The 139,040-nt window shown below is 46.1% G+C and overlaps 7 protein-coding genes across 13 annotated transcripts in view; 4 read left to right on the top strand and 3 right to left on the bottom strand.

Annotated features, from left to right (window-relative positions):
- Positions 1-41,027, top strand: part of RNF130 (ring finger protein 130) — a 46,794-nt gene extending 5,767 nt beyond the window's left edge. The window contains exons 2-9 of one of the 3 annotated variants that reach the window (XM_088536852.1): positions 3,958-4,152; positions 15,926-16,176; positions 19,989-20,060; positions 20,836-20,918; positions 28,219-28,315; positions 29,221-29,425; positions 31,459-31,552; positions 34,284-34,473. In XM_088536852.1, the coding sequence (XP_088392978.1) occupies positions 3,958-4,152; positions 15,926-16,176; positions 19,989-20,060; positions 20,836-20,918; positions 28,219-28,315; positions 29,221-29,425; positions 31,459-31,552; positions 34,284-34,299 (1,013 nt within the window). In that variant the 3' untranslated portion in view covers positions 34,300-34,473. Of the gene's footprint in view, positions 1-3,957; positions 4,153-15,925; positions 16,177-19,988; positions 20,061-20,835; positions 20,919-28,218; positions 28,316-29,220; positions 29,426-31,377; positions 31,553-34,283; positions 34,474-39,943 lie in introns of those variants that run through there. The other 2 variants (XM_088536853.1, XM_088536854.1) reach the window with 2 other exon arrangements.
- Positions 41,028-44,818: 3,791 nt separating this feature from the next.
- TBC1D9B (TBC1 domain family member 9B) lies at positions 44,819-64,355 on the top strand. 2 transcript variants are annotated; one of them, XM_088536806.1, is made up of 22 exons: positions 44,819-45,017; positions 46,577-46,687; positions 49,277-49,395; positions 50,935-51,163; positions 51,867-52,125; positions 52,710-52,917; positions 53,049-53,261; positions 53,750-53,911; positions 54,521-54,671; positions 55,060-55,274; positions 56,003-56,120; positions 56,298-56,583; positions 57,306-57,435; positions 57,695-57,793; positions 58,605-58,673; positions 59,408-59,648; positions 59,878-59,943; positions 60,097-60,168; positions 60,573-60,644; positions 61,790-61,837; positions 62,259-62,365; positions 63,133-64,355. In XM_088536806.1, exons 1-22 carry the CDS (start codon positions 44,900-44,902, stop codon positions 63,823-63,825), a joined length of 3,786 nt encoding a protein of 1,261 aa, XP_088392932.1. In that variant the 5' UTR covers positions 44,819-44,899; the 3' UTR covers positions 63,826-64,355. The 2 variants fall into 2 exon arrangements, with proteins under 2 accessions (XP_088392932.1, XP_088392931.1); XM_088536805.1 differs by lacking the exon at positions 60,573-60,644 and having other exon boundaries at positions 44,820-45,017.
- Positions 64,356-65,734: 1,379 nt separating this feature from the next.
- Positions 65,735-69,597, top strand: MRNIP (MRN complex interacting protein). Its single transcript, XM_088536861.1, has 7 exons — positions 65,735-65,809; positions 65,954-66,013; positions 66,417-66,514; positions 67,671-67,743; positions 68,033-68,169; positions 68,410-68,512; positions 68,989-69,597. The coding sequence occupies exons 1-7, from the start codon at positions 65,750-65,752 to the stop codon at positions 69,595-69,597; spliced, it is 1,140 nt and encodes a 379-aa protein (XP_088392987.1). The 5' UTR covers positions 65,735-65,749.
- A 675-nt stretch (positions 69,598-70,272) lies between these two features.
- SQSTM1 (sequestosome 1) lies at positions 70,273-74,558 on the bottom strand. Of its 3 annotated transcripts, none has more exons than XM_010211147.2 (8): positions 74,335-74,558; positions 74,154-74,249; positions 73,230-73,459; positions 72,933-73,089; positions 72,383-72,472; positions 71,625-71,869; positions 71,197-71,404; positions 70,273-70,581 (listed from the first exon to the last, which is right to left on the bottom strand). In XM_010211147.2, the coding sequence occupies exons 1-8, from the start codon at positions 74,510-74,512 to the stop codon at positions 70,424-70,426; spliced, it is 1,362 nt and encodes a 453-aa protein (XP_010209449.2). In that variant the 5' UTR covers positions 74,513-74,558; the 3' UTR covers positions 70,273-70,423. The 3 variants fall into 3 exon arrangements, with proteins under 3 accessions (XP_010209449.2, XP_088392986.1, XP_088392985.1); XM_088536860.1 differs by having other exon boundaries at positions 71,323-71,404; XM_088536859.1 differs by lacking the exon at positions 72,383-72,472.
- A 3,949-nt stretch (positions 74,559-78,507) lies between these two features.
- On the top strand, positions 78,508-124,574 carry MGAT4B (alpha-1,3-mannosyl-glycoprotein 4-beta-N-acetylglucosaminyltransferase B). The gene is made up of 15 exons (XM_088536856.1): positions 78,508-78,659; positions 109,315-109,494; positions 110,190-110,330; positions 111,110-111,243; positions 112,928-112,974; positions 114,975-115,088; positions 115,425-115,500; positions 116,161-116,275; positions 117,021-117,151; positions 120,505-120,612; positions 121,527-121,720; positions 122,058-122,136; positions 122,898-122,985; positions 124,133-124,245; positions 124,492-124,574. The coding sequence occupies exons 1-15, from the start codon at positions 78,563-78,565 to the stop codon at positions 124,513-124,515; spliced, it is 1,641 nt and encodes a 546-aa protein (XP_088392982.1). The 5' UTR covers positions 78,508-78,562; the 3' UTR covers positions 124,516-124,574.
- Positions 124,575-125,467: 893 nt separating this feature from the next.
- LOC104571336 (leukotriene C4 synthase-like) lies at positions 125,468-132,518 on the bottom strand. Its single transcript, XM_088536912.1, has 5 exons — positions 132,442-132,518; positions 127,182-127,281; positions 126,013-126,083; positions 125,692-125,773; positions 125,468-125,615 (listed from the first exon to the last, which is right to left on the bottom strand). The coding sequence occupies exons 1-5, from the start codon at positions 132,497-132,499 to the stop codon at positions 125,468-125,470; spliced, it is 459 nt and encodes a 152-aa protein (XP_088393038.1). The 5' UTR covers positions 132,500-132,518.
- Positions 132,519-138,153: 5,635 nt separating this feature from the next.
- Positions 138,154-139,040, bottom strand: part of MAML1 (mastermind like transcriptional coactivator 1) — a 19,320-nt gene continuing 18,433 nt past the window's right edge. For both annotated transcript variants that reach the window (XM_088536828.1, XM_088536831.1), the window contains exon 5: positions 138,154-139,040. This exon is cut by the window's right edge and continues 1,022 nt beyond it. The gene's annotated coding sequence lies outside the window, so the exon portion shown is untranslated.

The following is a 139,040-nucleotide window of genomic DNA, read 5'->3' as shown; positions in this document are numbered from 1 at the left end:
TGTAGTATTCAGTAGTTCTTCCACGTGAATAGCTAAAATGCTGTCACAAGCATTAGTTCTTCAGCAGGAATTGTATGCTCCTGAATTTAAAAGATGCTTTAAAGACACACAGTTGCACCCAGGCTGCACCTTCGTGTGCATTCTGTGAGAGGAGACTGGAGTTCTCATGAAGCTGAGAATGAACATGCAACATAATTTGCAGATGCTTAAATCACAGTCAATCCTTTTCCTGAAAAGAGACTGATCTGTGTTTTAGGAGCTCATGATAGGAAGGCAGATATCATTTAAAACGAAATTGAACAGAGCTGCCCTTTAATCCCACAGACAGCTTCTATTAAATCTCTTCTAACAGAGGTAGAACTGATGTTCAAACTAAAATATCAAGCCTTGCTGAATTTTTTGCTTCTGTATTATACTGTATTTGGGATCACTTTAACTTGCCTTCAGATCAGAATTGCAAACTGTGCAATTTGGTTTGAAAAGTGAAATCGGAGGCAAGAAGCAGCAGGAAGTAATTTACCTCACTTCCTCTGCTAGCCCATTTCAGCATTTACATGGCTTCACAGGGACACAGCATTTTAAAAACAAGGCATTTTAAAAAGACAGAGATGGTCTCTCAAGTAGGTAAGCTTGCCATTCCATCTAAATGAAATCCAAACAGGAACTGCTGGTACAGCTGCTTTTTTGCAGATGTTTTATTTATTCTCTTACTTGGGATGAGCAGAAAACAAACAGAACTACTAACTCTTATCTGTGATAAATGTTTCTAGTTCTCCATGTTTGTTCTTTTTTGGAGGGACAGAGGAAGGAAGATGTTTCACAGCTGAAATGTAACACAGCCTGAGACTTAGTATGCCTGCAACACTTGAATTATTAGCATATTTTATAAAAGGTGTAGATTTGCACAAGAGTAGAAACTAAGTGCAACTTTTTCTAAAGGGCAAGTAACTTTATGAAGCTTCATTCAAAATTCTTTTTTTTTTTTTTTTTGATTGTTTGGCAATGAATGATGCCTTTTTGGTTACTTGTAATAAAGCTAATAATGAATAATACTGTTTTTGTTAGATTAAACCACCTATAAAAAAGTGTGTTCTGTCTGATTATAATAGATTTTAATCTGTGACGTTGATTCTGTCACATTCCTGATAACAAAGACTACCTTTCAGCATAAAAAGCGCCTATATCTGTGTTTGAGCACTCTTCTGTTGCCTTGTACAAAATGTGAATATCTCTAGGAAAGAACCTGGTAAGCACTGTTAGTTTGCAGTAGGAAAGTCATCAAAGCAACACAGTTGAAACAGAAAAGGGTAAATGGACTATAATCCTTTTAAATTTGAGGTAATGATAAAGCTAGAAGTTTGCAAATTATCAGCGAGAAGATTTTATTTTGCCGTTATGTTCATGGTTATGCAGGTTTGAAGTGACCTGAGTGACTTCTGATTTTTTTTTTTTTTTTTCGTTTCTCCTGTACAAGTGATCTGTATTAGGATAATTTTAAATTAATGTGAAGTTGCTTTTCATTCTGGCATGGACATCATCCAAATAATACTTATAAATTCTAGTCTCTTAGATTTTAAGTGGACTTTGGACAATAGAGCATTGATGACCTGGTAATGGAGAGCTATTGATGATGGTTCTTGCTGACTTTGTTCATTTATTGATGTCCCTTATGATGCCAATTCTCTGTCTGGATCTTTAGGTATACAATAGTTGGGTTTTAGCCAACTTGCTATGCTAGAAGAGTACTCACAATTAGAAGAATGTCACTTGTTTTGGAGTGTATTCAACCTATCAAAACCAGACAAACCCAGACTTTTCAATATAGTGCCTGCATTTGCTTGTGTTTAAAAGTAGAAGGATTGTTTAGCATTTGTCTAGTGTAAATAGAACATTAAAGGGAGATGTGATTTTTTTTATATATATTAAATCTCAAGTGACTTGCAGTCAAATCTGAGGTTTATTTAAAACTACCAGATTTTCCTCAGTGGCTTTGCATTAGTTAAATAATGCTTGTTATTAGTTAAATAATGCTAAAATACTTTTGTAAGATATTGAACAACAATTCATCAGGAGATCCTGAATCACCTAATCTGGAATAACACGCTGAGTGCTTGTTAGCAGTGCCTGGTAGACTGTGTCTTTAAGGTTTGCATCTTTTAATATTGTTTCCAGTCTTGTTGATCTACCCAGTAACATTTTGTGACTGGGTCCACAGCTACAAGGCTCTTTAATCTCTACTGTAATAGAAAATTTTGTATCACTTTCCTGCTTGTTTTTTGGTGGGTTTTTTTTGTTTGTTTTTCTTTTACTACTTTCTTGGTCAGTGCATATATAAAATTTCAGGCTCTACAAATGTAAAGATGTCTACATAACTTTTTTTATAAGACTGGATTATGTAACACACTTTCAGAATGCTACCATTCTTTTTCAGGGTGTCTTTAACCTTTTTTTGTTTTGCCCCCTTTTTTTTTTTTTTTTTTTTTTACGACTTCCTTTTTAATTAATAACCCGTTATTTTATTGCTCTTACATCTTCACTCAGTATTTTAGCTTTGAAAATGATAGCACTGAAACAAGCTATATAGAATCCTTAAGATTACTGTTCTTCCAGCCCATATACTTATTTTGGTAAATTAGATATTGACTATAGTGTTTCTTTTTCAAAATAACTGTAGCAGTTTGGGGAGGTTCTGAAGCATTTCCCTACTTACTGAATGGTGGTTTCACACCCAGGATTCTCAAATTTGACTTCACTGAAGAAGGATATGATTTTAACTTTCAAGGCTTAAGCAAATTTTCATTCTAGCCTACTGATGTCTTTAAATGCCCAATATTTTAAATGGAAATGTTCTGCACAAGTGGGAAACATACATTAAAAAGAAAACTGTTTTTGTCTTTAGCAGAGTCTGTCAAGGTTGGCTGTTTGCACATGTGTCGTGATGATTTTGCAAAAAGAACCACAATTCTTCTTTTCTAAAAGAAAGAAGCTATTCTCCTCTTAAAATTATAATGATAAGCTACAAAAGTGCAGTTGAAAGGGTACTCTAACGATAATTGCTACTCATGATGGCCATCACTAGTACTCCAGAAATGCTTCTGTGTGGATCACTGATCGTTAGCAATATCTGTAGGGATTAAAATAATACCAGTATAATGGAAGAAAACACTCTGTAAAAGTCTACTTTAAGCCACCCGTATTTCAGATTTTCCCTGAACTCTGTATGAAAAGTGCCGATATAAAAATACAGCAAACAGTTCCTCATGTCTGAAAGGCCTTAGTACAACCTTGCAATTCAGCTGTGAAAAAACACCTGCTTGTAACTGAACTATTTACCTTCCTTCCCATAGGATGGGAGAGGGGTTTCTCACACAAGCTGAGAGAAATGATTTCCTGTAAGACTGTTATGGTGCAGATTCATCTGCACTAATAGTCTTTGGGTGAAGAATAGATTTTTCTTTCCCTCTTTTTATAGTATTCTGCACACGGCAGATAACTGCTCTGAAATCTTGTTTTTGCAACGTCCTTTGTTCAGCTGTACTTCCCACTGCAGTGATCTCTATGACTGCATTAGAAAGAAAAAATGTTGTACTACCCAGGAGGAGTCATAAAACAGCTGTTTGTTAAATGCCTATAGCATATGAACCATATTTGAATGTTTTTCAGCCTGTAGGCAGGTATTGATTCAAATGTTAATTCACTGTTCTAGCTGCTCTAGTGTTAAAAATAGCTATGCTGGTGAACCTAATTCTTGGGCATGTATTCGTGGCTTTGTGTGAGGTGGTTTTATAAAGAAGACTTTCTTACGGATGCAGTTAGCTTTAGGCTTTACTAACCAGAGAATAGTAGCTTCCTACTGCATTACCAATTAAATAATTCGGCAAAAGTCGCTGTTAGATTTTTTTTTTCTTTCCCCTGTTGAAACAAACTGTCATTGTGTAAATGTATCTCCAATTTCAGTTGCGGATCGCCTGGGCTGTGACCCTCGGACGCGTTTCCAAGTTCCACCGAACACCAAGCAATGGATCGCTTTGCTCCAGCGAGGAAACTGTACATTTAGAGAGAAAATACTGCGAGCAGCATCACATAATGCCACAGCTGTGGTCATTTACAACAATATATCCAGTGAAGAACCAGTCACTATGACTCATCAAGGTAAATAAAAGTCCTTCGCTTTCATTCCTTTTTCCCAATGACTCTTTTGCCGTATAGACTATAACTAAATAGCTATTAGCACTGTGGAAATAATATTATTTGAAACAGCCTGACCTTTGTAGGATGCCTGTATGTGTACATCGAAAAAGCCTGTAGTTCAGGGAGAAGGTCTTTTCTTCTAGAGTATTTCTAACCAGTGAGAAACACACTCCCCTATAGGGGGATTGCAGATGCATTGAGGATAGGGGTTAAATGTCCTTAAAGTTTTAGGCATTGTGTGTTTCAAGGTTTGAACTTGCCAAAGTCAAAAAGTTAACAGTATGTATCAAAATATCTAGAATTTTGCAAAACATCTTTACCTGAAGAATTTTTGTAGTAGTGTGTTGGATATAATAGCATGTTTTACAATTACTTATGATGAAGTCTCTCAAAGGTTAACAATTGCACCAAATTGGAGCTCCTGTGCATTTCTACGACAGCTTACAGAGGGTTTGGGTTTTGCAATGTATCTTTGTGGATCCTGTACAGTAATCAACAGAACTTGGTGATACAGAGTGTGGTTGCCTCTAAATTGTCTAGAATTACACTATTTCTGGTCTGAAATGATGCTGAAAGTTGGATTTCTACAGACCTTTATATTTTTAGGACTGTTCATGTCTAAAATGTTACCATTATTAGTGAGTGAGTTTAGCTAGTGGGAGCCTCCTACTTAAGAATTTTTCCTTTGCTACAAATAACTTTCACATTTTTAATAACTGCAAGGCATTCGCTTTCCCGGGTTTTATCACTTTGAAATTACTTAGCTTAATCCCAAAAGGCCTATTTCTCTATTTGATAGATGAACTAGTGAATCTTTTTTTCTAAAATATTTTCAATCCTTTTTCTTTAAGCATGGAGGGAGTTGCTTGGAAACTGGAATTTCCTATTTATTGCTCTGCATATAATCACATAACTGGGAGTTGGATTCTTCTACTGAAAAAGCCCTGTGTCAGTTGTAGTTCTTATGTTGTGATCTGAGAAAACCTCATGCAAGGGAAATGTCTTATGGCTTGTTCTAGTTCAGTGGGTTTTGACCTTCCCAATTCTGTGTTACCACAGGAATTTTCCAGGGAGATGTGGCTTTATGTGTAACAATCCTAAGTCTGTTAACAGTTTTTTTTTTTTTTTTTTTTCCTTAGTCACCTTCCTCAGGCACCTTTGCATTTAATCTGAAGGCAAAAAGCCCCATATTCTAGTGAAATGTTCCTTGCAATACTCCCTCTTTGGTCCTTTGCTGCTTCTCTGTGCTTATATGGCACCCCATCACACACACAAGTCTTCAGCTCCATCTCCTTGACATACTTGTTAGATTGTAAAGCCTTTTTTTTGTAAAGTCTCTTTTAGCAATGTTTTTTGACTCCTTCTCTCCTCTTTTGAGAGAAGGACTACCAGTTAAAACACAGGTCTATTATTGCTTCTTCTAATATGTGCTAAAATATATTATGGATTTGATTGCAAAATAAAAATCCTTTTTCTCTTAATGGAGTTACATTTAGCAGTTGATCTGATAGCAATGGGTGTCTGTCTAGTAAGAAGTGCATTGTGTTCACTTGGTGTTAGAGCTCTTAAGACCAGTGTGGTGCCTCTGCAACTGTGTCAATAGACCTGATGGTTCAGGTAGCTTGAAATAAGCTCTCAAATTCTAAGACCTGGGTTGTGCTGTGGAGAAATGGTGTCTTGCAAACTGTAAAGGATAACAGAACACTTGATGCTTGGAAAAAATAAAGCCATCTTCATAATCTTCATACTGATTGCAAAATATTCATTCTTTAAAAAGATTATGTAATTACTGGAGATAATGCATGTTTTATCTGTAAGTCTTTCGAGAAACTATTTTAACTATATGCAGCCAGTCCCCTAGTATACTAGAACCTGTCACTGATGTGTGTGTGTAAAACAGAGGTGTTTGACATGTTTTTGTAAATGTCCTCTATCATCGAAGTGAAGGGCGTCTTTCCCAGCATTTAGGATATGCTAGGCTATGATATCACTGGCAGGAAGGCAGTTTTATGGGTGGTTTTGCTTGCCACTTCTGTTAAAGCAGAGCAAATACTGTCTAATGTAGAAAGCCTGTGTGGTGGAGAAAATATTTAGTAGCTGTCTCCTTTGTAATCAATTAGGGGAATAGGAAGGAAATGCAAGGAAGATAACACTTTAATTCTTTTTATGTGGTTAAAACAGTCCTATTAAATACGTATTACTTCAACTAACTATTGAACTGATCTAGTTAAAAAAAAATCTAGATTTTTTTTTAATTATTTATCCTTGCTGAAGACTTTTAAGTATTTACGCATTATACCTTGTTCAGAGGGCTTTGCCCAACAGATCTCTTGGTCTTTAGGTCTTGCTGCACCTTCATTGCACCTTTGAAAAAACAGTGTATTCTTCTCCTTTTTGGAAGTTCCTCTATTCAGTGATGTGCACAGGAGGAGGCTTTCTGCCATCCTACTGCTGGGAGAGACATTTTTCTTAGGATCTATGTCCTTCTACCCAATATGGGCCCTGAGGGGGGGGAACTATTCAAGGCAGAAATTTCTGTTCCTCATATATTCACTTACAGGAGAAGCAACACTTGTGTGTGTGTTGAACAGGCAGGATAAAATTGTGAGTTTATTTCTGTGTGGATTATTTTAGGTCACTAGGTCAGAGGCAGGAGGCACAGGAGGTAACTTGGAGTTGTTGCCATCTAATGGCTATTCCGTGCTCCAAGCCTGTGTAGGTGGAATTAGACTGAGTAGCCCTGGGCTTTGAGCTGCTGCTGTGCTGAGCTGTGGTGCTCCTACTGCATGCAGCAAATAGGATATTCTGCTACTTCCCTCTTTTTCTCAGCTGTGGCTTTATGTGACTGTAAGCTAAAATGACGCATAAAAACTAAAACAGCTCTATAGATTATTCTGCCCAACTGTGGTTTGGAGTATAGCTGAAATATTCATCAAATCCATCACAAAACTGTCCCTGCATTACTGAGACCTACTTTGAATTCACAACTCAAGGAATACTCGTGTGCTTGTTCAGCTCCTAAGAACACCAAAGTGCAGTTATTTGGATGGTATAGTCTTAAAAGTATTATCTAATGTCAGTTTTCTTCAAATTCTTCTGTTTTGAAGCAGTTATTAAGTATTAATGTAGCCAGAAAGATTGGCAAAGGTGATGCCCTCTAGCCTGGCATGGTGGTGAAAAGAAGAAATGAGTCATTGCAGATTAAGTTTTTAGAAAAGGAAGAAACAAATCTTTGGTAGCATAAACATAGTTAACACACCTTTGATTATATTACAGTGGTAATTATTATATTGTTTATAATTCCTAATTTAAAATGCTACGAGCAAGTATAAATTTAATTCCATTTCCCACTGCGTTTCTTGGAGATAAATTTATCGGGAAAATCCACCTTACAGTAGATGGAGTTGTCTGACAGTTAACGAGCCTCCGAGCGGAGTGTTTGGAGCGCAGGCTCCAGGACGCAGGGAAGCAACTGCCTGCTCCGGACACGCCAGGGAAAGCCCTTGCCAAGGCTGACGGTGTCTTACTGAGCCTGTTCGTGACGGGAATTTGCATGGTGTGTGCTTCATCCACGGCTGCAATGTCAGCCCTTAGGTTCATTTTTCTGTAGCCAGCTGAGAGGGTAATTAGTTCTGTGACCGTGAAAAAGCCCATGGGATTGTTAGTGACTATAGGTAATTACACTCCTTTTATCTTAGCCAGAGATCCGAGCTTCAGCAGCAGAGTAATTCCCAAATCTATGGATTTTTTTGTGGAATCAAATCTGATTCAAATTTATGGATTTGTTATTTCTGAACACCACAATTGTGGTGTCTTTCAATAAGATTTTCATACTATTTCTTTTTTGGAGTTACCTGAATATGTTTGGAATGACAATCTGGACTGATGGTTCTGAGTTGAAGTTGCCTGTAGCTAAAACAAAATACTCAACCATATTAGACCACCCTTATTACAAATCTCTGTTTTGGGGGCTTCAAGATCCATTAGCCAGAATAGAAGCTACTATTCAGGAACAGCAAAATGAAAGCCACCTACTCGTGCTTACTCATGCTACAATATACAAGACTATTTAGAGTTTGTTATCAAAATCTAAGCGAATATTATTTTCTTTAAGTACAAATCAGATCTACATGAGGCTAGTACTTGTGATTAATGAAAAGTGCAGACACTGTAATCAGCCTTCGGACATTAAAACCAGATCTAAGGTGTCAGTTTCACGACATTGTTCCTGAAGAAGTATCTGCAAAGATAAATAGTTTTCAAATAAACTGTAATTAGCCCCTGACGGTAAGACTCCTTCTATGTTTTATAAATATGTGAAACTAGTTAATGAGGAAACACTGACAGCTGACTGATTTTAGTTTGCATTTACCTAGTGACAGCGTAATACAGTTTCTTAGGTGAAAGCTTAATGTGAATTTTTTTTTTTTTAGTAGCTTGCATTTGGTCCAGGTTTGAATATAAAATTTACACTTCTTTTTTTTAGTGTACTGTTATTTGAAAAGGAAAAGTCAAATAGGGTTGTAAATGCAATTTGTCCACTTCCTAGTTAAATGTCAGTAAAATGCTGAACGAAAGCAAAAATGTATGTACAAATAATGGAATGATAGTGGTAGTTTAAAATGATGAATTCCTTTGTATCATGACTACTTGATTCTTCTAGGATTATTTAAGGGGAATATCTGTTTCCTTTTCAAAGTTCATGGTACAGGTAAATTAAAAGAAGCATTGTTATAAAAGAAGAATACAGTGTGAAGTGTCTGCAGAAACATTACATTACTTATCTCCTCTTTCCCTTTTTCTAGACTTGATTTTTTTTCTAGATGTTCAAAAAAAAAAAAGGGCTAAGTTACGTGCATTAAATACACATTTCCCAGAAAGAGAGATGTTCCTCCTCTTAGAGGAGAGATCAAAGTGTCTTCAAGCTTTATAGTAGAACTTTAATTCCTTTCACAGTGCTTAATATTGTGCGTCCTGCAATAGAAGACAAGGAGCCCTCTTTTTGAGTGAGGGTGATGGAGAGGAAAAGGCCAAGAACACATTATTGCATCCTTATATCCTTGTAGGAATTAAGTGTAGTTTTCTCCATTGGGGTGCACAGTGGGTATCATGAAGAGACAGTTGGACCTAAGACCTTGTTGACCATGAGGAAATGGTGGAGCTCTGCTCTTACATCACGAGTGTGTCTGCATGGCTTGGCCTGGGAAAGAAGCAAGGTGAAAGAAACAGGATTGTTCAGCTGTTACTACCTCTTCAGACTGTAGGCAGATTTTTCATTAAGAAACATCTCATTGAGTGCCAGAGTAGAGCAACTGGGTTATCAAATAATGTGTCAGTAGTTGGATTCTAAATATGGCAAAAACACCTGAAGAAGCTTTTGGATGGCTTGGCTCTCTCTTCCTTAAGGTCTTGGACTTCCTAGGCCCCAAAGCTGATGTACAAGTATATTGCTGAGAGCATGATGTTGAAGCACCAGCACCAATTTAATAAAAGGGCATTAGGAAAATCTCTTTTATTTACAAGATTATTGCAAGCATAGGTCATGCATAACAATTTAGTGTGTTCCAGGTTAGTGTAACCAGGAGCTGACCAGGCTTCAGGGCTGCTTGTGAAGTTAATTCAGTCACACCCAGCTTAGCAACAGCAAGAGCTGCTTTCCAGTTTTTCTAGCTCTCAATTGCATCCCTTGTTTTTAAAGGAGCAGAACTTTAGTGAACTTTTGTTGTCAGATCTCTATTAGCAGGACTGTAATGCATGGTATATTTCAAAATGCTGAAGTGGGGGTGTTTGAGTGACAGCCCTGTGCCCTGTCATCAGCTGACAGGATAAAATGTGTTAAAGCTTCTGTTACTGCATTCAAAGAGGAATTTTGACTCTTCAGATGCAACTTAATTTGTATTTCACTTGCAATTCGCAAAAGCCTGGTCTGCCCTAATTTGAGTGTCTACGTCTTTGTCCTCTTAAGTAGATAGAATCCAAGTTTTAGCCTTGGTAGCAAATGTTTTTCAGCTTGCTTTACATTGATTCCTGTAGTGGAGAAACTTGTGGTCTCTGTAAATATTTACCCTGTATTTTGAGATAGCTGGTTGTTCTGTTGGTTGCGTTTAATTGAAGTATCCATGTGAAAACCTTACTCTTGGGTCACATACTTCATATACTGCTACTATTTAGTTTGGGGTTTTTTTGTTTGTTTTTGTTTTCCTGGAAGTGTTGCAGCATCTGTTCTAATGTCTGGCACTATAACATAGAGATCCCAAGGTACATGTTTACATACTACACATATTCAATGTTGTCTGTGTTGTTAATACAACAGAAAGCACAACATTTTTAAAACAGTATTCAATCTTATTTTAAAATGTATGCTTTTTTGTGTTTGGTTATCTTGCTTGCTTAGAACTAAATAATATGCCTTTTTTGTTGTTTTGGAAGTATTTGTTTTGGGACATCTCAAAAAACGTATCCTACCCTTGAGATTGCACTAATGTGTTGACAGTTTGGATGTGCTCTTGTTTACTTTCTGATTAGATCAAAATAAAAATATGTTCAGCTAGACCTGTTTTAATCAATCTGAAGAAATGCCAAGATTCTTCCTTTGCTGTCTGCTTTTATGAAAGTTGATTTTTAGGATAAGGCTTAAATTCTTAAGAGCGAATTTCTTCATTTTGTATCAGATTAATATTTTAAAGCATCTGATGATTTTTCCCCAATGCCACTATTCATGGTAGAATTTATATATTAAAGGATGTGCTCTGAGCCCACCTCTTCTTGCAGTGTAGCTGTACTGTTAGCTTTCATTTTCATAAAGTTGATGTTCTAACACTGGAAATAGCATGAACTCGGAAGTGTCATCCTTAAATAACCATTGAGCTCTGTGAATATTATCATATCCCCTTTTGTCTCAACTTTGTATTTTATTTCTGTCTTCTGTTTTTTAACTTCTTTTTCTCCGACTTGTACTTGGATTCCTTGTTTTTGCTTTTCATTAATTTTACATCTCTGTTCTTTCATTTCCAGCAGTGTAAGATGCTCTTTACACTCCACCCTTTCCATGGGCTTCTTATTTTTCTAGTGCAGTTTCCGTTCTGTCCAGCGTACCCTAATTATTATCAGTACAGAGAGTGTTATGCTGCTTGCTTTCTTGCCTTTCTTTTTTTCTCTGACTTAATTCTCCTAATCCTTAAGCCTTTTCTCTTTCCCTTATCTTCTTGCTGTGTTGGTTCTGTGAATTCTGCCTTTCTCTTTGGCTTCCACCATTCTTGCTTCCACCTCTGCCCCCTTCCAATTCAGCCTTGTTCTGATATTTTCCTATAACTCCAAATAAGCCTTTCAAAACTTGATATATAACAATAGGACTTCCTTTGTGCTTTCCTGTTTTCTTAACTGGTGTTTTGTGGACTTTTAAATTCTATCCTTAGTTACCACACTTGCATTAACTTCCCCAATTGGTATATTTTTTTGTTTATGCGAATAGGGCTTCTGAAATCACCTCTCGATGTGACTGAACATATTTTGTTACCTGGTTATAAGAGAAAAGAAACAAAACTCTTCAAACCACTAAACTATTTTGAAGGAGCTTTTCTCCTGTTTGCGGGGGAGGAGAGATTATATTCTTCCTTTGTTTATAAGTTCCTGAATTTGTGCTTGCATCCGCAAGGTCATTGCACAGGAAGGTCTGCAAACCATTTATCAACTTGTCTTCTACTCATACCAGCCAAGAACTAGAATATAGTGACACTGTTTTCTATATGGCTGAACTGGACAGTAGACTCCAGAAGGGGCTTAGCTCTTTACTCTCATTTAAGCATGAGTTTATTTTGCATGTGTAAAATATCAATGAATGGTACTTACAGAAAGGCTATTACAGATCCGAAATTGCAGGTTTTTCCAGTACTCCTTTCCTTTAGCAGAGAGGTGGTTTTGCTTTGGGAACCCCACTGAAATTGTTACCAGTGAAATTCAGCTAAATATGTTGAGCTTAGAGTGCTCAGAATGAAGCCATGAAAGGCCTCAGTTACGATTTAAATGTTGTCTCCTGTTTGAGAGCGATATTCTTTTGCAAGTGTGAGATGACTGCAGTTTGTCTTCACTGTGTCTGCAGCAAGCATCAGCATGCACAAAGGCTTATGAAATTACAAGGGTTTTAGCTGAAAGTGACAGCCATTAGAGAGCTGCTAAGCTTTGTTATAAGGCTCTGACTTAATTCTCAGTTCGCTGCAAGCGTTGCCCCTACCAAATCAGAATGGTTCGGTGCCTCTCACGGGATGCCCAGTGCTGGCCACGCTCGAAATAGGATTTCAGGTTTGGGCCCTCCCCGTCTGCGGCGGCGGAGGCTGAATCACTGCAGCAGCTCCAGCTCCGTGCTGGGCTCCTCGGGATGCCCACGAGGTCTTGTCTCACCCTCCCTTCTCCTCCAGGATTGACCAAGCAGCTGCTTGGGCTGTTTACAAGTTCAGGAGGGAAAAAAAAATCAGCAATTGGAAATTGCATTTTACCAGGCAGCAGCTGCCTGTGTCCTCCAAAGGAAAGACAGTAGCTGAGTGGGAGGTGTCTGAGGTCTGTGCTTTGAATAGTGTCTGTATGTGGAGCTGGAGAGATTTGTTAGCCAGCTGTTAACAAAAATGTAAACAATTGTTTGCTAGTGATGAGACTAATCATTGTTCTTTGAAATAACTTTCTATTGACTTTCTGTAAATATTCTTTGAGAATTGTTAGGTATGAATAGACTAGTGTGCTAGCAAAGCAGTTGTTAGCTCTACAGGAGACTGTTCTGGATGTTGCTATTTTTCTCTCATCTGTTTTTAGTGTCTCTGCAGCTGTTAAGTCCTTCTCTCCCACTGTAATTCTGTACAGAATTAATGATCAATTGCTACTTCCTTTTCCTACACAGGCTTGCATACCTATACTAATTAAGCACTCGCATAGTAAAATTGCAGCTAGAAAGCCATCTAGGTTTGGATGATGACACTTCAATGACTTGTAACATTTACAAATGTTAATATTTATCTTGGGCCTGCTGTCTGTGGTTGAGTGTGCAGCTGGTTGGCATTACAGCTCTCTGTGTTTCTCTGGACACTGTGTTTTTGGCCAAGGAAAGTGTTGCTTTTCATAAGATGGCATTGCTATACAATATTGTAACTTCTTTCTGTATTCACTTAAATCACGTTTTTAATACTTATGTTTTAGAAATGCAAGGTTTTGAGGCGCTTAACATAAATGAGTCAATGTTTCCTTCTGCCCCGAATTCTTCTAAAGCAGAAAGTTCTTCCTATGAGTATTTAGGGCGATGCCCCTGACAAAAGCAAAGATATGAACCAAGTCCCAGTATCCACTGAATTCAAGGATTTTAGGCACAAATTTTCCTTTCTGCAGTTCTCCTTGCTTCTCACAGGTCAGAAGCAACAGCAGCGCTTTGGCTGTTCCCAGTTGAGTCAGTTGGCATGCAAATCACTCTGCAGTAATGCCCAAGGTTCCCGTTGTGCTGGGCCTTGGATAAAGCACAGGACAGACTTTCAGCTTCATCACCTGCCCTGGACAGCAGGGAAGAGGTGGAGACTTGAGTTGTTCTTTTGATAAAACTGAGTAGGATCATAAGATCAGATTTGCTTTGCAGATACCCCAACACAGATCATGTTAATACTAACATAATTCCATGGTGCAAATAAATACCAGTGGGGAAGTGTCACAGAATGCATGCTCCAGGGAAAACTATCCCTCCTCTCTTCACTACCAGAAATGGGCATGAAAAAACAGAAATGAAGCCTAGGGAAAATACCAAGCAATGTAAATGACTTATTCCTGATTGCTCTTGCATCTGAGTGTGGGGTTAAGGGAGACTTCTGCATGTGGATGCAGCACATAGTTAAGCTGTAGGGAAGGTAGCTCTTGTCCTGTAACTGCTGCACGTCTGGACAAAGACATTGTTTGGCATCTCTTTCTAGCTGAAAGCATAGGAATCCAAGCAATGTTCCTTGGTAGTAAAGCACACTGTGGATAATCACTGTTTCTGAGCTTTGCTGCTCACTAAATATCTTAGGTAGCTTGCTTCATACTGTACAAGTGTCTCTGGAGACCTGGTCTGTAGTGGACTTTGTGTGAAGCTGTGGTGTACTACTGAATTAATAAGCAGTATCCATAAATTATGCTGGTTTCTGGTTACTATTTAAAGCTTTTGAGTTACTGTTACATTTGTTTTTAAAATACTCAGGAGGAAACACTGAACATTCTTTTCCTGCTTACACTCGTGTTACTGGGACAAGGCAGGAATTCTTGACTGCGCCTTTAGAATTAAAATTTTAACAAAATGTTAAGATTTAATGGGGAGACCAATTTAGGGGCCATGAATTATTTTCAAGGAATTGTGTAAATCCTAATTTATGAGAGTATTGATTCTTATTTTTCTCAGTAGTTCTATCAGCTTTGTCACAAATGTTAGAGAACTCTGAAACTGAGGCTAGTGACTATAAAAGTGACTCCTTTGCTTTGCATATGTAAAGCTGTAGTACAGACCCAGCTTGGAAAATTATGTGGCTTTTGGGGACTTTCATGTGATTTACTGAGCTAAGGTTTCAGAAATGCTGCTCTTTTGAGTCTTCCTACACTATTTTCAGGGTAGAGTAACATCTTAAAAATAGGGTTTTGATTAAGACTTCCATTTCCTTGCATGGAAATAGGACCTCATGTTCTGTCTGCACTGTTGCATTAAATCTCTGAGTTAAATTCCCTTAAATTCTGTAACTTAAATCTACTCTAAATCCAGCGTCTCAGTGCTGAAGTCGCGCACATTTTCCAGCTCCTCTTTCAGGGAATGTGAACTGGAGCAAACAGATGGAGCAAAGAGATGAGCAGATTTGCCAGGATTTTGAAAATAGATCTTGAAAGGGCTTTAGTATAGGAAGTAAACAGATCTAGGTGGGCAAGAATGGCACTCTTAATGTGTGAGTGATTTTTTTTTTCTGGCTTTTTTCCCTATAAATTTTACTTTGATCTTTGAACAAGATTAGAATTCTCCTGAGTTGAAGATACACTTGTGTGGGGGGCTTTATTTTTTAACACGTAGGGGCTCTTTCCGCCCTGAAGGCAGTTTCACTCTTTTGTCATAGAGTTTAGTGAGTCTCTTGGTGCCTCCAGTCCCAAAGGAAAAATTCTAGGCAACCTGGAGGAAAGACACTAGAAAATAACAAGATGAGATATGTGTTCAATGTGGAGTTGAGAAACCCGATGTCCTCCTTGGTATCCTGTTGAACATATCTTTGTACGGATGATAAAATCAGCACTCAAACTTCTGCTGAAGTTGCTTTGTCTGAAATGATGTAGGTAGAAGCAACTTACTCAGCTCTGTGTACTCTGTGACCACCCTAGCAACATCAGTGTACTCATTTTCTAAAGCCTATTTTCCATGAGCTGTCTGTTTAGGTACTCTCAATTCCAATCTGGAACACTTTTTAAAGCTAGTTCAAAGTACACACAGTAGTTGTAATCAAGAAGCATCATTTAACTGTCACTGAAGATCTGTTGCTATGCGTGGAGTTACAAAGTGTTTGAATGTTAACGCCCTAATTTGAAAATCTGGGTTTGAAGGACAAGCTACGAGTGCCAAGAAGTGTATTTCTTATGTCACGGATGGCTGAGATTAATTTCTTCAAGTTGTCAAATGGTTTTATACTTGGAAAATGATGTGAGCAGCTTGGCATGTTAATGTTGAGTGGAAATTAAATATGTTTTTCTTTCCTCATAGGAACTGGAGACATTGTTGCTGTCATGATTACAGAATCAAAGGTTAAGGAGATCCTCAATTATTTGGAAAAGAATATTTCTGTCTTGATGGCAATAGCAGTGGGATCCCGTGTTCCTCCAAAAAACTTCAGTCGGGGCTCTCTAGTCTTTGTGTCAATATCATTCATTGTTTTGATGATAATTTCTTCAGCGTGGTTAATATTTTACTTCATCCAGAAGATCAGGTACACAAGTGCACGTGACAGGAATCAGGTAAGGGTACTCCCTTTCTTATCTAAGCTACAGAAATTATTTTCTATGTACGGTAGCTAATAGAGAGCAAGTAATCTCTAAGGACTATCCATCAAACCAGTGTTCAAAAACATCTTTGTCCAGCAGCATTCTTTGCCTCTGAACAGGAATTTTATGCAACAAATTGTTGCTGTCCTCAGTAGCACCAATGCAAGTTCTTGCTAAATGCAACAGGAAAGAATAGAACCGAGGCAAAATATTTTAAAATAGTTTAATGACTATGAGTCAAAGGGGAAGAGGGAATCTTTGTTGGTTATTACGTGCTGTATAGCACATTACTTAGGACACTGGGAATGAGTAAGAGAGTTAAACTGTGAATGAACTTGTGTAGTGGAACAGAGAGCTAATGTTTATTTTTTTTTGTGGGGGAATCTTTGTTAACTGGAATGAAATGGATTAGTTAATTCCCATTAAGTCCTTATTCTATATAAATTCTATCCATGCTATAAAGGATAGCTTGAATAATAGAGTACTACACACATTGTATTGAGGCCGTATCAGACTGCACTCCCATGACGGTTAGATTAATGAGAAATCACCCAACTAGTTTTCTTAAATTATACCTGTTTAAAGCAAGATATGGACTGTGTAATTCTGCTGGTCCTGTAACTTAAGTAATTATCATATCTAAAATGCCCTTCTTGTATTCTTTTTCACCTCTGATTTAAGAATTTGTGCATTTAAGCTAAAGAGGGGTCACCCTCAGATATCCAGAATAAATCAAGTTATCAATTCAAACATGGAATAAACTCTGGAAGTAATTTTTTCACAATGCATTAGTGTGGACTTAATGACTCACTGCCTCCATAGTATGCCTTGGCTTTTCTTGGGAAGGAGCAGTAAATTTTGGGAAATCTGTGCTTTCTTTGCCTCTGTCTCTGCAACCTGTAGTCACCGACCCCCTTCCTTCGAGTTAGGTCTGAGGTGGAGGGTCCCACTGCAAGGCACAGCTTTGGGTATGTCTTATTAAAGGCTACTTGTGATTATCTAAATTTTTAAACGTTCCCCTAAATATTACTTTTTCAAGCCTAAAACAAATGCCAGCTTATAAAGCCTCAGCTGTGACAAAGGATTTCCTTCCTAGTTTCTAGAAATAATGTTTGACGCTGCAGATCCCATGGGCATTTTGTCGACTTTCCTAAGAATATCATTCTTAAATGACCACATTGTAACTGGTGCTTAGTGAGGTCCCTTGGGATGAGAAGTTTAAATATAACTGTTGCTCAGTGGATGTCTGCGGAATTCTAAATTGTGCCTGCTGCCTCCCCTGCGTGGTTCTAGGCTTCTTCAGAAGGCCCATGTTTCCAAACAGCTGCTCCATGGGAAAAGGGCTTTAATGACCTTTTTTCTTTCTTTAGATTTTTACAAAGGTCAGGAGAAACTTGATAAAAAATTTATGTGGCTTAAAAAGCTAGGCTTATTAAAGTTTAATAAGGAGGTGGCGACAGCTACAGCTTTTTCTTGAAGAGCTTTCACAGAGAAAACGCTGCACTGTTAGTGATAACCTGGTTTAAGCTGTGCTGTTTTTCAGTTATGTGTACAGGCATGTTTCCTTTAATTTTTTTTCTCCCCTTCAGAAAACAGCAAAAACATGCTGTGTTTTGTAGATAGTGCAAGGAGATACTGGTATTTCACATGGTTGCTCTTGTGCACTTCCTCCAGAGCAGAGTTATGACACTGCTTTGCTTGTCGTGGTGGCCTTTTCCATCAAGATGGCTGTGTGTTATAAAAGCAGGTTTCCTGTATCCTGATGCCCTAATTTATCAAAAGAGCAAATCTCAATCATTTCCAGTGTTAGCTAACAAGTATTTGTTAAAGTTTGAAAATTTTGCAGTGGCAAAAGTGCACTTAATGTCAGTAGCATAAATGCTTTTCATTGATGTGGAATATGACACGTTCTGATAACGGGCTAGATCCCTTCATCACAAGATACCAATTTTACAAGTTTTCAAGCAAATAAATTCCTATGAAGACTAACCTGAAAACTTAGTGTGCTTCCCATGCAGCTCTAAAATGGAGGCGCTGAAGGTTATTTAGTGTATTTCTTTATGTCAGAGGACGTGTATACATTTCTGGAAGATTTTTTTAATGAATAAGTAATGCTTTCAATAAGAAGATAGTATCTGAGGTAAGATTTCTTTTTTTTTTTTTTTGCACTGCAAATGCAAACTTATGTAGTACAGCTAAATATAAGTACTACCCACAATTATTTAGGTGCTGGTGTCAACCATGTAAGTTAAATGCCTCACTTTCTTTTCAGTTTTGCTCTTTTTGGTTGTGCAAGGATAATCTGTTGTAGTAAAACAGCAGTGTGACAACATATTTTGTGGCATTAAGTACATAAACCAATGGGTCCATTTCAGGACGTGTAATGTAGATTTGTTTAGATTGAGCAGTATTTGCGTGTGGAAATAAGGGGATGGGATTTCTGATTGCAAGAAGTGTAAAATTTCTCCATCCCCAGTGTTCCTGGTGCTCTGCTTCCTGCTTTAGTAGTTGGATCCTAGTATTTTTTTTATTCATATCCTGAAAAATGAAAGAGCCATTCTTCTATGGAAAACACCAAAAAATACTGTGCTTCTATACTCCCTGAGTACTGGTGGTGTAGTTAGTGCTCTTAACACAATATACACAGTTGTGGTGGCCTCTGATATCTTGTATGTTTTTCACATCAGAGCAGCCCTGTTGGCTTCAGCTTGTATTCAGAGAAAGTGTGGCACAAAGAGGGGAAAAGTAACGTAAGCTTGAAAGTTAATTCCTTCCTCTAGAGGATGTGGGCACAAAAATGTGCGTAATGTTCAGTGCTGTATGGGAGCTGAGTTTTTGCAGTTCACACACAGAGCACAGGATGAGAACTCTGCCTTATTTTCGAAGGCAGAATATTGAGGGCAAGACTGAAATGAGGGAGGAAATAAATGAACTTCCTTGTTCCAGCTGGTGTAAACCCCATCTTGCTTCTCTGGTTACTAAAACCAGGAAATAGGAACTTTGTTCTGTGAGGTGCTGTGTCCCCGGGGCCCCATGATCAGCTGCCATTCTTAACTGGCTGGCAAATGGGACACTGCAGCAAGAATTGGTACTTTAAGCACAGAAGCGGCTCCTTCCATCAATCCACCAGTGCCAGTAATTAAAAAAACAACGAAAAAAAAAACCTTTTGCAATCAGAATGAGGTATGCTGATCTTCAAACCAGTATTAATCTCAGCTCTATTCCGGTCTTTGTTGAGTTGCTTACGTTCATGATCCATAAACGTTTTCTTTGTGAAATACTGGTGGTTTCAGGTTATAGTGAGATAGAAACTAGGTTGCACTGAGTATCTCTTATGTCGCAGAGTAAGGTCAGCCTGCCTAGGAAGGAAAAACAAATTTTAAGCTTAATAGAACAGGAATGTATTACAGAATTTTGCACAAAAAGCAAACTGAGCAGAAGATAATAGAAGTCAATGGGGAGACGTTATTTCATTTCTCCCCTGCTGGCAGAGGTTTGTTAGTTTTGTTGTGTGGGGTTTGGGCAATTTCTCTAGACTGTTTATACAGTCCATGGGGTTTATGCTCACATCTGTCGAGTGCATTCGTGGGCTCTGCAGCTGGATTTTTTCCTTCCTGACAAATCCAGCTGTGCCTCTGCTGTGTGCCCTTTGGGTTTTATGTGAGGCCACCATCAGAGTGTATTGCAATGTGTAAGTATCTAGTCTGAATAAGTCGTTGTAAAGCATAGAAATAAAGTCTGATTATCAGGGTTAATTTGTACTCTTCTCTTTATCCCTCTGTTAGCGTCGTCTTGGAGATGCTGCCAAGAAAGCCATTGGTAAACTGACAACCAGGACAGTAAAGAAAGGTGATAAGGTACAATAATAAGATTTTAACAGTCTCATATTTAATTTTTGTCAGCAGAGACAATTTTCTGCTCATTTTTTTCCTCTTCTGATTTTTGATCTTGGCTTTCTTGCTGGGAGCTCATCTTGTGGTGCAGTATTTAGTGTGACCTGTGGTGTTTATGTATGCTATAAGTCTGTGCGTTTCAAATAAGTTTTCCTTGCTTAAAGACTTGTTGCAGTCTAGCTGGCAACTGTAATGGGGAGCAGTTTTGCATGCTCTCTAGGTAGGACTTCTTGCTGGTAAGAGTACCCAGGGCTAGTGGCGTTTGTGGAACTCTGAGCTTAGGATCATTTTCAGCTCTGCCTGAGAAAGATGGTATTGCTGAAAGTGAGAAGCAGTCAAAATACTGCACTAGTCTTGGCTATAAAAAAGGAATCCCAGCATAAAAACTTATCCCAGCTTGTATAAAATACATGGTTTTGCTCCAAACTGTAGTAAATCCTCAAGGAAGATTGCTACTGTATTTTCTAGTGAATCAACTAACTGTTATAACACTCAGTGTAATTTAAATTTCGAACAGTTGGTTACCAGCTCCAAATGGGAGGAATGCATTTTTATGCGTGAGGTTTTGGGGGTAAGGGGAATGTTTCCAAGTTATGTTGGAACACAACCTAATCGTCGTTTTTGCATCTTTCTAGTAATAGCCACTCTGTCACAATGCAATTCACGTGCTAATCAAAACTGCATTTACCTAAATTGTAGCCTAAACTCTTAACTTGAATTTCCATTCTGTTCATTTTAGGAAACAGACCCAGACTTTGATCATTGCGCTGTCTGCATTGAGAGTTACAAGCAGAACGACGTTGTCCGCATTTTACCATGCAAGTAAGCTAGTAAAGTTGCTTTGTTTAGAAACAATTTTCTTCGTGCTCCTTTGCTTCGTTCTGTGCAAAATGTGCTTTGCAATTTACAAACACATTTGTTAGATGCTTCCAACCCTAATATTAGTCATTTATCTTAGACTGTCTACAGTACCAGAAGGTGTGAAGGTGGCTGCTGGCACAGTTATGGACAGTGAAGGATTTATTTTTCTTTTTTTTAAAAAAAAAAAAAAAATCTTCAAAAACTGGCAGTTTTGGCATATGAGCAGTGGGAAACTATTACGATTGTAATGGGGAGAGATTTAAAGACTGAATAGTGGCCAGACACAATAAACATAATTATAATGAACTAGATAACAGCTACAACATTCCGCACAGCGGATGTGCAGCATCTTGTTATACTGTTTCAGAAACCCACAGTCAAAGAAATGTGATGCTGCCAGCCCTCACACCCCCTCTGACATCAAGCACTGCGCTCCGTGTTAGGGTTCTCCAGTGCCCCAAGCTCTTGGCCTGTGCTGGGGTATCCTACCTCAGTGCTTAAAATGTAACAGCTTCTTCCTTGCTCTGCACCATTCTCTTGACATGAGCTGTTGCTTTGTTTCCATTTCACTTCATTCTGGAGTTTTCTGTGATACTGCCGCTTTCGGGATGCTCATTTGAGTGGTTTTCTACCTGATGATTTGGTTTTTTGGGAAGTCAGTAATTCTTAGCAGCTGTATGCATTACCCAGCACTTCTGGCCCTTTTATTCTGAAGTGCAAAATTTTCTTCTTATGTCCATATACAAATGAGTTCTGTTGCACATATATATATGTATACACACACACATAGCCAAGATGCAGTAACTTGGCCTGTGCTTAGTATATAAATAGTGTTGTGCATGATAGTCTAGAAGCACCTAAGTGGCAGCGTTGGAGTTGAGCTTCAGTCACGCAGCAGCACCTGGCAGCTCGTTATCAGTCCTCTGCCTCCTGCAAGCTGCTCTGAATAGCTGGAATATTTCGGTCCTAATGCATAAAGAACTTCTATTATAATAAAGAAAAGACTAGTTTATATACTATCGATCAAAATATGATGCGTTGGGTAGGTGTTGACTATTGAAGCTATGCAGTTAATTCAATTTACATTTCCCTGTTTTCTTTACACCTTGGGCAGTGAGAAGCAATGAACTGTTTTAGGTGCTCGGTGTTGTGCTTGATTAATATAACCTGCAAATGATTGTTTAGAAATATTCGGAGAAGAGCTGTAAAGCTTTGGTCAAACAGATGTAGGTCCATTTCTTTTTTCTTTTTTTTTTTTTTTTTTTTTTAACAATTCAATTGTTTTTACTCATTCAAAGATGATGTTTTCTTGCCCCATAAAAATATTATTCCGAACACAAAAGACATTTGAGAGTTACGTTGCATGTTGTATTATTGGGTAAGGTTACTGTGTGAATTCAAGCTGTAGTGTTTTGTTTGTGAGTATTATCTGGAAATTGAGAAATTTCTGGAACAGTAATTTTGAGCCATGAAGCTGACTGATAAAAAGCTTCACTTCTGTAATTCAGGGTGACACTGAATCTCAATGCATGAAATGGGTGTTCACAAATCCCCTTCCTCTGTGCCTTTCTGATACTGAATCCCTCTCTTGATCTTTTCAGTCCCCCTTAGTCACACTATTATTTATTGAACTGGGTTATTGCAAGGAGAGGTAAGGTTCAAAAGCCAGCTGTAGCAGAGCACTAGCTGGGTGGTGACCATCTGGGCACTGGCTAGCAGTCACTGGAATCATAGAATCATAGAATCATAGAATGCTTAGGGTTGGAAGGGACCTCTAGAGATCATCTAGTCCAACCCCCCTGCATACGCAGGGACACCTAAAGCACGTGGCACAGGACTGCATCCAAGCGGGTTTTGAAGATCTCCAGAGAAGGAGACTCCACAACCTCTCTGGGCAGCCTGTTCCAGTGCTCTGTCACCCTCACTGTTAAGAAATTTTTCCTTAAGTTCCTATGGAATTTTTGATGTTTCAGTTTCCGGCCATTTCCTCTAGTCCTATCAGTGGCCACCACTGAAAAGATACCATGACCGTCCTCTGCACTCCCTCCCTTGAGGTATTTATATACACTGATTAGATCCCCTCTCAGCCTTCTCTTCTCCAGGAAGGGCTGCCTTCTGGAGAAGTCCTAAACAGATACTGCTACAGGTGAGAAAACTATGTGCAAGAGAACCCCTGAGCCCCCCATAAACTGTTTTTGATCAGTTTGCGCAGCAGCACTAAACACTTTATGAGCCACAGTCCTGCAGACAGTAGCTCCCTGCTCTCAGGGACAGGTACAGCTGCTTCATGGAGCTGCATGAAGGTTCACCTGGGTGCTCTCTCAGCACAGCATCCTCTCCATGTATGGGGAAAACAAGCCACTTCTGTAGATCCTTTCTGTTCTGCTTTTTACAAGAGTATAAGGTCACCAAAAGCTCCGATTACATTCTTGCCAAAGGCTGTTTGAAGACTTTTGTGTTCATGTTCTACTTCCCTTTTTGTAATCTCACCGTGTGTTGCAGTTCAGCTTTGCTGAGAGCAGAAACGTCTTGGTTAGGCAGGAATGGTGAGGTGGATGGCTTCTACAGGACGTCACACTTGGAGCATGTGCCACTGGGCCAGCCAGTCTCCGCAGAGATGAACCCAATAAACTGTAGACTGCATGTAAAACTGGTCAGTCTGCTGAGAAGCAGCTTCCCTAATGTTGTTTTGGAGATTTGCTCCCTTCCTACTTCCTTGCTTTCCAAACCTTACATTCAAGCACGACATGCAAAGCTAGTGACAATGACATCTACGAGACAGTCTCTAAGACAGGTTTGAGAAAATCGATTGCAAGAAACCGTGGGGAAAAAGCCTTGACCAAGAGGAGGCAAATGAAAGGCTAGGAGTGTGTCTAACTGGGCTTTTGGAGGAAGTTGTCATTAGACAGTAGGAATCACTGACAGACAGGATCCTTGCTGATTTCTTCAGTGTGAAAGTAGCATTTTCCCCTGCTGGCTACCAGGATTGTTGGGCCCAGTTGATAGCCTGGCACTGTGTGCTTTTGTAGAGAGGAGTCCAGCTCACACAGGCATACAGGGCCATCCCAAAACATCCCAAAAACCTGGACCTAAATTCTGTATCAGAACATCGTATTTGTGATGGGGAGTGTTTTGGCAGGTGAGAAATTGTGACAAATTAAAAAAAAAAAAAAAAAGGGCAAGAAATGCAGTTAAATCTGTATCATTCATATTGTACCACAGGGGTAGAGATATGTCCAATGCTGCAACTTACAGGCAACACCTGCGTGCTGCTTTTGGTACACAGAAGGGATAAAAGTCCTCTCTATTCCTAGCACAGACAAAAGGGGTCATTTTCAGCCTTACAAGCCCAAGAAACACTTTTTGTATGTGAATGTCATACAATAAAAGTTTAAAAATAAGAAGCATAAGCAAATGCCAGAAGGATGCTGACAAAAGAGAAGCCTCATGGATAATTTTCTTCATTCAGAGGGAGTTTTACTTTACCATGCAGTGTAGATGAATGGGAACTGTGTGAAAAGTGATCAGGAAAGGGGTGGTGTGCAGGAAAGGTGATGACTGAGAGAAAAGGCAGAGGGGAGCAAAGTGACAGGAGAAAAGCGTGGGGAATGACATTGGAAGGGCAAAAGGCTGGCCTGGGAAGAAGGGAATCCATTAGGCAGAAAGAATTAAAGGAGCAAAACCCGCTTGGATGCCGTCCTGCGCCACGTGCTTTAGGTGTCCCTGCGTATGCAGGGGGGTTGGACTAGATGATCTCTAGAGGTCCCTTCCAACCCTAAGCATTCTATGATTCTATGATTCTATGATTTGAGAAAGAAAGAAGCAATTGGGCAGGGAAGATGGATGTAAAAGGACATTATGTAGGGCTAAACTATGTTATATATGTTCCAAGCCAAATATTCATATTTCTGGTAGTGGGCAAAAAGGGAGAAAATGGTGAAAATGACTAAATGACTTTATTCCATGCTGCTGTAAATAGCAGCTTGTTTTATCTTTTTCAAAAAAGAGCCGATTAACCCCCAGTTTCAGAGCCAGCCTCTCCTGTCCCTGCAGTGCCTCTGCACCCCCGTTTCTGCGGCTCCCGGTTAGGCGGCAGCGTCTCCCTCTGCCCCGGCAATAGGATTGGCGGGAGGAAGGGAAGCTGCTGTGTCCCGGCGTTCCTGCCGGGAGGAGGAGGGCACCGGGCGCTGCCGCTCGGATCCGCAGGCTGCAGAGGGCCATAAGTGTCTGTGCGACCAAGGGTTGTGCCGCAGGCAGAGCTGCTGCCCTGGGAGAGCAGCTCTCAGGTAAGGCAGCGCCTTCTGTAGCCCTTGTGAACACGTTTGAACCCTTCCCCTCTGCTCCGTGCTGCTTTGGAGCCGTTGCAGCCCCACACGGGTGACCTGAGCTCCCTCTCGCCCCGCAGCGCTGCGGAGTTGCCCCGTGCGCAGCGGTCACGGTGCCGGTTACCTGCTGGAGGCCGCTAGGCCTGGGCGTGCTGACGGAGCGGAAAAACCCGTGCGGGTCACCTGCCTGGCGCCGTGCCCACGCGGGGACTCCCGCAGTGCCACCAGCCCCGCTGCTGGCCTTGGGTCCTCCCGCCCTGCGAGGGCAGGGCCGCGAAACCTGCATCCCGCTCGGCTCCCTGGTGTCCCCGTCCTCAGGGAGCTTGGTCGTCCGCTGAGACCTAGAGCTGATCCCCAGGTGCTCCTCAGATTGACAGTTTTAGAAAGCTTATTATTGAACAAATACCAGAAATACGAAGGTGGAGAAAGTTTACAACAGAAAATGCAAGGCCTTGCTTTGTCAGCCTGAGTTTTAAAAGTAATTCATGTGTTTATCATCATCATTGCTTTAAACTGCTGCTTTACTCTTGGAAACACAAATCCAAATGGAGCCTGAGCCCTCATGATGGTATCAGCAAGTGTTTTAAGGAGCAGAAAAACAGCATATATAGTACAGAGCCATGCTGATTTAAATCAATATATAACCTTTGGGGAACTGTACTTTTTAAAGCACATCACTAAACATCCATGGAGGTTTAGGAATTGAAAGCAAAGAACGATGAGGTCAAAAAAATAGTTGAGCTGTTCTGGTGCATTTGAACTGTATGAAACTGCTAACGACTCTTTAAAATAATTCATAATATTTAGCTGATACATGTAGGAATCCATATCAATAGGCTGCTTCACTTGACCCGAGTGCTTTTACAGTAGTCAGCACTGATTAGTTGATAACAACGTATTAAAGCTGTTCTCATACTTCTTTGGAGTCTTGATGTCTGCTCTTTCACAAAATATTAGATTTTCACGTTTGCCCTACTCTAAACAGACCTCAGAATCTTAAAAGGCAACTAAAAGCTGTAATTTGTCTAACAGAACAATAGCATCATTATACTGATCAGTAGACTTCAAACATTTTTTTTTATCACCAGAGGACTTTTAAATGTTGTTTTCTGTAGTTTTGTGAGCAGTAAAATGAGTGTGATAAGAATCAATGCTAGAAATAGGTCTACATTTTGTACACTTATTTCAGCAGTAAGCAGGGTTCATATCTTGTTTTTCATCGCTTGTTACCCTGCTGCTAAAGCAGACTGTCCAGGAAAGTGGCTAAATGAGATTTTTAAATTTGCTTAACAAAGCAGTCTGGCGCACAGTCGTGCACCGTGTAGTGCAGAGAGCTTTGCTTTCTGTGCCGCGTAGCAGGAACACTGCTCTCTTCTGAAAAGTGGCAGTAGAAACACATGAAATCCTGTTATGCTGCTCTGTGATTACAGCTTCAGCTCCTTGGCCGGTACCAAGTTTCCATTCCTGCACATTCAGTCTGGGATAGAGATAAGGAAAGCTCCTTCCCTCCCTGTACATCTTCTGTTGCTTGCACTGTGCTCTTTCAGTCTTGGTAGCCATGGACCAAAAAAAAAAAAAAAAAGATATTATTTCATTGCGTGTTTATTCACAGTTTTAGGAGGCCTATCTCCTAAGTGACTTTCTGGAGACTTAAAAGCAAATTATCTGGTAACATGCCTTGTTCAGTCTCTTCTTTTAAAGTCATGTGGGATAGAGAGGGAAAGTCCCAGAGTCTCAGGTGAGTTTATTGAGGCAAGAGCAGCACATACAACCTGGGAGCAGAGGGGAGATAGGGCTCCCCTCCTAGATAGAGCTCTAGAGATTTGTGCTACGGGATGTGTGTGACCTCTTGCAGGCTGTGCTGATGCCTCAGGTAGGTAAAAACACCTTGTTCTGCCACTGCCCTTTTGGCTGTTCATTTTAGAGCAAGGCTGTTTGCAGGCTGAGCAGCCCTGCTGCTTGTTGGTCTTTGTCATGATCCCTGCTCTGTGGTGTTCAGGTACAGCTGCTGCTTTTGGTTCCAGGAGGTTCTGGAGCCAGTGCTGCTGGAAACGGAGGATCTGTATTCCTGCCATGGGCAGTCAGTCAGCTTTGGTTATTCTGCTAAATCTCTGTCATGTAGAAAGTCTAGTGAGACCCATTTCTGCCTTGAAAATAAATGTTTTAAATTAGTTCTTTGCCTGAAATGCTGGGAGAATAAGTCCGTTCCTTTAGTTTAGATATGTTGTTACAGTCCCTGCATACTCTTTTCTTGTTATTTTGGTTTATATCAGTTCACCACTGTTAGATTTGTATTCACAGGACTAAAAGATTCTGTAAGCCACGAGGGTGGCAATTCAAACCGTTCACCAGGACGGAGCTCCCTGCTGCGAAAGTAGAAGCCTGTTTTGCTTTCTCATCTTTGAAAGGGTTTTGCTTTTGTGTGACCATCATATGATGATAGACACGTTTTCTTTCCAGATACTAAGAAATACTGACTGTAGAAAAAGCCTTTTAAAATGTTGTCTCTTCCTTTCATTCACATGTGCTTATTGTAAAGGCCCTTACAAAATAAAGTGCAAGTTTATCCAGTTTACCTTTTAAATTTGTAAATAGGCTGATTTTCAATAGAATTAATTTCTGATGCATCTGTGCTCTTTCCACCTGATTTATGGTCAGGTTCTTAACAGAAATTGAGGCAAGGCTTCACACGATGTTATGGTGGGGACTTTACGTTGCCCTTTTTATCCTGTCCATGTGCCTACTCATATGCACAAAAAAAGGCAGAAAAAAAATGAATTATTAGTAACTTTGTTTTTATTGCAGTCAGCACAAAACACTGACAATTTTTGAATTTGTTTACCTAGTTAAGAAAGCAAGCTCTTAAAAGCTTGTTGAAATAGCTCTCATGTGGCTTGCCCTCTACCTTATGTAATATGTCGTGGCTGTTCTTCTAGGCATGTTTTCCACAAAGCTTGTGTGGATCCGTGGCTTAGTGAGCACTGTACGTGTCCCATGTGTAAGCTGAACATCTTGAAGGCCCTGGGAATTGTGGTAAGTAACACTGTAATGAGGAAAGAATGCTTACTTGGTTACTTTTTCTTTCTAAATCTCTTGTTGTGGTCTCCTCTAGATGCTCTCAAATCCCTTTGTACAGTAAATGCTGTGCCCAAAGCTGCACCAAGTGCAGTAGTTGCATTTTCCTTGTGTGTAGAGCAGCTCATGGCTTAGGGGGCTTCTCAGGGCTGGTTTTATTGATGGGTCCCCAGGGGGAGAGAAGGGCCTCAAAGATGATTTTACTGTTTCTTCATATGAAGAGAAAGCTCTGAGCATGGGCATGATGCTGCTCTCGAAAGAAGGAAATAAGGGAGAAAGAGGAGAGTATGTGAAGATATTTATTAGTGGCAACTGGAGAGTTTTGCCCTGACTAAAGCACCTTTTGAACTGAGCACAATGAGAGAATTAATAATCAGGCCTCCATTTCTAGCTGTGTCAATTTAAAAGTTGCACAGTTTCTTAAAAAAAGAAAAAAAAATAGTTGCAGACATTGTGGCTAAGCTATTTCTGCAATTAAAACCATACCATGAAATTTTAGAGAAGGAGACAGTAGATGTTGGTGCAGTTATGCAAGACCTTCCTACTGTGGGAAGAGAGCTCAAAGAGGAAACTTGGTAACTTCTCACAGTAGTAAACGATACAGGCATGCACTGGCTATCACGGAAGCACGTTTGAGTCCCTTTCCTGAGTCTTAATCCTATTTCTTGCTTCTTCCTTCACAATGAAGTTAACTTGACTGAAGAGATAACTTTATGATTGCCAAATCACACGTGTTTCTCTCTTCTACGATCTGAGGAGTCTCAACATCTGAATAAAATGTGCACGTGTGGTTTTATTCAGTTTACATGATTCCTCCATGCCAAACGTTCGCCATTTTCATGCGGAACCGCTTGCTTTTTCAGCCAAACGTGCCATGTACAGATAACGTAGCCTTCGACATGGAAAGGCTCACGAGGGGCCAGCCCCCAGCCCGGCGAGCGGCTCTTGGCGACTTTGCCAACGACAGCTCCCTCAGCCTGGAGCCCCTGCGCACCTCCGGGATGTCACAGCTTCCCCAGGACGGGGAGCTCACCCCAAGGTCAGGAGAGATCAACATTGCCGTGACAAGTAAGTTTTTTCCTTGGCTTCCCTTACAGTTCTCTGGGTTTTCTGGTATGTGGCACTTGCTTTGGTTTTGTGCTGCAGGGCAGTGGTAAAAGGTTTTCTTGCAGAGACGAAGGTGACCTCAGTGTCTCTGCGAGAAGCCTGTGCTCCACTTTGAAACTGATAACTCTAGGCACAACAGTGCCAGCAGTTCCATTATTGATAGGATATCCATTTAGATCCACGTACAAAGAACACTGGGTGAACTAAAAAAACTATAAAATAAACCTCCTGAATTTGGTAACCAGTATGAGAAGCTGAATTGTCACAAACAGTACTCTTCTAGAATATTTTATGTGCAATAACTTATGCATGCATAAATATTTTAGCCAGTTAATATTTCTGCAAGAATTTTCCCCCTGAGATTGTTACTGCTGGAGATCTGGTGTCCCTCAGCTGATGTTTTTTCTCTTTTTCTAAATTTGTGAATGTAAAAAGTATCTGATATACCAACAGTTCTGAGTATTTTCCAAGTGTTTTGTGACATCAGAAATTTGGTTCTGCACTGTTTTCAAGCTCTTATCCAAAAAAGCAACATGAGAAATTTCCCCAGGACAGATTTTTACCCGATATCTTTAATGTATAAGAAATCCTATAGCGAATACAGTATGTGTGGAATTTCATTGTATTCTAAATGCTATAGACTCTCAATATGATGCATGAACAGTTGTTTTTTCTGGCTGAAATACAAAAAGAGAATTCTCCACGTATTTTCCTTGTGTATCTATAATCTAAATTTGAAGTCTTATCACTGTCACCTACATATATATATATATACACACTATATATAGCAGTGTTACTGATGTAGTCCATTACATAGTGTTTATTTAGGCACAAGAATAAAATAAACGCATCATTTAAACAAAAAACACTTTCTTACGGACATGGACTGTGTTTTGTAAGTGTCCTGGTTTGAGGTGGAAAAATCCAAACGCAGAATGTAGATCCTTTGCAAAACCGGTAAGTCGCTGTCATTGCTGCTTTTCCAGTACTATTAAAAAACCCAGACAAATCAGCTGCTGTGCTGCTTGCTCTGGCACTGGGGAGGGATCACTGCGTAGTTTCAGTCAGGCTCTATGACCACCTGGTTTTACAGAAGGTTCCTTTACTGCGTGTTCCCAATTGTTGCACTTCTCTCGCACAGATGGGATGCCAGGGTAAAACAAGAAATATCAGCAACAGTTCATTCTGACAATGTTTATAAAATAAAGCTGTAGAAAAGGCTGTTCAAATGTTTGGATTTTATGGATGGCACGTGCATTCTTTGATGCATATGATTTAAACCAAAAGCCATATATTGCAAAAGAGTGTTTGTATTCCAGTCTATTACTATGTGCCAAACTGATCCTGAGAGTCTAACACTTTAAACAGTGAACATTCTTTAATACCATTAGTTATGTTTCTTCTTTGTTTATTTATTAAGTGTCTGTATTTATACACTAACACTGAAATGACTCTTTCCATGTTGTATTTCTGTCTATAAAGCACAAAACTTTATGCTTTGCTGTTGACTAAGCGGTCCTATCTTTTGTTTTAGAATAACACTACTGCATTTGTTCAGGGAGTTAGAGGGCAAAGACACAAATAAATTTAAAAGCATGAAAATACCTTGGATGTGAAGAGACACATCTTGGCAAACCCAAACCAGCCGTGACAGTCGTGTGTCTGACTTGGGGCCGGGCTGAGTCCTCGTGATGTTTTCCCTCGTTTCTGCATTTCTCTTGATATTGCTAAGCAGTCTGTGTCTCTCGCTAACCTTTGGGCTCAGCCAGGAAATGCTGTTTTGCCACGTGTTTTTTCTGCTCCTCTCTCCACTTCTTTGCTAGCCTCCTCCAGGCAGTAACTCTGTGGCTAACCTCCTCCTGCTTCACTTGCTGGTGCCAGTCATGGCTTAGAAACCTCTTGTCTTCCGCCAGTGCTGTTTGATTGGAAAATTGGCATCGCTTTGACATAAGCCTTCTCCCACGAGTGATTTCCTCCCTTTCCTTTGTCAACAGAAGAATGGTTTATTATTGCCAGTTTTGGCCTCCTCAGTGCCCTCACACTCTGCTACATGATCATCAAAGCCACAGCTAGCTTGAATGCTAATGAGTAAGTAAATATTCAGATGTTTCTATATATTTCTGGGGTGTATGTCATAGCATTAGGAAGAGATACTGAGCAAACAGAAAGCAAAAATGCAGTAGTTCTGGTTTTCTCAAATGTTAGTCTTTCACTAATAACAGTAGGCTCTAGGATAATATTGGAACTCTTAATTTCTGTGTAGCTGGGTTGTATGAGGAAATCTCCCTGCAACATGGAGGAGTGAAAAAGGGAAGAGTGACAATATTCATACTCATTTTTGATCAATGATCTCAGTGGAAGTTAGGTTTATGCCATTAATCTTCATGAAGTTCACTTGATAGACTCAGAAGTTACTACTCCTACCTATGACAGTTTCCATCTCATTTCTCAGCCAAGTTTTTTGTTAAAATAAAAGAGCATTTAAATAGAAAACTAATATTTTACTCTAGGAAAGGAAGACAGACAAACAGCGAATATGCTGCTGCTGCTTGTCTCTAAGTGGATAGAGCATACCAATCTCCTGACCTTTCATTTTAATGTGCTATAAGAGCTGCAGTCAGAGTACTTAAAGACATTCCCATGTTCTTAATTTTGATGGACCATTTCCCTCCCCTGCCTCTCTGCAGACAGGCTGGGCAAGAAACGACTCCAGCACCGGCCTCTTGTCATCTTTTTATAGTTACGTGATCTGTTTTGCAGATGGCTTAACTAGGTACATCCCGTTGTTTTCAGATTAGGTGTACAGAATGTATGGGATAATTATATATATTCAATTTGAAGTTATTTATTTGGGGAGGGGAAGTGTCAACATTTTTTTTCTCTGAATGTCTTGACACAGCTGAGGTGGCATTGACTGTGCTGATCTCCTACCAGAGCAACGTGAGATTCAAAGACAGTCTCTCCTGAGCAGCTCGAAGATGTAGTTTTTATAAGCAGACCTTTTTTGTTGTTGTTATTATAAAGGAAAGAAACTTTTTTTTGGACTGTTGTTTAGGGTAAAGTTTAGTTTAGGGTAAAAGTTTAGACAGTCTTCAGCTCATCTTCAGGAAGGGGATAACTAAAGCTTCTCAGAACTTATCATGAACCTTTAATTATCACTAATCTGCAAGTCTTCCTTTCCTGTCTTGCCAACCAATTCCAAAAGGAGCATAATGACAAAAGCTTTAAAGCTTCAAATGGCCCTATCAAGTCCTCTTTTTTAATTATTATTTTTTTAATCTTGAACTTGCAGCTCATTATTGGCAACATGATAGCTGTAGCTTAGCACAGCTAACCTGCCCCTGAAAAATAGCCTGGGAGAGCATGGAGCAAGGCGAGGTGTGAGATGTGGAACAGGAATGCCTGCATTTCTAGGCATTTCCACATCCTTAGCAAGAAGATAAAGGAACTGGAGTCTGTGCAGTATCATCCAGCTCGGGTGCACAGAGCAGTTGTATTTCTGCTCTTTCCATGGCAACTCTTCTTTTTGTTGTCCTGATGTTCCTCAGTTGGCTCTGGCTCTATTTGTGTGGAAAGGGCAAGGTTCTTCTCATTGGCAGAGATTTAGGGCCTCCAGAGAAGGACTTTCCGAAAGACGTTCCCTTAGGAATGTCTTGACAGGACACACTGATTTATTGTGAGCTACTTTCACCAGTGACAGGACTGAAAATTTGAGCATATGCAAATGTGCACTTCGAGGCAACCCGAGCTGTCAAAAATTGCTGCTGTAGGTAAGTGAGGTACCCAGCTGCATCCTGGAACTTCCAGGGCTTTTCACCCGGATCTGCAGGAAGCCAAGCAGCCTCCACAACTGCTGCTCACTAGACTGCTCATTTTAGATAGCTTAAAACGTATGTTCACTGGCCACAAATTTTGGGATTTATTGTTTCACTGACACCCTGTGTTTCAAAATGCAAGACAAGAAGCTTTTGCTATGCAGGTTATGCCGAATACAAGGCAGCACTCTCTTTCTGTGACTTCCATTAAATATAATTATAGCATACGTGCTTCTTATGCTGTCCTCCTTCATATAAAAGCAATGCTGATATACACTCATGTATCTCGTACAGTAGTGCTTCGAGAGGAAGGTTTTCTTCTTCTTTCCACATCAGAAGACAAAAGTAGCAGAAATGAGGCTGTGTAGGGTACAGGTGCAAGGGAAAGGTGCCAAATAGTCTACAATGAAACTCTTCCCAAGAACATGCTTTTTTTTCTTGTTTGCCCTTCCCACAGCTTAAACACATTTGTTTAGAGTAATAGTTCTGCAGTTGTGCTTACATGTGTACAAAAATACCTACTTTTAAATAGATCCTGATAAAACCTAAGCGTAGCCTAAGAGATGAGAAAACAAGGCTTTCTCCTGATCTCATAATATCCAGGGCTCAGCAGTCAGAACTGCTCTGACATCGCAGCTCCTACCATTGAATAATTTAGGTAGAGATTTAAATATATTCTTAAAAAGCCCTAGGGGATTTTTAGGGAAAGGCCACGTATGACTACATAACTATTTTAAAGTCCAAAAAAACCCAGACATTGGATAGCACCACTTAGATATTTTTTTCAGTAGCAGATGTTTTTTCCTCAAAAAAGCCCTCAAACTTCTGTCAGTCTCATCTGTTTTACTCATCCTGTAAGAACGATGTCAGGAGAGTACAGACCTCTTTTACTGCTCTAGTCCTGTAGACTCATTTTTCACTAATTTACTTTGTGCAGGATTTTTATTTGAGTATTAGCAGTATTAACTTTATAAATATTTTGTCCCTTTTCTTCTGCCCCACAGAGCAGAATGGTATTGAAGAACCTTCGCTTTCCGGCCGATTGCCTTGGAGAGAGACACCTATTTTTATGCATCATTTATCGATCATGCAGCACAGGCGTTATTTAGTACATTCTATTTTTTCATAAATTTTGCTGATGCCAAAGCTTTGTACTAAGGAAAAAGTGAAGAAATAAAAACTTCAATTATGAAATGTTATTCTGTGAGGGTTTTATTTTTCCCGGACCTTCTGTATCAGTGTTTTAAGCTTGACAGTGTTTTGAAAATTTAACAAGGTGTTCTGTTTCCTTTGAGTGATTGCATCTTTGCAGTTCCACACTCTCCTGCTTCCATTCTGGAGCACATACAAGCTAACAAGTGGAAATCTCACACGGTGCCATTTATGATGCCACCCAGCACTGGCATGACTAATGAGAGTGCTATTAGCAATTATTTCCTACCAGCTCGTTGGGCAGATAGGTGAGCCAGATGTTTTCGTGTATAATGGCCTTGCTTTGACACTTGCTCAGAACTAATTTACAGTAACATTCCCTCTGCTTCTCCTCCTGTAACACTTGTGTGCTGCACCGGGAGGATTGCAGGGTGATTTTTGCCCTCAGGTCAGTGATTGCTGGGGTTTGCAGCACTGTTTTGCCTCTGGTCTTTCCTTTCCACCCCACCCCTTTTTCTGCTAAGAGTGAAGCTAATCTGAAACCACTTCTTCCTTCCTAATACAAGTGAAAAGGTGGCATTTCCTTCCCCTGTCATCTGTGGAACCTCTTCAGTGAGAGGGAGAGCTAGTTTTGTTCATTTTTAGATCATGGAGGATTGATAATGGTCTTTAAGGTAATATAGAAAACCTGTGCAAACATGTCCCTTCTTGCTATGTGTGGTTTTGTTGGGTTTGGTTTTTTTGCTGTTGAGAAGGCAAAGGGAAAAAAAATCTCTCATCTGTTATACTCATTTAGGCTGTTTTGCACAAGTTTACTTATGCAAGCACTGTATGAGTAATTTCACAACAATCAGTTGCAACATGTAGATTTGATTTGCAGCCAACCACTGCAGTTTGAATTAATGAGCTGGGTAGGTGAAGGTGACAAATTGGCGAGGAAAATAATTACAATTGATAGAAGTCAAAATGTGGTCTGTGTTTGTTGCTGTATCTGGGGTGTAATGCTTTCTGCTTTAGTTAAATGAATGGAAATAACTAATTTTACTGTAAGATTTAATTTTTTTTAGTGTACTGGGAAATAGAGATTTTAATTTTATTTTTATATATAGGCAGTTCTGGAATTTAGGAACGAAGCCAGAGTCTACATTAAAATAGTTGCTTAATTCTTATCTATCCAACAGGCTTCAGCTGAGAAGGCAGCTTTTATAATTAGAAATGAAGTATGTGGTTGCTTTGGTGCAGTTAATAGAATTATTTTTCATTGTGTCCTTGTGAAGTTTTGCAAGAAGCAGGAACACAATCAATAGAGCAGCAAGGATGGAAAACCCCTATTGGACTTTTCCATGAATAGAAAAGCCTCAAACATACTGTGCTTCAAGACTGTCTCCTTGTAAGACCTGGTGTTTATCACTGAACGTTGTTGCCAAAATGGATGATTGAGGTTAGAGCATGGCTTCACAGCCTGTGAAATAACAGGCTTGCATTTTTTTGCATGCACTTCCATGTTAAGAAAAAAGCAGGTGGTATTTTATGGGTTAATCACAGGTCAGGCTAACAATACAAGTTTATCTTGCTGATAAATATATTCAAAGACGGACTTGGTGCTATCCCACAAAAGTGAATGACTTTTTGGCTCTGAATCGAAGCAAAAAGGAAATTCACAGGTTTTGTTGTCTACCTTGCTTTACTCCTGCAGCACAATCATAATAATGAACGGAGAGGAAAACGGCTGCTCCCTTTTTGCAGGTGCTACGAAAGCAGCAGGACTGAGGAGGTGGACTAGTCTAACACAGTATCTGCTACTAATGCACCTGCAGAAAGGCTCTGTCTTTTCAATTTTTGGCCTTTATTTTGTGGCCATTTCTGTAGCATCCTAAGATAGCTACAGGGATAAATTCCAGGTTAGTAGGTTTGTTTTTAAACTCAATGCAATTTATCTGGAAAGTTCACCGTAAGTACATAATAGAAAAGAAGGCAGAGAGGACTGAAGTATTAATTTTGATTTATTAAGGCTAACAGCAGATTTCCTATTTATTTTCTATACCTAAGGAATAAATCTTACTTGTTCTTGGCAGCTGCAAAAGATTCATAAGCAGAATTTGGAACTGGAAATGCTTCTGCGTATTCTTAAAATACATTTTATTCAGTGGATTTATAAACCAGACTGATGCCATAGCTTCAAACAAGTGCTAGCAGTTTTCTGCATTCAAAGAAAAAAAATAAACCACACCGGGCAAGATGCCAGTGACTCCTTTAAGTATTTAAACTAGCCAAGGGTTTCTGCAGAGGGGAGGCAGCCTGAACTCTATTTTTTAAGCTCCGGGGCCTTCCAGGCGGGATAGCAGAGACTGGTAGTTTTGGCTCTAGCTGTAATGATCCCTATCGGAGTATTCCTGCAGGTTCTCTTCCAGATTCTGGTTATTAGACTGGAGTAGCAGGGTCACTTTGCCCAGCTGACTGTTTCACTGTCTACAAAATACGGATAGTGATCCCGACCTGGTTATTAGAGCAGCTGCAGATCGAGCGATGAAGAGCGCCGAATAACAGCTGGGTTTTTAGTTTGGAGCAGCCTGTGTTGAATCGCTGCCTTGACGCGCGAGTTCCCGGGTTTTTCCAGTCTGCTCTTGGCCTCCTCGCGAGGCTCCCTTGGACTCCTCTGCTCAGGGATGGGGTATTGCATGGAAGCGGATTCCAGCTCGCAGGGGATTAGTAATACCCTGCCAGGGGGCTTTTCCATGGGACTTGGCAAAATTTGGCTGAACATTAAAAAAAGAAGCTCTGATTTAACAAACTAAGGAAAGTGTTCTTTTTTGGTGTTTTTTCGGCTAGTAAAAACGGGTAGATTCTTTACTTTCCTTTTTTTTTTTTTAATGTCTTTAGAGTGTGATCTAGTATGTAGGAATAATCTGGGAAAAAGGCTGCTTGATCCAGGTGCTTAAAAAGGGCATGAATGATTTGCCTCAGCAGTGGTGGAAATGCAAAGCGTTTGCATAAAAACCTGCAGTTTCCCTTCTGGAAATGTGTGGGTTACATCTTTTTTTTAATAAAGAAGCAATAAAACATCATATCCAGTGCTATCGGATATGCCGGAGCGCATGTTTTTGGATTAATTTAAAAAATTCCTTGTCAGATGAGCTGTCTGCCTGTTGATGAAATCTCTCCCTTGAATGTGCTGGAGTGGAAGTTTCCATGCGCAGAGGAAGTGACCGCCAGGAAACGACCGCCTGGGCTGTCTACTTCCTAATCCCTGTTTGATTTTTGTGCAATAAAAACAAATAAAAGCCGCGCTGAGCTTTCCGAATCCCTTTTGTTCTGCTTCAGCATTGGTTGTGCAGTGTGTAACACTGCAGCAGGTGAGAGAAGGGAGAGGAAATGTTCAACGTCCATGGGTTTAATTGAAGAGCGAGCTGAGACTCGGTCATTGCAAAATCAGTAACACGAAGTGCAGAACAATTCTGAAATTTGTTCCAATCCTGTCAGTTCCAGAGTAGGTGAACTCAGTGTGGAGCTTACATTTGTTTGAAGGCAGATGATAATTTGTCCAAAGTCATGGTTCCAAGTAATAACATTCCAAAAAAACCACTGTGTTTTTATCTCGGGCTCTTTGTGCATGGTGCATGAGCAGAAGGGTCCGTATATTCCACCACAGGCATCTCCATCCTTACTCTGGGCTCCGCGCAGCGCTCGGCGAGCAGCTCGCTCCTGTGCAAGGTCACTGCTCCTTTCCCCACTGCTATTCCAGCGTTTAAAGGATCATAAATGAAATTGTTTTGCTGCTGAGAAGCTTCCCCCTTGCAGCGAGCTCGGTTTGCATTCCAGCTCCTGGTGCTGGAGGCAGAGGTTTGGGGTAGGAGATGGCGTAGGTGATCTTGCAGCGCCTCGTTTGCCGCCTGCAGGGCTTCTGCCCCTTTGGCCAGCGCTCTGATAAAGGCAAAATTCATCCTCGCTGCTGCTCTTACAGCACCTCCTCCTAAGGAGGATGCTTTTTCTCAGCCCGTGTCTCTTGGGCGCATGGGGAAGAGCCTAAGTGTTCAGTGTAATAGCGGCTGAGCTGGCCCTCTCATAAGCTTTTCATTTAGAACGCTAAAGGCTGGGCTCAAAACTTGGCCAATAAGGAGGATTTAAGCACCGAAATGGTGCCAAGGCTAAAACTGCCGTCCCCAAAGTGTCCCGCTCTACTGATGCCTGAAACTGGAGACACCTCAGTTTATCGAGTGTCGTCTTGATGAACCTGGAAGCTTTTCAGTTGCCTGGAATTTGGTTTCTGTGGCTGCCCGGTGTATTGTAATCTAAGCAGCCTCGCTCACAGCTAGTCCCTGCTGGGATCGAATGAAGCATTTTGGCCGAGGGCCTTCATCTGATAAATACCTTCAGAGAGAACCTTTTATACAGCAGCAGGACTGGACTCCACACGACACATCTGCCGAGCTGGAAAGCCGTGGCAAGGTCAGCCCAAACTCCCTGCACGTGGAAAATGGAGCCTGTTCCCCCTCTTGAAACCATCTCTAGGCTGCTGTTTCAATGATGGGCATCACTGCCACCACCAGTGCCAAAGGACGGTCTTTTGCGATAAGAAGGCAAGGTGCCTTTTTCTAGAAGATGATTCTGGGAGGATGGAGCTGGTGGAGCTCTGGAGGCGGCTCAGCAGCGTCGGTCACCTCATTTTAGGTGACTTGGTGGCTCAATTGACTTGTGCTTCGTAAGCCTGTGCCGGATCCGTTGTATTTCTTACACACAGGAAACTGAGCATCTTCCCAAGGGTTCTGGGTTGTCCTGAGGACACGTGTGTGCGTTTTATGTTTTGAAGACTTTAAATCAATAGTAAGTGTGAAGTGCGATGCTCAGGCCTGCCCCGGCTGTGCTGAGACTTGACCTATTTTATCTGAAGCAATCACTTGAAGTGGGTTTGTTCATGCATATGTAAAGCCCTGCTTTGAACTACCAGAGTAATAAGTGAACGGCTGTGAATCCTTGCAGCACCTCTTGAAGGGCATCTGAAATATTAATTCCATGTTACACAAACAAGAAGGAAGGTGCCTGCAGCACAGGGGAGGCTAAGATCGGGGGGCCCCATAACCCTGTGCCCAAACCTTCAGAGTGACGTAGTGGATGAAGGATGTATTTGATCTGATGATCAGTCTTTCTGAGAAGAAAATGTTTGGCTTAAGGAAGTTCTCTCACCTCGTGTTGGGTGTATGCAGGTAAGTAACAGAAGGAAAGCAGCAGCGCTGCAAGAAGCAGCATCTTCCAGTGACTGGTAATACCAGTAAAAATGCTTATTTTCAAGATGCCCCTTCTTCCTGCACAAAACTAAGAGACTGTGAAAGTTGTGATCTCTCCCCCTTAGCTCTTCTGCACAGCTACGTGTGTGGCTGCTGCAGGTTTGCATTAAAAGAGTGGCAGTTTTTCCCACGTGGTGAGAACAGGGGCCAGGACTGCTGCGCACGCGGGAGCTGCGTTCGGGTCTCACGTTTGCCATCTCCTAACGATTCCTTTGCTCTCCCCCTTCTAGGCAGTCATTTCTTCCATCGTAATTCTCTGTCCCCCCGAAGCCTGGTCTACGAGAGCGAATTCTCCACGATGGAGCCTGCTTTGGACATGTACGACGAGAACAAGACCTGAAAGGAATCCGTGCTCCTTCTTGGCCCTTTTTCCGTTTTTTTCATTTCTCATTCCTATTGTTGTGTACTCTTTCCATGGATCTCCTTTGTCCGAAGAAGAGCTGCTTTTTCCAGAACACAAACCCGTCTTCTAGACGACAAAACGAAGACCAGCAGCGGTGGTTTCGGAGTCTTTGAGCTGACGAGGTGCGCGCGAGCAAGCCTGTCTGATGGAAATTGCTGAGTAGCAGCATGGGGAGCTGCGTCGGTCCAGCCGAGGACACGGCGAGACGGAGGAGGCTTCACGGTGGTCCTAAGAGTTTGGTTTGTGCTGCACATATGTCTCTTAAACAGGCGTAGGCTGCTTCCATTTTTTCCAATTGCCCAGGCGTTTGGGCATCGTCGGAAAGGGAATACGTTGCAGAGGAGATGGCAAGTGACTGGTAAAAGCACTCGATATCTCTCACTCAATCCATAACCTTACTGTGAAATATCCCCTTTGAAAGGGACCTTTATAAGTGCATTGAGTTTCTACAGCCCATTTAACCCAGGCAATAGCAAGCCAGTCTGACGTTAAGGCTGCAGAGAGAACCTGCATTTGCAGAAGGATTTCAAGGAAATTGAAGCTTCATTTTTCTTCCATTTCCATTGAAGCAGGTGAAAAATGGCCTACACAGCAAATATCCTTGATCTGTCCTTGTTCTCCAGACAAGTGAGTCTCTTGCCATGGAGATGCTACCGCCGTTACAGGACCAGCACTTGATCTCCCTTAAAATCATTAGACTCTCTGAAATATGCAGGAACCTAATTAGCTCTCTTTCTTGCTTTGCTTTTTTTAAAAAAAAAATCCACCAAATTTTTCACAGCGATTTTTTAAAAGCCAGCATGTTGGCGTTACACAGAGAAGAAAAGAGGCAAGAAGCTTCTTGCCCCGTTCTCCCGTCGAGATCTGCAACAGTTAAATAACAAACACGTTCCCTAAGCCGTGTCCTTTCCCACTGGCATCAATAATGTGAATGCAGAAAGCAGAAGAATAAAGGAAAGCAGCGACCGCTTTGACACTCAGCAGGGAAAATCAATTTTTACCGGCGTGTGACTAAAGCGGCAGGAAACGAATATTTCATTCAAGTTTTGCGAGAGCAGCACTGGGGTGGAAGGCAAGAGGAAGGACCTCCAGGATTTTTTTGGGAAGTCCACAGTGTTCCTCCCAATCAGCAGATGTGGAAAAGTGAGTGCTTCTGCTCCATCTTTTCCTGCTGGACAGTGCATCGTTGTTTAATGAATGTTAAGATTTTCTCCATTGCAGTCTGAGTTACTGTAGATGTAGAAATGCATTTGTGTCCTTGTAATGTGAAACCGAGCTTCAATCTCTATATAGAAATCTTGAGAAATCAGTAAGCCAAAAGAAGAAAGGTAAAACAGACTTTGCCATGTTTTAGTTTTGATGGCTTTTGCTGCGAGTGGGGTAACTTCCCCTTTTTTTTAATATATTTATCATATAGCAGTTGTCTTGATGTGTATCCTTTCCTGAAGTGTGGTTCGGCTGTGTCTTTAACACGGATGTTTAAGAGGAAAAAAAAAAAAAAAAACAACTCTGTAAAATGATGAGGAAATGATCCTCTTAGCAAAGCATGCTTTGACTTTTGTTGCTGCGCGTCGGCTTTATTTAATCCGATAATTCGGGAAGGGGTGGTGTGACGTGTGGAGGGGCCTCCCTCCCCGTGCCCGTGTTCGTACTCACCAAACGCACTTTTTACTGCGACTCGACTAACTCTAGAAACCTGCGCAAGGCCCGGGCTTTTCCAGAGCCCAGTTGTGACGCTCCGATTTCTCCCGCCAAGCCGATGCGAGGCCCGTGGTCGGTAGCGGCCGCGTGGCCGTGCCGGGAAGCGGCGCCGCCGCCGCCGTTCCTCTTCTCGCAGCCGCACGGAGCCGCCGCACGGGGACTCCCCACGCAGGGCCTGGACGTGGTTTGGGGCTGTTGTGCTTCTCCCCGTGGCGTCTGCAGCGTCGCGGCCTCCGCAAACAGCGCAACGGCCATGAGGGAAACGACGGTCTCGCGCGGCCGCGCTGCGGCGGGGCCTCCCCGCTCGGCTGCACCTCTCTGCGGAGCCCCCCGTGAACCCGGTTCTGCGCCGCTGGGACGAGCCCCGGCACCGCGATACCCCTTGGACATCGCGTTTGTTCCGTTGCTTTTTAGCAAAACTGGGTTTCTTAGCTCTAGCTGGGCGCGCTTGCAGCAGCGGGATACGAAGGTTGCGGAGAAAAGCTAGAAAACTAGTGGAAGTTAAGAAATATTGTTAAGAACCAAATCCAAACAGACCAAATAATGAATAACGCCATTTATATGTTGTTAAATTTCCTGATTTCCAACCTAACAGCCTGATTTTAAAACGGAGCAGGGGAGGCAAGTTTGGCTGTGACTTCCAAGATAAGGATTTGGCCCAGCCATACAAAACCAGATTAATGCATTGAATAAGCAAGCAGAGAGGCTCCGTGAGCCAACACCAGTAGCTGACGCTCGGGGTTTGGAAAATCCGGCAACGCTGGAAAGGTGGGAAGCTCCGTGCCGCAGGGCCGGGCTCGCGCTCGCTCCTGGGGCCGTGTTTCGGGGCCGGTAAGGGGGAGCTTTTCCTTTTAAGCACCCAGCAGTGTATAAAAACGAGCAAGAAAGAGCGAGCCCGATGAGCTTCGTTGTTGCTGTTGTGCTGCGGTGAGGCTCTCCGTGGTTGAGTCACTTCATAGACATAAAACCTACCGCGATCCTTCAAGAGCTGGAAGTGCCAGCAACCCGGAAAATCATTTTTAAGGTAAAAAAAAAAATAAAGTGGTTTTACTAGAAAACGTTAATTTTATGAACTCTACACACAAAATGCTTTTATCAAAGTGTTTCCTTGTACCGTTGAAACCCTGTCCTTCCACTTCTTTCCCCACCCTGAAGCTCCTATTTTATGAAAGTTTTGCATGTTCCTGTAAGACGTTTGTAAAAACCAAGGTTTGCTTGTTTTCTTAGAGGATAATCGCCAGTAAAAAAATACCAAAAAAAAAATGCAGGCTCTCTGTGTGCTTTCTTACCTCTGTCCCGAACATGATCAAGGTTAAATCTGATGCCTGCTGAGGCCGCGCGTGGTCGTTCCCTGCAGCGCGGTGGGGACAGGCAGCCCTGTGTCCTTGCTAAAATGACATGGATGCTTTTGCTTGGGGGCTGCGGAAACCCCCCCCGTCCCATTGCAGCCGGAGCCGGGTGCTCCCACGCGTTGGCCCACGCTCACCTAATCCCTGTAATTCCATAATCCTGCTGCTTCCCGCGCAGGCAGGTGCTCGCCATCGTCTTCCGTTGAACTTTATGGGTGAAACCTGAGCTAGTTTTTTGCCCCCGTTTTTTAGCATCCGCCCAGGGCCTGATGCTCTAACCCTGGCCACGCAGGGCGGGTGACGTGCATGGCAGCTCGCGTATGTGTGACTGCAGTTAGAAATAGTCCCATGTTATTTTCCCTTTTTTTGCAGTTTGTGCCCTGCAATCCCCAGAGCGACTGCGCTTGCAGGACCGGCTCCCTGGCCGAGCGAAGCGGGGTGACCTGTGGGGCACCCCGAGACGGGCAGGACCGCGCAGCTCCCGCCCCGTCGAGCGTCGCGTCCTTCCCGTGCCCAGGGCCGGCCGAGCGCCGGTGCCGCACGCCGCGCACTGACATCTAGCGGGAAGGGCCCGGCAAATCCCGGGAACTCCAGCCCGGAGCTGCTGCTGCTGCTGCTGCTGCTGCTGCTTCCTTGCAGCGGATTCGCGCGGCAGCCGCTGGGCTCGGGTCAGCGGGATGGGAGCGAAGGCCGCGAGCTTCGCAACGCACGGCCGCAGGGCGATGGGCTGCGCTCCCCCTCGGACACCCCCTGCCTGAAAACGGCTCCTTCCCCCGGGAGTTTAGCGTGAGCACTTTCTGCCAAGTGAAAACTGTTTGGTTTTGTTTAAAATTTGGGTCTCTTTCCCCAAAGAAAGTTCCTGATGGGTTCCTGGGGCTGCAGCACATCTAGGAAGCACCGCAGCCTCTCGGCAAGCCCATCTTTGCAGCCCTTGTACATCAAATATATATGTGCAGTACCATATTGCAGGTATGTGGTATACGCAGTAGGTTAATATCATATACCAGTTGGTTAAGGTTTGCTAATGTTATATATATATATATATATATATAAAGGAATTTAAAAGTGCAAAGCTTGTGTTGCACGCGGGTGCCAGGAAGGACCTTGGAGGCCACTGCACGAGCAGAGACACAATGTGGGCAAAGGTAACTGGATCCACATCACTGCACCTGCTCGAAACGCAAATCCAAGTCAAAAGCACCTCAACACCCTCCTCGACAGGCCGGTGGCTGCACCCAAAACACAAATCCAAGTCAAAAGCACCTCAACACCCTCCTCGACAGGCCGGTGGCTGCACCCGTGGCCCTGGCTCCATGGGCCGCGCGCCCTGCGCTCCCCTTCCCGCGGCTGCGCCAAGGGAGGCCGAGGCCCAAAGCGCCGATGCAGGGGCCCGTCCTGCGCCGCGTGGAAGGGCCCGTTAGCGGCGCGGCTCCTGGGCAAACCCCGGCGGGAGGTTTCGCCCTCAGGGCCGGCCGCGCTGCGACTCCCCGACCCCGCGGGGCGCCCAACCGAGCGGCCCCTCCGGGCGGCGGCCTCGAACCCGCGGCCTCCGCGGCGTCGGGCGGGAGCCGTGAGGCGTCCGGGCCGCCAGAGGGCGCCGTGGTGGCGGCGGCGGCGGTAGCGGCCCCGTGACCGTCGGAGCGCGGCGCGGCCCGGCCCGGCCGCTCCCCCTGCGCCGGCCTCGCCTGGGCGCCCGGCCGGGCCTGGGCGCCGCGCCGCCCGCCGCCGCCGCCATGTGGCTGGGGCCCGAGGAGGTGCTGCTGGCCGGCGCGCTCTGGGTCACGGAGCGCGCCAACCCCTTCTTCCTGCTGCAGCGCCGGCGGGGACACGGCAAAGGGGGCGGCCTCAGCGGTGAGGGGCGGCCGCGGGCGACGGGCACGGGGAAGGCGGCGGGGGGTCCCGGCCGCTCCGGGCAGGCGCGGCCGGGCGGCGGCGCAGGCCCCGCGCGGGGACCAGGCCGCGCCGAGGCCGCTGCCGGGGCGGGAGGCCGGTACCGGCGGCAGGTCGGTGCCGGCGGCAGGTCGGTGCCGGCCGTGATCGTGCATTAACGCTGCCCCGCGCGGCCGTTTGCGCTGCCGTTCCGTGTCTCGGCCCTGCGCGGCACCTGCAGCGCCTCGTACACACCCTTGTCACGGCTCTGCTTCTCGCAGTGCTTGGGATGGCTTCGCAAGGCGCAGTTTTACACGAGAACGCACTTGGGTTGTTGTGCGTAGAAGTGCATAAAACATCCCCCCAGCTCCCCAGGTTTCCCAGGAAGAAGCGACACCTGATGCTCTTCGGGAGGATTAAACCTTTAAACCGAACTGTGCTGAAGTGACCGGAGCTTCGAGCCCCTCCGGCGCGTGACAAACGTTTCACTCCAAGCACAGTCGTCCCGAGAGGCCCCGTGTCGGCAGCCTCGCTCCCCACAGGGAGCTGTGCGACCGCACGGTGACGTTTGGAGTTAGGAGGGTCCATGTTTTAGAGCCAGGAGAACGTTTGTCAAATGAGACACCCCAGATCCTGCTATGGGAAGTATCCAGGTAACAGGTAGGCTGTTCTCCGCCTACAACCACCTGGAGGAAACCTGTAGCCACGGCTGAGACTGTTGTACAGGACATTGGTCAGGGGTGACCAAACCCCGAGGGGAGTGGAGGAGCTTCCTACCTATTGACATGGGGCTTCCCTGGAAGCACCTACCAGCCCTGTCACTGCAAGGGGACAGCCGGGAGAGGGAAAGGGGGAAGAAACAGCACATTTCCTTCGGGTGCTGAAGGAGACGCAGGGGAGAAACTGCTCGGGTTTATCCAAAGCAGGAGCGGGAGCTGGGAATTGGGCCCTCGTCTCCTGCACATCAGCCCACGCTCCCTCCCCAAGTTCTCGTGTTAGAAAGCATTAAAAGAGAGTTGCAAAATAAATTTGTACTAACAGTGTAATAAATAATCTAGAACGACAGAGCAAAGTATCATCCTAAATATTTGGATTAGCTAGTAAATAGACCTAACCGTAGAAATAAATGGATTTGCTCTACAAAGTCTGGTGGATGTCATTAAGCAGCTCTGGATGTACCCACCTTTTATTTAACATTATACCTTTTTTTTATTTTTTCTGCATTATCAAGTTTTGGTTCCTTGCTTTCGATCCTCCCAGAGAAAAATACATTTTACTTCTATTACAAAACTCTTCTAGGAAGGCAATGGGTTATTATGAGATTTAGAAGGCATTTAACTGCAGCCTAAACTTTGACCGTTAACAGCAGGATTGACTGTTGCTAGTTTATAGGTAGTTTTATTGCCATGACTCCGTTTTCCAGAGCAGGGTACCTAATGCGCGCTCAACATTCTTCCCTTGTGTCAATGTTGTATTCTTGCTTAACCCAGCTCCTTGATTTGCTATTTCGTTGTATTAATTTCTGAATTTTTGCTTCCCAGGCCTCCTTGTGGGAACGCTAGACGTGGTTTTGGATTCCAGCGCCAGGGTTGCCCCGTACCGTATCCTGCACCAGACTCAGGACTCCCAAGTGTACTGGGCAGTAGCATGTGGTGGGTATTGATGTGCTTCTTGCCAGGGTCTGCATTTGTGTTATCATAATGTCTGTTTTCTTCTAATTAGCAGTTATTATCCCATTTAGAGATATTCTGTGACTGCTCAGGACTTCCCAGGGCTTTTGGTGAGGCAGTGTGTCTTGCTGCAGTATTCAGCTGGGACAGCACAGGTGCCAAAAATGACAGAACTTCTCAAAACTATTCAAACTGCAGATTAGGGACTTTAGGCTCTCTAAGAGCTTAAATTTCTGTTACAAATTCTTTCTTTCTTCCAAGGAATATGTGTTTGCAGGGTCAAAGTGAAATAAATCAGAGGCTAAAGGTGGGATGACAAAGATGGCTATGTTGTTGTACACCCTTCTGATACCTGGCAGTGAATTTTGATTAAGGCTCTAGGTCTTACTGGTTGCTGAAGAGATATCTTTTTTATTTATTATTTGGTATATATAAGAATCTCTACTTCTCGCGTTGTGGTTGGGAAGTAAAATCTGAGCATGAAGTAATCATTTCTTAAGCCCACAGATGTTGATGTCTTGTTTTCCCTGTTCTTGTCCTGTCCCCAGGCAACCAACATAATATTCTCCCTTGCAGAGCTACTTAAATTTTGCAGGAGAGAAGTTTAGAAACTGCCGTGTGTTTCACAGAAACTCATTTTTCATTTTGAGGAAGGAGGAGGCAGAGAGGATAAAAGCAGGAAAATAAAATGGCAGACAAGAAAGTAACAGAAAGAAGCAGAATGCTCAGTGGCTGCGTGTGATGCAGATTTGAAATTTTGTAATATCTTGATGTTCAAGGAATGTGGTATGTTTGTAGAATTCAACAGTGCCTTTGTTGATATCCTCTATATCCCAGTTACCTACTGAACTTTAAGTAGTTCAGTATAGTAGAAAAAGATGGGATATAGAGCAACTATATGGAGTTCAGTACATTATTATACTAAAATAGATGTCTCTATCTTCATCCAAAATATCTTTTTAATCATATCACATGCTCATCTGACTGTAAAAGCAAAATACTGGTGTTATTTTAAAGTGATAAAGTGAATTTAAAGTGATAAAAGCGTATACGGTTCTCCAGTTGAGAAATGTATAAAATATATTTGAAGATCATAGATCTTCATAGAAAGTCCTCAATTGCTGAAGCTTGACGCTTTTTAGACCGGTTTGTCTCCTGTCTCTCAGCAAGCAGTACAGCTCATGAAACCAATGAGAAAACAGGATTTTCCTCCCTGCAGCTGCTGCTGGACCTATGTAATCCAAGGCCAGAGCATCCTCTGATACTCCAGTGCCCCTAAAAGAAGCCATTTAATATTGTTCAAAATCATTTGTGCTTCCAAACATTTGCAGGTGGCTAGATTAGGCTTCAAGAAAGCTTATACGTAGAGGCCAAAGAAAAAATATTTGTTGTCTAATTCATTGGCCAGTGCAGAATCTCAAATCCATAGCCCTTTGAGACAGCCCTTGAGAGAGCCCAACTCTTCTCTGTTTTTTGCTTTGAGGTCCTGGAGTTATTTTTGCTTATGAAACCACAGAAGGGTTGTCTTTTTGTGTGTGGTTAGGTGTCCAACTGCAACTGTGAAGGCTTTTTCTTTGCTGAAGCTGCTGCTTAGCAAAGCCTCGTAGAATATGAGCTTTAGGGAGCTGTTTGTGTTACACGATGCTATTTTGTTTTCCCTCATTAACCACTCTGAAGGGTCTAATGTTCTTGAAGAGAAACTGAGTACTGGGAGGGATGCTGCTCCTAACTGGAAGTACTCAAGTTAACATTTTTAGATATCCCATTGCTTTTGTATGGAAGTTCAGAAACAGAATACTGGAATTTGACAGAGACAGAAACTTGCAAATGTCTTAAACTTGCATTTAAACAGTTTTACTTTTTTGTTTGCATTTAATGATGTTTATTATCTTAGAAAATTCACTTGCTTTTTTTTTCTTCCCTATTTTTTTCTTTGCTACAAGTCATTAGCTAAGACAACTTTCTATACCCAAGTTCCTTAAATGGGTTCTACTGTGAAGCTTTTCCTTTGTTTCCTCTTGTGGGCTGCATGGTTGAAGAAGACTTGAGTATTAAGTTTTGCTGAAACATTTCTTTTTAAGAAGGCAAACACCATCATAGCCTCTGACATGTGACTGTTTTGTTTTCTTTTTGTTTTGTGTGCTTTCTGCTGACAATTGCACACAGAAAATGGAACCTTTCTATAGCCATAAAATAATTTTAGTTAGTCTGAAATTTCAAGGTTCTTCTAAGTTCATTAAACTTTTTCTAGAATACTGAGAAATTAAAAGAATGCTTCTGATTTGGAAGATGCCTGTTGTCTGGAAAGGAAAAACTGTGCTGCATCCTGGCAAACAGGATGATCTATTGATGGTGTGCTGATCATCCTCAGCACCAATGGAGACATTTCTTTAAAATTATAGTGTTAGAGTAAATAAAATATCCTTTAGTTTGGTGTTTTTGTGTCCTGATTGACATTTGGTGCTTCTATTTATTAGTTTCCTGCTGTGAACCCAGAGGGGGGGGAAAAAAAAGCTTGTTCTAATTTCTTTTTTATTTATTCTCCCCTTCCTCTTTCATCTCCGCAATTAGGATCATCTCGTAAAGAGATCACGAAGCATTGGGAATGGCTGGAGAATAACTTACTGCAGACTCTCTCCATCTTTGATAACGAAGAAGATATCACCACATTCGTGAAGGGCAAGATACATGTAAGGGACATGTTTCCCCGAAGGACTTCCAGATCCTGAAAGAGAATGGGGAGGTGATATTAAGATTTTTTTTACCCCTGGGAGGGAGGAAGCAAGAGCTCCATAGCAGAACTCTCTGCTCCCTTTTGAGGCGTATTTTCGTTTGGAGTTGTCGTGAAGCACATGCAGTGTTATTAGTGTCGCATCATGGCCATCACACAGGACAAATGATTATGAGAAGTAAATCTCAAAGAACAGCCTGCTTAGACTTTCAAATGTGCTGCTTCTCTGAAATCCTTGCAGATTGCACCCTTGAGAGAGAGAAAACATTACATTCAGGTGGATCTAGCAGCAAATCTCAGAGCCAATTTTTGAGTGCAAGCAATGTATTTGTGCTGCTGTGCTGGTCTAAGATGTAAAGGAAGCATGTCCTAACTTCCACAGAGTTCAGATTCAGACAAGCATTTCTGCTTGTTGTACAGTTAGCACACTTCACATTCACTGCCCACAAATTCTCCAGGGTAGAAACCTTTATCTACTGTTTTTTTTTTTTTTTTTTTCATGAAACACTAACAATTTGGGGCTGCAGTTATTCTTATACATGTTTGTAAAATCAATATATTAAGTGCACAAAGTAACCTGGATTTGAAACTGTTTCAGGCAGTTTGGGCCTTTCTGTAGAGATGTGTAAGTGGGGCAACTTGAAAAGAAAGGCCTTGGTATGTACACTGGTCTGGCCATGAATAGTGCCAGGCAGCTTCTTTTTCTACTGCATATTATTTGTTTAACTTGACTGTTTAAGAAAATGGGAACAGGAATAAAACTTTACTGGTAAGAAATACGCAATCGACAGGGTGTTGCTCTGTTCTTATCGGAGGTGTGTAACTGAAAGACCTCTGCAAGTGTTGGTATCAAAAACTGCAGCTGCCTTCCTCCTGTGAGCCCCATACTGTTGCTGGGGAACTGAACAATAACCGTTTTTCCCCCCCCCAATATCCAGAACACCACAAATAGGAGTGACTGGTTAACATAATACAGAGAAAAAGTAAGGTCAGCAGTCATGCTTGTGACTCTGAGAAGCTTTTCCTTCCCAATGCTGCTGTCAGGCTCTGCGCGTGTGTGTGCATGCTGGTGTGTGGGAGGGAGACAGAGATATTGTGGTCATTTGTTTTTCCTTCTGGCCAGTCAAGATCTGACAGAGTGCAGAGTTCTGCACTTCCTGGCAGATGATCATCGTCCTGTTGAAGCTTGGTCACAAGTGAGAGGAGACTTCAGGTTTCCCTTCAGGGCACACCGAGTGTTACCAGGCCAGCTGTGAGAAACTCAGTTCAATGTCACACATGAGCACGAGCTGCTTGTGTTCAGCAGCCACCCAGACTCTCTCACTGCCCTTTCTAGATGTCTTCACAGTGTCCTTAACTTCACAGAAGAAATTATAACTGCTGTGACATGTTTCTTCTTTTTCTCTTCGGGTTTGCTTCTGTGACCTTTTCCTGTGTGTTATTTCTGTCAACAAACATATTCCCTTCCATTTTCTCTCACTCTCTCATGTTCTTACAGGGAATTATTGCTGAAGAGAACAAGAATCAGCAGCCTCAGAGTGAAGAGGATCCAGGCAAATTCAAAGAGGCTGAACTGAAGATGCGGAAGCAGTTTGGGATGCCTGAGGTGGAGAAGTTGGTCAATTACTATTCTTGCAGCTACTGGAAGGGACGTGTACCCAGGCAGGGCTGGCTGTACCTCACTGTCAATCACCTCTGTTTCTACTCCTTCCTGCTAGGCAAAGAGGGTGAGTTAACAGCCATTTTCACAGATCTTTTTGATGTGGTTGATCTTTCATGTGGACTTCTTTCAAGCTATTTGTTTTCTTCCCCTTTAGGAATCCTTTGAGCTCTAGCACATAATCCATAGATCAATCCTTATACTCATTATCTAGCTTCCTTGAGATTCTTTGTAAAATCTTGAAAAGCACTTATGTTACTTGCAAGTCAAAGCTCTCTCTTCAGATTTTGAAACTCAAGGCACTTCAGTGAAACTTAAGACTAAATGCCTGAGTTATTTTTGAAAATGTGGCTGAGAAAAACAGGTTATACATGTACACCTGAAAGTTTTACTTCCCCTAGATTAAAGAATGAAGCAATGTTTGGTTTCAGTGTTTGTTTGGGACACACTTTCCCAATACTTTCAAAGCCAGAACTGTTTGATCCAAAGTTAACTTGCTGGAAAGATGGAATGAAAATTTGGGTCAGTGTAGCTGGAAGCATGTACCAGCTGGGAGATATTCCCTTTGGATTTGCATTATTTCTAGCCTAGTTAGTCCAAAGACTGTTTCCAAGTATTTCTGGAGAGCGCAGTAAAAATATGAAGAAAATAATTGTTCTTGTGTAAGAGGGAAAATTATTGCTACTTTACTTATTGTTTGCACTTCTTTTGTGATCGCTTTTCTTTTTTGCCTCAAATTTAGTAGCAGTTTCTTTGTACTTTTTTTCCAGTGACATTGGTGATCCAATGGGTGGATGTAACCCAGCTAGAAAAAAATGCTACACTGTTGTTCCCTGAGTGCATTAAAGTGAGCACACGGGACAGTGAGCTATATTTTTCCATGTTCCTCAATATCAATGAGACCTTCAAGCTGATGGAGCAGCTGGCAAACATTGCTATGCGGCAGCTGTTGGATAATGAGAGCTTCCTAGAGGACAAGTCCCTCCCGAAGCCCAGGAAGCCTCTGAAGAACATCTCTGCACTAAAAAGGTGTGTGATTCCAGCAGTGAGAACAGATGAAAGAGAAGAAAGAGTGTTAGTAATAAATCTGCATAATTATGTAATGTTCACATTCTGTAGCTCCCAGTTGCCCCAGTCAGCATTGGGGCTTACAGAGTTTGCATAGCTAATTTCAATCATTAACCTATTCTTTTTTTTTTATTCCATTCCAAAGTGGTGCTAATTCACATGCGCCCTCTTGTCTAGCTCATGCATGATGTGCCCTGAGATGTTCAAAGGTATTTTCAGGCAGAAACTTTTGAAAATCCTGTTAAAAAATTTAAAAATGTTAAAAACCCAAGAGTGAAAGAAGAGGCAGTGGCTTCCTTGTCTGAAGCTGAGATATGAAGATTTAAAAAAAAAAAGACCATAATTTGTATTGCAACAAATCCTTGTAGGAGCCAGATAGGCAAAATCACAGATAAATCTGTTATTTCAATCACAGAAATGAGTAGCAAAGAATGCACAGCACAGTTGGAAGGTTGTGGTTGGAGGGAACAGTTGTGTTAGTGTCTGAGTGGGTTTTTCCGGTCCGAATTAAGCTGCCTGCAGGGTTAACTCTTTATTTTCCCCAGGGACCTAGATGCTCGGGCCAAAAACGAATGCTACCGTGCCACCTTCCGGCTGCCCAAGGATGAGTGCCTGGACGGACACACAGACTGTACCTTGTGGACACCATTCAACAAGATGCACATTCCCGGCCAGATGTTCGTTTCCAACAATTATATCTGCTTTGCCAGTAAGGCAGAGGAGGCCTGTCATCTCATCATTCCCCTCAGGGAGGTGGGGATCTCTTAGCTCTGTACTGAGACCATAGTCCTTTCTTAGCTTTTATGTGTTTCTAGCCTTCGTGTGTTACTTTACCAATGATGGGGAACCTGCTCGGTATTAATGGCCTTGTATGTGTCTTCCAGGTGACAATTGTTGAGAAAGCAGATAGTTCCAGTGTCTTGCCGAGCCCACTGTCCATCAGCACCAGAAGTAAAATGACTTTCTTCTTTGCCAATCTGAGGGATCGAGATTTCTTGGTGCAGAGGATCTCTGATTTCTTGCAGAGAACACCATCCAAGAAACCATGTGGCAGCGACAGGGAATGGAAGTGGAATTTTGGTGATCCAGGTTGTGAGGTACTAAGAAAATAGCTAGGAGGAGCATTTGGCCCTTTCCCAAAGCTGTGCTCCTTACAGTGTGTGTGCCAACAAATGATGTCTCTTTGATGGACCATTAACAGAGAATGGAGGCTGGCAGAGCCCGTTTGCTTTGTGTCTCCTTCTACTACTCGTTATCTCAGTTGCTTTGCTGTTCTTCCCTAGAGGGTAATTTGCATAGTGAAATCACTGCTTAAGTTTGCCTACAGTCTTGAACTGACTGTTGGTTCAGTGCTAATAGTAGCATAAGTTGTCTTGGAAGTCAGTGAGAGAGAAAGGTTTAAACTAGACTAATTCTTGAATGTTATGAATAAAAAAAAAAATCAAGGAAGAGCCAAAAGTGTTGCTATCTGTGCTCTGCTAACTGCATCCAATCCAGCTTTTGATGGCTATGTTATGTATGATTAGTTGTGCAGCTCTGGAAGTGCATTAGGTTTTTTATCACAGTGAATATCTGTGTCCTCCAGGAAGGGCCGGAGTTGCCTTCCAGCAGCCCGCTTGCTGTCAGCCCTTCAGCCGCTCTCAACAGCCGGCCCGTCACCTTCTGTGCAGGGGAAGTGCCAACAGCCTCCCAGGGACTACTCAAACTCTTCAGAAGAAATTCTGAGGAGCTCTTGGGACCCAAAGGGGTAAGTAATAGTTTAACTTAAAGCAATTAATGCTAATGGTTTGAAATAGGTAGCAGACTTCCTGCCTTACTCTAAGGCTCTCAAAATGCACTTTCTTAATGGCTTCTTTCACCCCTGTAGTATCACTGCTGTGCCTGGCACAGTGAGAGAGCTGTGTAGGTGTAACCTGAACATCAGCTTACTCTATCAGCAGTGGGATACCTGAGATGCTCGAGCTGAGAAATGAGTATTGCTGTCCTTCTGGGATGTAAATTCATGTCTGTGAAGAACTGCTTTTCTTTATCAAAGAAACAGAGGACTAGTATCTCTTCATCCGTAGATAAAAATCATCTTAGACTGTGGTTCTGTTTGTATTTATGTCGAGATTGGTGAAATGTGATGTCATTGCACAGTCCATGTTACCCTTTAAAGACTTGATCTTAAGCAGGTGATTCAGAACAGCAGTGTAAATTAGCATACATCCTTTTATGCAGTAGGAAGAAAAAAAGCCTTTAAATGTCAAAGTGCATTTCTTTTGTGAAGCTTAGGCTTGAGTACCCTGAAACTACCTGTCCTACAAACATAAAAATGCTTTGATCTCCTAAAATGGGTATATTTGTTCCTGTGAAGGCAAAGGAGAAGATGAAGGAAGAGTCTTGGAACATTCACTTCTTTGAATATGGGCGAGGGATGTGTATGTATCGCACAGCCAAGACTAGGGAGCTGGTGCAAAAAGGAATCCCAGAGAATCTCCGAGGAGAGCTGTGGCTCCTTTTCTCAGGTGGGATATTGTACTGGATACTTTGGCAGCTAAAACTATTAAGCTTTCTGCACCTCTCAGAGGAAAAGATATAAAGCAGAGCACATTTCAGAAGAGAAAGTTAATTCCGCCTGAATGTGCTTCAGGGAACTTATGCACAGAAATGCAGTGGTCATTTTTCTGAGATGACCTATTTATGAGAGCAGCTATTTGGCCTTCCTTGTCTGGATTTCTGAATTTGGGACCTACACTGTAATCTAATGATTTAACCGTGATTTTGTTCTTACCCTTTCATATCTCCTTGTAATTGTTGAGTTCACGTAGTGCTTCCTGGCTGCCTCTCTGGTGAAACTGGGCAGAAAGTCTGCATTCTAATGCTCAAGAAGTGAAACGGTATTTGTCATTACAGGTGCTTGGAACGAGATGGTCACACATCCTGGATATTATGCAGATCTTGTGGAAAAGTCAATGGGAAAATACAATCTTGCTACAGAGGAAATTGAGAGAGATCTGCACCGCTCCATGCCAGAACATCCTGCCTTCCAGAATGAGCTGGGAATTGCTGCTCTCCGGAGGGTCTTAACAGCTTATGCATTCAGAAATCCAACAATTGGGTACTGCCAGGTAAGAAAGTGGTTCTACGCTGTGACCGTGCTTAACTTGGACCTTTTCAGCAGGTTTTTTTTTTTTTTTTTTTTTTTTTGCTGAGTTCAAGCTTTTCCTCAATGCTGTCCGTATGGTGTGAGAGTCTGAAAGTTGGTGATGTTGTGGGATCTTAGTATATCTTTTAGATATATCTTGCATGTTTCTATTAGGAGTAATGACACAATCCTTTACTAGTTTTCCTTGTTATCATTTCCCTAGTTTAACAAAAAAACATCATTTTCTAAAAATATGAGCAAACAAATTGAATAAATTATGATACACATAGTCAATATATTGAAATGAATCTAGTTATTGGCTTGTGGAACAGCTCAGTAGAAATTCAGATTTGTTTTCTGTATTCTGCTATTAATCATTCTCATTCTGTTTTTCTGTTATGATGAAATTATTGCACAGCTTTTTATGAAAACATTGAAAATAAATATAATCAGATTTATTAATGAAAGTGCTTGACCAAAACTAGTCATGTTATTTATTATCTGCTCAAACAGAGGAACAGAAAGAGGAAGGTAGACTGACTCAAGGTCACCAAGTGACTCATATACCAGTAACAGCTGGAAATAGATCTGACTGTCACTCCCATAGAAATATACGGCTGTATTCCTGCTTTTGAAGTTTAGCAATTACAAAATGTGAGGTCTTTCATATTTCTTTCCTCCATCCGCATGTTGAACTGTGCTGGCTCGTAGGCCATGAACATTGTTACGTCGGTGCTGTTGCTCTACTGCAATGAGGAAGAGGCTTTCTGGCTCCTCGTGGCTTTATGTGAGAGGATGTTGCCAGATTACTACAACACAAGAGTAGTGGGTGAGTCCTTGTCCAGTCCTTGCTGGAGCCTGAATTTTCAACTGCAGTTCTGCTAACATCTCTTAGGAATGTTTTGTTTCTTCAGAATAAATTGAATGTAATGCATGATTTATTTGGGTGTAGTAACAGGGTACCAAGAAATCTGAGTTCTCCCACTGTTTTTGTTTCTTATTCCAGGTGCATTAGTGGACCAAGGCATCTTTGAAGAACTTACACGAGAGTATCTCCCGCAGCTGTCAGAAAAGATGCAGGACCTGGGAGTGATTTCCACCATATCTCTTTCCTGGTTTCTCACTCTCTTTCTCAGTGTCATGCCCTTTGAGAGTGCCGTGGTCATTGTTGACTGTTTTTTCTATGAGGGCATCAAGTTTATCTTGCAGGTGTCTTTGGCCATACTTGATGCCAACATGGAGAAGCTGCTGCAGTGCTGTGATGAAGGTGAAGCCATGACTATTCTGGGCAGGTACCATTCATCGCTCTTACTTATAAGTAACTAAATGATAGTGGAACCCTTTTTATTGCCCTTTCTTTCCACCTAGTAAAAGACTCTTTCAAAGTTTCCTGATTTCCATTACATAGCAGGTCATAGATAATCATTTTAAGAGGAAATGCTTTTCTTGTCATTAAGCTCTTTGCCCCAGAGAGATGGGCTCTTTTCTTTTAGAACAACTAGGAGTAATCACCAGCTTATGTTCAGGCATGGAGGAATCCCGTGTTTCCAGAGTTGTTTGCTTTGTAACATGATAAATTCCTGCTGCTCAGTTTGAGTTTGAACTCCAAAGGGTTGTTGATCCGAAGTTCACAAAAGTATTTTGATTCACTGTCAAAACCAAATCCTGGGCGGAATTGCCTTCTGAAAACATAAAGTCTCTGCAAACAGGCGTTCCCCCAATGAAGTAAATATAAGATTTTCTTGTTTGAAATGTGAATCTTTTCCACGTGCAACAAGAATTTTCAGCTTACTTCATGAAGCCCTGTTTTAAAAAGAAGAGATATTCCAAAAACAGAATGAAAATCAGACGTACAGAAGACACAGAGAATACTATTGTAGGTTAGCTGGGAAAAATATTTTTCTCACCTGTATGGATTAGCGATACAAAGGAATTGGGAGTGTTTGGGATGTTCTTTTCCTTGACACTAACCCCGGAGTCCTGTGTCTGTTCTTTTTTTTTTTTTTTCCCTCAGGTATCTGGACAATGTGGTTAACAGACAGAGCATCTCTCCACCTATCCCCCACTTGCACGCCTTACTGACCAGTGGGGATGATCCACCACTGGAAATCGACATCTTCGAGCTCATCAAAACATCCTATGAGGTCAGGTTCTGCCTTAGTTTTTACCCAAGGGATTTTTGCTTCCAAAGGCCCAGTTTTGTCCTCCTTGTGCAACCAGGGCAGGGGTGAATGGGAAATAGGGCACAAATTTTATTCTCATCTTTTTCCCACCGAATAAAGACTTCTGTGGTTTTAGATCATCTCCAAGAGGACATTGCACTTGCTAAAGAGCATGTGTTTGAATAGTGGTTGTTCTGTCTTTAGCAGATGATGCTGACCTGGTCTCCTCCTTTTCTTGTAGAAATTTAGCAATCTGAAGGCAGATGACATTGAACAAATGCGCTTTAAACAAAGACTGAAAGTGATCCAGTCTCTGGAGGATACAGCCAAGAAGAGTGTGGTATGTGACTCCTAGATTAAATGAACTGCCAAATGGCATATTAAATGTAACATGTTTTGCTATAAGCATTTAGGAAGATTGCCCTGTAGCAAAGCGAGTTTAAAGTGATTTAAAGAATTGCAGATAATGTGAAAAGTGGATTCATGGATTTTCAGTTTCCTCCTTAATGTAATTCTTGTTAATCTAATAAAATGGATCAAAGTGCTAGGGTATGATTAAATGAGATATTTGGCATGGAAGAAAATAAAAACCACTTGCAAGCCTTGCAATATTCTACATTTCTGGCAGTCTGTTTTACTACTCACCTGCAGTCTTTGGCAGATAATTACTTTCCTCCCATTTAGAGAGTTTGCTGCAATGTTGAGGTATTTTGTGGGCAGGACTGGGGCCAAAGAAGCCTATCAACATCTATTGCAACCATCTCGTATCCTAAGTGGAGAATCTCATCTGATTATTTATTTCACTCCCATTTTTCAATGCATCTGAGTCAAACATCCAAAGATAAAAACAAAAAGGTGGGCCAACATATTGTTCTTATGCCTGCAAAAACAGGAAATAAGCTGAGTAATTTTTTATTAGCTGTTCTAAATGTCAGCAGTTTCGGCTCAACCAGAAACTGTCTTCCTGGCCTGTAATCCATAGCAACTGGAGGTATCAGAATGCTTACATTTTCTTTCTTCTCCTGTGTCACATCTGTTTGCATTTGTTTTTTTTTTTTCTTTGCTGTGTTACAGTGTTTTTTCAGTAAATCATATTTAATTTATGCAGCTTTGAAATAAATTGTTCAGTCTTATTTTCTCCCCAACTGCAGGTCCGAGCTGTGTCTGGTGACATTGGCTTCTCCATTGAGGAACTGGAAGAGCTGTATGTAGTGTTCAAGGTAAGAAGCTAGAGTTGGTAAGGATGCATTCTGGCACAACGAGAAACAATACCAGAATGAGCCAAAAAGGAAATAATGACTCTGTTTCAGTTCTTAATTCAATGGGTCAAAAACAAATTTGGGTCTCTGTTACATATGATATCAGTGAGATTAACCCTATTATCTGATTTTTATTTTTGACAAAGATGACCGAAACATGTTGACAGTTGAAAGGAATGTCACATAGCACTTAGAATGGGGAGCTAGGATCAAATGCACCTTAGTTTTTATTTTTAAATTTCCTATTGACTTATTCTGTAATTATGACAAAATTACTTAAGACTTTTGCCTCTCTTTGCCAGTGGAGGTTTTTAGAAAGTTACTAAACTGCTTTTACTAAAGTCACTATAAACTCAGTTGCAGTGTGCTGAATCAGCAAGAGAACTTTAGTTTCAAATCGTGCATGTACTCTTTGCAGTAAAGCTTCTGCGTTTCATTTTACTCAGACCCAGTATTTTTGTATTTTTCACATAACGTTACTTTTTCGTGCTTTTTGTGAAATCTCTGTCTCTTCCTTAATCTCATATTATTTTATAGTGAAGTAACACTGTTAATACTGTGGAGATAAACAGTGTGTCCTGACATGTCTTCTCGCTGCCTACTCAGTGTTTTGGGGGGAGTTTTAACAAAGTCCCTGCTCTTGGAGGTTGTGGTGCTATAATATAACCTGACCTATTAACCCTTTCCCTCCAAAGGCCAAGTATCTGATGAGCTGTTACTGGGGAAATAACCGTGCTGCAGCTGCCCGCCGAGATCAGAGTCTGCCCTACCTGGAGCAGTATCGCATAGACATGGAGCAGTTCAAAGACCTGTTCATCAGCTTGACCCCCTGGTCCTGTGGCACCCATACACCAGTACTGGCAGGGCGGCTCTTCCGGCTGCTGGATGAAAACAGAGATTCTCTCATTAACTTCAAGGAATTTGTGACAGGAATGAGTAAGTGGTGTTTCTGGAGATGGTGGAATATTGCAAAACATGTTCCTGTCCTTTTCCGAACACAGAACGATGTAGTTTTGCCGTGGATTTCTTTACTGCCTCTGCACAGATCTGTGTGCAGTTAGTGTTTCCTCACAGTGTGGAAACTTGGTCTGTTTTGAGCCTGTGGGCAGAGGGTGATTCTTTATCCTAGGTGCTATTTTTCTTACCCTTTCTTTCTTCCTCATAGGTGGGATGTATCACGGCGACCTCACTGAAAAACTCAAAGTACTTTACAAACTGCATCTGCCTCCTGGTGAGTGGTTGTTTCTGGATTCTGCTACAACTGATACTGATCTGTGCTGGCGTGCAATTAAAAAGGGATGCTTTATGAATTTTGCTAATGAAGTCGGTGATGCTGCAGTTCAGTTAACTCAGAGACCTTTCATTCCTTTCTCTGTACGTGCAGCTCTGAGTCCAGAGGAGACCGAATCTGCTCTGGAGGCCACAAGTTATTTCACAGAGGATGTCACAACAGAAGGTAATACAACACTTGCTACCCCTACCTCTCAGTTTAGGCAACAGCTGCAGCACAAACCCGTGTGCTTTGAAGGGTAATTTCACTAGGCATGGCCTCCTGTTTGCAGTATCTTAAGATTTGCCATTGCATTTGGGTCAGCCTTTTTTCTTGCACGATGGGAAAGAAGTTTGGAGTCGAAGCTGCTCAGCACCCGTTGGTGCAGGACACAGCATGCTCTGAAGCACAGTCGTAGGCTGCTGAAGAGGAGCAGTGTGTGCTGTATCTGTTTTTATCAGCCCCCTTCCCCTCTTGATTTGGGGTTTTCATGCAAGTCTCATTGTCTCTTTTCTTGTTTTTGTTTTCTCCTTTGTGTCTGTCTCTGTATCACCCTTTCTTCTGTTCTGTCTGGGATATTGTCCCCTCAGCCCCCTTTTCTGCTGCTCCAGTATCTCCTTTTGTCTCAGAGCTGGATTTCTGCCCGCACTGTGAGTCTCAAGGTCAGTCTCTAGTTATGTGCACACACTGAGCACTGCCATAATGCTGATACTATCTGCCAGCACCAATGCACTATTTAAATTACTGGGAATTAGTTGCCGCTGCTCCTGTCCCCTGATACTCCCTCTGTAAACAAAACACTATAAGCAATTAAACATCTTTCAGTGCGTGGTTTGCTCTACCTACTATATTTTAACCTTGGTCAAAATAGGTTTTGTCCAGTCTCTCTCAGGAACTTGCTTCACCCAAGGGACTGGACAAAAATGTGCTCAGAGCAGAGTGTGCAAGAATTTAGGCTCGCTGGTCCAGGCAGATGGTTTTCATGTTATCATTATGCCTCCTCCACAGTCTTCTAATTGAAACAAAACAAAACTAAACAAAACATGCTATTCCACTATAAAAATGTCAGTAGACTTTAATAGTCTGCGTTTGTTAAAATACAATCCTAGATTTGTCAAATAGCAGAAGGTCAAAATGTCATTTGTGCTAAATGTTTGGCCAAATTAGGTTAATGTTCCAAAAACCTGCATGAATAAACATGGGGGATACTTGCTCTGTTTGATGCTGGATGGTTAACTTAGCAGTCTGAGATGAGCCGAGACTTCATATATATATACATATAGCCTAGTGGCAATATAGGGAGCCAGAAGTTACATACCTAAAGTTAAATTCTGCAAATAGCTCCCAAAACATCAGCTCAGTTGAAGAATAATGATGAGTGTAGATACTTCTCAGATATCCTTGTGTTACTGGCCTGACTTGGTGCAATGCCAAACCTTGTGGGGCTTTTTTTTGCTTTCTTATTTTTCATTTTAATCTCATTTTTGGCATGCTGAACTTTGTGTTTAAGTGATCGCATTGTTTAGTTGTCTTCTATGTCTGTGTTTCAACCTCTCTCTCAAGTGTTGTGCCTTCTACTGACTCTTTCCTACCCACTTGTTCAGATTGGCTTTTTCTAGTTTATTCAGTCAGTCTCTTGCTTCCATCCTGTCCTATTCATTTCTCCAGACATAATGTGGGAGTGTGAGATCTAACTTCCTTTGAATATATTCAAAAGTGTTTCTTCAGGCCTGAATTGTCTTATGTTTTCAGTATGTTGTATTGCTGAAAACTGAATATTAAAGTTTCTAATTCATTTTTTATTTAGAAACACAAGAAGAAAAAGGAAGGAAGAATGAGAGCTGTCAAGAAAAAGGTAATTTTGTAATCATACATAAATATGGCTTTTTTCAACACATTTTAGTCTTGTCTCTCTCATCATATCAATTCTTCATTGGCCCTTCTCTATATCAAAGGAACCTTTCAAAGTTTCTCTCATGAACAAAGATACAGGGGATGTTAGCCAGAAGAAAGGTCTCTTTTACACCTTTACAGCTCTGACTCTTTTACATACCGAAACATCAACTTGCCAGACATGATTTTCAAATGTTGTCAACTGAGAGAATTCATTTCTGAGATGCTGAGCTGGTGTAGTAGTGTAAAAAAAAAAATCTTCTTCACAGATCTTCTCCTAAATTGTCATTAAAGCTTGCTTCCAGAACTGTGCTTTTTTTCTGACATGGGATTCATGTTTTAAGACTCAAACTACTAACCGCCTGATTGGTCTTATCTTGCAGAAGAGAAAGGTACTAGTCCACAGGACTATAGATACTACCTAAGAATGTGGGCCAAAGAAAAGGAGTCCAGGAAAGAAACCATTAAAGATCTTCCCAAAATGAGCCAGGTAAGAAGTGAAAGATTTCCAGCTAGAGGACTTGCAGCTTAGTGGAGAATTCAGTAGCGTGTAGCAGCCATTGCACCAGCGTGCTCAGTCCTTGCCAGTCATCTCCCCTGTTCTGCTGGTCTGGTGAGTTTTAGTAGGGTCTGGTTCCATGCTTTGGTGGATGTGCATCTGGCTGTCAAACTGCTCTGTTTCTGCTAGTCAAATTATCTGCCTCCCAGACTGCCTTTTCCTAGAAGAACTGTGATCTACATTTTCCCTCTGGAGCAGTGTTTTAAATATCTCATCAGTGCTGTTAAGTTGTCTGGCTTTTTTGTTTGTGCATTGCCTCCAGTTACGGTTATATCTTGTGAAGAGGGAACAATGTGGTTACAGCTCACATGGGTGACTAGTGTTGTCTTTTCTGTCTCTAATTTCTGCCATGGGTGCTCTTATCCCAGTTTGGACATGCTTAGAAGCTGACCACAAAAGAGTAGCCGGACAGAAGTTAAGCTTCCTGGTTTTGCAGATGTTAATCTGTTAGTGTTTTGGGTGTCAGAAAAAAACAACCACCACCCCACTATTACATTGCCATCTGGATCTCAATTTAGCTTCTGCCCCAGAGAGAGCAATTTGGCTGAATTTGAACTGTTCTGACTCAGTAAAATAAGTTGCTACTCGTGGGGAGGCAAATACACAAGGAGCCAGTCAAGATATGTGTGGTGCTTCATCCACTGCTGTAACTTTGTTGTGCAGTCTGGAGTTTGATTTTTGGTCTTTGTCTTTCAAAGGAACAGTTCATAGAGTTGTGCAAGACTCTTTACAACATGTTCAGCGAGGACCCGGTGGAGCAAGAGCTGTACCATGCGATTGCCACTGTAGCCAGTCTCCTCCTGCGGATCGGGGAGGTTGGAAAAAAATTCTCCAACCGGCCCATGAAGAAGTCTGAAGAGAGCAAAACACACAATAGCCAAGATCCTGTGAGTGAAGAGGAGTCACCAACATCTGAACAAAGTCAGAATTCAGCAGTGGAGCAGCAACCCCAAGCTGACTGTGAGGACAAAACCCCTGGTGATGCTCAACCTGGAAAAACTCAGCAGGAAAACCAAACTCTGGGAGAAGGGGCAGGGGAAGGACAAGGCTCTCCTTTACAGCTGCTATCAGATGATGAAACCAAAGATGATATGTCCATGTCTTCCTACTCCATGGTCAGCACAGGCTCCTTGCAGTGTGAAGACATTGCTGACGACACGGTCCTGGTTGGTTGCGAAGGCAGTAGTTCAGCTGCCAGGTATGGCAGTACCATTGACACAGACTGGTCCATCTCCTTCGAGCAGATCTTGGCATCCATGCTGACAGAGACAGCCCTTGTAAACTACTTTGAGAAGAAGGTCAATATCCTCCAGAAGATCAAAGATCAAAAGAGAGTGGAGAGGCAGTTCAGTTCATCCAGCGACTACGAACTGTCCTCTGTGTCAGGGTGAGCTCTGGTTAACAGTAACTGTCTTGTGAGATAATGCAGAGAGGTAACATGGCAGATGGCAAGTTTGGTGGATTGGTATTTTGTGAAGTGGTTTTGTTGTTGTTGTTTAATCAGAGACCAGTAACTACACAATTACAATAGATTCCAGTGGATAAGGGGCATGTGACAGTGACTATTTTGTGTAGATGCTTCTTTGGCTACTCTGGCTGAAAGAATTAGGTTACTTTCTCAAGAGCCGTTAGAACCTAATAGCCCCTGACGTATAGAATTACCACCATGAATTATGCATGTCTGCCTTTTGCTATCTTTCTTTTTAAAGAAGTTTTATTTCAGACAGTGACTGTTCCTTGCCTGCCCTCGTTTGCTGTAGATTCCTGCAGAGCAGATGCAGCCTGGCTTGAAACCATGCTCACTTTTGGCTGCTGCTCTGAGAGCTCGTGCAGTGTATGCGAGTGCTGTCGGACCCTGGCCTATAGCTGGTCTTGTTCAGTTCCTCAGTGCTGTTCTGTGACTCAGCAGCTACAGTGCAGATGTGCCCCACGACTGCCTGCAGCGTGACATCTAAATACAGGAGTTTCTCAGATCTGCAGGTTTCTTGCAGATATAGTTCGGCATTCTCATAGCCTACGATCACTTTTTTTCTCTGCCGACATCTAGGAGACAGTTTTAGGCACACCTTGTTTTCTAGCTTATGCTTTTCTAACTCTGGAAGCCGTTATTTTGTTTTGTTTGTCAGGGAAGCCACAAGCTCCTTGACTCCAGCACATGAGTAACATGAGGTCAATCCCTACGGGCAATAATGCTGGGTCCAATTTTGAGACAGACCCCTAGGAATGCTCTGATCAGTCAGATACCAAAATACGTATCGAGATTTCCAGAGCCCGCGGCAGCCATCCCAGGCAAGTGTTTGGGCAGGAGGGTTTGCAGGAGGCTTGTGCCACCTGCAGCTCTTCAGCATGTCCCTTCCGAACACCCCTTGTACGAAGTGTCTGGCGATGGACATTATCTTGGGAACTGCAAAGCACCGATGGGCATTTACACCTAAGGAGGAAGCACTCGAAGCAGCCTCTGCCATCAGCCCATTGCAGGAAACCTAAAAGGCCTAGACCTCTTTCCAGCTCAAGAGATGAAATAACTGGGAGAGGGAGTGACTACTCTTTAAACCACGACCAGAAGCTCCTGCGAGGTGTTCGGGGCCGCTCGCGGGACGCGGGGCCGCCGCGAGGGCCCCGTTCCTGGTGCCGGGAGCGGGTCCTCTCTGCAGGACAGGTTTGCCGCGGCCTCGGGCCGGAGGACGCGGGGCCGGCGGCCGTTCCCGTTCGACGCTGCCCGCTCCGCTCAGTGTTAGCCCCTCTCCGTGCCCGTCTCCCTACGTGTTCACAGCTGGTTACGTGTTTCTCACTCCGCTGCCTCCGCTGCTGTGTATCGCTGGGGGGCAGCCCTTAGTAAACCTGCTTTTACTAATTACTCGGTAATTTATTGTAATTTTTTTAAAGTACAAATAATACATGTGATTTTACACTGTCTGTCTGATCTCTCATGTATTCAATAAACGAACCCAAACCCTCTAGGCAACCTCGCCTGGCCTTTATTTCCCCGAGCTCCCGTGTGTCCCCCCTTCCCTGCCCCTGCAGGTTATGTAGGAGCCGACTGGGCATCCCCAGAGTCCCTGTACCCCGAGTGCCCCCTCGTCGTGTGCTCCGCCAAAAGGCTGCTTTTGCCCGGATTAATAAAGGTTTAACCCAGCGCTGCACGCCTTTTTCACGTCATTTTTATTTATTTCAGTCGATGGCGCCAAGCGCTCCCCATCGGGGGGGGGCTGTTCCCCAGAGCCTCCTGGGACGCGGCCTGGGGCCCGGCTCCGCGCGCACGCGCGGGTAGGGAGGCGGGTCACGTGGCCGGAAGGCGCGCGTTGCCATGGGAACATGGCGCCGCGGTTTTGGGTGCTGAGGTGCTGCGGCTGCCGCCTCTGCCAGGTGCAGCAGGTCCGTGCGGGCCTGGGCCTGGGCCTGGGCCTGGACCTGGACCTGGGCTTGGGCTTGGGCTTGGGCCTGGACCTGGGCTTGGGCTTGGGCTTGGGCCGGATCCTGAACCGGGGCCGGGAGCTGACCCTCTGCGCTCTCTTTTAGGCCAAGCGGAGCGGGAAGTGGAGCTGCGCCGTGTGCGGGCAGAAGCAGACGGTGCAGAAGGTGAGCGGGGCTTCCCCCGCCGCGCTCGGGCGACAGCGAGGGCTGGGCAGGTGGGGCGGTTGTGCAGTGCTCGTGGGGAGCCCTCGTGGTGGCAATGGGAGCCCTGCGTGGTGGCCGTGGGGTGCCACGTGTGTGTCCTCTGCAGCCCTGGCGCGTGGCCCTGCGTGGTGGGGGCCCACGCAGTGGCCCTGGGGAGCCGTGTGTCCCCCACGCTGAGCACCCCCTCAGCAGCCTCCCTGTGCAGGGTGCACCCCACTCGGGGCACAGGTTGACACCAACCCTGCCACACACACGAGTTCAGTTCTTGTCGGCACATGAATGTTACCCGGGTGGGGAGCGCGCCGCCTCGTTCCCTAGTTTGCTCCCACCTGCTCCTTAGGCTCTGTTTTCATTATTTTTGCAGATTTACGGGGAAGGGTCTGCACTGGACTGCAGGCTCCATGTCCAGAAATTGAACTTGCTGCAGGGTGAGGTGGAGGAAGCCCGGAGCTGGACACCTCGGTAGAGTCTGCCTGTTTGTTCCTTTTGATGTGCAGCAATTAGCGCGTACGTTCATGTGCTGAGAGTCCGTTACCTAAGCTGAGCTCACAGGGTGGGTTTTCTGTCCCCCTGTGCAACCATGGGATGTGCCAGTCTTGTCACCAATGCTTAGAAGCTAACGGTTGAGTTTAGTGTCCCACTAGTGTTTTTTTCAGGTAAGTTTAGCTGATTAATAGTGTAAGTTAATTAGACCTTTACCCATTAAAGGAAAAGGTTTGGCTTCAAACCCTGTTTTTTGTTTTTTTTGATTGTTTATATTTTTTTAATTGGCCCTTGTTTACTCCTTGGAGAGCTGACTCTGGAAGTGTCCATCTCACAGGCTGACAAGTGATATGGATAGACGTCTCAGCATCCTCAGAGAAAATACAACCTAAACTGTTGCAAACTGTTGCTAGAGTTGTTAAATATTGGCATTCAGGGGTTTCACCTTGAGAATCTGTGAGGAATTCCCCCTATTTTTGATAAAAGACTTACCCAAATGTTTGTACTAAGATATAATGCCTGCTGGGCAGGAAAGTCTAGGTAGTGTTTCCTTGTTTATTTCAGTCCTGAGTCTGTTTACAAAGCACTTGATCTGGAACTGGTGTGATTGTCTCTACAGCTTCTTTTTGCTCAAGGTTGTTTTTCAGAAATCAGTCCAAACTGGTCAGATAACCTAGTTGTATATAAGGAGTGCTTCAGAGTTAAACTCTGTGTGGGAAGAAAACTTGGGTTTTGTTCCCTTGTAAAATAGAGTTGCTATTGCTATTCTCCAGGCATTCTAAAAATATTTTCCCATTTCTTGATGATCAGGATATAATTAATGACTTTCAGCTGTTGTTCTAAAGCTGTGCTTATAACTTGCCATTTCATGATCAGCAGCTTTCATCACGCTTACTACTCTGTGTGTATAGGAGGAAACAGGACTGCCCTCTAACTACCCAGATTTTTCTGAGGTATTAGGGTAATGTATTTTGCAAATTTTTCATTTGACACCTGTTTTTGTACAGATCCCTTTTTTTTTTTCTGACATGTTTTCTATCCAAGGTCCTTTCCCTTGTATTGTGACTAGGTAATATGAAAAATACAGTTTCACCAATTTATATTCTAGAAACTTCAGTTTAAACATCTGTTTTAGGTACGTAGAAGACTCCATAGATGCCAACAAGAACAGAGCAGTCGAAAGTGAAGGCAGAAGTTTGGTCCAGCAGGTGGGTTACTACAAAGCTGAAGGAAATGCTAACACCTGGCAAGCCAGGTGGATCAGAGTGAAATCTGTGATCACTTTATGTCGGTCTGCTGAGATACTGTGTGTAGCCTGAGAGGGAATGAGGTATGTGCAGAAGCTCTCTCCTCCACTGGGATATCAAATCTGGGAATGTGATACAAGAACTCAGGCTAAACAAATTTGAGGCATCCAGCACGTAGGTTAAAAAAAAAAAACCCTGAAACAAGAGCACTGTGTGTTGGAGAACTACTGAGAAAGAACCAATGTTGTAGGGAGGAAAGGCAGAAGTCAGTCGCTGGAGTAAATATCTGGATGAGAGCAAGGAAACTCAGGAAGACGAAGATGAGGAGGAATCAGGAGAAAGGAATCAGTTTTGCTCCTGGAGGAAGAACACTGTGGAAGGACAAAGGTACAGAAAAAAAAATGTTTTTTTTTCTGTGGGGTGTGGGAGGTCGTGCAGGTCTGAAAGCTGAACAAAGTACAGGCTGCAATGAGCAATCTGACCTGGCCTATGCAGGGATTCAGGGGGGGGTGAACCGTTTTGCTTATTGGTAGAACCATTCTTTTTATGAACATCTTTGGTGATTTGCTAGTGATAAATTCCTAGTGGAACTAACCTGTCTGTTCTGTGAATGGTTCTTCTGGCCAGGAAACACCAGAAAAGTTTCCCCTACACTGATGTCCAGGAATTGTCAGAGGAACATGGAGCTTTCCAGATTGCCAACCAAGCCAAAAAGGTTAAAATCTCTGAGGTATTTTAGTTGTACAAGATGGTTCCTACTAGTAAAACAAAACTATCCTTCTGCCCTCTTTCATTTATTCCATGATAATATTCAAATTTTCTGGCAATCTCTTCCTATGTTCTTCTATTTGAATTATGGAGGAGGAGGAGAAAATTGTGTCATGAGACTTTATGCAAAATCAATGCCACCTTGTGCAAGCCAAGTGGTTGAGCCAGATTACTGCATCCACAGAGGTGCTGCTTGTTCTTCCTTGCCTCCCTGAGCAGCACCTTTGTAGCCCGCAGCTATTAAGGTCACTGGGTTACAGGCCCTGCCCCTCAAACTGGCCTTGGTCTTCACAGCCGAGTTCATGAGTCCATCCAGAGCATCAGCCTCTGCTCTGCCTTAGGATGGGGTTGAAAACTTGGGTGCATTTGAAGGACAAGGATGCTGTTTCTTTGCCTGCCTCTGTGCAATTTGTAATTGAGCTCTCCTTCTTTTTATAGCGCAAGCAGTGTTCACATGCAGTGCTGAATCAAGATGATGGAGCAGCTGGCTGTGGAGACAGGATCATTCCTGCTGCTTGTGAGTCTGCAATGCCCGAGGGGAGCACACAAACCCCAGCTCCTTCCATCAAGCCCTCAAAGTGGGAAAAATTTCTCTCTTTTTCTGACAACTGTAGTGAAACCACTGCCAAGGTCACCTTGCCACCACAGGAGGGCAGTAGAAAGTCGGGGCCACCCAGCACTGCAGCAGACATCTTTATGACCAGTAAATATTCCAGCGAGGCTGGAAACTTTCTACCTCCAGGCCTAGGTGACACTGAGTTCAAAAAGTGCCTTGCTAGCGCTGAGCAGCTTGCCTCGAAGCTGCCTAGCACCTCCCTGCCTGGTGCTTGCTCAAAGGATGTGGTGTTCCAAGAACCTCAAGGCCCTTTGCTAAGGGCAGGGCCTGCTGCCTTAGAGAGCCCTGCAGGAAGGGGCCCTGGGACTCACACTGCAGTGCCCATGTGCCCTCCTGCACCTGCCCTAGTTCTCTCCCCTCCTGGACACAAGCCTGGTAGCACATTCCATAACCTCTTCTGCACGGGTGAAGAGTTTGATGATCATCTGTGAGAAGCTCTGGATCTTTATCTTTGCTTTTGTGGTTGCAGCTCTACAGTTCATTTTGTAGTGTTGAGTATTGAGACTAAGTTTTTAACAGAGAATATCATTGTTGATTTAACATTTTCAAAAGTGCAGTATTAAAGCTGTTAGTTTGTTCTACTGTTGTGTCTGGGGAAAGAGTATGAAGGGGAAGACTGGACTTTCTGTAGTAAGCACTGGATTTATACACTGTAATCCTGCTCTAGAAACAAAGAGGGAATAGGTCAGCTTGGGTGAGAACCTTCCATCCCCTCTCATATTAGAACCAAGTATCCATTTCTGTCTAGTCCCCTTCCCCTCCCCACACATACTACCCCTTTTCTTTGCATCTCCTACAACAACTCTTATCAACTGGAACAAATAGAAGGCAAGTTTTACAGCAACACAGCCCTGGGACTAGGGACCTGAGCCCTTACTGAAGGGCTAGAAAGTGTTTTTTTTTTAAAAAAAAAGTGACAGCTCAGCCCTGGTTCTGTTCCACCTACTTGCAAAGTACATATACAAATGCAGGCCTACAGTCCTGGACTGCTGCCCTTGTGTTGAGCTACTTAGTTCTTTGAATTTGTCTCTCCTGTCTTCTAGACTACAATGCAGTGAACAGAGCAACACAGCTGTGATGCTTAAATACACAGACTCATGAAGTGAGAGGCAGAAAGGTGTATTTATTGTTTTCATCCATTCTACAAGCACTTAGGAACATGAGACAGAAACCCTTAGTAGGAAGGAGGACAAACTGCCAGAGTTGTTGTACTGCTGCTTTCAGTTAGGAAGAAAGTGCTCTTTGTTACAGAGACTACTACAAGTGAGGTGGATGCTTGGAGTACTGGATGGCATCTAAGGCTGCCCCGATGTCACAGTTCTTTGTCTGCAGGAGGCGAGTGAGCCATCCACCCTCATCAGAGAAGCCCATGGAGAGCATCTGAGACAGTGATTCGATGAGGCGAGGGTCAGCTTCTGTAAAGAGAAGAACAGTTTAAAGGGTAGGACACCTCAAATATACTGGCAGACCATGGAAGGCTCCCATAGCACAGAGCAGGTAGGCTGGCCCTAGCCCAAGGAACTCTAGGGTCATTGGTAAGTGTTGAAGACAACCTCTCCTTTTTGTTCTGGAAGGGGAAGATTGAGACAAAAAAATGCAACCTGCTAAGTTAACTGCTGAGTCAACTTTGTCACAGGGCTTTGCTGTTGACTTCAGCTAAGGGGCCTAAAAAACACACACTACACTCTTAGGTCATAGGATGTACTGATGTAATGTGTCCTTGTAAGTGATCTCCTTTAGAGCATACAGCAAGGACATGATTTAGAATACTGCCTTTTTTCATGCTGGTTGGATACAGTACCACTCTAAGCAGTCAGAAGTATGTCAAGATTTGGCTGCCCATGTTATAGGGGAAGATCACCCTATGCAGTCAGGCCACACCCTGGCCTGATTGCAAGATCATGGACAAGTTTAGTTTTAACTTTATGAGCTTGGTTTAACACCTCTAAGCAGCTCATTCTTAGGCTGGGCAAGCTGACAGCTCCTGAGTTGAAGTTACTCAGCTATGAAGCCTGCATGCATCTCCGTACCTGGTGGGAGATGCGGGTAGAGCGCAGCCTCTCGCAACCCTGTAGGTCCTGTTTGGGCAGGACCCTGAGACGGGTCCAGGGAGCTGGGACCCTCTGTCTCTGGCATTTGTAGAGACTGCAGTTCACCTGTGGAGGGATCCACTTCTTTGGAAGACAAGTGGGTCCAGTCCTCATCACCACCTGACGAACTGCTAGACTCGCTGTGTTCCTGAAATGGCAAGAAAAAAGATCCAGGTGTTTCAGCACTTTCCAGGTAGGATGCATGTTTCTACTATTTGTCTTTACATTAAAGAGTTACACCCACAAGAAGTCCCAACACAAACAGTTAAATACTCTAGAGCAGGAAGTTACTGTCAATCTCTTAATAGGCTGAGATCTTCATATTCCATTTCACAGTGCACAGCATATTAATGTAATAGTTCTTGTACCTGGGACTGGAGGCCGCCTTCTTCCATTTGTGTGGGCAGAGGATCTATCACCATGTCTTGAATCTGCTCTGTCACAGCATTTACTTCTGTAGCACGATCTGTGCTATTCCACTCTGGTCTGGTCTCAGTGTTCTGGTTAACAGTAGAGCTGCTGGTCCCAGCACTGGCATTCTCTTGCTGTGAAGGAGCAGGAGTCACTTTGCTTCTCTGTCCTCCATGTTCCACATCAATATCAACTTCAATACCTAAAAAGCATTTGAGATCAAGAATATTGCAGATTTTTTTTCCTAAGCAAAACCCTGAAAGAGCCTTTGTTAATCCTGATCTAGACTCATTAGTGTTTCTGTAAACCTATGGTTTATGGAACCCGCCAGAATTAAGTGTAAAGCAAATTTAAAATAAAAATGCTAGCTCTCTTCCTCTTGAGACAGCTACTCCACACAGAGGGTAGGTTGTGCCCTTCTAAGCAGAAGCTGGGCACATTCATATGAGGAAAGCAAAACCCCAAGTCATCATGGACTTTATCAGTCATAACAGGTTAAGTATTTCCTTCTTTTCTTCCAAATGGGGACTCTGGAAGGGTGTTCACTGGGTGTTCTCACCCTAGGCATTTTTAGTACAGGGAGTAAACTAAGGCTTTCACGCTTGGTAGCATGAGGTGGTTCAGGTAACAGCCACAACAGGTCACTGCTCCTGTTAAGAGGAGCTACACAGAGCCAGTCTCAGGGATGGGAATGGACAAACCAGAAGTCACTTACCCAGGGGGCTCAGAAAAGCTGCAACACTCTCCCCAACATTCTTTAAGAAGGTGACATTGGGGTCCTGAGGCTGGCTGTTAGTAGAAGCTTCTAGAAAAACAATTTCTGTTAGCACCCACCAACTCAGGGGGGAGATGGCATCTATAGAGTATATATCTAGAGAGATATGGGTATACACTTTCTATTGTTTATCTACTGCACAAAAAAGGGCAGTATAGAACCTTAACCAACTCTGAGCTAGCTCTTGAGCACAGGACCAATGACACTAGTGTTGTTAAGGCTCACTAGCCACGCTGCAAGAGGCACATCTAGAGTAGATAGTGATGAGCTTCATCTAGCACAGCCCTCCTTGATTTAAGTACTAGCTCTGTATCCTCCTATCACACAGGCCTGAGCAACCTTAACACATGAAAAGGCTAGTTATTTTTAAGGTAGATTAGTTTCAGTATTTTTCCACTGAAACTTCCTAATTCCACACCATACTGCAGAAGCCTCAGCTACTCTGGCTCTGCCACCAGCACCTTTTTTTTACCAGAGCACCTCCTCTTACCTTGCTCAGTAGGTGGAGCAGAGGCTGCAGCACTCGCCTGAGCTTGCTCAGAGTTTTGACAAGGAGCTGGAGGGACAGGATATCCCCAGCGGTGCATCCATGGAAAGGGTGGGACACCATGCCTCATCTTACGGAGCCAACGTCCTCGGGGCAGCCACTGGAAAGAAGTTATGTTCACGTGACTGTGCTCATGCAAACAGTTTCTGAGAACCGAAACTAAAGGTGCGGGTTTTGTTTAGCAGCTTTCATGGAAAATCCTGTTTTAATCTCCCTCCACAGCAGTGGGATTTGGCTCACCTCAAATGGATTTAGCAGCGGACTTTGAAACATCACCATGTTGTGCTCCTTGTGGATGCCCTTATTCTCACAGGTGCTGCACAAGTCGTAGTCTGGGCAGACGGTGCACTTGAACCTCGCACCCACCACGGGTCCATCGCAGCCGTCGCAGATCACATTGGGGTGCACCATGTCCCGGGGAGGCTCCTGGCTGCACGGTGCGCGATGCTCCCGCTTGCACTCCTTTTTCTCTATTAAGGAAAGGAAACTGTGTCTAGAACCAGGTTACTATTTAAAGGCTGGAAATCAGGCAGGGGCGAGGGAAACAAACAGCACTTGTTACAGCAGTATTGACTTACTAGGGCAGTTTATTTTTACGCTGGCTGCCAAACTCAAGCTGGGGATACGTAAGAGAACCTGAACCAAGTGTGAAGTGGGTTCACTAGGCTACCTGCTGCTCGCGCCGAGCATGCCTCTCCCTTAACAGATTCTTTTTCCATGCTTGTATTAGATTAATAGCACACTGCCCCATTTGCCTTCTTGTCTATGCAGTGCCCAGGCAGGTGAGACAAAAAGCTCCCAAGAGAGCTAAGAAGTGCCAGGAGGCCTCACAGATGTGAATGGGGACAGCAGCAGTGGCTGCTGTGGCTCACAGGGCTGCAGACAGAGCTTGGTAGGTATCTAAAGCTGCACAGAGCAGTAGGCAAGAACCAAGCACTGATGGATAGGCTGAAATTTGGGCTTCTTGACAGATGGTTGTAAATATTAAGAGATCTGTCACATGTTGCCAGGTAGCCACAAGCAATAAAACAGCTTTTTTTTGGTAAGCTGGGCCTACACTGCCAGGTGAAAGCCGTCAATTCAGCCCCTTTACCTCAGCAGGGAGGGCTCCCGCTGTGCCCTTCACCCAGCCCCGGGGTCGGGCAGGGGCACCCTTGGCATTACCTTTGATGTAGACGCGCAGGACGCCGTCCTGGACATAGGGCAGGGCCAGCTCCAGCTCCTCGTCGCTGGAGAAGGCGATCAGGTCGCCGTCCTCATCTGGGAAACACAGAGACCCGCACTGAGCCCCCTCACCCTTGCAGGGAGCCCCCCTCGGGCGGCGGCCGCCCCCTGGCCCCCTCACCCTTGTAGTGCATGCGGAAGGCGGGCGGCGGCCCGGCCCGCAGCAGCCCCTGGAAGAGCTCGGCGACGCGGTCGTGGATGGCCTGGTAGCGGGCGGGCGGCGGCAGGGAGAAGCGGCGGATCTCGCGCGTCGCCTCCTCCTTGCCCAGCAGGTAGGCTTTGACGGTCAGCGCCGCCATGGCTGTGGCGCAGCAGGAATTGCCGGCAGGGCCGCGGGCGGCGATCGGAGCGACGGGGCGGGCGGAGCGCGACGCGGCGGGGGCGGCCGCAACCGCCCGCTTTATAGCGCCGCCGCGCGGCCGCCCCCCGCGCCGCCCCGCCCCGCCGGGCCACGCCCATGGCGCCAGGCCACGCCCCCGTATCCACGGGCCCCAGCGCAGGCTCCGCCCACGGGGGATCAGGCTCCGCCCCCAGACGCTAAGCGGTCCTCACGGTCAGGGCCTGCTCCGGCTTCCAGGCCACGCCCCCTTGCCTCAGACTCCGCCTCCTAATGCTCCGTGCCCCGCCCCTTTCCTCAAGCCCCGCCCCCTGGTTGGCGGGTCACCCCTGCGCTCGGCGCCGGCTCGAGGCCGCCCCAGGGGACCCCCGGCCGGGCTGGGCGCCCCCCAGGACCGACCCCCCGCTCCTACCAGGGCCCCGCGGCCTCCAGGGATCCAGGCGGGCACAAAGCGGCCGGTGCCCCCAGCCGAAGCACCCACAGCAGCCGGGTGGTGGGTTCAGGGGAGCCGGGCTGTGCCGGAGCGGGCCTCATTTCCTCAGCACAGCCAGAATAAGTAAATAACAATAGTAACAACAATAAGAATAACTAACTAATAATGCTTAACAATAATTTCCCCAATCCCTTTTTCTTTCTTTCTTTTATTTTATTTTTTTTTGTCTTGAGGGAGGGCTGCTAAAAATAAAGCCGGGTGGATAAACAGTGCTGACATTAAGGACGAGGTCCTGGGGACTTTCCAAGCCGCCTGGCAGCGGCGCCTCTCTGCAGATCACATCCAGTCAACAGGCCTCTTAATCAGGCCACGGCGCGTCCAGCTGGCAGCGGCGCCAGCCCCGTCCAGGCGCAATTAAAGGGAGATGGATCAATGGTTATTAGGGCCTCGGTGGTGTTAATTTCCTCCCACCCCAGGCCTTTGCTGCCATAACTTTTGGAGCCGTATTTCTTCATATGAGATAATAACAATTTTAGAGGAGCTATGTCATGATTTAACAGCTTTTTGAACCCAAGGGAGTTAAGATTTCATCTCCACGATGAGGAGGGACTTTGATATCTTTATGTGGATACTTATTAAATCAGCTGCCCTTCTATCTAGATGGAGGCTTGGCATACGTGTGGCAATTCTGTGACGTTTTCTGGAAAAGCGGCGCTCGTGGTGGATAAAACTGCCCTTTTCTCCCAGTCTCGAAGATGCGGTTGGTTTCTAGCTGTTTCTCGGCCCTTTCTCCCAGCGGAAGTGCTGAGTCAAGGTTCAGGCAGAGCGGAAGTACCGGCAGCCGCTCCGGCCGTGACTCAGCGCCTTCCCGGCGCTCCGGGGCCCGGGCCGAGGCCGCAGCATCGTCCCCTTGGCCACGTGCGCATTTCCCTCCAAAAACACTGTCGAGAGGCGCCACATTTGGGGCCATCAATGGGACAAACCGTCCCTGCACCCCCACGGCGCCAAACCGCCCTCCTGCCCCTGCAGTCCCGGCTCCCGCCGTCACCCCCTGAAACACCCGCAGCCCCAGGGGTTCCTTGAGGTCGGGGTGGCGGGTGGGAGAGTCTTTTCAAGATCTTTTTGTCCCTGGATTAACCTATATGCTCGTAATTCCCCACGCTAAATCCAGAAGCTTAAGCGTGACTCCGGATGAACTTTCAGCCCCTTGGCAACAACCGGGAGGGCCAAAAGCCAGCGGGAATTTCCTCTCCCCGGCCGCGTGCTGAGTCACCCTCGCTCGCCCGTCCTGACATCACACACTTTGTTATTTTTTCAAAACATAAAGAAAGCGGCTTTATCCTGCCCCCCCGCCCCGCGAGGAGCTGAGCTCACGCTCACGGGACGGCGGTGACTCACCGGGTGGTGTGGGGTGTCCTGCCGCCCGCGCTGTGTCACGCAGGGGCTGCTGGCGCGGGGGATCCCCCCAAAACCATCACAGCGCCCCAGCCCTGGGACCCCCCGCGCAGCCCCCCAGTATCCCCTCCTGCCCCCTCGGAGCCGGCAGCGCCTGCGATTCGGTTGTCTCCTGCCATGGCTTTAGAAACATATTTACCGTAGTATGTATCTACGTCTACATATATTATTTCTCTATACATATTTGTGCATATATAGATGCCATTCTTAGGTGGCAGGGTGAGGAATACTGGCTCCACAAAAGTGGTTGTGGAAAAGTTTCTCCCTCAAAAACCCAGGTAGAGGGAAAGTGGGGCTGTTTTTTGGGTTTCGAGGCTAAGCTTTTTAGGATGGTGCTCACGCAGGACACCTCCTTCAGCACCGCTTGTCACTGGTGTAGTGCAAAACTGGTGCTTTAAAGCGCAGCAGCGTGAGGGACTTTTTTTTTTTCTGTGATAAATAGAGAGAGAAAAGGGGCTATTTAAGAGGCGCAAAGCACGAGCAGAGTGTCCAGCATGTGCAGAAATTTCATGTTGCCAAAGATGAGTGGGCAATTTCTGCAGCCCGCACCAAACACCCTGCTATAAAATCCATCTTGTGTCTCCACGCATTGTTTGGAAGCAAAACAAGTCACCAAGAGGTCCAAGCACGGAGGGATGGAAACAAGCTCTAAATCTGCATTATGCTTTATATCTAGAAGTAAGGTCTGTTCCCTATTTCCAATGTTTGTTACGACCCCCAGGCCTGGGGATTGCAAGCAGGATGTGTTGGTGGAAGGTCCTGATTGCTGAAATGTGCTCGGGTTTGTCAGCATCGAGTGTCCAAAGATCAGGGCTCTCCAAGCGCATCTGCCCCGATGAGTCGCCGTGGGGGGGTTGTACCTTTGCACTTCATATTTTTAAACTTTGCGCTGCAAAAGCACCACGAAGGTTCAGAACTTACTTTCTCTTTAAACAAAGCAAACGCCAAAACTGAAGGGAGGAAATTGAAGAATAATGTGAACTTGTGATGTAAAATGTAAAAATCGTAACTCCTGGCAGTTTTGTTTAGTCCCACGCTGCCACAGGTTTTTGACACTATGGTTACGTAAAGCTCATCTGTTTCTCCAGACTTTTATGCAGACGGGGTGTAAAAGCAGAAATTATGCGGAGCTTTATCGCAGGGGAAGATCACGAGCTGCCCTGGGGCAGTGAGTCACGTTCTCTCCAGCTGCAGAGAACCTGCCCCCCTGTCCCTCCCCATGTGACAGGAGCGTTTTGCACATCCCAAAGCAAACACCGAGGAGCCAATGCCCTAAATGTCACCTTATTTCTCTGAAAACTTTAACGGCAGAGAGGTCCCCATGCCATTCGCTCTGGCGGCTCTTGCCAGATGCTGTGGGAGCTTTTTTTCCATGAATTCCTGTGAACTTGCTGCTGTTCCCAGGCTGTGGATTTGAGGGGAACAAGAGCAGTTTGGGCTCAGCTTCTGCGGTTCCCTGCACTCCCGATGCAGCATCCACAGACAACCCCTTTTTGCAGCGGTCTCAACAGCAACGTGGGGCACATCCCCGAACTCAGCGCTTCGCCAGCCACGGGACCCTGCGGAAATGTCACCGGGGCCCCTTGTCCGTCCGTCTGTCCGTCCGACGGGCTCTCTCTGCTGATGCGAGTTCCTAAGGGATGCGGGGAGAGTGGAGGGGGCCCTTGCGAGATGTCGGGATGCGGCTCCCGGCGTAGAGCGGAGGCTCGAGGCTGCCACGGGCACGGGGGGGGCTCCCTCAGACTCAGACTCACACTCACACTCGCACTCGCACTCGCACTCACACCCACGCGCAGCCCCTCCCACCGCCGCCCCGGGCTCCCGCACGGGGGCGCCGTCCCCCCGCGGCACCTCCCCCGCCCGGCCCCGCCCCTCACATGGCTCCGCCCCCGTCAGTGGCCCCGCCCCATTCCAGGCCACGCCCCCTGCCAGGCCCCGCCCCTTTGGCCCGTGGCCCCGCCCCCGGCGCCGCCCGCCCGCCCGGCGGGCCCGGCGCGGCGCGGCCGGCGCGGAGCTGCATGCGGGCGGCGCGCCCGGCTCCGCTCCGCGCTCGCCGCGGCCCCCGGGGCCGCCCAGGCCGCGCCGCGCCCGGGACATGCGGCCGCCCCCGCCGCCCAGGAGGCCATGAGGCTCCGCAGCGGCACGGCGCTCACGCTGCTGCTCGGCTGCCTCTGCGCGCTGCTCTCGCTCTCCTGGTACGGCGCCTTCGGCGGACACAAAGGTAGGGGCGGCCCCGGGTCGCGCCGCGCCACCCCGTTCTCCCTCCCTCCCCTCTCGCGGGGCGGCCCCGCGCCCAGCTCGGCGCCACCCGGGGATCCAGGGGGCTCCGCGGGCCCTGGGGCGGCCGCACCTCGCGGATCCTCCGGGGGGACCCTGCGGGGTCCCGACCGCGGAGGAGCCCCTGGTGTCCTGGCTCGGTGGGATGCTCTGGATCCGTGTCCTTGGAACCTGACCTGAGGGGACCCCGAGGGAGCCTCTTGGATACCGACCTCCTGGATCCCATGCGATCCTCGCCCTGTGGGACTCTGTGGGATCCTGGGGGGATCCACGGGGTCCTGCAGGAGCCCGAGGGGTCCTGAGCCTGTAGGACCCGCTGGGATCCTGACCTGGAGGGACCCAACGGGAGCCTGCGGGATCCAGACCTGGAGGGATCCCGTGGCACCTGCCCTGGGTCCCCGTGCACGGCCCACGGGGAGGAGCTCGGGATAGGGAATTGCTCAGGACAGATCCTCCAGCCCGAGGCCTCCCGGCTTGGCCTCCCAAACCTGGCGCTGGTTGTGCAGCCGGGAGGCCGGGACGCCCAGCCCTGCCCTGGCTTGGTGGCCCCAGACCCCCGAGACACCCAGCACGGGCAATTCCCAACAACCTTGCAGTACCTTTTCCTATCGCATCACTCGCAAAAGTAACACCCAGGATCTGTCCTGGATGGGGGAGAGTGATGGGAGTCGCTCCTGAAGGGAATCTCGGCTTTATCCCAGCCACGGGACAGGGGCATCTCTGGAACCACCCCAGTCCGCTGGCTCGTGGACCCGGCCGGTTCTGGGGAGCTGCTCCGGGCCTTGACTCAGATGGTCGCTGACTTTGGCTCCTCTGCTTTGCTCATGAGCCCCCAGCCTTTCCTGCCACGTTGTTGACATGGTTTAAATCCCGTTAAATCCTCGGTGCAGAGGTTTGGGGGGTTCGCGTTGCTTTAGCGCAGCAGCGACTCCAGCCTTTGCTGTTGGGGTTTCAGCAGGACGAAACGTTTGCAGGGCAGCCCTGGCTCTGTGGCCTGCGAGCAGCAGTGCTGGCCCCCGGGCAGGGTGCGAGCAGCAGGGGATGCCCTGGAGAGCTCCCTGCACCCGCTGCTGGACGGTGCCTTTGCTCATAGCTCCTGCCATGGGCTCGGAGCAGTGATTCCTGCTCTCTGGAGAGGCCCACGCCAAAAGGCAGGTTTGCTTAAAAAGTGATTGCAGAAAACAGATTATCCTTTAAACTTTGTGTAAGGGATATCAGTGTCTGGACTGTGTTATCCTTTGACTCACTTTTATTTCCTGGCAAGTCGTCTTTCCGCCCCCCCCCCCCCATTGCGAATTTAAGTGCCAAAATACCTTGAGGTATAACCGTTTCTGTCCGTTTTGGTAGGACCATCCCTAGAATACGTATTTTCCTCTGACAGCCACAATGGGTTACGTGGTTCAGTCTGTGTCAGCACAACAGGTTTCCTGCTATTATGGTCATTTACGTATCAGGCCATCATTTAACACAGAGCAGGAGAAGACCTTGAGAGGTCGTTCAGTCCATCTCCTGGCCCCACACAGGATCTGTTACCTCAGCCCTTCCTGACAGATGTTTATCATATTCATTCGTGAAAACCTCAAACACCAGAGATGTTTAAGTTCCCCTGACAGTCAGTTAACATCTAGCAGCCCCAACGTTAGATTTTTCTTTAAACATAAACGGAAATTTCTTTTGCTTCAGCTTGGCTTCATGATTGCTCTTCTCTTTCTGTTTTGTTGATTCTTTCCTCCTTTGCAAGACCTTCTCGGATATTTGGAAATGACTGCGGTGGCTTTTCTTAGTCCTCGCTGCTGTAGTTTGAGCCATGCCCGTTCCTTTCGTCATCCCTTTTAGGTCAGGTATTCTTGGCCTGTGGGTGTTCTAGTGGCTCTCCTCTGGACTATCATGTTTCTTGGGGAGTGATGCTCAGCTCGGGATACAGAACTTAATTTGCTGCCTTACTACTCAGGAGAGTGAGGGATTAATTTGATTTTGATATACAGCAATCCCATTCGCACATCGCAGTGCATTTTGTTTTGCTTTTGCCGTGTCTGGCGACTGGCAAAACAGGTGACTCGTTCAATGCTTTTATCCCTTCTATACTTCTGATCTTTCTTTGCTTTTAATTTCTCCATCTTCTATTTGTCCAGTTCATCATTCTTGCCAAAATGCATTGCCTCCAATTTGCTCTTGTTGAATCACATACTTTTTTTTCCGGACTTTTCCTCTTAACAAAGTGCCAGGATTGTTTTGAATGCAGGTCCTGTCCCGCATGCTTGCAGTCCCGCTCAGCTTGGTGTAGTCCTCCCCTTTAATCAGCGTGTTTTCTGTGCCATCGGCTACGTTGTGAACGAAAATACCGAACACTATCAGATCTGGGCAGGTTCCCGTGGCATCCGGGTCACTAAAGTCGTCCCAGTCTGTTCAAAGGGCAATGACCAATTCACCGACGGTTCTCCCGGCGTTGGTGTCCACACCTTGGGATAGTTTAGCCTGGACTGTGCTTCCCTGGCTTTTTTTTTTCAAAGGTTTCCCATGAGACAGGATCAGAGGCCCCTGTAAAAGCAAGGCAAGACATCTCCTTCTGGAAGTCCTAGTCACAAGGAAAAAATAAGATAGATTTCGTGTGATTTGTTCGTGGTAAACAAGGGTTAGATCTTGCTCAACTCCTTGTTATCAGAAGTACTTTGATCACAGTTAAGCTGATTATTCTGTTATTTCCTGGATACTCCTCATCCTCATCCCTTTATTTTTGCAAGACAGCCTTTGTGTTTGCCAGTCTTCTGTAGCATCATCTGTCCCCATGAGTAACTGGAAGCAATTCCAAGGGATCTCTAGCTGTTTGTGTTGCTGCATTCTGGCAAAGGCTGAGAAATTGTCCTGAATTGCCTTGGATGGGGGGAATAAAGTGATTTTAATGCACTTGTAAGGCATCCCAGAGCCTGCTTGTTTTTGTCTTCCTGCTCTCAGGTGGGAGGACAACACAATTAAATGAAGGAAAATAAAAGAGGTCAAACCAGCTGTAGAGTTGCTTTTCTGTCGCCAATTCAGTGTTTATGTACCTGCTAATGGTATTTTGCTGCAGTGTGGTTATTAGTAAAGTTTTGACCTCTTGGTATGCAAAAACAAATGCTCTCTTAGTCCGGTTATGGAGGAGATTGGAAGTGCTCTGGTAGAAGGAGAAGGGCAGTCTCAAATACCACAAACAGACAACAAAGGGGAGGAAAGCTTTAAAAATCACGAAGCGTTTTGGAGCGGTGCCGTGTCCTGAGGCTCTCGGGTGGGATTTGGCGAGGTGAATGGAGACCTATCCCTGTGTGTTTCAAACTGCAGGCACTGGTGGGCGTCTGTCTTGCAACAAGAGCTTCATTTGCTCCCTCTGTTAGGTTTGGGTTTACGTACAATTTAGCTCCCAACAAACAACCTCCTTGAAAGAAAGTCCTGTAACCCGTGGGCATCAGGTGGGGTGCAGGGCTCAGCTTTGGGAAGTGCCCTGCAGCCGGAGGATTAATCCTTTGGGAATGTGCAAGGACGCATTGGCAAGTTGACATAAAATACGTGCTGGTTATAAGGGATGTTTTACTGAGGGCTCTGTAAAAATAAGCTTTTGTAACTTATAGATAGTCACCTGGGCAAAAGATAGGGGACAAATTTAAACTACTTGCTATTTTATTTTTATCTTCCAAAAATTGTTCCATGGTGTTGGACCTCATCTTGACTGACCAACAGTCACAGGCCTTGTCCCCATCCCTTTGCAGCCCTTCTCTTTGCTCTGCCTTTCCATTGCAGCCTACCCAAAAAGCCATATTTCATTGTTTTCTTTAGACGTTTTGTGTCTTTTTTTTTCCTGAATTGAAGAGGAGATTCTAAATCTTGGTGGTAGATGAGACCAGCTGTCCTGTAGGAAGCCCCAGCTGCTCACCCAGGTTACCCTTTCTTTATTTTTAAGGAGTCTGCATGTTGAGGTTGGGGATTTAACCTCCAGGGTGCAACTCCGTAGCTTAGAATAGCCTCCCTAGCCAAGTTACCTCTGAGGACTTCTTTGGCAAGTTTTTTTCCTGCAATTTTGATGGTTTATAATGTCTATGCCTAGTTCTGCCATGAAGCTTGAGCTGCAGACATCTCTGTGTGTGCAGATTTGCCTGGGTATTTCAGATGCTCCATAAACAGCGACTCGAAAGCAGTAACATCAATTTATATTGCAGCACTTTGGATGCTCATATCACGGGAATCGGCCTTCCTGTGGGAGTTGTGAAAGTGTTTCAAAATAGATGCACGCAGCTCGGTAAGGACTCGCTGTTCACGTCCTGCGGGAGCGTCTCGGGGCTGTTCTGAGCCCCTGCTCTGCCCCTCTCCCCTTGGCCAGACCTCGGAGCAAAGATGGAACCGATCTGGGGAGGCGGAAGAGCGAAACTTCACGCCGTGCAAGACGGCTCCGGCCGCGGGCGCCGCTTCCGTTGGTAGCTGGAGCGGAGGCAGGAAGAGCCCTGAGCCAGAGGCAGCGCCTGTGTGTGCGGGGAAAACAAAATCCAGCTGGAGCGGAGTCCGCTGTGAGGCAGGTAGCTGGAAACGGCGGGATGCGGGAGAGGAGCCTGTGTGTGTCCGTGCTCTCCGCCTGGTTCCGTCACCTCCAGGGATATTCCAGGGGCAGGATTTCATCCCTGCTTTCAAGAGCTGTAGCCCGGGGTCTCCCTCTGACTTGCAGACGCGGCGGGGAAGATGGGAGGCAAAGGGAATGTGGGAGGCAAAGGGAATGTCTCACGAGGCCGCTGGAAAGGGGATCCCAGGGTGTTTGTTACTGCAGGGCGCTCGCTGCGGCGCCGCTCCGGTTCCGCTCGCAGCGGGCAGGCTCGGATGGCAGCTCCGTGCGGAAGGGGAGCCCGCTGGGCCGCAGGGAGGCCGCGTCGCGCCCGCACGCGGGTGCCTCGGCAGCAACCGGGCTCGGGGGCCGCGTCAGGCCCGCGGGAAGCTTCTCCGAACGAGTTTACAAAGTCTTATTGTGAAGTGCGTAAAACCCGTGAACCCTCATCCTCTCTCGAAGCAGCAGAGGCGAAGCTGATGGTGCTGCTAAATACGGGGCGCGTCGGCTGCGGTTCCCAGGGGCTCGGCTCCCGTTTCCTTTCCGTTACCCAGGTCCCAGACGGAACAGCTTCCTGTGCCCCGGGAGCATTGAGCAGTAGGAGCGAGGATGGTGGCTCCAACCTGCACTTCTGATGTCCGAGGAAGAACAGGCCGGGACTGGGCTATGGAGCTGTAGAGGTTACAAGTCGTTTCTCACGTCATTAAAATGCATGAGAAATAAGATGTGCGTGAGCATTTGTGAGAGCCCTTGCTTGGTCTTAGCAGTGAATCAGGTGTAATTGGTGGCTGAAATGCAGCAGCGTTGGCAAAATTACCTTGCATTTTGTGTTTGCAAAATTATCTTGCGTATGATTTGACCAAATTCATCCCAGGAGTGACTATGCAGTCTCTTGATAAGCATTTATAAGAGTAAATCTTACATTGTCTGGAGTCAACTGTGTTTCTGTTTTTATTTCTTTGTCGTTTTTGTTAGGTTCTTCAACTGTGTTCTTGATGTGTACCTCACGTGTTCCTTTTCAGAAACCCTTGTTGCTCTGACTATAGCTGTGAGGGACTTTGTCACTAGAAGAGTGTTCTGGAGTTAGGTCTTTGCTTTGCTGCATCTCTCATGATTTTGGGAAAGTCGCTCAGCTGGTTTTATGCCTCAGCTCCCATCTGCTTTATAGGGACAGTGGCATTTGTTGTCACAAGGCTTTGGAGGACAGCTGTGCTTCCCATGGGAAGAGCAAGCAGGGCAGCATGCAAGAGAGAAGCAGAGGAGGCAACGCATAGACTCAATTATATCAATTACTTTTCTTCATTTATTTCTCTTCTATAACAAAACCCTCTCTAATTTGCAATTCTATTGGATTCATCTAAAGGAAATCATCGATTTGTGCTTATATCCTGAATACTCATTGATTATTCACTTAGCGTTTAAGGTAAAACAAGTCTATAGCTTGCTGGTTTAAGGGAAGCTGACAGTCATCTCCAGACAGCTTTGAAGTCTACTAAATTACAAGGAATTGGCTTTAGTGATGAATTTGGCCAGGCTGCAGGCTGGCTGCTGCAGGTAGCCTTCGGCTCTATGCTGAGCAGAGCACAGGAACACGAGCCTGCTTAGGGCCGGGTTGCAAACACTTTGCATGGCTTTATTTTGAGGATGTAAACTTCCTTCTAAAATAGTAAGTTGCTAAATACTTGTCCCCTGCTGACACCAGTGGTTGCACGCTGGGTTTTGCAAGCCTGGGTTTGGAACGGCAGGGTTAACAAGAACGCGGTTTGCCGAAACTCTCCGCTCTTGCAGGCAGCTCCCTCCGTGTTGCTTTTCCCTGCTAGCCACCGGATTTAAAAATCCTGGCGATGAGGCTGAGATGTCTGGAGAGTTAATGAGAAGGCTCCGTGCCCGCTCGCACCAGCCGAGCCCAGGAAGAGCCGCTTGTCCCTTCGGAGCTGCACTTTTCCTTGAGGGCATCCTGCGGGGCCGAGCAGCCTGCCTGAAACTTTGGGAAAATAAAGGTTTATGTTTTATGCCCAATTTCTCGTACTGTTGTTATTAGGGTGATGCTAATTTTAACGTTTTGTTTTTCCACAAACAGGAACCGAGGAGGCCACCTGGGCTTGGGGGCTGGAGAGGGTTGCGGTGGAGGCAGAAGTTACTGGGCAAATTAAAGGCTCATGAAAACTATTAAAATAAACAAAGGGCTTTTGCCGGGGCTCCAAGGTTAACTCGCTTAGAAAGAGAGGCTTTTCAGGGATTGCTGATCGAGCTTGTGTTTAATAACGCCCTGATTTGTGGAGATTATTGTTGTATTTGACAGGGAAGTGCTTTTTTTTTTTAGTTTTAATTGAGTGTGTGGGGAAGGGGGATTTATTCATTTATAACTTTTTTTCCTTTGATTTTTGAGCCACCACTTAAAAACGCCTCCTGTCAGGCGTCTGTTGTGAAATCAGAGAACTTGGGAAGGGCAGATTTTGATGTTAAATAACCCCTTTTTCTGCATTAACCGTAGCGTCGTCGGCTTCTCCTCCCGTTTCTGCCCTGGTGTCGGTCTCGTTCTTGTCTGCGCGCTCAGCGCGGTGCCCTGGACGCGGGCGGATGCGCAGGGACCGCGCGGGGACTTCGTCTCCCCTTCTGCGTGACCCTGCCTGGAAACGGCTGCGCTAACATTTAGATATTCCTGCCCTCCTGTGCTATGTGCAGTATAAATACTCACTCCGAGGTTGCGCCGCGTTTTGAAGCCGCCCAAAGCACTTGCACAAGTTGTTCTCATTTCTGCTTATTTTACAGTGGACAGCAAGAGCATTAAAATGTAAATAGTTAGGCTTTAAAGGAGCTTCTGTTAATATCCGTCCTAGTTTTTTATTTTCTTTATGGGTTTTGTTCCACTGGCACTTTACTTTTCACCATAACTGTTGCACTTGTATTTTAAGAGTATTTTAAGACTTGTTGATGTTTGGACAGTTACCGAACCAGGGACAAGCACCGAGCCTTGTCAGTGCCACTGTCTGGTCCACCTTACACCTATTCCTCAAAGGCCATCCTGATCACATCTTTAAGGCTCCCTTAAATCGTATAGCGTCCTTTCCCCCCGCTCTCTGTGATGGTGAGAGCTTTCTGGAAATAAGGTTTAACCTGGGGACCTTTTGTATCCCTTCTCCTCATGTGTAATAAATCCTGCATGGCTTGTCAGTGCTCCGGAGAATTCCATGGTTGGTCTGTGGCATCACAAAACTCGTACGAGCTCCTTGTGTATAATCGTAGAAACACTTCTAGCACTGAGTGTGACCTGCTTAAAATACATGTGCTAAGCATACGTGTTAGCACAGTCTGATTTATTCAAAGCATTGTAAAATCTCCCAAATCTGTCATTAATGACAAGGTCTTCATGCAGAAGTGGCGGGTGAAGACCGTGCTCCTGTATCCCGCTGCTCCCCAGCTGCTGCCGCGCCGTGTGCCGGTGCCTATCACTGCCTGCAATTTGGGGAGCAAGGGGAATATCTGCACTGACTGTGCAGAGGATGGATCCCAATGGTGTAAGACGCTCTCAGACTTAACACCTGCCTCAGAAAATTACCTGGCAAATGAATTATTCGCTTAATGCTGGTGAGAAGTGTGTGGTAGTCTCCTCTCCCTGCTCTGTAGCCTGAGACTGTGATCTTTTGCCTTATGTTTGATCTTGCCGTTCGTGTTTTAACTATTCCTTTTTGGTGTCACATCTCATTGCATTTTTGCCACAGTTGGCTTTGATATCTCATTTTTCTTTGTCTTCCATTGGCCTCTTATTTCCTCTCCTGACCTTTCTTTTTCCTTTGATTTTTTTTGGAGGGGCAGGCGGGGAGCGGCAGAAAATGAGTAGGCCAGACTTTTGCTCACACATCTCCCTCTTAATCCTGTGTGTTTTGGATTATTCACTGTCCCACAAACTTTACCAGGTGCTTCCCAAATAACGCAGCTCCCCTAACTCAAGGTCATGGTTTTGGTAGGGGGGATGAGCAGAGGGTAGGGTGGCCAGAGAGAGAAGGTGTCACCAGCCCCTGCAGCTCGGAGTGGGGTGACTCTTGCTCTGAGGGCCTCCTCCGTGTCTCCCATCTCATCCACCTTCCGAGCAGCATCTCCTGTCCATGGTCTTCAGCTAACTTGAGCTCATGACTGGCTGAGAAGAGATTTTTCCTCCAGAAAGAGGTTAAATTCTCCTGTGAGCGCCGTGGCCAGCCCGGATGATGCCGGGTCCAAGTGTGTCCCTGTCCCACACCTTGGGCCGGCGCTGGCTGGAATAAGTGCTTGATGAGTGACAGCGATGCGGGTTGAGCTGGAAGGAAATTGAAGGAGCAAAAGGGATTGTATTTAAAAGTTTATCAACCTGCAGGCTTTGGGGAGCAAGACGTATTTTTAAAAAATTGGAAATGCAAATTCTAGCTGAGCGCAATCTTAATTTGCTGAAATTCTCTGTTGCTTTGTCATCGCAGTAAAGTTGCATGAAACATTGTCTTAACTGAGCTAAAAAGCTGACCAGGGTGAAGGAGGGTAAGAAACCAGAATGGTAAATGAGCATGATTGGGACATGGATTGTGGGTTGGCTCCTTATAGATCAGTTTGTTTCATTAATGTCTGGTTCCACCCTGTCTGTCTCTTTTATTAGTTTAATTTATTACTTTCTGAAAGTGCCTCTCCAGTGAGCTGAAATTTCTATTTACTGGAAGTATTTGGTTACCACAAAAAAAGTGTGCTTGGCATGTATTTGGCAAATATTAACTACTTTCTTCTGTTTCTTTTGCAATCTAGTTGTCTGTTTATCTTGCGTATTGATTGCTGAAGGCCTTGGTAATTATTTGCTGATCTGGGAAATAATGATTTTAAAGGCTCAGATTACGTTTGGGGTATTAATCATTGCCCTGGTGTGTTTGCCTCAAAGGATGGGATGTCTCGGATGGCTCCAGTTCCAATGTAAGCATTTGCTGTTTGAAGCTGTGCTTGTGTCTTAAAATAACACGATAATTGCTGGGGTTTTTCTCCTGAAACTAAGCACACATTTACAGAGACACAGACCTGGCAGTCACAATTAGACCCTAATTTTGCTCTTCTCATTGGCAGTAGGAGTAGCCAGACTTTGTAGTCAAATAAAAAAGATAATTTGGTTTTATTTGCTGCCGCTCCACTCTTTTCAGAATAATTTAATGCCATTTTGGTCTCAGCAAGGCTGGTGGGGAGATGGACTGCCACTCTGCAGTGCTGGTACAACAGCACGGCCTCTTTGTTTTGTGGGAGAGAAGCAGCAGCCTGGAAGGGTGTTACACTTGCAAATAAATGTGCTGGCGTTCAGTGGCACATCTTGCATTGGGGGAAGGTGAGAAATTGAAAATTCTCTGCTGGGAGCTGAGTAATTGGCACCTGCTATTATTATGTCCATCCTCCCCCTTTTAATAACTTGTTTATAAGGATAACTCTCCTACAGATCTCATTACAAAGCTGTAAAATGTGCTTTAAAAAAATGCATTGTTGTTTGTGTGAGGTCTAAGCACTTACTTTCCTCTGTTTCTGTATGGAGGATAGACAGTTTTCATGTTGTCCAGGAATCTTCCCTCACCGCTCTGCAGACTCCGTTTTCCTGCAGTGGATGCTCAAGGGAGACGAGATGTCCTGGAAGGAGACGTAATTCTTCCATTAATACAAAAGCTGGCAGGAGGTTAGAGCGGCTGGGAGGAGAATTTCTCCTTGTTGTTGTTTCAGGCCTCGAAGTGAGGGATTGTGTTGGCTGTTTGAATTACGTTGGCTTTATCTCCACTGGAGCTTGCACAGTGACATATAGTGTGGGAGAACACGAAATGAGACCTTTAGCGTACGCCCCTGGGATCTCTCGCTGCCGTGAATTCCACTTCTATCTGGTGCATGAAGTGATTTGTTTAATTGGCTCTAACAGTTTCATCCTTGTTCTTGTATTATTGGAGACTGGTAAAAAAAAGGGAAGCCTTTTTCTTTTTTTTTTCTTTTTTTCTCTTTTTTTTGGATCCTGTCCTGCATAATTTGGTGATGAAGCCTGTTGAGCTCCATCCCAGGCAGGTGCACGAGGGATGCGGCAGGGTGAGCGTGTCCCCCTCTTCCCGTAGCTCTGCGTGGGGACGGGAGAGGAGGTCAGGGCAAAATTGTGTCAGTGGTGGTTTTCAGTGGCTGTTTTCTGACTCTTTTTTATCATTTTTGCAGAACAAAAGACAAAAAAGAAAAGAGCCTCAGAAAAGAGGGCATTGCAGCAGGCCCTGGAAAGGATGTAATCTCTTTTCTTGCTACCAAGGTATAAAGATAATTCCAATCGGGATTGAATCAGCGGAGGGCAAATAATTCTCAAACAATCCGCTTATAGTGTTCCAGGACACGAATGCAAACCGCTAATGGGATAAAGAAGGATCTAGATAATTATCTCAGCTGCCTTAAATCCTGTCGTTTCATGAGAGTGCTGTTGCGTGGACACTAATTTCATGTGTATGAAACGCTAACACTGACTAGGTGCTTTTGGAAGTTGGCTGTTGCTCCATTCCAAAACAGAGGCCTCATCCCCCGGTGATCATCCGTCTTTTATCTACCTGGTTAGTCCTAATAAATCTGCTTTCTGCTTTCTGCTATCCTATTTCCTTTATCCCCCCCAGCAGATTCCCCCCTTTATTTCAGCTGGTAATGCTGTTGTTTTAAGTCTGTCTAAAGAGCTATTGCGATATTAAGGTGAACAGATGTCATGTTGCTGTCCTGTTGGGGAAAGACTGAAAGAAAGAAAATTCAGCAAAGAAAGAAAAGAAAGAAATTCACCAAATTGAAACTGCCCAAATGCAGTTTCTCTTCAGTAGACCACTCTTGAATCTTGGGGTTCCCTCCTCCTTTTCTTGCCAGCGTGACAGTGCAGTCAAGTCTCAGATGTCTTTCAGGAGCCAGACAAGGTTCCTCCCTTTTCATGAGATGCTGGAGAAGAAAGGCAGCCCTGTCTAAGGTGGACGTGGATTTCCTGCCTCTTCAATGTGGCATGCAGAGATGTTACAATCCTGCGTTGAAATCCAAAGAGTCGGTAGCTCAAATTTTGCCTTTGGAGTAGCTGGAAGCTGCTTTTGATGTGAGATTTGCTGTTCACACAACCGAGAACTGTGATTTGCCTGTCGAGCTGGAAGGTGCCCTTAGAGGCATGCAAAGCTCTGCCTTGCCATACCCAAGCATAGGTTTTGGCCAGAGAGTCCAATGAGCAATTAGGTACACCCAGATAAGCTGCTTGCCTTAACAGGGCTGCGTGTTGATAAAAGGGGATTTGCAGCATCCAGAGGATAGTGGTCACCTCTCGACTTGGAAACCTGTTTCTTGAATAGAAGCTCTTAAGCCAAATTGCTCACACATAAAGCTCAGATTTCTATACATTCTGGTCACAGTCATTATCTAAGGCTTTTGCCCAACAACTGTCTATATTCAGCAAGAGGAACCGGTGTGGTCTGTCAGGTGATTCCAAAAAAATCAACTGATTCCTGTGTGCAGCAAGATAACCGTTTTATCTCTGAGAGCACCAGCTCTCCTATGTGCTCTTCAGTTGCACAGAAATCTTAATTGGGACTTTTACCTGGTTCTTGATACCACTTCATGCCCTTCGAATGAACCTCTCGTTAAGAAATCTCATTACGTGCTAATTGTTAAAAGTTGTCTTGTTAGCTGCGTTGCAGGTGCCTACCTAACGTCTCTCTTCCTTAAATCAGTGCCAAAGCCTAGCTGAAGATGAAGTGGTACTTGGAGTTGGTCCTGTCAAGTGTTATCTCTAGGCTCCCCAAAGGATAACAAACTATCCTGCAATCCCCTGCTCAGGTCAGTTGTATCCACGGAAAAACTGTGGCTTATTCTGGATGTTGGCAGAGCCCTCGAAGCGTATATTCAATGTACAACTCATTTGAGAAAGACAGATGTTTCATGTCTCCTTTGAAATCTGTGGCAGATTGCTTGACTGCTGGATAGTGTTGCCTGTGCTGTTTTTTCATAACTTCTTAAATGCAGATCAAGACATATTGTGGTAATAGTTAAAGGTCAGGCAAAACGATGACCCTCTAGCCCTTCATCGTCATCAAAGGAACCATTTTACTGCTGGGCCTGAAACTTTAAGCGCTCATCTGTTCATCCAGAGTGCTGGTTGGAGATAATTCTTCTTAAAGGCTCCAAAGCCAAGATAGTAATTCCTATAACTCTTCCAGATCGCAAGTCTGAGTACCCAAAAGCTCCAGCTGAGTTCAAGGCTCCTCTCTAGTCTTTAATGTGTTGAGTGTACAGGAAGTCTTTCATGCCTTACCTTGAAAGGATGTAGTAGAAGAAGTGGCTCTATCAAGGTAATGCAGTCATTAGTGATAGAATTGGCCACTTAAAATCTATGTTTGCTACTTAGCATAATTCTATGGCCACGATAACTGCTTTCCCAGGGGAGGGCATGGTGGGGATTGACAGACTTAACTCATTCAGTGGCAGCAGCAAAGTGGAAGATATTGGGAAAGCAAGAGAAGGGTTTATAGGTGGGCAAAAAGAAATCCCCTTGTTTACCAAGCCCTGTAGAAAAGATCATGGCTGTGTTTTGTTTGTTGGTGCCTTCCGTAATGCATGTATGAGATTGGTGGGTTTCCTTGTACAGTTGGGTTTTTAGAAGTCCCTTTCCCTCCTCTTGCTACCTGCTTCCTTGGAGTTGCCCTCTTTCTCCTCTGGTCTGCCAACGTTTCTTGCTGTGATTTCAATTATTTGCAGGATTTTTTCCCCTTAAGCTACTCTCTGTGTACTATTTAAAAAAATGACGCTTTCCGAGCCCATTTTCTTGATAGGTGAAGTGACAATCCTTATGCATAGAACTCATTGAAAGCATTTCAGGGCTCCTTGGTATTAGTAATGATGTAAATGTTAGATTGCAATTGGATCTGGTGTTTTGGAAGGTTTTAATTGTTGCTGGTGAAATAATGATCCCCCTGTTAATGTGGAGCAAGAGGAGAAAACTGCTGAGGGTAACCAAAGGAGAGGAAGGGCTGTTTTGCAGTGGTGCATGCATCTTGGTGAAATTTAATCAGCCGAAAATGGGAAATATTCTCTCCTCTCGGTTACATCACTGTGCATCCTGAAGAGCCTTGTTAAAATAATTTCAATTCATTTCGACCAAATTTTGTGTAACGGAGAGGAGAATCAAGGGTGGCAGAGAAATCCAAGCTTTCAGGCATTGCTTGAAGTCAGAAACAAAGTGAGAGCAGGTAGGTTTAACTGTCCCATTTACTGGTCCCCTGTTCTTGCCTCTGCAGCAAGAGAGAGTAAGCAAAAAATGCTGTTTTAAATCCCTTTCTTCATTGGTTGCCGTGTTCAAACTGAATTAACTCTCTTTCAAAGAAAGCGCGTGTGCTTTAGGAAACATCTGCCATGGCCTACCTTGTCTTTGAGGCTGAAATTAAAATGTATGTAGCTCTTCAGCATTAAAGCACAAGGACACGGATCCTCTCCATTGCCAACAGTTGTGTTGCCGGGTGTTATTTGTAGGCCTCACGTGTACCGGTGCCGCTACGGAGCGCGTTCCAGTCGAAGGAAATAGCGACTCCAAGGCGAAGGGCCTCGCTCAGATGCCAACTAATGCCTTGTTTGAAACGAGCCTTTATTTATTTGTTTATTTGTACTCTACTAACAGGGTTTCTGGGACATACTGTGGATATGGGATTGCGTTCACGATGGATCCGTGTCGGAGGGCAGTGCTGAAGTGCAAGTGCTGCTACGTGAAACACTTGGTCTCTTTGGACTCCTCTATCTAGTGAGTTGATATAAGCTCCTATGGAAGGGACAAGCAGTCTTTAGCCATAGTCCCTAAAGGGGTTTTTTGACCATGTAACTGAGAAGAGATTTTTGAAAAGGTGTGAGAATTGCAGAGACACTTGCAAAGCAAAGCAAAGAGCCGTGAACGAAAGCAATGCAGGAGGTTGAGCCGACGCTCCATTTCTGCTGCCCGGCGGCAAAGTCGAGTAGCCCCTTGTGCGTCCCTAGGGTTAGTTATGTGATTTTTGTCAAAGTCAAGATGGATTTGTGGATATTTTAGTTCAGATGGGCAGCTCCAGAGGCCCCCCAGCAGCCAGGTGATGATCGGTACCAGGTCTTGGTGGGGATGGTGCTTGCAGGGAGCCCATGCAGCAGCTGCCAAGGGGGTGTCCGAGGCCACATCCCCGTGTCCGGCCTGGCAGGATTTTGCCCCATCCAGCTGTATTTCTTCCAACAACTCTCAGAGCTGGGCAAACCTAAAGGCAGCCCTTGCCAAAGCAGCAGTTAACCATTACCTTGCTGTGAGGTTGAGCAAATTGCTTCTCCCCTTGTGTAAACCCAGGCTGTGAAGGGACAGGAGGACAACAGTGACAGGTCACACCAAAACCAGCTGCTTTTACAGGGGAAAAGGAGAGATTTTTATGCTGTTTTTGTGGCACTTCTTTTCCGACTCCGTAAAAAGCTTCCTTGTTAATAAATCTCTGTAAATGCTTCATGGACTGAGTGCTGTAACTTTGAATAGTTCCTGGGAAAGTGATGGTAAATTTTCACCACTTACAGCTGATGTCTTCAGGATCCCGAGGAGCCCGCTCTCAGTTTGTGATGTGGTTTTTTACTGCTTTTAAATGGGCGAATTATATAACTTCTGAGTATTGGCAGGCGTACAATCACACCCTCCTTCCCCCCCACCACCTTTTTTTTTCCCTTCAAGACTGTTTTTTCCAAAGGAACAAACCTTATGCCCTTCATCCTAACAGGTTTCAACCCCCAGTCTTGCTTTAGCCAATATGGAAACCTCAGAGGCAAGCTAAAATCCTTCCAGTATTTTTGAAAATAGCCAGGTAGGCACAAAAGAGCAGGTCTGTGGTATGAATTCCTCCGGCAGGCTGCAGAAAATCCATACGTTTCCTTAAGAAGGGCCTGGCCACAGGAAATGCTTTGATCAAAGCTTTCGATTGACTGCAGGATGCCAAGACATCGGCTTCGCTAGCCCTTCGAAGCACTGTTTGCTTTGCTGCTCTCTAGAAAAAATAGCCCTAAGGGAATAAAAAAGAGCAGAAAAAAATCCAAATTATCTCTAGGAATGCGATGTGCCTCGATTTAGCCCCAGGCTTTGCTCGGCTCGCGGGGGTTTGACGGCTTTCGTGGGGCCAGTGCTGCAGTTGGACCAACCTTGTTGGTTGGCCAACAAGGGGAAACCAGGGCTACTGTGTGCTGGACTGGCCAAATTCCCGGCATCGCCAGGATGGATTTCCTGAGAGGAAGAAACTGTTGTCTTTCTTCTTCATCTTTTATTTTTTGGCAGGGGCTCCATCCATTTTGATATTCCTCGCTCTTGCTAATGCCTCATTCTCTAGTTCTCGCGGCTGCGACTGCTTTGTTTTTCCTCGCTGCAATCAAGCTAATGCAATACGATATTGCACTAATAACTTCAGCTATTCAATTACCTTTCAGAAGTTGCCTTAATTGGCCCTTTAAGTGATAGCGCTCCATTGTATGCAATCAGCACGGCTCAAGGAGGGAGCAGGAAGAGGATAAGGACTTTGCTTCTAATCAATAAATAAAGGTCTTTGCAAGAATACTTCTTGCAATTTGTATTGCCGGTTAAATTACACCGAAGAGCTTAGGCTGTGCTCGCTGTGGAGGGCACCTACAGCGGAGTAATGACCCTCTGCTCTCAGCGAGCCTGTAGACTCCGTTATTGTGTGTTTTCAGCAAATCCAGTTCTCCTCTTGGGTTTTTTCTTTCCCCCGAAGTATTACGGCAAGGCAAACGAATAGCCTAGCACAGATGGTTTGGAAGAGCCTAATATGTGATGACTAATCATTTATTTTGCACCTCATAAAGTATGCAAATGCATGAGATACCCACTGATAAATAATTCAAAATGGAGCGGCGAGGCGCAGGGAGAGCAGCGAGGAGATGAATATGCAGGAAACAAAAGAAACAAGCCCCAGGCTCCCTGCCAAGGCGTGGGCCATGGTCACAGCTCCTTGGTGGCCCGAGCTTGCCACAATCCCAAGGACCTGTGGCCAGCAGGACTAGGGCAGGTTGCAGTCACACTCCGAGCATGGTGGCTTTATGCCTGCGCTCGTGAAACTTTGCCACCGACAGCATCAGGCTGCTGCCAGGCACTAACTAGGGGGGTAAAAGTGATTAGCCACTTCGTAATTTTTGAAGCTGAAATTAATAAACAGACTTTAAAATACTTTGGAATGGGAAGACGTGGCCACCGCTGCCGTGCTGTAGATCTGCTGCGTTCTGGGTTAAGCAGCTTGAGGCAGGTGGAGTAAAAGGCCCAAAACTTTATTTGCCTTTATAAATCCAGCCTGTGGCTCCCGGTGGTCCCGGGAGGGGCTGCTCCTCTAAAGGCTGCTACATTTAACACCTGCCCATGAAGAATGCAGGATTCATCTTCCAAGTGCCATTTCCTGCTGCGCGGCCAGCGGGGCTTTTTTCCTTTTTATTTTGAGCAGCTCTTTTTTTTTTGCAAAACACAACCTGAGAGTTCGCACTGGTTTAACACTCGCGGCGTAGCCAGGGGCCGGTGCAATAGTCCTGTCGCTGTGTTTGTTTCCTGCTGCCCGTCACGACGGGAGGAGCGCGGTGCGCGTGCCCGGCCGCTTTCCGCTTGCTCCGTTAGCTCGCGCCGGACGCGCCGCGGTTTTTCCGTGCGTGTGCTTTTTCTGCTCGTTTAACCCTGCCAGCCGCGCTCTGCGTTGGGAATGCGTTTCTGCACTGCTGGGTGCTGCACACACTCCGTGCAGCTCCCAGCGCCGGCGAGGACACTCCGGCTCTGCTTTGAGCCCAATGCTCCGGCTCTGCTTTGAGCCCAATGCTCCAGCTCTGCTCTGAGCCCAATGCTCCAGCTCCGCTTTGAGCCCAATGCTCCGGCTCTGCTCTGAGCCCAATGCTCCAGCTCCGCTTTGAGCCCAGTGCGCTCCGGCTCCGCTTTGAGCCCAATGCTCCGGTTCCGCTTTGAGCCCAGTGCTCCGGCTCCGCTTTGAGCCCAATGCTCCAGCTCCGCTTTGAGCCCAATGCTCCGGTTCCGCTTTGAGCCCAGTGCTCCGGCTCCGCTTTGAGCCCAATGCTCCAGCTCCGCTTTGAGCCCAGTGCTCCGGCTCCGCTCTGAACCCGATGCTCCGGTTCCGCTTTGAGCCCAATGCTCCGGTTCCGCTTTGAGCCCAATGCTCCAGCTCTGCTCTGAGCCCAATGCTCCAGCTCCGCTCTGAGCCCAATGCTCCAGCTCCGCTTTGAGCCCAGTGCGCTCCAGCTCCGCTTTGAGCCCAGTGCGCTCCGGCTCCGCTTTGAGCCCAATGCTCCGGTTCCGCTTTGAGCCCAGTGCTCCGGCTCCGCTTTGAGCCCAATGCTCCAGCTCCGCTTTGAGCCCAATGCTCCAGTTCCGCTTTGAGCCCAGTGCTCCGGCTCCGCTTTGAGCCCAATGCTCCAGCTCCGCTTTGAGCCCAATGCTCCAGTTCCGCTTTGAGCCCAGTGCTCCGGCTCCGCTTTGAGCCCAATGCTCCAGCTCCGCTTTGAGCCCAGTGCTCCGGCTCCGCTCTGAACCCGATGCTCCGGTTCCGCTTTGAGCCCAATGCTCCGGTTCCGCTTTGAGCCCAATGCTCCAGCTCCGCTTTGAGCCCAATGCTCCGGCTCTGCTCCGAGCCCGGTGCTCCGGCTCCGCTCTGAGCCCAATGCTCCGGCTCCACTTTGAGCCCTCATGCCCGGGGCTGGGCCCCGGGTCCCGCCGAGGCGCTGAAATGCCGGCAGCGCAGGAAAACAGAGTTTAAGGAACAAACAGAGCTCTATAAATACAATCGCGCTGGCGGTTTCAGTGCTTGGAGCGTTCCCGTGGCAGTGAGCGGGAATGCTGTGGCAGGGGGACTGCCCATGGGCTCTTTTTATTATTATTACTCCTACTGAGCACATATAAAGTCCATCCCAGGCCTCACAGCAAGGGCTTCAGTAATTCCCAAGCGTGCAGATATGATTTAGGCAGTGCAGTAAGTGACCTGCTCAAAGCCGAGTGTGAGCTTAAATCCGTGTGTTAGATCCCGACTTAACTATCCAGTTGCATTAAAAACAAAAAGAGCCAAACTGTTCTGGCACGCTCCGATGGCTGCGACATTTGGAAACGCTTCAGTTTCTTTCTCTTCCCTTTCCTGATTTCTTCCCAAGAAGAGTTGCAACACTTTTGTTTCTTAGTATTTGGCCCTGCTAATTACTCCCGTGAAGACCCACTGGGATGGGTTATCCCACAAACAGGATCCTGACCTTAAATGGGAAACAAGCTGCTGGAGCAGCTAAAGCTTGGGAAAAATATTATTGTGGGAAAGCCAAATTGATGGATGTATTCCGCTTCGCGGGGCTGTGCAGGCAGGAAATACTTGTTAATGTGCAGAGGAAATACTTGGGCCTCCTAACGGCTTGTCCCATTCTTCTTTTAATTATTGTAAAACAGAAAAACATGCTGCTCATAAAATGCTATCTAACACAGCCTGTCATAAATAGGGCAGAAGGCATAAGAAAATATTTGAGGAAGAGGGGGAGATCAGGCTTGCTTTATGAACGCTAATTTATTTTTTGGCTCCTGGTCCTTCCTCTCCCCCGCAAGAAGTTTACTCATAACATTTAGCAAGACATCATCAGTCCAGTGATTGGAGTTGTCAGGCTTGGGCACCTGACCCCTTCCAACTCCTCCAAAATTCCCAGCTTCTGGCATCCAAACAGTAAATGCGGCAGGGTTGCAGGGTCAGGTTGCTCCCTTGTTTTTTGGTATGCTCGATAGCTACAACGAGCAAAACCGAGATGCGAATCCGGCTTTTGAGCGCCCCGGGCGTGCAGGTCCTCCCCGAACCGCCCGTGTCTCTCGTGTGCCCCATCCGAAGGGAGCGAGAGGCACTCGGCAGCCCCGGCCCCGCTGCCAAGGCTCTTCTGAGCATTTAGGATAAATAATCCAATTAGATCTTGCGGCTTATATAACTCTCTTGGCTTTGGGAAGCGCGGATACAAAGCACATCTGGAAGCCGCGCGCGAAGCACATTGCGGCGGCCTGAGCCAGAGCGATTTGGACAGATTTACTCACACGCACAAGATGTCCTTTGAAGAGCGAGACGTGCACGCGCGCCGCGCCGGAGCGCGCTCCGAGCCCTGGATCACGGCCCTGTCTGGAAACACAACCAGCTTTTCTCCTTCCTCCTCGAAAGATAATGCAGCTCTTTCTCCCCAGCCGGGTCCCGTCTGCAGAGGATAGTGACAATAAATAACACTTATATATTTTTATTTGTTTATATCTGTATTTTTAATAATGAAAATGGAGAATTCATTAAACCCTGTGATTTATCTCCCTTGCTGTTAGAGCAAACGGAGTTTTTACCTTAGCTCGAGGGTGGGCAAGAAAGAACTCGGCAATCCTGTGCTTCATGTCATGTATCCAGAGCAAGCTTGGAAAAAAATCACCGCGGGTTTTAGCCCAGCACTCTTAGATGTCGGCTCTCCTGTTGATAGCCATTATTCTCAGTAGGGATGTTATGGGTATTAGCAGCAGAATGAATTTCCCTTCATGTGTAGTGATACACTCTTACAGCTTTCTTTTATGGTCTGCTGGCTGATGTTAAGGTACGGAATTGATTTCTGTTTGCAGGTGTGCAAGGCTGCTTTTGCCCTCTGGCATCCTGCCTGATCCTCTCTACCTGCCTGGTGCCATCTAAATCTGTGTGGGGAAGGGGCTGTAGAAACACCACCCCCAAAACGGATTTGTCCATGGGAATACGGATGCGGGGAACTAGCTACAGGCAACACATAATGCCTGGGTTGCAAATCCCTGGCCCCGCTGGGGTGGGTTTGGCAACGTGCAGGATCACTGAGGATGTTTGCACAGCAGGTCCAATGGTGCTCAGCATCCTGACAGCCCACCACTCTGGGTACTGAGGGATTTGTTCCAGTTCCTTATATAAAATGAGGATATTTCTTCAACTGTATTGATTTGTAAGGCTGTCAGAATACTACTGTTTTAACTAGGCTTTGGACATGGCCATGGGAGTCTTGTGCAGGTACCTTCACAGTTGTAAATATCTATATCCAGAGTCTGATGTTATAGTTCATGCATTTCCTTTCTGCACAGTCGTAAAACTAAATAACAGAATCCTTTGGGAAACCTTCCTGCAATCATCACAGTTATTCCTCCAGAACAGCAGTGTGTCTAGGATTACTTGTCCCAGCCCTTGGCAGAATGGGAGCTCCCCTTTCCTCACTGCCTCGTTCAGAAACCAGTTTGCTGGGGAGTTGCTGCACGGCTCTGCCTCCACTTCTTGCACCCAGCTACTGTATTTGACAGGCTGACTGCCCCATCCTGATGTTTTATCCCTAAAGAAGAAGAAAATTGGATCTTTCTTTCCACAGCAGTGCTCCCGAGTAGCCAAGCTGATTTACGAGTGGGAAGCTTTGGGAAGCTGGATATGAAGGTAAGTTATTAATAGGGGACTTACCTAGGGTAATTTATTTCATGGACTTCTCACAAGGGCACTCCAAGATGAGCCAAATGCTGTTCAAATGGCAACTTTTAATACCAGAAGAGAGGCCGTGCAGCCCGTGTGGCCGGAGAGAGGCCGTTTTGTGAGCGATGTCCTGCGCCGGGGTACCTAGAGCAGGGACGGCGCCCCGGGCATCGCTGCTGAACAGGGAGCCTCTTTGTGCGGGGAAACAGCGCTCGGGATTGAGCTCTGGCTGCTCGTGTGCGAGTTTGAAGGGCACTTTCCACCCGGGTGAGTCACGCCGCTTTTCTCCTCGCTGCTGGGAGACTTGTGTCCCCCCCATGGGATTTTCCCTGGCTCGGGACCTCACGGAGCGGCCGTGCTCGTCCCGGCTGACGTGCGACTGCTGCTCTCCATCCCCGAGGGCTCCGATACTGCTTGTTGGGAGCAGCTTTTGACCTCCTGTAAGGCGAGGAGGAATTTTTTTCCTCCTCGAAAGCAGGAAGCCCATCTTGCATTCACCTTGCAGCGACCCAGCGCGCCGAATTGCATTGCTCTGCGCCAGGGCTGCCCTCGCAGTGTGAAGTCCAGCAAACGGAGCCGCGGCAGCCCACAGAGCAATTAGCATTACTGTGTATGTGCCACCAGTTGAGGTAACCGTGTGTGAAATACTGAGAACCCAAATGCATTTAAATAGACGTGTTTTGAGGAAATGGGATGTGTGAACTGCGGATTGCTTTGTATTTTATTTTTCTTCATGCCTTTGTGCTCAGCATCCTGTCTCGGATTTAATCTGTATCCTGCACTGAACCTTGGGACTCTGCTCACAAGCGCCTGGGACTAAAGAGCACTTTAAGGACGGTCACAAAATACAGCCTGAATATTGTGGTCCTGCAGCCCTGGGCTGGTGGAAGCAACCTGATTTGGAGGTTTTGAGCAGCACCCTGTATGAATCAGTGCATCGTCTTTAAGCCATTTTGCCGCCCTGGCATTGCAGGAAGGCAAAACCTCCAAGGGCTGTGGCTTTACGAGCCATTTAAATTGCTCTCATTTTGGGCTGCTGTCCAAAAGGACACCCTAGCCCTGCTGTGCATCCGGCTTCCTTCCCGCCGGCGCTCAGAGGGCTGCAAGGGCGGCGGGATGAGCGGGCGGAAGATGAAGCCCTCAATTCGGGTGCTGCGTTTTCCAGCTGCATCAGCTCACGGGTCCAGCCGGTCAACCAGGCCCTGCTGCCATTTCCATCCCCTTGGTTTTGCATAGGGAGAAGTGGAATTACCCTCCCGTGCTGTTTGCAGCAGAGCTGGTTGGGATTGCACTTTTGGTGAAATGGTTTTTGCAAGGCAGGAGGTTGCACTCTATTTCTAGAGCTTGCTGCCCTGAGTTAGGCAGGAGGAGGTTGACAGCATTATTTGATAGCCCTTTCTCATGTTTTCTTGCCCGTTGAATGGAAAAAGGAGAAACAAGTCGTCTTAGTCTTCTTCGTGGTATGATTTTCTTCCCAGGGATTATCCTACCATATAAAATGAAACGGGAGCTGAGATAGCATCAAGACTATAGTTGGTCTGAGTGTGCTTTTTAATGGCAAGGCTTTGTTTTTCCTCTGGAGAGAAGAAAATGTACCCCATTAAGTGCTCGTGTTACAAGCTTGCACCCTGGGGAATAAATATTTCAAATATTAATGCCGAGTAATTTTTAAGGGGTTTTGCGTCCATTTTATGTCAAGCATCCTGCAAACGATTTAAGACTCCTGAAACACAATGCAGTTCTGATCAGCTCATCCCACAGTCGGGTGATTTAAGAATCTGCTTCTGCTCACGAGCAGTTGTGCATCTCATCAGGCATCGGCACAATGGGGAAATTGTAGTCGGGCTGCCTCTGCGTACCTGTAGGTAGACAAGATGTGCAATTTACACAGAGAGACAGCGGAGGGAAGGGAACACTAAAAATCCTTTCACTCTCATACGGTTGCCTGCATTACAAATCAGTTACTCTTTTGGAAAAAAAAAAAAAAAAAAGAAGTAAAACCTGACTCGCATTGAAGTTCACTGCTATTAACATAAATGGAGCCAGGGACTGCAGCCAGAACTTCTGTGATTTCCTTGATATCTCTGTGACTTAGTTCATCACTTTAACTTTTCCATATGTGTTCTCTGATTTATAATACAGCAATCCTTTATTTTGTTCTTGTAAAATTCTTCCATATGCTCAGCTCCGCCAAAAGCTTCATATGTTATTGATTAAACAAAGTCCCCGTGCTCCACAATTTCTGCTGTTCTGAGTCTGTTGGTAGCTTTAATGGAGCGATTAGTGCAATGGCCTTGCTTAAAAGGAAGGGAGGAAGCAAAACATGCCAACTTACTGTTGCTTATCAGGAAGGTAGGTGTGAATTTGAAGAGTGGATTTTTTCCCCCATCTGCTCATGCTGCATCTCTCTCGAGATGGGCCCAGCCAGTGCATGAGCTGCAAAACGTCTGTCCCTTGTGGTCATCCGAGGAGGGGAGGACGCGACGATGCTGCTGGATCGCAGTAATGTGGGGAGGAGGATTAACAAGAATTTCATTTCGACTCCTTCACAGGCAATTAGCAGCAGCTGCTGCCGGAGAAAGGGCGTGATGATTAACACGCTGACCTTTGCCAAGATCAGCTTGCCTTCCTGGAGGGACTCCTCTCACTCCGCTCCTGAGAGAGGCAGAGCCGGCAGCGGTCCGGCACCACGCTGGGTACATGACTGCGTTGGCTTTGGTGGATCGAGGCCTCTGTTTTGTAATTTATATAATTAGGCTGGAACAAGAAGGTTTTCCTAGGGGAGTTTGAGGATGTTTGCTCTGCTGGACGTTTTCCTGTTGCTTTAAAGCGCCGGGAGGGTGGCCTTGCTGCACCCTTGCTTGCAGAGCACCTCTGCACACCCTGGACACCAGCAGTTTCCTCGGCGTTGTCCCTGTCCCTAAGCTTTTACTCACTAGTTTTGGTACCTGCTATGGGAACTGCAGAAGGAGAAGGGGAAAGACACAGTCAGGAGCTCAGCAAATCCTGAGAGCAAAGCGTGTGTGATTTGGCTTGTATGGCATGTGACCACTCGCAAGCCACCACGGAGCCGGCGGTCACAAGCGACAGGGAAAACAACCTGTGGCCCAGCCAGCGCCAAGACTGATGCGCTTTGACATCCTCACCAGCTGGAAGCAGCTGCTACAGTATCAGCAATGTAAATGTAGGTGCATTTGCAGGAGCCCAGCACCCGTTTTGCACTGTAAGGTGGTGTCACAGGTAGCGTCTGTCCTTGCTCCCCTCAGATGCAGCTCGGAGCATTTGCCTTGTGTGCATGCAGGCAGGACGGTGCATTACGTACGTGCATAGTCTTTTAAAGTACACCCACGTTTGCTTTGTTAAGAGGGACCATGCAGATACGTTCCCATCCTTTTTCCCCCTTTCTTCCCACCACTCTCCCGAATCCACACGCAGCGGGTGTTGCTGGTCTCGCTGCCGTGGCCTCTGTGGTCCCCCACGGTCACTGCAGCAGGAATGAGGAACCTCTGGGGCAGCCTTTGCCACGCTGGAGGAAATAATAAAGAGGAAATAACCCTTTGGGTTAAATTCTGTACCCACATGTGAGATGTACCCTTAAAAATCCCTCAGAGCAGCAATTATTTCAAAGTTTAATGGCCCGTGGTTTCTGTAATGTTATATTTTGTTCACTTTCAGCATATTTTTATTCCGCAATCCAATAAAGGGTATAACAAAAAAAAAATGAGAACAAGCCTTTGCTTTCCATGTGAGAGCAAACTCTTAGAAATCTGGATTTACGCTACACAGGTAAATAATTAGATTGCTAATGAATTAGCTTTGCTTTGGTGAAGGAAAGCTGCAGTGTTCCTGGTGAAGTTGTGTTGCAGGAGGGGAGACGGAGAGATTTGGGGCTTTATCCCAAACAGCAATGAAAAGGTGCCCGGGAGGGCGGACGGAGCCTCACCCGGGCCAAGGGGCTCCCTGCGGAGGTGACTTATCTCCCCATCTGGAGCTCTCAGGCCCATTGCTTGGGGCCTCCGTGCTTGAAATAGCCCCACATCTCCAGTTTAAATTCCTAGTTGCAGCATTTTTCCTTGGCAGTGGAAATAATACGCTTTTCTTTCCATGTGACACATTTCCTTTTATCAGTTTCAAATTAACAGCGTTTTTAAATGACTGGTCGCTTACTCCATTTCTGGAGACAAGGCAAACGGAAGCCTGTGCTATATTTTCATTATATCACTCCATTTTACACGCTTTTCATCACCGGCCCCATTATTTTGCCCATCCTAAATGAGTGATCTCGCTTCCCCCCTTCCTCGCGGAGCGGGGCTGCTTCTCCTTTGATCATTTGCACCACCCTCTTCTCAAGCCCCTTTTAAGTCTGCAATAAGGCTGGTTTGCAGATGAGGTGGGAACTGCTCTTGGATGAGGCTGAATCATTTTAATAACGTTACGATCCTCCCGTTCTCCGTGGTGCCCATGGAGCACCGTGCTCGTCTCCCCCGCCGTCCTGCTACCTGCAGAGCTGCAGCCTTCACCAGAGGCTCTTCTCTCCATCCTGGTTAATGTCCTTAATTAAGAACCGTGCAAGAAATGGCTTGATTACCCCCATCGATTTGCATCCATCAGCACTGACATTAATTTGCCTTTTTGTCTGGTCATTGGGTTTGTTTCTGGTTTGCACTAACTTGTCTCTGCGCCATCGCCGGATTTGGCTCCGCCACGAATTCATCTCCATCTCCTTAATAAATCTATCAGACACTAGTTTTAATACAAAACCTTCGGGCTTTCTCTTGATAGTTAACCTTTTGCTATGATGAAAACTGACTGCTTAATACTGTGTTGTTTCCCTTCTGATCGATGGAAATATTCGGCCTCCTCCCTCCCTTCTCCTTAACTGCTCTGTGGACATGCGAAATGTCACGCTAAATCCCTTCAACAGGTAGATAAAGCCCCAGAAAAAATGGAAACCGTTTCTTTTGCAAAACCTGGTGCTAGTTTATAAAACCTGCTGTCAAAGTCTGTGATTTTAAAATATGAATCTGGAACTGGAAGAAACCATCTGCTGGCTCACGAAGCGGTCTGATCTGATCCTGCTCATGAGAGCCTGGCTCGTTTCTTCAGGCTTTGCTTCAGGGGAGAGAGACTTGTTCAGTCTTTACCCTACCTGGAAAGGGCAGTGATTTTTTTTGTTGTTTTGGAGGTATTTTGGGTAGCCACATTTGATTCACCGATGCGGCACGGTAGCTTCTTATATACATTTTAATGGTCTCGAGAAATTACGTTAGCAAAATATCTAATTAATGTTGTAATTCCATCAGGGCAATCTAGAGCGTAACACATGCAAGCCCCACCAGGGCTGTATAAATCATTAAGTATCACAACATAAAATCACTAACGATAATCTGACTCCAAGAGTCTCATCGGTGCCATGGTTATTAATTAGGTGTGTTTAAAATAAAGCAGAGAGTCTGCTAGGAAAACTTTAATGTAGGACATTTAACTTTCTGCTCTCCTTTTGGCATCAGGAACTTAATTTTCTTTCAGCTGTTTCAGCGCTGGAAACCGGTAGGTTCGTGTTGACTCCCACACTTGCAACACATGGGTCAAAATTCGCAGTTGCTCTTTGTCAGCCAAGATTTTATAAAGATAAATAGTTTAGAGGTTTGGGCATGGTTTTTAGTTTTGTTAAACAAAGTCTCTCTAAGCTCTTCCTAATGAGAGGCAAATCCAGGCAGCAAAAGCCTTTGCATTTGCTCGTGAGCAGGGAGGGAAAGCTCTGACTTTGGCCATCGGTCTGCTCTGCCGGGAGAGGTTATCTTCAAAGAACAAACCCCAAACTAATTGGTCCTGAAATATGGATGTATTTAAAATGCACAAGGGCTCCCTGGGAGGCTGCAGTGCGATTTGAAAGACTAATACAGAACACAGGATTATAAAATTTCTGACAAATAGGTATGGGAATGACCCTGAAAGACTTCAAGGTGGGATTTTCATCTGGTTTCATGCCTGGAAGCTCTTTCGGAATCAGGTTGGGTTAACAGAGCGCCCCAGCCCTTCCCTCTGCTAGCAGACACTTTTTTTTCACCAAATAGCCACTTAAATAAGAGCAAAGCCACCGAATTGTCCACCATGGAGAAACGCTTTTCATGAACTGTGTCGCTTTGCAGCCAAACGGGGATTGCAACGCGGGGAAGCGTCGCGGGCAGCGTCTCGGACCTCTCTAAGCTGTGTCCGGGTGCTCTTCGGTGTCCAGGATGCCAAAGAGAGAATGGGAAAACACAAAAGAAAACTAAAAGTAAGACCTGGAGACCCCTGGCCCCGCTGGCGCCCCTGAGGTGGCCGTGGCTGATGGCATCTGTTGGCATCCGGGTCCCCACAGCGCCTCGGGCAGCAGCGTCGCCCTCTCGGGCTGCGCAAAGTTGCCCAAAAGCAGCTTTTCCCCTTGAGGAGAGCAGGTTTCCAGGCACTGCTGTTGAAATCCCGCTGAGTGCCAATATTAGAGGCAGCAAGGAGTCGATAGGATTTGGGATAAGCACCGTTTCGCTTCCAAATACTTTGTGCCCAGGTCTGGGAGGGTTTTGGTATCCCAGCTCTGTCCTGCGAACCGACACGTCACACTGACTTTCCATCTTCATTAAACCGGTATATTTTAAGCCCAAAGCGATGCGTTATCTCTCCAGGAAAAGTAAACCACAAAGTACGGGGAGCCTTTTTTTAATAGGCTAGGAGTTTCTGTCCTAGAACACTTGAGTCTTGGGATATTTTAAGAGCTCTATAATCTTTGCACTCGGAAGGAATGTAATAAATACGTAGGGGGAGAATCTTTCTGCTTTGAAAGCGAAGCAGAGGGTCTGCGCTGAGCTGACACGAGCTGAAAAATGCGTTCAGCTCCACCAGCAGCAAATCACCTCGGCGTCCAAAAACACTTCTGGAGATGGGGGCCAGCTTCTCCCCAGCGGCGCTGCTGGCGGCACGCGGGAAACCTGCTGCCTGGCTTGGGTTTTGCCCCGGAGCGTTCCAGCGGGCACGGCCACCTTTTCCATTCCCCGAAATTTTAATTAAGGAGCCTTTTCCCTTCTCCAGCTGACACAAAGCAAGGGCAGCGCTCCGGAGTAAAAGCCATTAAGCGCCAAGCGTTGCCTTCGCCCTGCTCCAGGGATGCGCTCGGATGCCGGCCCGGAGCTGCGGTTTGGGTCCATAGCGTCCATGCCCGGTGCGCCCGGCGCCAAGCGGTTCGAGCATCCTGCAAATACGGATCCCTCCACTGCTCCGTGGAAAAACAGGGAGGGATTTGCTCCTTGCTGGTGTTCACGGGTGTAGCTTATTTGCATTAGAAGATTTAAGTAGTAAAAAGTATAAGCTTGACTATTTTGAAGCTAAAAGGTGCATTCTTGTGATTGAGGGGGAGGTACCATCAGGTGAAGATCAGGTGCATCTGGAATGCGTTGGACATACGATCTCCTCCAGCAAATTCCCAAGGCCGCTCGTGGGGTTGGCTGTTATCCTGTGTTTTGTTTCCAGCATTTTTAAGATAATTTCCATCCTCTCTGTGAGCAGAAAGTGAGAAATGTCGGGCAGGAAGAAGGAAGGGCCGGCGCTGTGAGCGCCTGGTCTTTGCTTTCTTTGGAGGACGCCCAACGGGCGGCTTGTCAGAGAGGCAGCGTGACGGCCCCGCTGTAGCTTCCTCCGCTCCCCACCGTGCTGCAGGGAATCAGGAAGAAATACCTAAGGGCCGAAGGTGACCCCCGTGCGAGGGTTTCCCGGGGTCTAACGCAGAGAATCCTTCAGAACCTCCTGGCTGGGGGAAGAGACCCCACGGGGAAAACTTGTGCTGGGCAAGAGTATTGAAGAGCACTTGCCTTGGAAGTCGTGTTGTCTTGGGACCCCCTGCTTCGGGTTGAAGATGCTTGATCTTCAATCCCTCCCTCTTCTTTTTTTTTTAGCTTTATGGACAACAAAAGAGAAACTCTTAGTGCAGTCAGGATGTCTTTTTTTTTTTTTTTTCGGTGGCTCTAACTTACATTTAGCCCTGTCTGGAAGCCCCAACACAGTAGTTCTGGACTTCTTAGGGACCTGCTGAGCCCTTTTGATTCCCCCAAAGTCGATGAGAACCTCAATTTAGGACCCCAACAGCAAAGTAAACGTCCTAAACACGATGAGTTCAGTGAAGCTTTTCTTTTGTGCTGTGGTTGATCCTTCCAGCACCCAAGTGGCAGCTTCCAACCGCCCCAGCTATTAAAACTTGAGCGTCTCCTGACCTCTTACCAAGCTTGGTGCTGTTTGGAGGCTGACATCGTGGCCGTGTTCGGGCTATGGGTCTAAAATTCGGTGGATAAGCGCGCTTTGAGCATGGTCCTGAGAGGCGCAGCCTTGTGCTCGGCGTGAACACATGAGTGACCAGAGATAAAAGTGCATTTTTTCCCTGAGTTCGCAGAGTTTGTTAGTAATGGGGGAAGAAATGGCACAGGAAGTTCATAAATGACTGAGTCCGCTCCCAGCTATTGTATAGTTAGTTACGGCTGAAGGCTCTGAACAGTTTTAGTGCTTAAAAAAGGCATGCTGATGCTGTGTTGCTTTGGAATAAAAAGTCTTTATTGCTCTAGTTTAGGCATTATATTTACGATGCAACCTTAAGGTGCATATGCAAGCACTCCTATCTCCGTAAATGCAAGCAGCTTGTTGCAGGAATTGCCGTGCAATGTTCTTCCCTCTGCCCTGTTGCAGAGGGATTGGATTAGTGTAATAAGCTTTGGCTTTGAAATCTATTTAGGAGGCTCTTCCGAAGCCGTGCCGGAGGGTCCCTCGGCTTCGGCGTGGGGTCGGGTGCTGGGATTTGTGCCGTGTCTGCTCTGGCCTCGGCAGCGGGGCCGTGAGCGCAGCACGTACGGGCTCTGCGCGCCCGTCGCCGGTGTTTCTCACTCGAGTGCTCTTAGACATGTGCTCCTCAACTCGTGCACCCCAGCAGAGCTCGAGCAGGCAGCAAGGCAATTAAAAATACGTGTGTTCCTTAATGGAGCGTGGTTTGAACAGGTCCAACAGCAGCGCTCTCAGTTCTTCACTCGGCTCCAGCTGCTTGCTGAGGTGGTCGGCGCCTCACACGCAGGAGAGGGATCAGAATATTGCACTTAAAACTAATGCCTTAGCCCAATCCCCTCCTCTCAATATGTCACTTTGCTTTATTTTCGCCCCCATGTCTTAACTTACATACATACATTCATGCATATATATATGTATAGGTACATAAACCAAGTCGTATTTCTGTATGACCTGGAAACCTACGAGAAAAATGGAAGTAGGGTTTTAATTATAGTTTTGCAAGCAAAGCTGCCCTCAGACTGGAGACTGCTGGAGCATTTGGTGTCAATACGCTCGCGTGAGCAAGATGCACATTCCCCGGTGAAAGGGCCGTTGCTTTCGGGGTTGCTCATCGTAACGAGCTAGCAGAGCCCGTTGCGTGAAATGCAGGAGCATTTTACAGGAGGACATACGAACCACGAGCCTCTCTCCTGTGGCTTGAGACTCCTCCCGACGAGGAGGAAGGAGCAGAAGCAGCACCTCTCGCTTTGCGTCGGCAGGTGACGTGGTGGACATCTACCAGCGGGAGTTCCTGGCGCTCCGCGACCGCCTGCACGCCGCGGAGCAGGAGAGCCTCAAGCGCTCCAAGGAGCTCAACCTGGTCCTGGAGGAGATCAAGAGGGCCATCTCGGAGAAGCAGGCGCTGCGGGATATCAACCGCACCTGGAGCAGCTTATCTGGTGAGTGACAGAGACGTTGAGCGGCTCGGGCTGTTTTGAGGCTGTTGCTAGTGAGGAGGTAGCGAGGGGTGTGTAGGGCGCAGACCGGACGGTGCTTTTCTCTCCCCTGGTGCAAGCAAAAGGGTTTTTTAGTTGTTATTTAATTCAACGGGCTTGGAAACTCTTAAACTCCAGTGGAACTAGCGGTGCGTCTGCATCATCAAGCACTGAGATTTGCCTCTGCAGATGATATTTGCTAACTTGCTTGCTTACAAGCTTTTTTTTTTTTTTTCTTGCAAGTCATACATGCCATTTCCTATGGCTGTACTGAATCCATATGGAAAATGGATATCTGAGGAGAGGGGGGAGGAAGGAGCTAGGCTGGCTGAGCACCTTTTGCCAATTTATTTATTTATTTATTCACTTTTAAGTTGCTCAGCTGAAGAAAGATGTATCTCTACAGAAAGATCAGATTTGATCTTCATTTGATCTTCATTCTCCCCCCTCCTTCCCAAATATTTTGGGACTTCTTTAAGGCCCTCATGGCTCCTGCTGAACTTTAATTGGGTTTGTGATAGCATGTTAAAGGTTGGCCTGATTTTGTTTTATAACCCGGCAGTAGTCTCGGGCGGCCACACTTCTCTAGAAAGGCTCTTGCCTTGCAATCTCTTCCTACATACCGTTCCTTGCATATTGATTCCCTTTTCCTTTTTAAGACGAAACCAAGTTAAAACTGTGGAATATCACCAACAAGAATGTGCTGCACCTTCCCACCATCTTCCATCATTTGCCACATTTGCTGTCAAAGGAGAACAGTCTGCAGCCAGCCGTGCATGTAGGACAGGGGCGCACTGGAGGTAAATGGGAATTAGTGCTGCTTCTGGTGCTCTTGCTCTCACTTGGTGCCTTGGTGCCCCGTTCCTCCGGGCCTGGCCGGTGCGTGGTGCTGAGCGGGACCGGAGGAACGGCCGCATGCTTCATGCGAGCTTCCTTGTTGCGGTGCACATGGGGTGGAGAAGCCATGTGGTGCCTGTGGTGTGTGGGGGCATGCTCTCTCTGCTTTGGACCAGCACTAAAATGTTCTTGATGCTGCTGTCCGGTGTTTTGTGCTGCTTTCCGTTTCCAGAGTGCTCTAGATTTTACCTGGAAGGTGGTTCAGATAAGAGCACAGTTTGCAGTGCGTTTCATGGAGACCTTAACCCGCTTGAGGAGACCAGGCCGCCTGGAGCAGGACTTTGGTTACTAGAAGATCCTCCCACCCCCAAATTGCAAAAAAAACCCAACAGCCAATTTATCCCTCCTGACCCGAGATGCCTATGTCCACGGGAGGGATTTGGAGAACAATGTTGGTCTTGAAGTTACCACCCGACCCTATGTGAGCAGTGGGTTCCTGGTGCCCTTGACGTGCCCATCAAGCCTGGAGTGCTGGGGGTGCTGCTGGTTGGCACTAGGGCCATGGGACAGGAATAAGGGAACCCTTGTAGTCCAGGCACTCACTAACATATTGATCACTGTCAGTTTTTAATGATGGAGCATGGCAACAAGCAGGTAAACCACAAGGCGGTCACGGGGGACAGAGCGAAACGTCCTCTCTCTGCACCCCCGGCCTCTGAAACCCTCTCTTGGCTCCGAGCAGTGTCCGTCGTGATGGGAATCCCCAGCGTGAAGCGGGAGGTGCATTCCTACCTTACAGATACCCTCAACTCCCTCATCTCGGAGCTCACGCAGCAGGAGAAGGAGGACTCCGTCATCGTCGTCCTCATCGCTGAGGTAAGGCAGAGCTGCGCCCCTTCATCCCGCATCAACCTGCCACACTTGGTCCCAAACAGGACGCCTGCGTGTCCCGAAGTCACGGCCACTACTTGTGGGGCAGATAAGCCCGGCCTTGGGCTGCTGTCCGACTGGGATCGTTAGCCGCATCCTGCCCAAAATGACACCACGCCTGGGCCATGGAGGTCAGGAAAAGGAGCCACGTTAGCGGCTGCCCACGTGGCTGCTGTGCTCCTCTCTCGGTGCAAATCGTGCTGCTGCTTGCGGGATGCTCGAGAGGCTGTTGATGCTGGTGAGACTCCACTTCCCACTCTCTGCAAGTTATCCAAAGCCCTCCAGCAGGAACATTGTTTCTCAGCCCTACCTGTAAAACAGCACCAAGCCCCTCCAAGCACCACAGCACACTTATTTGGGGCTAGGACTAATATGCTGCTTTGTGGCTGTATCTGGAGCCCAGAATCAGTTGCTGAATCCAGGGGCTAAAGAGCCTTGATACATTAATCCACCAGAGCTGCTTTTATCTATGGGTTTATATGGTTATTTTTCTCCATGACTTTTCCCTCAGGATTATTTTCTTGAGCCTGAAATGCATTTGTCTTAATTTCCGGAAATCCGTCGAGAAAGATAAACCTCAGTGGCATGTCAAAGGGAACAGAACACAGATAATGCCTGGTTTTGCTGCCTGTTTGCCAGTAATTTGAGTAGCATTTGGGATCTCTGGCTTCTATTGACATCCAAGGGGAAAGTGTGCTTTTTGGGCAAGAAAAGGTGCAGCTCCGAGCGCTCCCGGAGAGCGTGGACTGGGTGCTGCCTGCTGGGACAAGGCTTCCTCCAGGCCACCGTGTGCCTTCGAGGACAAGTTTGCTGTCTGTTCACACAGCCACTAAGTCAAAGCATGGGGGACCTGAAGCTGCTTGAGCAAAACTCTCTCTTGTGTTTGGTTTAATTTGACTATTTTTTTCTAGTTGAAATTGCACTTCACATGTGCACTCGAGTACATGCATGATCGATAGGACTGTCCACAGCAGGGTAGCCACCAGGCAGCAAGCGTCGTTTTGCTCCTGGATCTCCTGGCCTTTATTTAGGGATTTTGTTGTCCCAGTCACTGTGAAAGTGTTTCCAGGCCCGTGCCAGGCCCTGGGTGTGTTTATCCCTCCTATAAATAGCGCTGTGCTGTGTTGCTAACCTTTGCCTCTGAGCCATAACAGGTTGCCAGGTTGGTTGCAGGGACGAACCGTTGTGTTGAAATGAACCTGAAATGTAAATGCTTATAAATAGACCCCTCTTTCTTCACAGAAGGGGTGGAAATCCTTTTCTGCCAAGAGTATCATTTGGACAAGAGCCAATGTGTATAGAAGGGAAAAAAAGAAGTTAACGCTTCAGGCAAATGAACATCCCTGGCAGAGAGAGAAGTGCCAGGAGGACACGTGGGGACGGGTCTCGCAATAGCCCTTGTGCATTTTGCCCTGTGAAGTTTTAGATTAATATTGGCCAAAGAGGGGGAGCTGCTAAGAGACTGTCGGGATGGGGAGCTGGCTGGAGCAGGAGGAGCGGAGACGCGGAGCGATACGCAGCGATACGGCAGCGCCGACGGGCTGCCCGGCACGGCTGCAAGGTGATTTCTGCGGCGAGCTGGGGCCGGCTCAGACCGAGCCATCTAACCCTGTTTAACTTCTGTTTTCAGACAGATGCCCAGTACACAACTGGAGTGGCAGAAAATATCAAAAGCTTGTAAGCACGTCCCCATTTGTCTGCTGGTGTACGTCTGTGCATGTAGCAAGACCAGGGAATGGCTTCAGTAGAGAGAAAATACATGCTTCTCCGCTTCTCTGTTGTATTTTTGCTGCTTGGTGTGTTGTTCTCTCTGCTCTTGAATCCTGGCCTGGCTTTTCCCTGGCTGCTCCCAGTTTCTGCCTGTTCTGCACTCCTTTCCGTGCGCAGCTCCCAGGGGGCTGCTCGGGGCCTGCATGTATTTAACGCACACGGTCATGCCATTTTGTTTTGCTCTTTCTGTCCTCTGGCGTTGCGAGAAGATGGATTATTTAGATTTGCAGTAATCCTGGCAATTGTTCCTGCCTTCAGTGCAGCCCTCTACCTGCTCTGCCGAGTCAGAGCAACTGGACAGGCTGATAAGCACAGCCCGACGTCACTGGCTTATTTCACTTGAAAACCCAGATTCCATTTTTTTCTTCCTGCTCCAGCCTGTTTGATTTTCCCCTTGTCCTCGCCGCTGGCTGCATTTTTTCTCGCCCGGTAGCTCCCGTTCGTGTCCCAGGGGCTGTCGCAGCGCTGCGTTTGCTGCCGTTGCTTCTCCTGTGGAGCAGCCCATGGTGGATGGTTGACAACGAGCCGGCCGGGCACGCGCGGCGGCGGCGGCGACCGCGGTCGGGATCCCTGTGCCGCCCGATTCCGAAGCCTCCGCCGCAGCCCGGGGAGCTCCGCACGCTCCCGGCGCGGAGCCGCGGTCCGGGCCGCGCGCGGAGCCGCACGGGGAAGGCCCGGCCCTCCATCTTGCGGCGCGCGAGCCGGCGGCCGCCCCGCGCCTGCCGCTGCCAGGAAAACGCTCCCGTCGGCGGATAACGGGCTGCTCGTCTGTGTATCCCCATGAAATCATCCAGCGCTGTCGCGGAAAGGCCTCAAACTTTAACTGACTTCACGATTTTATTTCTTGCTGTCCCCCAGGCTCCCCCCGCCCAGGGCTTCCTCCCCCATCCTCCCCACCAAATTCACTTTAAATTGTGTTTTTTTTCTGCCCAAATTGAATGGAGGGGATGCAGGGACACGACACCGGGCTCATGTTGCAGCGCCGGGAAGCGGTTGCTGCCTCCCTGCATATCTTGGCATCCCTGGGAGAAGCTTCTGCTTCCCTGCTGCCCAGGGAGGGGAAGGGTCAAAAACGTTAGCTGGAAATTTTACGTAATCCAAGAAAGCAGGAAGGAAGGGGAAAAAAATAATAATGACCAGTTTTTGTCATTCTCACTGCTTTGTTTCCCTCGATTCTGGACAAACACAGGAAATCAACCTTACACCAGATGCTCTGCGAAAGGGCAGAGTAAAAATAACTGGTTTTGCCGCTTATCTCTTGCACTTACAGTAATCTCCGGGTATTGCTTGCAGGACTTGTGTACATACAAAATTTTCAGCTGAGAGAGGGCTTTTCTTTTTTTTTTTTTTTAATTTAAGTTTGACTCTTTAGAAGGTTCTTAACTGTGTGACAGGGAAACTATATGCAGTTGTTATCAACATAAAGGGAACAGGTAGGATCCCTGCGGCTGTCCTAACCGTGGCACCGTGCGGAGTTTTAAATAACTCATCAGAGATGCGTAACTTCATCTCTACAAAATGGCTTTTAATTACTGGTGTATGCGGAAAATCTGTAAATGCCTGTAAAGCCAGCAAGTCTTTTTTTTTTCTTTTTTTTCTGGCGTACCAGTCTGCAAGTCCATTTAATCCCGCAGAAAGTACGTGGTGCTTAGAGCTTTTCTTTAAAGCAGACCCGCGTTTTTTTCCAAGCGCAGTAAATAACAGAGGCCCGTCTGTGGGATGTGTGGGCAGCAGGGAAGCCAGCTGCTTTCTCAGTTTTTCCGCTTTGGCCGGGCTGCTCCTGCTGCCCTTTATCCCGGCTGTCCTGGGAGCTGTCCTGGCTCTGTGGCTCCGCGTCCCCCGGCTTGGTCCACGCTGTGGTTCCTCGGATGCTGAGGCCTATGTTTCCCACTGCCTTTCTCCCACAGGTTCCCCAGGGAAATCCACTCGGGACTCCTGGAGGTGATTTCCCCATCTCCACATTTCTACCCGGATTTCTCCCACCTGCGGGAATCTTTCGGGGACCCCAAGGAAAGAGTCAGGTGAGACTCAACTTCAAAACACACAGACCCTGCATGAAATGACTGCAGGGATTTCCCTTCTGAGCACGAAGAGGGAAAGCTCCTTTACACATCCACCCTCTAAACCTGCTTCCCGATGGAGCTGGGTGGCTGTGGTGGGGGCATGTCCAGCCCCAGAGCTGGGACTTCACCCCAAGGCTCTTCCCTATGCAAGTCCCAGTGCTTTCCAGCAATTCCAAGCCAGTCAGCTAGACATCAGAAGGGAGATGCCATTTGCCATCAGCTTCTCCACGAGCTGGATCACGTTTCCTATTTAAATCCAGCACCCGGCGCGCTCACCACGTTTCTCTGCCGCAGGTGGAGGACTAAGCAGAACCTGGACTACTGCTTTTTAATGATGTACGCCCAGTCCAAAGGCATTTACTACGTGCAGGTAGGTTTGGGCCTGGGGGCGCAGGGCAGCTGGGTTTATGCAGGAGCCTCACAGAGGGCAAAGAGGGCATCAGTCCTGTAAGCTCGGGCTGAAAGCTGCCTTTGTGTCTGGCCCTGATGCCTTCCTCTGACTAGCTGCTCTTTATGCATCTCTGAATTATATAATTGCTTTTTTGTTAATGCATAATCTTCCACTTTTTCTTGTGCTTCTGGGTGGCCTAGATTCCCTTGCCTGGTTGGGCTGAGCTTGCTGGGAGGTCCTGCCTGGCCCTTGCTTCCTGCAGGAACAAAGGGGCTGCCTGGAAGCCCTGGTTGGCACGTGGTGCAGAGGGATGAATCCTTCCGGAGGCACCTCTGGGGCGATTGCTGCAGCAGAGTCTCTTCCAACGGGTGCTTCCTGCAGCCATGGGGAAGGAGTCTTTCCCTCATGGTGATGGGAATAGATACTGGAGATGTAGCGTGGTCCGGAGTTGCAGGAAGGGCAGGAGGTCGGGAGTCGTTTAGCCGTTGGCTTTGGTGAGAAGAACCAGCTTGGTGCATCTTCCAGAGTAAACTAGGTCTCTGCCAGCCCTTGCCTCTGGTCCCTGCCTGATTCCTCTGCAGAGACACTATGAAGGGGATCTGGGTGTATCATTGGCACTGATGTCCTTTCCTCTTGCAGCTGGAGGATGATATCGTGGCCAAACCCAACTATCTCAGTACCATGAAGAACTTCGCCCTGCAGCAGCCCTCCGAGGAGTGGATGATCCTGGAGTTTTCTCAGCTCGGGTTTATTGGTAACCTTGTCCCTTTTTCACTCCTGTCCCAACAAGCACAGGCATTAAACACTTGCTAGTTCTTGTAAGCAGTTTCGCTCTTGGTCCAACAAGTTGTCCTCCTGAGATGGTAAAATATTTGGACTTGATTCTCCCTTATTTTTGCACTCTTTTATATGTATAAGAAATAAAGATCCTCAAAGTCACAACTGTCAGTGCTGATACTCACTTTTAATAAAAATAAACCAGGTTGGTGGCCCACTGAGCAGCCTCATAACTGAGATGCGACCAGAAGCTTTTTTGGCTGGTTGGGATCGCGAGTTGCCTAACATTGTGCAAAAGGAAGTTTACATCAGCACAGAGCTATTTTGGGAACAGCAATACATGGCTGCAGCAGCAGCTTGATCTGTTATTCTGAACACTGGCTCGACCAGCTTAAAAAGTCCAGTTCTTGGGGCAGGACGTGGTCTGCTCTGCAGCCCTCTGAATGCCTTTCAGACTTACTGCTCTTGGCAGAATGTAGATCTTTTGATTATCCTTGTGGCCCGCGAGACCCCAGTTCTTTGTATAATGAGTATTAAATCCAGAACTGTACTGAGAGTGCCAGCAGTGCTGGTACATAAAACAGACCTGTGTATTACTTCATTTGCGTTGAAAGATGGACATATCTAACCAGGCTCATCTTGTAATTCTTTTTCTTCCTGGCTCTGGTCTTTATCTGTTCCATGCTAAGGCTGCCCTCTCTTCTCCCTCTCCGTGCCTGCAGGAAAGATGTTCAAGTCGCTGGATCTCAGCTTGATTGTGGAGTTCATCCTGATGTTCTACAAGGACAAGCCCATTGACTGGCTTCTGGATCACATCCTTTGGGTGAAAGTCTGCAACCCTGAGAAGGATGCAGTAAGTGAACAAGTGCCAATGAAAGGAAACATTCTGTGCTTGTGCAAACATACGCTTGGTCTGCATCTTCAGAGGCCTTGGAAGGTCTTTCCAGTGAGCTCTGCTGCCAGCTGCCTTAGTGTTGCGTGTTGCTGCTTTTCTGGAACAGGCTGTGGGGAATCCTTGTGGACCATGTGAAAAAAAATTCTGGGAGTTCAGCCTGCTGTAGTCTGCAGCTGTCAGAGATGGCATTATTTCTGCAGCTCCACACTAGCAGGGTATTCCTGCAGTCCTTGAGGAGAGCATCCGGCCCCTTCCTCTGTGCTGCTTTCGATTCCAGCCTGGAATCAATCCCTGCTCTCTGACCATAACCCCAGAATAAACCTTTGGCACCGCGCTCGGGTGCCATACATGCAGCCTGCCTGGAGAGCTCACCTCAGATGACCCACGAGCAAGCCTGCCGTGCCTTTCCCATTGAATAGCGTGCCCAAACGGAGCCCAAACACCTAGAGATCTTGTTGGAGTTTCTCTTTAGCTGGTAGGATGTGGAGAAGTGAAACGGGACCTTTTTTAATGTGCTGGTGCAGGCACTGCTGTCGTGTCTGTGGCACAGTGTTTGCACGGAACCTTGCAAAAAAAAAATAACAGTAACAAAAATATCTGTGTCCTACAGAGCTTGTGTTGAAGTCAGATATGAGCAGCAACGGTAGGGACTGAACTGTGTGGGAAGGGCAGAGGAGGAGTGTTTGTGATGGCAAACACAAGATGAGATCACCAGCAGATATTCCCCTCTCTGAACATACTGTATTTACCCGTGTAATGGTTGTGTTCCCTCTCCTCCCTGGCAGAGGATGAGCAGCTGCGTCCCGCTGGCCTAGAACAGACGTCGTGGTCCGAACCAGTAGCGTGGCCACAACTATTCTGTGGTGGCAAATGCCAGAGCGAGTGGTCACTCTAAGGATAAATTCTGCATTTACGTGTTGAGGGCGAGCAGGGCACCCTCGGGTGCTGCAGCGTTGGGGCAAGGATGTGGTTTCCTTTGGCCCGGGCCTGACGGAGGCTGTGGCAGCAGCTCAGACCTTGCACACATGGTGCTGTGTCTGCTGGTGCTTTGGGCCTGGTACTGGGGTCCCCAGGGCTGTCTTTGCCCCCCAGGGTCCTTACTGCAAAGGGGCAAAGCTGGGGCTGCAAGGCAAGGGGGTGAAGCCGGGATTGATGCTGCCATCAGCACCCCCTCCCCTTCCGAGTCTTCACCTTGAATACTGATTTAATGCAAATCCTGCTGTGCAGCCATGCGAGCTCATCTTCTCCTACCTGACCAATTCCCTGCAAAGTTTTCCCAGAGGAATCTGCAAACCTCTTAAATTCATTGCCGCTTAAAAATTAACCTACTTTTACTATGGCTTTCTGGCTCCTTTTCCCCACTGTTTGCATGATTAACTCTGTGCAGTGCCCTTTTAAACATGACTTTCACTTGCAAATCCCGCTGTGCAGAATCAAATTGGTAGCTGGGAGGATTTGTCTTTTTGATTGAAAGTTTGTTTGACCCGAGCTTTTGGTAAGTGCTTTGCCTGATCTGGATATAGTCTCTGCTTTTACTTTTTTAACTAATTTTAGCTTTACCTGGGGTAGGGCTGGGTGAAAAGATGACCTTGTTACCACCAGCTGAGCCATTCCCCTCCTAGCTCGAGCCAGCTTTCAGCAAATGCTTCTTTTACCAAAGTAGCAAAGTGGAGAAGGAGAAATGGGAAAATCTTTTAGCTCCTTCCTTTTCCCACTTTCTCTCCCCACCCAGAGGGAGATGCAGGCCTGGCGTGAGCTCTCTGGGGTCCCTTCTGTTGTTGCTGGCAGCGAGGAGGGTCTCTCCCATTAGCAGGGCTAGTTTTAATTTTCTAATGTAAGCGGAGCTGGATTAGGGGATTATCTCCTCTGCAGCTTGCAGGGGACATGCCTGGAGTTTCCTGGCCCCGTGGCCGTGACGGGGACAGGTCATCGTGGGGTTCAGTGTCCCTCGCTCCTCCCGCTGTGCCCGTCCAGCGCCGGCAGCGGTGACAGCTCCGGGACGGGGGCTCTGCCGCTGTCGTTCCGCGGTGGGAGGTTCGGAGAACAGATGGTGTTGGGGGGTCTGGGTGTCTTTGCTTGGAAACAGACCCTCTTCTTCTAATTTTCGACCCTGTGTTTTTGTTCACGTGCTCAGAGATAGAAGCATTTTTTAAAATGTCACTCCTTGGTCACTCAGAGATCCCCGAGCAGGATGCTTGTGCTAATACCCTGCTCCTTAAGCCTGGCTATTCTCAATATATGCAGCTGGGAAGAGCACAAAAAATTAACTTTACAAAACCTCCTAGGATCCTTAGGACTCCCTAGATCCGACTTCCTCTCTGCTCCCTCTCTGCTCCCTGTGCTCCGTGCTTTTCCCCTGTGTCCTGCACTGCCTCCCTGTCCCTCTCCACCCCGAGGAAGGTCGCCACGATAAGGGCTGGTCGGATGGGAGTTGCATTTCCAGGTTCATGTGGTGGGATGGGCTCAAGATAGTCCAGCAGCTTTGACAGTGCCACGTGCCACACATTTGTTAACAAAAACTACTGAGAAACTGAAAATTTTACCCCTCAGAGAAGAGACCGTAACTGCTGGTTTAGCCTGTAAATCGTGCCAGAATTTACTGTAACTTCAGATATTGGAGATCCCAAGAAGGAAAAAACCTTTCTAGACAAGACAAGGACAACAGAAACTAGATTCACTGTCTGCCTCTACCTCAGCAGACCCAGAGGGGATTTACTCATCAGGAGGATGCCAAGACTTGCCTGGCAAGGAGGACTTTGGTACTTGAACTTGTGAAGTACCAAAATGGAACCAGCTGCTCAGCAAACCCCTGTGGGTGACCAGCTGCGAGGCAAGAAGAGATCCCTCCAAAGTGGGATTAAAAAAACCTCCTGTTTCCAAATCAAAGCCAAAATAAGTTAAACATATACTAATGTATAGATAGATGGGCAGGGCTGTTTATCACTCCTTTTTCCTCTTTGTTTTTTTGTGGTGGCCACCAACAGAACTAGAGGAAACGGCCAGAAACTGAAGCACCAAAAGTTCCACAGAAACTCAAGGAAAAAATTTATTGACAGTGAGGGTGCCAGAGCACTGGAACAGGCCGCCCAGAGAGGTTGTGGAGTCTCCTTCTCTGGAGATCTTCAAACCCACTTGGACACAGTCCTGTGCCACGTGCTCTAGGTGACCCTGCGTGTGCAGGGGGTTGGACTAGGTGATCTCTAGAGGTCCCTTCCAACCTTCAGCATTCCATGATTCCATGATTCCCCGGGGTTTGGCCTTGCCCGGGTCTGCTCGGCACCGCGGGCTGACGTGCGGCGCTCTCGTTGCAGAAGCACTGCGACCGGCAGAAGGCAAACCTGCGGATCCGCTTCAAGCCCTCGCTCTTCCAGCACGTGGGAACCCACTCCTCCTTGGCCGGGAAGATCCAGAAGCTGAAAGTGGGTACCCGGCGCTGGCTTGGTGGACAGGTTTGGGGAAAGTTTTGGGATTGCCCTGGGCTTGCACGTAGCTGCCACGTGTCAGCACAGTAAAAGCGAGTACTGGATCTTGTGCCATGGTCATTTCCATCAGGGAGAGGAGACAGTGGCTCCTCTGCTCCTGTTTTCCACTTTAAGAACACTTAATAAACTGCCCTTTCTTGGCCTTTCCCTCCCCTAGCAGGAGCTTGGCTTCGGGTGCCCCAGCCAAGGGCAGGGAACTGAGGGGGCTTCGGCCAGGGGGTTTCTAGGGGAAGGAGGCATCTTACCAAGGAAGGGCCCCTTGCTCCAGATGTTCTAAATGGGCTGGAAGGAAACAGCTTCCCAGGCAGTAAATAAGGTCTTCTATTTGGGGAAGGATCCAGCCTGGTTTTAAAGCGGCCGGGAGGGATTTGCCCGCTCAGCCTCCCCTGTCCTGCCCCGGGCAGCTGGTGCAGCCATGCTCGGGCCCCAAAACACGGGGCTGTGATTGCCAAGCACCAGCTGAAAACCCCCCGCAGGGCAACACCTGGGGGTGTTTTCCCTGGGTTTGAAGGTTTTTTGTTTGAATTGAAAGCTCCCAGGGCAGGGGTGGGTTTCAGATAATTCCCTTGGCACAGTGAAGCTTTTTTTGGTGCCAGTTCAGAGTGCTGAATGATGGCACTTCTGTGGGTTTTGGTGCCTCTTCTGAACTTTCATCCTCCTGGGATCCAGCTTCTAAAATTTGTCCGGAGATCTAGATAAATCTGGTGCCTTCCCCAAGTCATTTCCATCCCTCTGTACAGCGCAAATGCAGAGTTTTTTGCATGTGTTGCCTTGTTGCTGGAAACCCTCTTGCTCACAGGTTGGAAGCAGTTCTTGATCCTTTTCTGCCCTTTTGCTTTGTGTGCCTTAAGGACAAAGACTTTGGAAAGCAGGCGCTGCGGAAAGAGCATGTGAACCCTCCTGCAGAGGTGAGCACCAGCCTGAAAACCTACCAGCACTTCACCTTGGAGAAGGCTTACCTGCGAGAGGACTTCTTCTGGGCCTTCACTCCCACTGCAGGAGACTTCATCAGATTCAGATTCTTCAAACCGCTCCGCGTCGAAAGGCCAGTGTCTCTGGGGCTGCATGCAGAGATACTTTCCTTTTGCTCTTCCTATCCTCCCAGCTGTTTCTTGTCCTTCTCCATTGCTGCTCGGCTCCTCAAGAAGCAGCTGCTTTGGCCAGGGGAGGATAATTTGGCCAGCAGTGTTTGCTGCTCCCATGTGTGCCTTTACTTCCCATGCTTCCAAGCAAACCATCCGGGATTTGCTAACCTGGCTCTCCAAAACCCTTGGGGAAGGTGCCTGCTAGACTGGGATGGCTGATGCCTCACCCCAGGTGGAAGACACCTTGTCCCCGCTCAACCTGCCCTTGGGTTTCAGTGGCTTTGGTCTCTGTCACAGGTTCTTCTTCCGCAGTGGGAACATCGAGCACCCCGAGGACAAGCTCTTCAACACAACGGTGGAGGTTTTGCCGTTTGATGTACGTGTTTTATCGAGCATCGGGGTGGGGAAGTGGGAAGAAAACAAGGTCTCTCTACTCAGCCCTGGTGAGACCAAATCTGCAGTATTGTGTCCAGTTCTGGGCTCCACAGTACAAGAGGGATGTGGAGCTGCTGCAGAGAGTCCAGCGCAGGGCTACAAGGATGATCAGGGGCCTGGAACATCTGCCCTGTGAGGAGAGGCTGAGGGAGCTGGGCCTGTTCAGCCTGGAGAAGAGAAGGCTGAGAGGGGACCTGAGCAGTGTCTAGAAGTACCTCAAGGGAGGCAGTGAGGAGGATGGTGCTGGCCTCTTTTCAGTGGTGGCCATTGACAGAACTAGAGGTAATGGCCACAAACTGAAGCACCAAAAGTTCCACAGGAACTTAAGGAAAAATTTCTTACCAGTGAGGGTGCCAGAGCCCTGGAACAGGCTGCCCAGAGAGGTTGTAGAGTCTCCTTCTCTGGCGATCTTCAAACCCCCTTGGACGCAGTCCTGTTCCATGTGCTCTAGGTGACCCTGCGTGTGCAGGGGGTTGGACTAGATGATCTCTAGAGGTCCCTTCCAACCTTAAGGATTCTATTCTGTGAAGGTGGAAGCCCAAAGGCTGCTGCGAGTCTCTGCAGGTGGCCAAGGGGGCTCACGGGCAGGGGCTGCTCGGGGGGCACCGCGGTTGCTTGGGGTTTGCGGGTGGCTCTTGCCCGTCGTGGGCCCCAGCCCTGCCCTTGGTGCCGGCCTGCACGGAGCTGCTCCCTTTCCCACAGAGCCTGCAGTCGGATAAGGAGGCCTTGCAGGAGGGACGAGGCACGGCCTTCAAGTACCGCAGGACGCCGGACGGCTACATCCAGATCGGTAGGTGAGCGCGGAGACGCTGCCGCCCCCAGACGTGAGCGGCGGTCACTAACCCCCTTGGTTCTGTTTGCGTCAAAAAGAGACATGGCCATTACAAAAATCTTCCTTTTTTACTTGCCAGGAGTCAGATTGGAAGGGGCTTTAATCACTGCCGTCTGTAGGGCCCAACCTCCTTCCTTCCCTTCTGAGAGCAGGTGCCATCTTTAGTTAATTCCCAGTCCTACATTTCTGCCTGCCTCTGCTTTGAGGCAGGATCAAATATTCAGATTATCCATAAAAAAGACATTTATTTGACCTGTTCTTAAAATCCTCCACCAAGGGGGAAGTTTTGCACTCTTCTCCTGTAGGCTGTTTCAGCGCATACGACGCTTGCAGCTTAAAATACTGCTCCTGATACTTGAGCTTGTTTTATTCCTTGTCCTGCCCTTGGACAAGAGCAATCGATTGTCATCCTGCCGTGATGCATTGTAAAGAGCCCGTGTCCCTGCTAAGACTGCTTTTTTGAATAGACAAATGAAAAAAAGGTCACTGGAATTCACAGCTTTTTGCCTTTTTAGCATTCTTCATCATGCAAGCTGGTTTCGTTCAGCTACATTTTTTTTTTTCAAAATCGCACCCAGCATGGGACACAGCAACACGCTGAGACCTTGCTGGTACTGTGGAAATAACAACTGCCCCCCCGCAATGGCCCCTCTCAGATTTTGCATCCTGAAACGCTGGTGGTCTCGGATAGGTCACAGTGGTCCTGGATTTCAGTGCACTCTGTCCCCTGTCACAGTCCTGACCCCTAGCCAAATAGTTCCCATTCTTCATTGTTTGTGCTTTTTCCCCCTCTTTTCTAAGTGTAGCATTTTGCATTCTATTCAATGCCACATTTCTGATTTTCAGACCGTATCCCCGCTTGCAGCAATCGCTCATATACATGACCAGAGTTTTAATTCCCTGGGGAGAGAGGGGAAGTCACTGCAGTTACTCAGCCCCTGTCCTTTCCCGAGCAAATGGAGAGTCCAAATGCCTGGATTCCTCGTCTTGGGCTCAGAGAAATGCTTCCTCGGATGCCAAAGCTGGGGGGGAACAAAAAAATCAGCACTATCCATCAGGAAGCTGCTGGAAAATGCACATTTAACCTCTTTGCCCCCCTCGCCAGGCTCCTTCTCCAAGGGCGTTGCAGAAGGAGAAGTGGACCCCTCGTTCGGGCCCTTGGAGGCGATCAGGCTGGCCATCCAGACGGACTCCCCGGTGTGGATCATCTTGAGCGAGGTAAACAGGGCTTAGAGAAAGGGCACGATCTGGGCAGGCTGCTCTGGAGTGAGGGCTGAGGCTTTGCTCTTTCTGCCTGACCTGTTGCCGTCAGACAAGGAGGCTACAGGGAGGGAGCCAAGGGCCCTGCCGCAGGAGCATCTCTACATCAACCTTTCACCAAGATCTTGTATTAAATCTTGCCCCTGTCACACTCGACCACTGTGCTGCAGTTGCCCGAGTCCGATTGCTTCCTTCTCCTTCCAGATTTTTATCAAAAAAGCGGAGTGAAAGGCCCATGACCAAGAGCGGACACGTGTAGCTCCCGGGTCTTTCTCCCTCCCCTCCCTCGATGCCGCCTCAGCAACCCGGCGCCGCCGCGACCGCCCGCAGCTGCCGGGAACACACGGACCTTCCTCGGGAAGAGCAGGAGACCAAGAGAACGACCCCGCAGGCGGCGCAAACGTTGGGGTTTGCTCCCCCAGGCTCTGCCTCGGCCCCGCTAGCGCCGACGGGCGGCATCGGGATGAGCTTGAGCGAGCGCGGAGCCTGGAGAGCATCTCCAGCCCGGGAAAGGGCGGCTGCGTCCTGCAGCCCGAGCCCTGCTGTGGCGGCCGCCGCGCCGGGCACTGCCCTCGGCACCGCGACGCGCGCGGAGAGACGGAGCCTCCCGCGAGAAAGGAAGCCGACAAGGAGGGGGGTGGTTAGCGCTGCGAGTATGGCAGGGAAAAAAATAAAATACAAAGCCACACTGTGCCTGCCAGCATCGAACACAGCCCCTTAACTCATGGTGAAGTCTCCAGCGGCTTCATGCCTTGAGATGGAGTGCAGAATCCTGCTTTTTAAAATAACTATTTCAGTTAGCGATGGGTGTGAACTTTTGGAAAAAAAAAGAAAAAAGAAGAAAAAAAACAAGAAAAAGTAGTCCAGTTTGAAAATAGTAGGGATTAGTGTAATATTTCAGAACAGCCTTCTGAAATCCCGATGTCTCTTCAGCTATACACTGGAATGCGTTATACTACTTTAACGTGCTGTATTTTTTATTATTGGATACATTTGATTTTTCAAGTACATCTCTATATATAAATATATAAAACGACGTGCACTGTAATAAAAGCTAAATTTAAACCTTTGGCGCGGCAGCGAGCGTCCCTTGCGGCCGCGATCGCCTTCCCGTGCGGCGGGAAGGGCCGCGCGGTGCCGATCCGCCGGGATGAGGCCGAGCCGGAGGCCGCGGCCTCTCCTAGGAGACCCAGAGGAGCCGCAGGCGGCGGCCCAGGCCCGTGTTGGCCACCATGGCGCCCAGGGGTAGGAAGTGGCCCAGGAGGCCGACGACGGCCAGGCCCAGCAGCAGCCAGAGCAGCCGGGCGCTGGCGTAGAGCGGCCCCAGCCTGCGGGGGACGTCGCCAGCGTTAACGGGGCGGCCCTGTGGGTCCCGCCACCGCTGTCACCCGTCCCCGTACTCACCGCGCGCGCGGCGCCCGCGCGTATCCGCGGAAGTACTGCAGGCGGGCGCAGAGGTAGAGCAGCCCCGAGGCGGCCGCCGCACCTGCGGGGACACGGCCGCGCGTCCGGCCCGGCAGCCGAGGTGCCACCCCCAGCCCTTGCTGCCCCCACAGGAGCGAGGGGTTTTTCCTCCTTTACCTCATTTTTGAGAATTTGCCCCCCAGGCCCCACTTTGGGTTTTGTTTCCCCCGCTCGGCCCCACCTCGCCGCAGCCCCGTCCGCTCCATCGGCGACTTGGACACGGAGCAGCGGGACATGAGTGAGGGGTCCCCCGGCTCTTACCTTGGTGGAAGAAGATCCCGGCCACCCAGAGCAGTGAGATGAAGATGGGGAAGTACTCGGAGCAGTTCACCCTAGCAGGAGGCAAAACCAGAGGCAAAACGTGCGCAGGCGCTGGGGAGTGTGGAGGGGTTCACAAGGAGGAGGGGGCTCGAAGTGACGCTGGAGCAAACGAGCGGCTCCGCGTTGGACATGGCAGCGCCGTAGGCGAGGACAACCCAAACCCACCCTATCTTACAGCAAAAGAAACCCCAAAGCAGCGTTGGCCTCACCCAAGCGGTGCCCACGCTGCAGCCAGGAACAGCGAGTGGCAGAACGGGGTCCCCCGTGGCCCCCAAGGCTGCGATGCCCACACGGCCCCAGCACCCGCCCTGCAGAGTTCCCTGAACGTATTTCGGGAACACTCTCTTCCCCTTTGCGGAGCACAAGCCGAGTTTTGGCAGGACACAGGCCACGTGCTCCAAGCAGGAGCGGCCCGGCGGGCCTCGTCTGGCGCCACAGCTGCGCTCACTTCTTTCCTGTTCTTTTATTGTTTTGAGTGACCAAAGCACTGATTTTCTGCCCGAAAGAGGATGGGTCCTCTCACTGCTCAAAACACAGCGATTTTGGCTTCCCAAATTCTCCTACGGCTCTACAATTCCCTAGAGAATAATCTTAAACTTAGCTCCTGCAAAACAAAAAAAAGTCAAGAGGCCTCAGGGAGCCAGGGTGGATTGGGAGTTTAGGAAGGTTATTAACACTATGTTGGATGCTCTTGTACTTTGGAGCCACCATTAATGTTACTTACTTAATGCACTGACACTAAGCACCTTTACTGAGTCTTCCATATGGGTACTGATTTGTCATTTGTATTAATTGTAATTGTAATTCGTCTGCCTCTGCCAGACCAGAGCAAGAATCCTCTTTGCTGGGCAAAGAGGAGCCACTGAGCAAAATGCTCAGCCTCAGAAACCAGCATCACCGTGAGCTGCTTGCACCGTGCTCCAAGCTGGTGCACTTCTACATCTGCAGCCAAATAGAGCAAAAGGGAGGGGGGAAAAAGGCTAGAAAAGCCAGCATCAGCAGCACTAAGAGTAAGAAGGTGGTTTCACACAGCCCTTCCCAGAAACAACAGCATTTCCCTCAAGTCATATCTAGATGTAGTCACAGAAATCACCAAGTCAAAACCTTACTGAGCTCTGAAGATTCGCTCGAATTCAGGGTGCCCTGTTGTATCCGGAGGAGAGATCTTGTACTTCCGCCTGGCATAGATCACCTGCAGTGCAAAATAGGCTGAAAAACAAACAAATGCACAGGTAAAAAGTAACAGTCCAGGGGCATCAGATCCAGATGAGCTTTATCAAGTCAGGAACCACGCGAGCGGCTAGAGGAGACAGCTGATACCATCTAGGTCCACAGCCCAGCTCCATGAAAAAGGTCACGCTTGAGCTGGAGTCAATGGGCTAAATGTGCTCATTGTGTCACACCTGTACCCTAGGTTCAGGTTTGGTTATGCAGGCAAGGGACGTGGTGGCAGCAGGGCCACTTTGCATCATGATCTCGCGCTGCCGCCAGCAACGAGCCCGGGGGCAGTTCAGAGCAGATGGGGCTGCCTGGTGCCCAGGGCCCTGCACTGACGCCCGCAGCACCGAGGAGAACACGAGCGAGCCCTCACCCGCCCCGGGATTACTGCTGTTTTAGTCTCGCCGAACCGAGGTCATCGGGATCCTCCCTGCAAGCAGGCACTGGGAAGGAAGCAGCACTTTGCAGGATGCCCCACAGGCATCAGCCAAACTGTGAAGCCCCTGGTATTATTAAGCCAATTAGAGATGCTGCTAATCACGGCATTACGTGGAAATTGGGAAGGGGGGAGGATTTCTTCTCCCTTCCATTGCCGCGGGCAGCCCCAAGGCTCGAGGCCGCTGTGACAGCTGTGAGCCCGGGCCAGGCTTGGACACTGCTCCAGCACCCGCCGCTCATACGCAAGGGACACGGGCATTTTATCACAATTAAAAATTGTTAACATGGAGATTGTGAGGCCGTTGGATGAAAGTGTCATTCCCCAGGTGGCCGCTGCTGTACACTCTTACTGGAAATCGCGATTTTGGTACACAAACACCTAAACAATTCCCAGCAAAGCCACTGCCCCAGCGGCCGGAGCAGCATGTGCCGAGCTCGGATGGGCCACGTCCTCGCGGAGCCCAGGGTTGCTCTGATTTCCCCAGGAGAGACAGGCAAGGAGCTGGGACACAGCTGCATCCTCTAACCAAGAAGTTAAAAGCAGAACAGCAGGACGGCTGAAGGAAAGCAGAGACAGATGTTGCAAGATTAGAGACCAGGCAGATCCACGTACGCCTACAGAAGAGCATTAGAGCGTATGTAGAGGAAGGAGGGAATTAGAAATGTAAATAAACCGATGTTACATGACCTGAGTATTGTAAAATATATTGTACATTTAAATATACACAGAAAATAATTTAAGAAAGTAGACATGAGTGTTCTCATGCCTTGCACACCGCATGGATGAGTCCAGTCCTAAACATATGGTGGTGGCAGGAAGAGCCACAAACATGATTAAGGGACTGGAGCATCTATCTTATGAGGAAAGACTAAGCGAGCTGGGCCTGTTTAGCCTGGAGAAGAGATGGCTGAGAGAAGATTTGATCAACGCGGCCTGAGGGAGGAGGGGGCCAGGCTCTTCTCTGTGGTGGCGGTGACAGGACGAGGGGTAACGGCTTGAAACACGGAAAGTTCCACCTCCATATGAGGAAGAACTTCTTTGCTGTGAGGTGACAGAGCCCTGGAACAGGGTGCCCAGAGAGGCTGTGGAGTCTCCTGCTCTGGAGATCTTCCAAACCTGCCTGGACACGACACTGTGCTACGTGCTCCCTGTGTGTGCAGGGGGGTTGGACTGGATGATCTCTAGAGGTCCCTTCCAAACTCAGCCATTCGGTGATTCTGTGAGGAGGGACAAACATCCCGGTTATTCCTTGCTGCCGGTGCTTGAGGGTATCGTCCTGCCGGCGAGACGTGCCAGGCCCTTACACCAGGCGGGCAGGTCTGAAGTCAACCTGCCAGGCCGCACGGCCGGCCCTGCTCCAGGAGGCTCTTCATGGGGAGCACCTTGCCTGGCCTCCCCATCCCCGCACACATGGACATCTCTTCAGGGCAATCACCCTGTGTTCGCACAGCTCCAAAGCAGAGCTGAGCTACTGCACATGGGCTGGGGTGCAAAGAGGCACCAGCCTTCACCCGCACAGGCGCCCCGCAGCCGCTGAGCGCCCACAAAGCAGCCTCAGGCCCCGTCGCTCCACGAGCTCCGCTCGCAGCCCCGGCTCTGCAGGGCAGAGCTCCCGGCAGGAGCTGCCTCGCGCTCGGGGCGCCGCGGGGACAGGCCTCATCGGGGACAGCTCTCAGAGGAGGCGCCAGCCCTCCCCTTGCAGGGATCTCCCAAGCAGGGAGAGCTTTTCCGAGACAGGTCGGTCTATTCAGCCGAACCTTCAGAACGAACCCGCTGCCATTCACGTCGTGAGCTGAAGCTGCTGCGCCGGGGCCCGCGCGGCTCGGGGGGACCGAGCGCTGCCCGCAGAGCCCCTGGCTGGGGACAGCGGCCGGACTCTGCCCACAAACTGCCCGGCCGGAATTCCCGCTGGCATCGGGCGCGCTCCGGCGAGCCTGGCCAGCCGCGGCGCTGGCAGACAGCGGCGTTGCGTAAGCCTTATTTCCTTTGAAACCATACCAAAAAGGGGAAAGAAAAGAAGCATTTCTGGCCGCCACGTTCTTGCAAGCATCCAATGCAGGGCAGCAACATGTATTTCCACAGCACTGGGCTCAGCGCCTTGCTAAACTGGACATAATTAGCTTAAAAAAAAGAGAGAAATTCATTAAGAGCATGGGGAAAGCCTGCGGACTCCCGGAGCAGATTGCTCCAGTGCTTCCCAAGCACAGATCACAAGATCAGGCTACTTTGTCCAATCAAGCCTAGGTCGAGGATACTGAGTTTGCTCTCAAGCTTTATACCCGCCTGTGCTTTGCAGAGCATGAAAGTACAAAATGCCTAGGGCTGTAAACGTTAGAAGACACTAAATTCTTGTAAAACAAGCATATATATTGAACCAAGACAGTGGCAATTCAGGGACTGGCTGCTGAGGGATTTCTCAGTGGAAGGGATCTAGAAATCTTTCTATAAACGTTGCTTCATGTCTTTATTTGCCTATTTTCTTTTTGCTTGCATACAACACTCCATTCCCACTAAGTTCAGCAATAAAGAAAAGATTTGTAAGAAAAATAATCTTCCATTTGCACTTACGGGTATTTCTCTGTAAATTGTTTGAGGGGAAATCACTGATAATTCAGAAGTCTCCTACACTTTTAAAACACATTGTGTTTTTTAAAGAGGTTTAACATGGAGCTTTTTGTCACCTAGTGGCTGAGAATACATGAGACTGCTCAGAGGTTTCCATCCAAACATTTCTGAGGCACAGAGGTTCAAGAGCTCTAGGGCAAATGACTTCAGTAATTAAAAGAAAAAAAGAAAAAAAAAAAAGTAAATGTTCCTGATCAAACCTTCCCTTAGAGAAAGGTGAAGATTTTAATTTGTAAACTTACACTGTTTTATTAATTCTTACATTCTAAATATGCTTATGTCTGGCTGAAAGAGATCGCTTTTCAGCAAGAGATCTCAAAAAAACGAAAAACTTCTCATGGGGAATTGTCCAAAGGCCAGAGAGGGGTGAAGCTGGAGCCAACGGTGAAGTCAAAGCTCCCTAGGAGACACCTGGAGAGGTTGGTAAATTGTAGTTTTTCAGCACCTGAACTCCATGGTTTCCACTCGCTGTGCTCTGACACGGGAGTTCGCAGCCTTCTGAAAGAGGGGGCACTTCTGCAGAATGGAGGTCAGAGCAATTTTGCAGCTAGGGTCAAAATAACTTTCTGTCTCCTACATGTGGTAACACGGCACTGAGCTTCCTAGTTCCACACCGGCGTACCAAATTCCCAACATACCAGCGCTTGAGGAGCAGTTCTCTAGCATAGCCAACATTGACATGATCTAAAGTGACCTGCAGAACAGGCACATTTCAGCTCTCCCTGATCATATGCAGAATATCAAAAGTTTTAAAACTATTTAGACCAGGAGCACACAATATATTCCAAAGACCCACGCTATCAAATCAAAGCTCTGAAGCCTGGCTCCGTGCAGCAGGCCAAGAGCCACCGTCACACACACCCTTGCTAAGGGCAAGGCGGCTGCAGCAGCTTTCTGAGCTTTAAGCATTAATTTTCATGAATTTGCACTCTTACATCCATGACCGAAAAGAAAGGTTTGACGCTACATCATATTATCATGAGCTCATTCAAAAATATATTCTAAAACTAATTAACACAGTTATCAATGCTCAAGAAGCTGGTTTTATTCTTCATGAACAAGTTTGGGAACATTAGTAAAACCTCTTTTCATTACATAGAGACTTATGCCACAGTTAGTAGAAAATAATCAAACTTAAATAGGCATCAGCCTAAGACTCTTATGTCTAATTTCATTATCCCATGAGTGACACCAACTATCGCCTCTCACTTACTAATCTTCCTTGCTTAAACAGCTCAAACACTTGTAGTTGGTTGCAGCCTGCCAGTCATTTTACTCTCATTTTAATCATTACTGCTAATTAAGGCATTTTGGTTTACAATACTCATTAAAGTCTACTTGTTTCAACCTGTCATGCATCTCTGATGGCACAAAACACGTTCCAAGTGGAAAGCTGGGCACGAGCTAAGAATGCTGCAAAGAAGAGTTAAAGGTTTGCAGCTCTGTTAGGCAATGCTGGAGCTATCACAGCAGCCCAGCTTGATGCGTTAGCTTCCAAATCACTCCAGGCTCTCAGCACCTTTATTTGGCACGTGCTCAGCACAACTCAGCTACATGAACTAAACAAACACTGGCCACAGAGAAATACTTGCCTACTTCAAGCTCTTTTCCTATGCATTCTTGTCACCGTTGTTCATGTCCACACATGTGTTTGTGCATTGACTTTCATCAATTCAGCCAACTGCAAGAGAACATCCTCGCTCAGCTTGACTTTGCTTTGGCTACCTGTAGCAACTTTAAATCTTATAAATTACCTGCTAAAATTCAATCATAGGAAATATTTCACCTTAAAACCCTTCAATTGTTGGAATTGGTCTAAGTTTACAAGTAAAACTTAACTTTCACTTCCTTGTGGGGTACAGGCTTTGAGGCTTGCAAATCATTTTAGCTCCGGTTAAATAACGAATTTCCTCATGTGTAACACAGCTGTAGGGAAGAGCCAAATAATTTGCATTATTTTACCATGCCAGACAAAGGCGTTCTTCATTCTCAGGGATGATGAGCACAATACAGGAACGAAGCATACCAAAATTCAGAACGAGCTTAATGCTACCAAGGGTATATAGAGGGATACAAAGGACATGTACCTTGCTCCAGGACTCCCAGGACAGTGACGGTGGCGAGCAGGTCGATCTGGTTTCTCATGCTGCTCACTAGTGAGTGGACCAAAAAAGAACAGTCAGGTGCAAGGAGTGTATGAGAGCTCTCCAATTCCCTCTCCCACCACAGCATGCCCTGCAGCCTGCTCATTGCTGCACAGCAGCACGTGTTTCCTCCACAGCATTAACTCTCCCCGTGCCACAGAGCAGGTTTCCACAGCAGGGCCAGGCTCCCCAAACACTCAGTTAGAGCCAGGTAGCTCTTGCTGAACTTTGTAACAGCAGCTGCTTTGGGTGCTCAGCAAAACTGCAATTTTAATTACAGATTTTTCTACCGTGTCAGAATGACTTATGAACTACTGGCAATTCAAAAAGGATGGAGATTTTTCCATCCCTTTTATTACTAGCTTTAATCAGTTCTAAAGCATCTAAGCTATATGTAAGATGGTAAAAAAAAAAAAATGCTAAGCATTTAAAAATTATCAACTTGGCCTATTCCTCTTAAACTGAGTACTATGTTGACCTTATTAAAGATCTTCTATACTTTAATTATAACACTTTAATTCTGTTATTGGAATTTTTTTAAAAGTTTCCAAGTGTTAAGCCCCTTAACTGGTTGCTTCTGTAAATCCACCAAATAAAGAGTACAGTCCTTGTTCTGTGCTCAGTCACTTTTTGCATTTTTGGGGGGTTTTCAGTTCTTCAGAACAAACATTTTCCTGGCTAAAAGGCAGAACCCAAGTTCTGAGGTGAGGATGGGTAGCATGTAAAGGATGTAGAAACAAGCTGACCTTCAGAAATGTTGAATTGACAGCAGACTAAATTATATTGTAAAATGCAAAGCTTGAAAAGTGGGAATACCATAGCCCTCTATATCTTTTCTCCCTAATACAGAGAAAAATGTCCATCAGTTAAAACATTAGCAAATTTGCTCCAAAACATGGTATATAAATAAAAGACTACTCTGACTTCAAAGTTTTGGACCCTAAAAAGAGGAAAAGGGTATTACTCATTACCAACCTAAGTTTCTCAATCTAATTTTCTGTCCAATTTTCCACGCACACAGTCATCTCGATATGGAATTTGTACATGATACCAGCAAGACACCCGCAGTCTATATGTTAGATACTGCTATTCTAGATCTTCATTTCCTAAAAACCCCCACTGTGACACCTCATCAAGTTAAAATCTTTCCAATCTTTCCAGTTAATTTGAACACACGCACTGAACATATTTGTAAAGCACCAGGATTAAAAAAAAAAAATAAGTCCCTCCCTCGGCAGAACACTCGTGCAATGCAGCTTCCTCCCTCCAGTCTGATAGCAGACCCAGACTGGAGGTTGATTTTGTATTTCTATTTAATGAAATCTGTTGGTGACCAGCGACTTTCATTTGAGATCTCTAATACATAAAAATCAGAGGGGAAATGCCATAAAATCTACTTGTGCTTACACCATCTCAATAACCAGCTTAAGCTTAGAGATCACTTTTGTTACGGACTCAGGAGAGTCAGTGCATCAAGAGGGAGGAATTAAAAATAAAGTATGTGTGGGGGGGAGGCTAGTTTCAGAGCAGAGGTTGATCACGAGCTGCCAATGACTCCTTAATATTCTCAGAAAAACCTGCATGTGCAAATGTTCTTCAACTTGATGACAGGTTGGGAAGCTTCCATTTTACTCACCTCAATAAAACCCCTTCAATGGCACAATAAGGCAAAAGTTGAAAGTAACAATACAACAGTTCCCATAGGCTACAAGTGCCCCCCGCTATTATAACTTATGACGTTTGATTCTTTCTAACCTTATGAAGTTGCATTCCCCCTCCTCCCTGCAGATACTGCTCAAAAGGTGGAGAAGGAAACACACCCCAGCAATGCGGGGTGCACTTGGTGGAAAGTGTTTGAAATCTCCAAGCCGGCGCATTAAACACCGCAGCGATACAGAAACGCTCGTCAGTCCGTGCCGTGGGGAAGGATCTTTTGAGTATTTGCAGTTGATTTCAATTCTTACCAACAGAAGGACGGCTGAAGTTGCTCTAACATGTAAGATGAACACAGCTTTGGCAAGAAACACCTCGGCTACACTGTGCAATTTTTTTTCTTTATCACTATTGCTGTATCTGTGGTTGGAGAGAGATATTTGAGATGCTGGTTTAGAACTTCAGAAGACTAGATACAATCAGTTAAAAGTAACACTTGACAAACAGGAAATACTACATAAAAGAAGAATTTTTAGGTCTGCGTAGAGTAACATGATTCAAACTGTTTGAAATGTTCAAGTCATTGCAGTAAGTCATCAAGTAATGAATTGACGACTACCTGATAACAATAAGAACACATTAACATCCGAACTTACAGCAGTGAAAACTGGAGTCCCTTGGACAATGATCGGGCCAAAGATTTTTGCTTTATTTCTATTCTCATCAACACACACAAGCTCGATCTTAACAGAGGCTCAATAGTCTAACAAGATCTGAAGAATATTCTTTTCTCCCACATCATCTTCAGTCCATCAACACTACACAGTGACTTAGTGACCTTCACATGTCAACTTCAGTCCAAATGCCTCAGATAACTGGCTGCCGTGTACTTTAATCCTGATCAGAAACATTAACTTACGTTTGTAGTGCGTCTGACTTCTCACTTCTTTTTTGTGTGGTCTGCTTACCTCAAACTCACATTATCTTTGCCTTTTGGCAAAACGCATGGAAGTAAATTTGAATATTTAAGCCTGGATATTTCAAAGGAACGCAAGCATTTTTGGGGGGAACTACCAGTGATTTTCCACATGAGTTCTGAGAAACTTCTGCTACCTTTTTCATCTTAGATTTAGAAATAAGAGTAAAATATTGCTTAATAACCATAACAAGTACTATCTGCAGATATATTACCTAGCTTGATGACTTTAATTGCATTAAAAGACAACAGTCAAGAAAAAGCAGATATGGCTTAAAGCTAAGTGTTGTTTTGGAAATAAAATTGAAGTCTGTATTTTAACCCAGTATTATCCTGTTTAAATGGAACTTTCTAAAAAATCACAGAAATTGGTAAGACACGGCAGAAGAATTTGAGTAACAGGCTCACCAGAATTCTGTACTGGGATGGAGGAGGCCATCTCACCAGGAACAAGGATGCACAACACTTTGCTCAGTTCACACAAACGTATAAAGTCACACCGTATGTTTAATACACTAGCAAAATATTTATTTTATAATGATAAAACAGAAGTGAAGGATTTTTTTTGGTGTGCACCAGTAATTGTAGTAAAAGAATAAGGGGGGATTAATGGACTCTTTATACATTTCAATGACAAAAAAATCATAAAGGTTAGCAAATTCAACTGTTCTCCATTTACAAGCATAAAACTTACCATAATACCCCCCCAAACACATATATAAAGAATTATAGTTTTAAAATCTATAAAAAGTAAAAAATATACAGTCAGAAGATCTAACTCTTATTCAAATCTTTAATATAAAATTGTAAACATTTATTTACACAAAGGAAATGTGTATAACAAAATTTTGAGCACCCTTTTCAATTGAATTGTGGTATTTGGAAGGCAGTGGATGTTGCACAGTGACACTCTCACCTTTCCTACCCAGCCAAGACCGCAGTTTATAAATAAAGCCATGGGCGGCTGGCCAGGTGAAGTTCAGGGGAGCTACGTTTTATTGCTCTGAAGCTGCAGCAAATGGAAAGCCCAAGTGCATAAACAGACAGCTACATGGGAGAGGGCAGGAAGGCAAAGCCCGGCCCTATCCACGCACCTATGTACATCTAAACCCTATTTTCATTTCTACTGAACTGTTTCAACATTGTTACAGTGATACCATGTTTTTAATAGCCTGATTGTATTATGTGGACAGGGACCGCGAACAGAAGCCAAGGCTGGTGTTTTTCTACCAGGTTAAACACTGCTGGGAGCCTGTTCACACACGCAGACCAAAGGGCGCTACCAGCAGCTCTGCCCGCGATCGCGCTTCAACTTCGTTCAACGGGGCCACGACCACTACAGACACGGCCTCGTCGTCGGATCTAGACACCTTCCTGAACAAACCCTCGGGTCGAGCAGGGCAATATCCGCCTCAACTTCCAGAAACAGGAGGAAAAAGTACATCTGCATTTCCCGGACATTTAGCTGGACTGCGTTTTTGGTAGTAATAATGCAAAGAGCAGATGTTCTTTCCCTCCAATTAGGAAACCGCAACTGGATGGATTGTATTTTGACTGATTCAGAAATATAATCTGTGTGCAAAATCTACTGGAGAATGTAGCAGATCTCACCACAATCTAAACAGGGAAGAAAAAGTCTGAGTCCTGCTACCCTGTTATTTCTCTGAAGTGTTTGTAAGGGGGAGAAAAAAAGTGACACTACAGGATGCCACCTGAAATTATGAGGTCCCAAGCACCCCCAAAAGGAAGGGAAGGCACACTGGTGCAAAGTTAACCCTTAAAAATAAAAATACAGCAAATACTCCTTCCCCTGCCATTGCTAGTTTATCTATACTCTTCTAGTGACCTTACCTTGGACCAGTTTTTGGTTTAACTTAATAGTAAACCAAACTCACTAGCTTTTTTTTTTTTCTCAGATTGCCAGTATAAAAAAATTAGCATCATTATTTGCATATCAACTACTTATTCTAGAAAATATCAGAAGAGTGTCAATAACGAAAGTCACTAACACTTTTGTTTCCCATCCAAGAACAAGCTCTATGTTATCTTTCCGAAAGCTCTACGAGGGATTAAGTCCGCTGCAGTGAAGTTTTATCCACTATTCAATGGTGGGAACCACTGATCAATGCACATTTTCACCAACAGTTCAACATGATACAATATCCAATCTGTTTAACAGAGCATAAACAATTCACACTAGGTAAGTGTGTAGGACAAACCATGTTCCATGCATATTTGGAAAGGGTTAAAATATTAGTGTTAAAAAGCAGTTGTTTAAAAGTGCAAATTGTCTGATAAAGAAGCTGCAGATACAGTAAAATACTTTCCTCCTTCGAATGCAATGTTATCCTTCACTTTCCCTCTCCCATTCTGGAAAAAAAATCCTCTCATTTCTCTGCAGTGCAGAAAACTCCTGAAGAAGCCAGTCTGTGCTGAAGGAAATTGCTTTTAAATCACAATGCTAGGTTTGGTTAGAAAATTTAAAGGAGTTTTCCAAAACAAAAAAAAAAGGTGGTTTTAGAAAGGGAAGAGGTATCTGTGCATTCAAAACAAAAGCTTTCAACTTTATTTTCATTTTAAAATAAACATTAAGGCAAGGTGGTTTGTTGGTGGATAGGGGATTTTTTGGTAGAAAGTAAGGACTTTGGAACACTGACTGTTCCCGCTGCGTTTTCGTCCTTTCTGGGACTGACCCCAACGTGTGAATGAGAGGGTCTCCTTGGGCCAAGCTGAAGAACCAGCATCTGCTACAAGGGATATTAAAGTAAACCCACCTGTCAATAGAAAGGTTATCAAAACTCACAACCCTTTTTTATTTTTCTGTTTTTTTCAAAGGTATTTAAAGGGGGAGACTTCCATATTGGAGCAATCCTGACAACAAGTACTCCCAGGCTGCCTGTGCTATTATTGCTGATAAGGACTTTTCACCTCTCAGCCAAATTCATTTCTCCTCATTTTATCCTGAAGTGACAAAGTCTTGTGCTCATGTCATCACTGGTAACTTTTGGGAATCAACTGCTCTCAAAAGTTAGTTTTACTTTTTACAACAAAGAAACAACAAGATGAACTGTCATGAAGCAAAGCCTTCATTTAAATACAACTACCTTTGGAAATAAGTTATGAAGAAACAGGTGCAAAGTAAATGGCTTTACAATTCATGTTAAACCTACTATAGTTTAAAAGTTCTCCCATAAGAAATTCCCCCTTTAAACACAGCAAGGTATAAGCCAAGAACTGTGCCCCTCTAAAACAGAGTGCAAACTGCAGCTTAAAAGACTACAATCTATTAAGAAGACTACCTAGGCTAACTGGCCAGGTTTTAATACTTTCTTTCATCTATCACCAGCATCTAGAAACATTTACCATGAAATATCACTTGCTTATTGGGAGTACAGGCACACGCTTCAGCCATGAAAAAAGAACAACTGAAAACATCTTGCAAGCGTACTCAGTTGCATACACTCTCTTCTCAAATAAAAAGTCAGAAGCCTGATGGAAAGTACTGTAATAGCATGTCAAGCTACGAACAATAATGATCACAAGTAATAGCTGCAGGAGACTAAGCCCTAACCACAATTTGTGCAACTATCTGCTTTCTTTCTGAACTATTTCTGTGGAATTTCACTTTTAAATAATTAAAAAATAATAATTTCAGAACACTGCAAGTGAGATTTCTGAAAGGCTGGCTAGGATGTGCACAGTTCTGTTTGACCTGTTCAGCTGTGCGACATCCTAGAGACATGAAGACAAACGGCGCGACTCGTGCGGACCCGCTTGGTGCGCCGCGACCACGCAGCAACGGCCATTGAGAAGCAGCTCCAGTCCCTTTCCCAACCGTTTACCTCTAATGCCAGCAAGTCTCCTCAATGCCACAGGTTTTTTGGTCCAGGTGTCATTTATATTCCATGAAATA

The sequence above is a fragment of the Tinamus guttatus genome, unplaced genomic scaffold (genome assembly GCF_059628265.1).
Source record: "Tinamus guttatus ecotype Peru unplaced genomic scaffold, ASM5962826v1 Tinamus_guttatus_pri_ptg000710l, whole genome shotgun sequence".
NCBI lineage: Eukaryota > Metazoa > Chordata > Aves > Tinamiformes > Tinamidae > Tinamus > Tinamus guttatus.
The sequence above is the reverse complement of the archived record's forward strand: the minus strand, read 5'-3'. Positions and strand labels throughout refer to the sequence as shown.

Bases quoted from the DNA above. Each gene is read 5' to 3' on its own strand.
- TBC1D9B (XM_088536806.1), top strand. From the start codon at position 44,900: ATGTGGCTGGGGCCCGAGGAGGTGCTGCTGGCCGGCGCGCTCTGGGTC. The intron at 52,918-53,048 runs GTGGGGATCTCT...TGTGTCTTCCAG, and splicing joins TCATCATTCCCCTCAGGGAG to GTGACAATTGTTGAGAAAGC. The intron at 57,794-58,604 runs GTATGTGACTCC...CCCCAACTGCAG, and splicing joins ATACAGCCAAGAAGAGTGTG to GTCCGAGCTGTGTCTGGTGA.
- MRNIP (XM_088536861.1), top strand. From the start codon at position 65,750: ATGGCGCCGCGGTTTTGGGTGCTGAGGTGCTGCGGCTGCCGCCTCTGC. The intron at 65,810-65,953 runs GTCCGTGCGGGC...GCTCTCTTTTAG, and splicing joins GCCTCTGCCAGGTGCAGCAG to GCCAAGCGGAGCGGGAAGTG. The intron at 67,744-68,032 runs GTGGGTTACTAC...CCAATGTTGTAG, and splicing joins GCAGAAGTTTGGTCCAGCAG to GGAGGAAAGGCAGAAGTCAG.
- SQSTM1 (XM_010211147.2), bottom strand. From the start codon at position 74,512: ATGGCGGCGCTGACCGTCAAAGCCTACCTGCTGGGCAAGGAGGAGGCG. The intron at 74,250-74,334 runs GTGAGGGGGCCA...TGTGTTTCCCAG, and splicing joins CTTCCGCATGCACTACAAGG to ATGAGGACGGCGACCTGATC. The intron at 72,473-72,932 runs GTAAGAGGAGGT...TTGTTTTTCTAG, and splicing joins TGCTCCACCTACTGAGCAAG to AAGCTTCTACTAACAGCCAG.
- MGAT4B (XM_088536856.1), top strand. From the start codon at position 78,563: ATGAGGCTCCGCAGCGGCACGGCGCTCACGCTGCTGCTCGGCTGCCTC. The intron at 112,975-114,974 runs GTAAGCACGTCC...TTTCTCCCACAG, and splicing joins GCAGAAAATATCAAAAGCTT to GTTCCCCAGGGAAATCCACT. The intron at 117,152-120,504 runs GTAAGTGAACAA...CTCTCGTTGCAG, and splicing joins GCAACCCTGAGAAGGATGCA to AAGCACTGCGACCGGCAGAA.
- LOC104571336 (XM_088536912.1), bottom strand. From the start codon at position 132,499: ATGAGAAACCAGATCGACCTGCTCGCCACCGTCACTGTCCTGGGAGTC. The intron at 127,282-132,441 runs GTACATGTCCTT...TTTGTTTTTCAG, and splicing joins CCTGGGAGTCCTGGAGCAAG to CCTATTTTGCACTGCAGGTG. The intron at 125,774-126,012 runs GTAAGAGCCGGG...GTGTCCCCGCAG, and splicing joins CGGGATCTTCTTCCACCAAG to GTGCGGCGGCCGCCTCGGGG.